The sequence below is a fragment of the Oncorhynchus mykiss genome, chromosome 11, assembly GCF_057628025.1.
Source record: "Oncorhynchus mykiss isolate SJ-2025 chromosome 11, ASM5762802v1, whole genome shotgun sequence".
Lineage (NCBI taxonomy): Eukaryota > Metazoa > Chordata > Actinopteri > Salmoniformes > Salmonidae > Oncorhynchus > Oncorhynchus mykiss.
The window spans coordinates 57017731-57127827 of NC_143032.1; the positions used below are offsets into that span (position 1 = coordinate 57017731).

Genomic DNA, 110097 nt, shown 5'->3' on the forward strand with positions numbered 1-110097 from the left:
ATTTAAATGAACATACACTGAGTGTACAAAACAACTTTCCATGACATAGACTGACCAGGTGAATCAAGGTGAAAGCTTTGATCCCTTATTGATGTTACCTGTCAAATCCATTTCAGTCTATGTAGATGAAAGGGAGGAGATAGGTTAAAGAAGGATTTTTAAGCCTTGAGACAATTGAGACATGGATTGTGTATGTGTGCCATTCTGAAGGTGAACGGGCAAGACAAAAGTTTTCAGTAAGCCTGAACAGGGTATGGTAGTAGGTGCCAGGCGCAGTTTGAGCGTGTTAAGAATTGCAACACTGCTGGGTTTTTCATGCTCAACAGTTTTCCATGTGTATCAAGAATGGTCCACCACCCAAAGGACATCCAGCCAACTTGACACAACTGTGGGAAGAATTGGAGTAAACATAAGCCAGTATCCCTGTAGAATGCTTTTGAAACCTTGTAGTCCATGCTCTGAAGAATTGAGTCTGTTCTGAGGGCCAAAGGGGATGCAATTCAATATTAGGAAGGTGTTCCTAATGTTTTGTTCACTCAGTCTGTTTTGTAGGTCATCTTATGTCTCAGCAAGGAGAACTATGTCATCAGATGCCCAACAAAATGCCAAGGAATATATCCTCAACTTCAACACCAAGTTTAGCATGTTTGATTTGTAGGGCTATATATGATTAACATATAGTGTAAATAACGTGGGTGAGAGTATGCTCCCCTGCTTTACATAGTAAGGGGTTGGAAACCAGCCAGTCCTGAGGTCATTGACCTGAACACAGGTAACTGGAGCCCAATAAAGAGCTTGATAGCATCATAGAATTTACCATCAATTCCCATTTTAATTAGTCTAAAAGCAAGGAGGTCTGTATTCACCCAATCGAAAGCCTTTTGAAAATCAATAAAACAAGCAAAAGTTGATTTTCCCTCTTGAATTCTAGGCAGAACCACTGTAAAGACAGTATAGATGGGATACACGCTATGGCTTTGCCTAATTCATCTGTACTATAAACAAATAATTTATACATGAAAAAGAGAATCACTCTTAAATTACCATATTTTCTGCATTTCAGAATGGGTTACAATGTGAGGTCATCTACAAAATGGTATTTGTGACAATACCATATAATAAGTGGCTTCTAAACAGCTTCTACCCCCAAGCCATAAGACTCCTGAACAGCTAATCAAATGGCTACCCAGACTATTTGCACAATAGCCCTGCTATTGTTGTTTACTGCTGCTCTTTAATTATTTGTTTTTCTTATCTCTTACTTTTTTAAAACTTTTTATTTTCTTAAAACTGCATTGTTGTATAAGGGCTTTTAAGTAAGCATTTCACCTGTTGTGTTCGGCGCATGTGACAAATAAAATTTGATTTGATTTGATTTGAATAACAATGCAATGCAAAAGTATTCATCAATAATCTGACAAGAATGATATCTGCTTTGACTCTGAAGAAATTGATGGAGAGCATATTCTGACAAGAATGATATCTGCTTTGACTCTGAAGAAATTGATGGAGTGCATATTCTGAGAACTGATAGCAGCAAGTTTCTCAACTGACTCTCGAACTGGAAATGGCTGAAATTGAAACTAACTCACTCAACCCTGTTCCAACGAAATGCTGCCTTTCCAGGACTTACTAAACACGTACAGAGATATTATTGCCATCTAGAGGACTTGAAGGTAAATTGTGTAGAAATATCTGAAACGAGGCCAATAGAAAGGGGTTACGCGTTGACTATATAATCAAGGTGATTGTATAAATGTGATCTTGGTTACTAACTACAGGATAAATCCCCCCAACACACACACACTTTCTGCTATCATTGGGCCTGACCTACAGCCTCTGGTGTGCTTTAACATATCACCAAGGGGCGTCTCTTCAATGGGCTATTTTAGCCATACCAGTTAGGATTTAATTCCCAAGCACTAAATCCATTTCACAGATCTTTAACAATGGGGCTTAACAAGAACTGGGACTGGGAGGTTTTCTAATAATTTTCATCTGGTTTCTTTCCGTATGCTTTCTGCGAGTGTGTGTATGTATGTGTGCATGTGTACATGTGTCCAGGTGTTTGTGCGTGTGGTGTATTTTATTTTATTTTTTACATTTTATTAGGATCCCAATTAGCTGTTGCAAAAGCAGCAGCTACTCTTCCTGGGGTCCACACAAAACATGAAACATAATACAGAATGACATACAGAATATCATTAGACAAGAACAGCTCAAAGACAGAACTACATACAAAAAAAAAATGTAAAGGCACACGTAGCCTACATATCATTGCAGACACAAACTATCTAGGTCAAATAGGGGAGAGGTGTTGTGCCACGAGGTGTTGCTTTATCTGTTTTTTGAAACCAGGTTTGCTGTTTATTTGAGCAATATGAGATGGAAGGAAGTTCCATGCAATTAGGGCTCTATATCATACTGTATGCTTGCCTGAATTTGTTCTGGATTTGGGGATTGTGAAAAGACCCCTGGTGGCATGTCTGGTTGGATAAGAAGTGTGTCAGAGCTGTGTGTAAGTTGACTATGCAAACAATTTGGGATTTGTTTCTTATAAAAAGAAGAAGTGATGCTGTCACGATCGTCATAGTGAGGAGACCAAGGTGCAGCGTGATATGAATACATGTTCTGTATTTAATGAAGAAAGAGCACTGAAACAAACTTACAAAACAACAAACTATATAATCTAACTGTGCATACACATGCAACTAGACATAGATAATAACCCACGAAATACCCAAAGAAGATGGCTGCCTAAATATGGTTCCCAATCAGAGACAACGATAAACAGCTGCCTCTAATTGAGAACCAATCTAGGCAACCATAGACATACATAAACACCTAGATGGTAAACAACCCCATAACCTACAAAACCCCTAGACAGTGCAAAACACATACATCACCCATGTCACACCCTGATCTAACCAAAATATATAAAGAAAACAAAGAATACTCGGGTCAGGGCGTGACAGATGCAGTCAGTCTCGCCGCAACTCTTAGACAAGAGAAACCGGCATGCATAGTATTTATATCAACCCTCTGATTACAATTAAGAGATACATGTGCTGCTCTGTTCTGGGCCAGCTACAGCTTAACTAGGTATTTCCTTGCATCCCTGGACCACAAGACTGGACAATAATGAAGATTAGACAAAACTAGAGCCTGCAGAACTTTCTTTTTGGAGTGTGGTGTCAAAAAAAGCAGAGCATCTCTTTATTATGGCCAGACCTCTCCCCATCTTTACAACCATTGAATCTATATGTTTTTACCATGACAGTTTACAATCTAAAGTAACGGCAAGTAATTTAGTCTCCTCAAGTTGTTCAACAGCCACATCATTCATTACCAGATTCAGCTGAGGTCTAGAACTTAAGGAATGATTTGTACTAAATACAATGCTCTTAGTTTTAGAGATGTTCAGGACCAGTTTATTACTGGCCACCCATTCCAAAACAGACTGCAACTCTTTGTTAAGGGTTTCAGTGACTTCCTTAGCTATGATTGTTGATGCGTATATGGTTGAATCATCAGCATACATGGACACACACACATGCTTTGTTTAATGCCAGTGGCAGGTCATTGGTAAAAATAGAAAAGAGTAGAGGGCCTAGAGAGCTGCCCTGCGGTTCACCACACTTTACATGTTTGATATTAGAGAAGCTTCCATTAAATAAAACCCTTTGAGTTCTATTAGATAGATAGCTCTGAATCCACGATATGGCAGTGGTTGAAAAGCCAAAACACATACGTTTTTTCAATAACAGGTTATGGTCAATAATGTCAAAGACTGCACTGAAATCTAACAGTACAGCTCCCACAATCTTCTTATTAGCAATTTCTTTCAACCAATCATCAGTCATTTGTGTCAGTGCAATGCATGTCAAGTGCCCTTCTCTATAAGCATGCTGAAAGTCTGTTGTTAATTTGTTTACAGAGAAATAGCATTGTATTTGGTAAACACAACTGTCAGTGTGTGTATGTGTGTATGCTCTCACAACAACTAAATGCAAACATTCTAAGCTAACCAAACTAGCTGTTAACCTTGTGCAGTATATTTCTTAACATCTCCTGTCCAGACATGTTACTATCTTTATTGTTTAAACTTATGTAACAATAGTAAGCATCAAGAAATACTTGACACATGACCTTGATCAGGCATTATTCAACATCATATGTACAATACAACCACGGAATGCCTTAGGAAAGCATAATGGCAATACAAACATTATACTTTTTTTTTAAATCTCATTTTTGCTGTCTATACCATTGTTATGTCGAGACTTTTCTTGTAACAATATCTTCATTATGTAGGCTACTCTGATTGCTTACCGAGAAATATTTTTCACATGTAAGACCCCATTGTTAATAACACTGTATCTTTCTCAGCCTTGTTACAACTCGTGTCTTCAAGTTTCCTATGTTTACACTTTCCATCACACTCTCTCCCACAAGCGTTTCTTAGTTATGAAGAACAGTATAATCTAACTAAGTGGTGTTTTAGTAGAGGCTCTTTGTATAGTATTTCAACATCAGCCTGCTCTGCTCATTGTGAAAGATCCATTCTGCTTATTATGTGATCAACCAATAATGGTTGGCGGTATTATGCATACTTTAAATTGTGTGTATGTATGATCATACAAAACAGAAATGAGAAACCACGGTATTAGAGCGCAACTAACAATTACTGTGGGAAAAGGCTCTACTGTACATCCTGTATAGTCAATGTGAAGCCCAAGCCTGGGAATGTTTTTTTTTTCAATATGTTGGGGCCGGGGGTTTGGTTCTCTCACACGAGTTATCCTTGTCACAAAGTTATTTCTCACGCCTCAAAAGAAAACATGCAAAGACCAAAATGACACATCCCTATGATTTTCAACAACAATGCCATCAGCTTCACTAAAACCATAGAAAGGTACATTAATCTAATGATTAGTTTGGAAGTACTAATTAAAGATGCATTAATGTAATTGTTTGATTATACTGTACATTTTCTGGAAAATGTAAGACATTTTCAACGGTTAAATAACGAATGTGCTAATTCAATAAAACATTTTAAAAAATGGTCAAGAGATGATTTCTAAAACTATTTTGTTTTATTGTGTTTTTACATCTAGAGGATGCCGTGCCAGCTAGTGTAATGAGGCAGTTGTACAGCCCGACTGTAAAAATAGAGAGACTCAAACTCCTATGATTGTGTAATGAAACCATGAAAGTAGTGCAGCTAATCTGAAAGCTGGTGTTTGGATGATGTTTGAATGTAAACCCAATGTAAGTGTTTTGGCACACAGAATGTGTTTAAAAACAGAATCGAAGTACTCTGAAACACCCAAAGTGGTTCTTCAATCTGAATATTGGTGTTTTTTTTTTAAATGTTGTGATAACACTTTTTGGGGTTTCAGTGCATGTAAACGGCAGCATCAAAACACACACACAAAAAAAATGTTCTGCAGACTCTGTCTCTCATACAATCAAATTGTTAAGAAATACACACTCAAAAAAATATCCATATTGTAAAAAAATATTCTGTGGTGAATTAAAATGGACAAAAAAATAAAAATAACATATACTAAATTAAAATATTTGACTTTCACTGAGGTCATTTCAATGATTTGTTAATTTCATTTTACCAAACATTTAGGAATAAATCCAACTTAATATGTTACTCAAAAAGTAAGTATACATTATTAGGATAACAAAAGAGAGAAAATTGAGTGACTTAACTTTTTAGAAGATTGTTGGTAATTCAACCTTTTTGACTTTATGATTCTTATACACAATGTTGTTTGCATGTTTGAAGAAAGAAAAGTATACTTCTATATTAGTATTAATCAGCTTGTTGTACCATGAGATGTAATGGATCATGATGAACGGATATCAAAACCGTCAGACAAAATTACGGTCAATGTTGAGAGGAAGCATTCCTACATCTAAACATGAGAAAGAAATACAGTATTCTACAATACTTACTGTAAAACATCTAATTATTGCTGGTGGATTGAGAGCTGTACTCAACATAGCCTGCCAAAATGGGTTAAACTGGCAAATTATTAGACAGATCAATGTTAAACATTAAAGTACTTCATAAGGGATCTAATTCCGCACTAGACAGAATTTTAAACACCAAAGTGTTTAACCATTTCCGCTAGTGTGCCCAGTCCCTGGCAAGGTTTTGCACAACACTTAAGTTTAGTTACAACACCATGTAATCTTTCAAAAACATCTCAGGATGATGTGTTTCAATACTCCAGCAAAGTTAAGGTTTCATCTCCTTCGCGTTGGTGGCACATCAGTTGTCACTAGTTTTGGTGTTACAAAGCACTTAATTTTAAGTGCAGAGCAGGGATCATTAACTACATTCAGCTGCGGGCCTTTTTTTTCTTGAATGGATGGTCGGGGGGCTGGAACATAATTACATATTATTTGTAGACTGCAAATTGACCGCAAGAAACCCAAACAGATATGTTTGACTAAAACAAAATAATTTCACACCTTGCTTACATTTATATTCGATTCGTGTGGGAATACTTGGAGCTGTTTTCCTGGAGTGTTTTTTTGTTTTCTAATTACAGTCTTATGTCCAACTACGAAAATTCCACACCAAATGTATTTGAAATGTTTTGCTCAGTACTTAGGGGGCCAAATTCAGCCTGCCAGTTGGGGAACCCTGGTGTAGAGAAATAACTGTGTGGGTGAGACTCTTCAAACCACAATATTTTAATTTAAGGATGCTCTTCCTTTTGTCCCACATTTTCCCAAATTAAGAATTGAGTGTGGTAACGAATAACAGACAACATTACGTGACGCTGAAGTTTCTTAAATTAGAAAAAGAAAAGGCCCGAACAAGTCTGGCACATGCAAAGAGGACAAACTCGTAGAGAGCTTTTCATTCAGATCTTTTCACTGTTCACTCTAAATCACAGCCTTTCAAGAGCCTGAAGCCAGCTAAACACATAATGTATACACAACAAAATGGTTGTGGGTTGAGGAGAAACATGCATCACACACACACACACAACAAAGCAGAAACAAACAATACAAAACACATGAGGGTCAAATTGAAGGAGTTTCAAAATGTATATTGGATCACAGATTGTTTGGAATGTTACATACACCTTTACAAGAGATTCAGGAATCATTGCTGGATCTAGTCTGTTCAATTGTTCACCCTTATGTTATTAACATTCCATTGACAATATTATTAGCTTCAGCAATGTATAACGAAGGCGGAAGGAGTCAGGAAGCAGGTGCAGTCGGTGAGTCTAATATGAACAACCTTCGAGAATACAAGAACAAGAGTAGCGTCTGAACATGAACGCAGAAACAATACTGCCTGATGGGTGATACAACGGAGTGCTAGATAAAGGGGAAGTAATCAGAGAAGTGATGAAGTCCAGGTGTGCCCGATGAGGCGCATGTGTAATGATGGTTGCCAGGTGTGCATAATGGGTTGACAGGACCAGTGGTTAGTAGACAGGTGACATCGCGCACCGGAGCGGGGGTAGACATGACATTACACATTACACTTTGAATGGACCCACACATTGTGGGCTGAGCTTCCGGCAGGACATGCAGAGCGGGAGGTTCCTGGTGGAGAGCCAGACGAGATCACCAGGATGGAACACTGTAGTCTCACTGAGGTGGCGGTCCGCCTGCTCCTTCAGGCGGCAGCAGCCATTTGGAGCCTCACATGGACAGCGTTTCAAACCTCCTCTGCGTGCCGGAACCACTCATCCACCGCAGGAGTTTCGGACTCGCTCGGTGTCCATGGAGCCAGGGCCGGCTGCTACCCCACAACGCACTGGAGTGACGAAGTGAATTCTGGGCGTACGCTGCCCAGGGAAGGAACCGGTCCCACTGCTGGTCATGGCAGTGACTCTTAAGGAATCTCCCCAGCTCCTGGTTCATCCTCTCCACCTGCCGTTGGACTGAGGCTGGTACCCAGAAGTGCGCATGACCATGACCCCCAGCTTCTCCATGATGGCTCTCCACGTGGAGACGCTGTCCTTCGGAAGGCCATAGTGCCGAAAGACCTGCTGGAACAGTGCCTCAGCGACCTGAGAGCGGTAGGGAGACCAGAGACAGGGATAAAATGGCATGATTTTGAGAATATTTCCAATGGACAGATGAGAGCAAGGCTGAGGCACAGGAAGGAGAAGGAGTTTCCCTGCTGGAGCATGCAGGGGAGATTTGGTTTGGGCACATACGGAACAGGAGTTGATGTAATGAGCGACGTCCTGCACCAAGGTGGGCCACCAGTACTTAGCAAAGATAGATTGAATGGTGCAGGTGATACCTAGGTATCCAGCGACAAGGGATGTGTGCGCCCAGGTCAACAGCCGATCCCTTACCTCCGTGGGAACGTAGGTGCGCTTCGGAGGGCAGTTAGCAAGCGGCGTTTCCCTCTCCAGAGCCTGGCGGATGTCCATGTCCCAATGCACGGCACATTGATTCGGGAGGGCGGAATGATGGGTGCACTCAGGACAGGAACCTCTCCCAAATCGTGGAGATGGGAAAGGGCATCAGCCTTGATGTTCTTTGAACCTGGGCGGTATGACAGAGTTAAATATAGCGAAGAAAAGGGCCCACCTTACTTGGCTTGGGTTCAGCCGCCTCGCTGTCCGTATGTACTCCTGGTTCCGATGGTCGGAGAGAATGTGGGTCCTTGATGCCCTGCAGCCAGTTTTTCCACTCCTCTAGTGCCAACTTCATTGTCAGGAGCTCCCGGTCGCCCGCGTCAAAGTTCCTCTCCGCAGGAGACCGTTTTTAAAGTTATATTCACATGGATATAATTTGTGGGTTACCTTGGCGTTGTGACAGGACAGGCCCCACGCCCACCTCTGAGGCATCCACCTCCGCCACGAAGGGCAGCGTAGGATCTGGGTCTTTCAGCAATGAGGCGGAGGTGAAACGCCCCTTCAGTATGCGGAAATCCTCATTGGCTGTAGGATTCCACACCAACTGACGGAGACGACCCTTGAGGAGAGGCGATGGAGATGAAGTTCTTAATGAAGCGGCGGTAGAAGTTGACAAACCCCAAAACCCATTGTAGTCTCTTTATGGTGATTGGGACTGTTTAGTAAAAATTCGGGCCCCGCAGATCTTTTTGATGGCGGCTGTCACCAACGGGAGAGGGTAGCGGTAGTGATGGAATTGAGACCTCTAGTCGATGCACAGGCATAGACCACCCTCCTTCTTGGCCACAAAGAATAAGCCTGCCGATGCAGGGGAGGTGGATGGGCAGATGAAACCCTGTTGGAGAGCATCCTGGTTGTACTCCTCCATAACCTTGGTTTCAGCCACCGACAGGGGTTAGATGCAGCTGCGCGGAGGCGCAGAGTTTGCTAGAAGGTCGATGGCATAGTCCCAGGGGCAATGTGAAGGGAGACCTCCCGGAGATCCTGGTCAACCTCCGGGATGTCGACCTGTAGGGTAACCATAGGACTCTCAACTGACGTGGATCCACAAAGGGAAAGAAGGTCTTCCGACATCCAGGTGCCCAGGCAGTAATCTCCATTCTCCACCAGGAGTTGTAGGGGTTGTGGCGTTGGAGCCAATAGGGACAGAGCCCCAGCTGTCTCCGACGGCGTCACTCAGTCGTGGGGAGACATGTAGGCTCTGAATCAGAACGGTCAACGAAGGAGGGCGAGAGGTGATGAAGACTCCTTTGATTAGAGCCGTAAACCTCTCATAGGAACCCAGTTCCTCCTCTCCGCTCCCCCAGGCGGCTGTAGCCCACTCCAACGCCCGTCCAGTCAGCAGGGAAATAACTGTGGCAACCTTGGACCTCTCGGTGGTAGTAGCTCCCACCTGATGAGTGAATTAGAGGGAACACTGAAGGAGAAAGCCAGGACATTTGAATGGAGTCATTTGTCCGAGAGGGACAAACGGGCATCGTTGACCTGAGTGCCCTGCTGAATGGGCTGATGTGCTGGCTCGACTCATGGTAGAGGATCCTTCGATCGTTGGAGGTGACGCCTCGAGGAAGATCTAGATGTTGAAGAACGCGGAGGACCTCATCCATCAACGTCGCTAGTTGTGCCAGCTGGTCATTGTGCTGGCGAAGCAGATCTTCCTGTTCATTGACCATCTGGGAGATGTCTCGGTTGGCTGCTGCTTCCATTTTGTGAGGCTGTATTCTGTAACAAAGACACAGGGAGTCAGGAAGCAGGTGCAGTCGGTGAGTTTAATATGAATGAACATAGCAAGAATACAAGCACAAGAGTAGCATCTGAACATGAACACGGGGATGATCCTGCCTGATGGGTGATATAACGAAGTGTTAGATAAAGGGGAAGTAATCAGGAAAGTGAGGAAGCCCAGGTGTGCTTGATGATGAGGCGCATGTGTGCGTAATGATGGTTGCCAGGTGTGCGTAATGATGGGTTGCTGGACCGGTGGTGAGTAGACCTGCGAGCGCCGGAGTGGGGGAGCGGGAGTAGACGCGACACTAAAAAGTATGACTTGCTTTTACAAATGTAATCTCTTCTATCTTCCCACTGTAATCTCCCGTGTTTGATTATTCTTTGTGTAAAAGGGGGTAAAAAAAATCCCTACATGCTTTCCATTTCAGAAACATCACACAAAAGATGTTCAAGCTTCCCAAAACTGTCACACACTTGTTCACACTCTTGTCTCTGTAACTGAGTTAATAAGATGGTATCGTAAGCTCACTCCACAGCAAGCTTGAAATGTTGGGGATGGAGCTATCAAATCAAATTACATTAGATATAACCGTTGGAATGTTGTCAAGGATGGTAGTTACGTGTGTTGCTAAGCAGAGGATCACTGGTTTTAGCCCAGTATGGGGCAGTTGGACAGTGGAGGAAGCAAAACTAGTAAGTGCACACTGACCCCATGTTGTCAGTGTATACACAATTTGTTTATCACTTGAATTTAACATTTACAGTGCCTTCAGAAAGTATTCAGACCCCTTGACTTTTTCCACATTTTGTTATGTTACAGCCTTATTCTAAAATGTATTAAGGCACACGCCTTTCCAAATATGTAAGGTCCCACAGTTGACAGTGCATGTCAGAGGCCTGAATGCTGGCCTGAATGCCAAGCTTCACGTCTGGAGGAAACCTGGCACCATCCTTACGGTGAAGCATGGGGGTGCAAAAGTACAGAGAGCAAAGTACAGAGAGATCATTGATGAAAACCCACTCCAGAGTGCTCAGGACCTCAGACTGGGATGAAGGTTCACCTTCCAACAGGACAATGAACCGAAGCACACAGCCAAGACAACGCAGGAGTGGCTTCGGGGGCAAGTCTCTGAATGTCCTTGAGTGGCCCAAAAAGAAATGGAAGAACTTATTCAAGAAAGATCCAGTGTAATATATTATAAAAAATAAAGTGAACTGGATGGAATATGCACCAAATTATTTTTCAATCTTCAACATAGAAATGCTACCAATTTTTTTTTATTGAAGCTTGTTACAAATGATGGAGTCATGCATGATTCACTGAATTATATTTTGAAAGAGGAAGTAAAGAACTTGTTTTCATTTCAGTCTCCTCCATCTCCACTAACCGAAGCTAATTGTATGGATTTTTTTCCAATTAATGATGTAAAATGAACATCTATACAGAAAGACTCATGTGCAGGCCAAATTACAGAGGAAGAACTTCTTGATGCAATTAAAGCCTTTAAGGCCGGGAAGTATACCAAGCTTTTTTTTATAAACTCATAGGACCATTATTAGCATGTTTTAACCACTCCTATATAAATGGTAGATTATCGGACACACAACAAGAAGGTCTGATTTCAATATTACTGAAACAGGATCAAAGTGGCATGTATAAAGATCCAGTCCATTAAAAAAATTGGGGGCCTCTTACACTACAGTGTTGTGATGCAAAAAATCTATCTAAATGCTTGGCGCATAGAATTAAAAAGGTATTGTTATTATTGATCCTAATCAGACAGGTTTTTTACATGGATGATACATTGGAGATAATATAAGACAAGTACTAGAAACAAGAGAATACTATGAAATATCAGGGACACCAGGCCTTGCTGATTCTGAAAAGTATTTTGATAAAGTATGACTGGAGTTTATATATAAAAATATATATGCCTAGAATATTTCAATTTTGGAGAATCTCTTAGAAAATGGGTTAAATATATGTATAGTAACCGTAGGTGTAAAATAGTAAATAATGGCAACACCTCAGAAAGAATTAAACTGTCAAGAGGAGTAAAACAAGGTTGTCCACTATCGGCACATCTATTTATTATTGACATCGAAATGTTAGCTGTTAAAATTAGATTAGGGATTAGAAATCCGTGGTTTTAAAATAGAGGTGTCATTGTACACTGATGATTCATGTTTTCTTTTAAAACCACAATTAGAATCCCCCCACAGCCTCATAGAGGATCTAGATACTTTTGCTGACCTCTCTGGATTAAAACCAAATTATGACAAGTGTACTATATTTCGTATTGGATCACTAAAAAATTCAACTTTTACATTACTGTGTAGTTTACCAATAAAATGGTCTGACGGGGTACCATTCTCGGGATACAAATCCTGAAAGATAGAAATTATCTCACTCCAATAGATTTTTATAGAAAGTTGGCAAAAAGAGATCTTGCTACCATGGAAAGGAAAATAGCTGCATATTTGTGGAAAAATCAACTTCTTTGGGATCGATGTCCCTTCCACAGGACAGTTGAGCTAACATAGGGTAATGTGATTAGCATGAGTTGTAAGTAACAGGAACATTTCCCAGGACATAGACATATCTGATATTGTCAGAAAGCTTAAATTCTTGTTAATCTAACTGCACTGTACAATTTACAGTAGCTATTACAGTGAAATAATAACATGCTATTGTTTGAGGAGTGCGCACAATTTTGAACATGAAAAGTTATTAATTAAAAAGTTATAAATTAGGCACATTTGGGCAGTCTTGATACAAAATTTTGAACAGAAATGGAATGGTTCATTGGATCAGTCTAAAACTTTGCACATACACTGCTGCCATCTAGTGGTCAAAATCTAAATTGCACCTGGGCTGGAATAATACATTATGTCATTTCTCTTGCAAAACAAAGATGATGGTACAAAAAAAGACAAAAGAACGGTTGAATTTTTCTTTGTATTATCTTTCACCAGATCTATTGTGTTATACTCGCCAACATTCCTTTCACATTTCCACAAACTTCAAAGTGTTTCCTTTCAAATGGTACCAAGAATATGCATGTCCTTGCTTCAGGGCCTGAGCTACAGACAGTTAGATTTGGGTATGTGATTTTAGGCAACGATTTGGGTATGTGATTTTAGGCGAAAATTTAAAAAAGGGGCGGATCCTTATTAACCCTTTAGTCATATCACAGTTGACCTATTTGCTTATGGTTTCCCCTACACCTAGTTTAATATTATATGAACAAGACATATTACATTTTATTTGGAACAGCAAGCCAGACAAAATTAAACAGGCATATCTATATAACGAATATGAATTCGGAGGGCAGAAATGATTAAATATTAATGCATTAGACCTCTCACTAAAGGCATCAGTCATACAAAAGTTATACTTAAATCCGAAAAGGTTCTCCAGTAAATAGGTAGGAATGTCTCACCCCATGTTCAAGAATGGCCTTTTTCCCTTTATTCAGATTACAACTGCTCACTTTCGGGTGTTTGAAAATGAAATCATCTCCAAAATATTGTTATTTTTTTAAAACCTGCCTTAGAAAGATGGGTTGCAATTTCAGTTTAATCCACCTGAAAAGATAGAACAAATAATACAACAAATATTGTGGTTAAACTCAAATATACTAGTTGATATTAAAAAAACTTATTTTTCGTAATAAAAAAAAAAAAGTATCATTTTTGTAAATGATATCATAAATAGGACTGGTGGAGTTATGTCACACATGCAGCTAACACAGACATATGGAAATGTCTGCTCTACCCAAAATTACAACCAACTAATTGCAGCATTACCACAAAAATGGAAGAGGCAAGTAGAAGGGGGGAAAAGTAAGGAACTTGTCTGTCGGCCCTGCATTAAAGACCATAAATGGTTAAAAAAAATTGTGATAAATAAAAACATATACCAATTTAATTTAAGGACCAAAAAATTGACAGCTGTGCCATATAAACTGCAAAATAGAGATTTTCGATGTACCCATTCCATGGCACATGGTTTATGAATTGAGAAGCTAAACAACGCCGATTCAAAACTTCACATTTTTTTAATTTAAATTATTACACAAAATTCTTGCAACCAATGGAATGTTATATATATGGGGGATACAATCTTCCCAGGTCTGCAGATTTTGCTGTGACGAGGCAGAGTCATTAGATCATTTATTTTGGTACTGTCCAATATGTAGCTCGTTTTTGGTCACAGGTCCAGGAATGGCTGAAGAATTGCAACATTTGCCTAGAACTAACGCTGCAGATAGCAATACTGGGTGATTTGAAAGGTCATAGTCAATCAATCAATAATATAATAATTATTTTAGCAAAAATGTTTATCTTTAATTTACATTCTGTAGAAGCTATGAGAATAGAAAGGTTCAGTACTTTTGTGAAGCATCACAGCACAGTTGAAAAATACATGGCAAATAGAAATCCAAAATGAATGGTGTTAAGAGATAGATGGGAGGGGTTGAATTGAGCTGATGGGTGGGACTAATAACAAGATAACCGATGTAAAACATGTGGGGTCTGTAAAATGTATTTAGGTTCAGACATTCTGTGAAATAGCACAGTTACAAATACAAATCAAACTGGATGGACATCAGAAATAGAGGAAGGACTAAAAACAAACTAAATATCATTATTGTAAAATAGATTGTGTCCGTAAATGTGTATAATATGTATAAACTGAAGGTAGAAGCCTAAGTGTTATTGTTTATTAGTTTACTCCAATTGGGGGAGGGGTGGTTGGGTTTGCGGGGAATAATAAAGGTATATTCTAAAAAAAGTATGTATGTATATATGTGTATATGTATGAATGTTTATGTATACATATAAAAGTACAGAGAGATCATTGATGAAAACCCACTCCAGAGCGCTCAGGACCTCAGACAGGGACGAAGGATCACCCTCCAACAGGACAATGACCCTAAGCACACAGCCAAGACAACGCAAGAGTGGCTTCGGGACAAGTCTCTGAATGTCCTTGAGTGACCCAGCCAGAGCTCAGACTTGAAGCTAATCGAACATCTTTGGAGAGACCTGAAATAATTGTGCAGCAATGCTCCCCATTCAACCTGACAGAGCTTGAGAGGTTCTGTAGAGAAGAATGGGAGAAACTCCCCAAATACAGGTGTGCCAAGCTTGTAGCGTCATACCCAAGAAGACTTGACGCTGTAATCTCTGTCTATGGTGCTTCAGCAAAGTACTAAGTAAATGGTCTGAATAGTTATGTAAATGTGATATTTCCATACATTTTTAGAAATTAGCAAAAATGTATAACCAGTTTTTGCTTTGTTATTTTTATTTTACCTTTATTTAACTAGGCAAGTCAGTTAAGAACAAATTCTTATTTTCAATGACGGCCTAGGAACAGTGGGTTGACTGCCTTATTCAGGGGCAGAACGACAGATTTTTACCTTGTCAGCTCGGGGATTCGATCTGGAACCTTTCGGTTGCTAGTCCAACGCTCTATTATGGGGTATTGTATGGAAATTGAGAGAGAAAAAAAAGGCTCTAACCTAACAAAATGTGGAAAAAGTTAGGGGTCTGAATACTTTACGAAGGCACTGTACTGTATGTGCAGTATCAATAGAAACATTACACGGTTATCAAGACTTCAGTTAGAGAATCATCAGCTCTGTCTTCCTGGCACAAAAAGTTCCATCCGAGGGGCAAGCGGACCACATAAATGCTGACTAAAAGGTTTCGATCACATGCACTTCAACTACCACAGCTTTAACACTACAGAGTACCAAATAATTAGTGATGTTTAAAGGGAAGCCATCAGCAGTTTTGAGGGCAATGTTGCAATTCAAACCTGGGCAAATTCTGCTGACTGACATGGGCCTGCAGATTTCCTATGTGAATTTCACAGAAAAGGTGATTAATAGTTAATTGGAGGTTGACCTAACCCCTAGACTTTTAAAGTGACCGCATAGTGCAGAGACATTACACTGAGTATACCAAACATTAGGAACACCTTCCTAATATTGCCCTCAGAAAAGACTCAATACATTGGGGCATGGACTCTACAAGGTGTCGAAAGCGTTCCACAGGGATGCTGGCCAATGCTTCGTACAGTTGTGTCAAGTTGGCTGGAAGTCCTTTGTGTGGTGGACCATTCTTGATACACACGGGAAAATGTTGAACGAGCAAAACCCAGCAACATTGTATTTCTTGACACAAACCGGTGCGCCTGGCACCTTCTACCATATCCCATTCAAAGGCACTTAAATATTTTGCCTTGCCCATTTAACCATCTGAATGGCACATACACAATCCATGTCTCAAGGCTTAAAATCCTTTGTTAACCTCCAAAAGTCTAAGCCATACTATAGCCCATAGAAACACATTGAATAACACATTCATAAATGGCAAAAAAGACATTCAAATTATAAATAAGGAATACGGCTTTGAAGTGTCTGTCCTATATATAGGAGATATAGGACATATTTGAGTTGTTTTGGACACATTCAACCTGTTATCTTTGTAAGAAAAAAACTACCTCCATACTTCAATTCACATACTAAAGTAAAGATCTCTTAATAGAAAATGACTCAAGTAAAAGTGAAAGTCACCCAGTAAAATACTACTTGAGTAAAAGTCTAAAAGTATTTGGTTTAAAATATACTTAACTATCAAAAGTAAAGATAATTGCTCAAATAAATAAAAAACAATATTTTTATCCTTATATTTATCAAACCAGAGGGCACTATTTTCTTGTTTTTTATTTATTTATGGATAGTCAGGGCACACTCCAACACTCAGACGTAATTTACAAACAAGCATGTGTGTTTACTGAGTCCACCAGATCAGAGGCAGTAGGGATGACCAGGAATGTTCTCTTGATAACTGTGTGAATTGGACAATGTTCCTGTCCTGCTAAGCAGTCAAAATGTAACGAGCACTTTTGGGTGTCAGGGGAAATGTATGGATTCAAAAGTACATTCTTTTCTTTATGAATGTAGTGAAGTAAAAGTAGAAGTTGTAAAAAATAGAAATTGTAAAGTACAGACAGATACCTATAAAAACGACTTAAGTAGTACTTTAAATTATTTTTACTGAAGTACTTTACACCACTATATAGACACGTTCATTTGGATGAATTAACTCCAGGAGTATTGCCTAGCCTGTAAAATAAAAGTGTTTTTTGTTGTTGTAGAAAGCAACATGCATTGAAATTGGTTGATTTTGCAGCACTATTCATAAACACATGCGCATACACTGGAAGATGGGCCATGATATTTACTTTCTGCATCCCGTGATTTGTAGTGGTCATGAGAGCAACGTCACTAAAAACGATGTAGAACATAATTCGAAACTCTGATTTGATTATCAAACAATTAAGTAAGAGGCCTAATTTAGATGATATACACAACGCCTTGAAGAAAATGGTCTAGTTATCTGAACAAGGTGTGCCTTTTGCTAAAGGAGCTGCAATTAATGTTTCCTGTAAACAGGCTATTAAGCTTTGCCTCTGGCGGCGACGGTCTTATGATTAGAACTGAACGTGCGTGCGCATGAGCCGTTAGGCTACTCTCCACCCATTGCCGAACAAATATAAGCCAACAAGCAATTTAACATATAACAACATTGGCAGCGCCACTTGATATAGACCTCTCCTCCGATGACTGTTTAGCCTACAAGTGGACAAGTGACAGGATACTGCAGATGCTTGCTTTCTAGACGCACAGTCTTTTCAATGTCAACTACTTATTGTAACAGGAACAGTGGCGCGCCAGCCTTCGGAGAGACACTTTTTTAACGACATTATTGGTGAGTTTTAAGCAACTTGTTCCTCTTACGGTTTTCAGAATTGGACAATTAAAAGGCTACTACTCTGTGATGGTTTTATGTTCCACTTGTTTTAATTTCATAACTGGTTTTAGTATAAAGCACACGTGAAGCAGCCTAACCAGTCAGTTATTCATTGCAGGTTATGCAAGATACAGAACTTTCTGGTTGCCTAGTCGGCCTATTGCATAAGACCACTTTTACTGTGTTAGTCTATAATAACTGTATGTAGCATTCATGGATAAGGCCTCACTAAATCAAATAACACTGAAGTGCTTGAAATCTACTTTTGTGCTCATTTATTATATAAGTATGTTACTTTTATGTTAGTATATGATCACTGACAACTTGTGAAGGCCTACAGAAAGACTACTTTTATACTGTATTCTTTCAGCGATTTAATTTAATTTTGAGCCATCATACATGATTTCTAAAGTACCATCTCTCAAATTACAGTACAAAACATAGACTCCTTAGGGTAATGATTCACACCATGGTTAACCCACCATTCTTGGATGTGCTCTTAGTTCACAAATGAAAGGCTACTAAAAGAAGCCCAGACAGTTCACTAATGTTAAAGTCAATAGGTCAGCTTGACAGAGACTGTGCCAGTGAGCATGGTGGAGAGAATGGATTACTATCAAATGTCAAAAATTCCAAAACAGGAGTTCTGTCTGCTTTTTTTTCACATATACAATGGTCATTAATTTGACCCCACCCAAGTTGTATCCATATTGACTTTGATCTGTCAGCAGACATGCTGTAACATTGTTGATCCATAGTGACTGTTTTGGTCCTGTCTGTTAACTCCTGGTCTAATATGTTTATGTCACTTCAAGTATGTAATTAGTGTTCAATGCTGAAATGAAACAATGCTTTATATCTTCTGATTCGGTGTGGTGGATTAATCTTTTTGGTCGTTTTTTTTGCAGAACATTGTATATTATCAACCACCTGCTGAGGCTACCACACAATGGATGTCCTTTGTATATCATCGCAGTGTCTAAGAAAACTCTCACACCAGCTTTGTGTACTTAGATAACAAATATTGTTTTACCCTTCCCATCAGCCGCTTATTGAACAGAGCTCGGAAAGGAGTAAGAAAATAGCTATATTCTTTGATTTGAGGCTGGATACCTGAAAAATTTATTTATTGAATCTCAAAGAAGCAATATACCTTGTTATTTATTAATCATATCGGAAAGCATTGTTAAGTAATTTTGAAACTATCCTAATATTTAGAATTTAGTTTTGAGATTCAAACACACAAGTTTTTTGCAATGGAGTCTTCCACTAGAGCATCTCTCGCAGCAGCCACCACTTTAGCTACCGCGGCCTATTCAAGCGATATGTCAGGCTACCTGTGGCTACTGATCCTGGGCTTTGTCATTGCCTTCATCCTGGCCTTCTCTGTGGGGGCCAATGATGTGGCCAACTCATTTGGCACGGCGGTGGGCTCTGGCGTGGTCACCTTACGGCAGGCCTGCATCCTGGCCACTATCTTTGAGACCGTGGGCTCCATGCTGTTAGGGGCCAAAGTCAGCGAGACCATCCGCAAGGGCATCATCGATGTGAACATGTACAATGGCTCCGAACACGTGCTGATGGCAGGCTCCATCAGTGCCATGTTTGGTGAGTGCTTATATGATGGTCACTGTTAGGAGTTCCGAAACTCCTTGCATGCTATGTTGATTTGAAAGGTCTCAATGGCATTTGTTGATATCCTTTTGAAAAGGGCATCAAATTAGGATTTTGTTCATCCTTGTGTTCTACAGGTTCTGCTGTGTGGCAACTGACCGCTTCATTTTTGAAGCTCCCTATATCTGGAACCCACTGTATTGTGGGTGCGACACTTGGTTTCTCCATGGTAGCCAAAGGTCATCACGGGGTCAAATGGATGGAGCTACTACGCATTGGTATTTAAATGACTGTGGAGATATTCTGCAATAGGGACTTGCTCAGAAATTATAATTGTGAGATGACAAGACTATTAAAAGGGTGCTTATGACAAGTCTTACAATGTGTTATATCTGTATCATAATGCATTATATATGTCTGTGTTAAGGAAAGTGTTGACGAATAGTGTTGGTCAGAGACTCGTTGAAATATGCATTGAAAGGATTCTCTTTTAAAATACCCCTATTTTCTCTCTGTAGTGGCATCTTGGTTCCTCTCACCCCTGCTGTCAGGCATCATGTCAGCAATTCTCTTCTATTTTGTTCGTAAATTCATCCTGAATAAGGTAAGATAAACCTGTAATTCACTATTGTTTATAGTGTTTCAACTTTCCCTTGGGGAGTGAATGTAGAAGGATGGAATTACTTTTTCAACACAACATGGGGAGTGTCTGAGGAATATATGAAATAACAATGATATTTAAGAAGAGATCCTTAGCTATGTACTCCAAGCCAGACCTTACCCATCCTGTCTTCCTCAGGAGGACCCTGTTCCCAACGGCCTGAGAGCTCTCCCTGTCTTCTATGCTATCACCATGGCCATCAACCTGTTCTCCATCATGTTCACTGGAGCCCCCTGTGAGTACAATACACACTATGGCACAATGCACACATACACACCACCTACTTCATCCTCCCAAAACGCTCTCTCACAGCACTAATGCAGGGACCATTGACACCCCTGGAGCACGCTTGATGCCTTATTAAAGTGTCACTGGAGGCACCAAGAAGTCTGCTTTGATGACATCTGTAAATATTTCACTCCTATGTTTTGTCATTCAGCATATTTAACTACCTGATTCTTAGAAAAGCAAGCATGCCGCTGTCAGAACCTCTGCAATGACATTTCTTATACTGTGTTTTGGAAACAATTTTATTTTCAAGTTGAATGAGCCACTGAGAGAAATATGGATATTAAAATGGGACATTTCCACTCCTTTGTGTTTCACTTGCAGGGCTGAACTTTTCAAGAAGTCAACTGGCCTGGGCCCTTCACTGAAGGCTGCAGGCCGGTGTATGTCAAGGATTAATATACACCATAACCCCTGCACACAGCACACATTCAACACACATTCAGCACACATAGACAGCAATATATAGGCTATTTTGTATGGTATTGCTCATTTAGCAGGATAAACATTTTAATGCTTGCCCACATACTCTTTTCACATACACTTGCCCACTTTTTCTGTTTCTCAGACACTCACAGTATCACAGCTGATGCTGATAATCTCACTCACTCCAACAGACACGTAATCAGAACCACACAATTGCATGCAGTATCATTGAGAGCAGGGCTTTCCTACCCTGTTCCTGGAGAGCTACCGTCCTGTAGGTTTTCACTCCTACCTTAATCTAGCGCACCTTATAATTAGCTGGTTGATAAGCTGAATCGGGTTAGTTACAACTGGGGTTGGAGCGAAAACCTACAGGAGGGTAGCTCTCCAGGAACAGGGTTGGAGAACCCTGATTGAGAAGATAAGAAGTGTTCTCTTGGGAGCCTCTTGCTGTATCTATGGCAGTAGGAGATTCAATGTCACTACATTACAGCATTTTCCATCCTGTATATTTTTATTGTTCATCTCTTCCTCTTGCTGTAAATGGTGTTTGGCTCCCTCTCTCTTACTTCTGTCAAGTCTTCATTAAAATAGGCAGAGCTAGACATCTTCTTTTGCTTCATATACCACTGAGACACTTTGAAAGAGCATCTCTTAATTACATTTACTAGTTAGCTATACATTAGTCTGTTACATTTCATTCACTACCGGATTAAACAGGTAAGTATTTGATGAAAATGGTGTTACTAACCATATAGTATAAACATATGTTAATACATAGGAAACAAAAACATAAAAACAATTACTAGTGATTGGTACATAGTAATGCACTGGCCTATTTTAAAGTGACCCTAAATCACATAATCACTATGCCACAGCGCCTGTCTGACTCCCATTATCTGTTGTGCAGAGCATGTCCTCTGTCTGATACTGCTAATCTCTGAGGACATACACAAACAGCTTAGCTGGAAGTTAAAAATTTCTCAAGAAATTCTACCACGTGTCTCCCATCTCATGTGATCATGAAGTAAGCAGGGGCATAGAAACTACCAAGAAAGGACAGCAAGAGGGGTCATTTGGTTTGTGCCATCCTAGTGATTATCTAAATGGACTTTGAAGGCACAAGCAATAGTATACTCAATAGTGTACTGGACACTGGCATAACTTAAATGAAATGGTCACTTTCTACATTATTCAAATTACTGAATTATGTAAAATTTCTAATTTTAGAAAAGGCATCTAATGCAACTACGAATGTAAACTGAGATATATTTAATGTTTTGTGCAGAATTTTGTTGCTATGACTGTGATAAAATACAGTGGGAAAGGTTGACAATCCCATGGCAGGTGCTGTGTATGATGACCTTGGATTATGTGGAGGGTACATGCTTTAGTGAAAGCGTCCTCTGAGCATTCTGTTCTTTGTTCCATTGTCCTGTACATAGTGCTGGGGTTCAACAAAATGCCATGGTGGGTAACACTGCTCATATCGCTAGGCTGCGCCCTCGTCACAGGCCTGGTCGTGTGGTTCTTCGTCTGTCCACGGCTCAAGAAGAAGATCAGGCGTAAGTGGCATTGCTGTACTTTTTCTTTAATTTGCAAAAAATAAATACTGGACTTCAAACTTGTGTTGATTTAAAGGGAATTGACTGATATGAAAATAATCCTGAGTGCTCCCTTTCTGCCTGTTTGTCAACCAGGTAAAGTTGCCTCCAGCCCCTGTATGACTCCACTGATGGAGAAGACCCCTTCCAAACCTGCCCTACAGGAGCATCCCTCCACAATTCAACCTTGTGACTCTGTTCCCCAGACACCACCAGCCTATGAGAAAAGGGCGGCCTTTAAGATTGGAGGTTCGGAGGAGGCTGATCTGGACAGCAACATGGACACCAAAGACTTAGGTGCTAGCAGCGGTGAGATCCCCCTACTTTGTTGCAAGTGGCTAGTGACCATTTTAGTTAGGGCACAATACATTATTTGTAAATGTATACATTTTATATAGATAAAGTATTATAATATTATTACATTACTAAATTAAGTGTTATAGTATTTGTACACTCATCTGTATTGTTTGAACTGAATGTATTGTTGCTGGTTATCCCTCTTAGGTATTAATGGCATGGGCCCCATGACCATCACGGACCCACACAGTGGTCAGGCTCACACTGTACACAAGGATTCAGGGCTCTACAAAGACCTGCTGCACAAGCTTCACCTAGCCAAGGTGGGTGACTGCATTGGTGACGACGATGGGCGGCCCATACGGCGGAACAACAGCTACACCTCTTACACCCTGGCCATCTATGGCATCCATGGGGACCCCAGATACAAGGAGGGAGAGCTAGCAGATCAGCGGAGGAGATTGCGGCTAGACAGCTACAATAGCTACTGCTCGGCAGTAGCAGATGGTGGCACAGTGGCTAAGGAGGAGGCAGGGGCTGTGGGGCTGACACTGGAGGCAGGCCAGGACATACTCCAAGAGGAGGATGAGCTGGAGGTGGACCGGCCAGAGGTCACACATCTCTTCCGGTTCCTCCAGATCCTCACTGCTTGTTTCGGCTCTTTCGCCCATGGAGGAAATGATGTCAGGTATGCTAGGATAGAGAATATGGAGAAATAATTACTGTCTGTGAATTATCATAGGCTGATTATAGGCTGTTATTCTCTCTCAGTAATGCAATTGGTCCTCTGGTGGCTCTGTGGCTGGTGTTTGAGAGTGGCTCTGTGGTGTCCAATGCTCCCACACCTATCTGGCTGCTGTTGTATGGAGGAGTGGGCATCACTGCTGGGCTCTGGGTGTGGGGACGCAGAGTGATCCAGACCATGGGCAAGGACCTCACCCCAATCACCCCCTCCAGGTATGCCATGCACTCAAACTAAATATCTGTGTTTTACATAAGTCTGTGGGCCAATACAACAACATATCACATTGTTCAAACTCCCAATGTTTATTCAGTATGAATGTCATTCATTGTACTCTTGCATCGTATTACACAGTATAGTGTATAATGTGGATCTTATTTGCTTCCTCCAGTGGATTTAGCATTGAACTGTCCTCAGCGCTCACAGTGGTAGTGGCCTCCAATATTGGTCTCCCTGTCAGCACAACTCACTGCAAGGTAATTCAACTTTAAATGTATAGATGAGTCTGTCGAATTTCTTAGCCTAACAACAAGAAACTCTATAGTGCTAAAACACTGTTAAGAAATATTTTGGAAAATGTGTGTTTTATAACAACATAATGGAGGAGTCGCATGACATGTTAATAAGTCATTCATTCATTGACCAGTGTGAGCCGGTAGAAACAAGTGTGAACCTGTGCATAGTGTCGAGTAAAGTTGTTTCTATTATGCTCACTCAGGTGGGCTCTGTGGTTGCTGTTGGATGGCTGCGCTCCAGGAAGGCTGTTGACTGGCGTTTGTTCAGGAACATCTTCATCGCCTGGTTTGTAACCGTCCCCATCTCTGGGCTCATCAGTGCTGCCATCATGGCTCTCTTCACCTATGTTATCCTGTGAGGTTCAAATGGACCTGGGATGACCTTGACTTCACCCCTGACGAGGGTCTACTACACCGCAGCCGGGGATACTGTTGTTTTCTCACTGACCATAGTTTAAAACTGTGTTGAAAAATGTGTGTTTCAGCATGTTTATGTTATCTGTACATATCAAGTCCTGACTCTGTTTCTTTGTTTCTTTATACACATGTGTTTACTGCACAGTATTCAGCATCATTGAAGTTGATTACTATGTAATGTTGATCGTCTATCTATCATGTAATGAATTGTTTGAAAAATTGTAAAATGTCTAGTTTACAGAAGAACTAGGAGGTGTCCCTCCAATGGTGTTTCTAATTAAATTTTTGATTCAAAATAAAATGACATTACTAACCCATTTGTTGTTGGAGTTATGATGTCAGTACACTTACCAACAAGACAATACAATGCAGTAAAAACATAGACAATTCATTTTAAATAGTCAATTCATATTTAGTTTGAAGAAACAATAGATAAATACCCTCTGTCATGATTTGCGCAGGCACATACAATACAGAGACATTGTAATCCTCATAAAATGTAGATTATTCTAGTCTTTCATTCACTTAATCAAGGTTGCCATTCACTCTAGATTACAAACATTTATGCTATGTGCGGCACTTGGGTGATAAACATCTAGAGGATCATAATGAAGTAGTGGATGCCACTGGACAGTATTTACATCTATATGTAGGCTAGTGTGTGTGTGTCCAGATAATTTGACCCTGGGTGGGACTGAGGTGATCTGTCACACAGTGTAAGTATTTAGTGATGGATAAGATCCAGGAGATGAGGCACACACTAGCCTACATATAGATTTAAAATGCAATACATCATTTTGTTGACTATGAAATAGGCTGTGCAATAGAGATTAGACTACCCTACAACTATATTATTATATTGCAGTATGTACAATCACAAAGCGAATTGAGCAACTGCAGGCAATTTCATGACCATTCTTTTAAAAAATGGCTCAGCAGCCCAATTATTAGCTATGCCTTTGCTGGGCAGTATTCACAAACCTATATGATCTCTTGCAATTATATAATTGCCACCAAAGCCCAGTCTGGCTAATAATACTGTCAGTGCTGGTTGAGGATGAACAGTCTAGGGTTTGGACCAGGGACACTGTGTTGAGTGAGTTCGTGGGGTGAATGCAATACCGCATGGGCAATAAAATAAATAATTTCTTAGCAGATGCAGCACTAATATATGGGGAGGCTAAACCCACTTATTAACAGAGTTGAGATTCTAGAAAACCAAATCATTGCAATAATAAAGTTGGCCGGAGCGGTGACGCTTGAAATAGTCGATAGAGGGCATTGTAGGAAAAATGTAACGTCGAATTTGACCTATAACACGGACGGAAGCGGAAGTAATGACTCTTGTTGTTACATCGTGTTTTCCGGGACGTATGGCCAACGCTTTTATTTACAAAAAGTACATCACGTATCGCTAAGTGTAAATATAGATATATCTATAGATACAGAGGATTTCTGCTTATGTGTATTTATTGATCTAAAGCACACCAACATTGGCTGTGGAGCTAGCCAACCTTAGTGGGCTGCTCCGCAATCTAGCCATCGTTTTTCCAGTGTTGAACAACAAAAGTGCGATTACGTTCATTCAACAATGGCAGATGTTACTGCGCGTAGCTTGCAGTATGAATACAAAGCGGTGAGTATGAAATTGAACTAAGTTAGCTAACGTTAACTACTTGGAAATATGTTCACTCAGGCTATTGTTTTGTTGCGCCTATGTAGCTAGTTCGCAGTATATAACGTTAGTTCGCGTTGCTGTATACAGGCTTTTAACTTTAACAACCAAAACTGACTAAACTTACGGGTTACTTACCAGCCGCGCTTGTACGACCAGTTACCAGCTAGCTAGCGAGACAAGTTAGTCTGCTAACTAGACAGTTGATTGTCCAATGTTGGGAAACACGAATTCCTCAAAATAAGTTGTTTTTGTGCCTCAGTAACTGTATAACCAGCCAACATAATAATAACTTGGTGTAGGGATGTTTACATTGCATTACAGTTCCTCCTTTTATATTTTGTCTCTTGTCCAATAATAGAACTCTAACTTGGTCTTACAAGCGGACCGTTCGCTCATTGACCGCACAAGGCGCGATGAGCCCACAGGAGAGGTGCTGTCCCTGGTGGGAAAGTTGGTGGGAACCAAGATGGGTGACAAGTCCCAGAGGACCAAACCTTCAATGCAAGGAGAGAAACGGGCAAAGTAACTACAAGTGCCTCTTCATGTCTATTTCCTGGTGCATGTCTGAATCACTTCTTGACTAACTAACCCACATATGACTCTTCCTTCCACCTTTGTCTTTTAAACTGTGCAGGAGGAGGAAGAGAGACGAGGACGGGCACGACATGAATAAGATGAAGGGCTTCACCCTCCTGTCAGAAGGCATTGATGAGATGGTGGGCATTGTGTACAAGCCTAAGACCAAGGAGACTAGGGAGACCTACGAGGTCCTTCTCAGCTTCATCCAAGCTGCCCTGGGAGATCAGGTCAGAGAAACAAACAATAAGGCACTTGTGCAATTATGTCTGTCTCAAGAGTCACTGATTTGAAAAGATTGAAGAACACTATGCAGACAATATATACTGGTGGAATTAACCTCTCTAGGGGATGTGGGACGCTATCGTCCCACCTGGCCAACATCCGGTGAATTTGCAGAGTGCCAAATTCAAAAACAGAAATACTCATAATAAAAATTCGTAAAACATACAAGTGTTATACATCGGTTTAAAGATTAATTTCTTGTTAATCCATCCGCGGTGTCAGATTTTAAAAAGGCTTTATGGCGAAAGCATACCATGCGATTATCTGAGGACAGCACCCAGCTCACAAAACATTACATACAGTTACCAGCCAGGTAGATTAGTCACAAATGTCAGAAATAGCAATAAAATGAATCTCTTACCTTTGATGATCTTCGTATGGTTGCACTCACAAGACTCCCAGTTACACAATAAATGTTTGTTTTGTTCGATAAAGTCCCTCTTTATATCCAAAAACCTCAGTTTTGTTGGCACGTTTTGTTCAGTAATCAAATGGCTCAAAGGCAGTCACAAAAGGCAGACGAAAAATCCAAATACTATCAGTAAAGTTCGTAGAAACATGTCAAACGATGTTTATAATCAATCCTCAGGTTGTTTTTAGTCATAATAATCAATAATATTTCAACCGGACAATAGCTTCGTCAATATAAAAGAAAAACAAGAAAGGTGCGCTCTCGGTCGTGCGCAGCAAACAGCTCTGGGGACTTCTCACTATCCACTGACTCAAAGTGGTCTTACTCCCTCATTTTTCAGAATTACAAGCCTGAAACAATTTCAAAAGACTGTTGACATCTAGTGGAAGCTATAATCTAGGTCCTAACCATTGACATACTGTATAGGCAGGCAAGAGAAAAGCACCCACATCAAAAATATCCCACTTCCTGGATGGATTTTACTCGGGTTTTCGCCTGCCATATCAGTTCTGTTATACTCACAGACATTATTTGAACAGTTTTGGAAACTTTAGAGTGTTTTCTATCCAAATCTACTATTATATGCATATCCTAGCTTCTGGGTCTGAGTAACAGGCAGTTTACTTTGGGCACGCTTTTCATCCGGAGGTGAAAATAGTGCCCCCTACCCTAGTGAGGTTAACAACGTTCTATTCAAATCAATGATGACTTAAATATGCCTGTGATGTGTGTCTGTGTCTCCACAGCCAAGAGACATCCTGTGTGGAGCAGCTGACGAGGTGCTGGCTGTGCTGAAGAATGACAAGATGAGGGACAAGGAGAGACGGCGTGAAGTGGAGCAGCTACTAGGGCCTGCAGATGACACACGCTACCACGTGTTGGTCAACCTGGGCAAGAAGATCAGTGACTACGGGGGTGACAAGGAGCTCCAGAACATGGGTAAGGAAATGAACACAATGATGAAGGAAAGTTTACATTATGTTCACTCAACTGGAACATGCCTTTATTTTAGGCTAGTATTATGCACTCAAATTAATCAATGTTTCAACACACAGATGACAACATTGACGAAACATACGGGGTGAACGTCCAGTTTGAATCTGATGAGGAGGAGGGTGATGAGGACCAGTTTGGGGAGGTGCGAGATGATGGCTCAGATGAAGAGAGTGAAGGAGAGGAAGCAGACTTGGGCTGCACCCTGACGGCCAACGTAAGAACCCTCGTTTACATGACAGCACACACATCTGTGTTCATACTAAACCACAATGTCTTTTTTAACCATTGCACTAATGAAACATGCATCTCCATGTTCCTCTGTAGCTTGGTGTGACAGGTGATGTGATGACAGCCAAGAAGAAGGAGCTGCACCCTCGTGACATTGATGCCTTCTGGCTCCAGCGTCAGCTCAGCCGTTTCTATGACGATGCCATAATCTCTCAGAAGAAAGCAGATGAGGTTCTGGAGATCCTCAAGGTGTGTGTTTTATTTGTTTCAGTGTGTCTGTGTGGTTGCCTTGGTCTCTGACTGACTCCCTGTCTCTGTATTCCACAGACGGCCAGTGATGACAGAGAATGTGAGAACCAGCTGGTCTTACTGTTGGGATTCAACACTTTCGACTTCATCAAAATCCTTCGGCAGCATCGGCGGATGAGTGAGTACCTGTCATTTCCACAATGGAGAACATCACAGCCTGCGTTGTCAAATTTGAAAGGTCACTCATAATCAATTTACCTTCACAGTCCAGTACTGTACCATGTTGGCAAGTGCTCAGAGCGAAGCAGAGAAGGAGAAGATTATAGGAAAGATGGAGGCAGATCCAGACTTGTCCAAAGTTCTGTACCAGCTGCAGGAGACTGAGAAGGAGGATATTATTAGGGTAAGACGCCATCTTCATTGTTGCATTAATCACTGGATAAATCATTGTTTCTATACTGTGTAATATAAACATATCGGAACAGACTGAAATAAATAAACAAATGATCACCTTAACATTTCATGTTGGTTTCCTTGGTCTTAAACAATGTCTGGTGTTCCATGTCTTTAGGAGGAGCGATCTCGCAGGGAGAGAGTGAGGAAGTCTCGCGTGGACAATGACTTGGAGTCTATGGACATCGACCACGGAGAGGTGAGGAGGAGAATCATGAATAATGCACACACTAATATAGCCCGTCTACCCACTGTGTAGCACACAGACGATTTGCACATACATTGCAAACATGACACACATGTTGCCATTCCACACTTATTTAATATGAATACATTGATGCTAAATACTAACTTGAATCATTTACCCCCCTCTCAGTCCATGGCCCCTAAACAACTGCTGGACCTGGAGGACCTGGCCTTCACCCAGGGAAGCCACTTCATGGCCAACAAGAGGTGCCAGCTACCAGACGGCTCCTTCCGCAAGCAGCGCAAAGGCTACGAGGAGGTGCACGTTCCTGCCCTCAAGCCCAAGCCCTTCGCTGACGATGAGGTGTGTGTTTGTGTGCGCCTGTGCATGTTTTATTTTTTTGCTGTAGTCAGTACTGAGGCTTCTAGCAAGTGAATGGTCTTGTTTTCAAGAACTTTCTGCCAAGCCTCTTAATTAATTTATTATCTGTGTTATTAGGTGCTGGTGGTCATTGAGAAGCTTCCCAAGTATGCCCAGGCAGGTTTTGAAGGATTCAAAACACTGAACCGCATCCAGAGCAAGCTGTTCAAGACTGCTATGGAGACCGATGAGAACCTGCTTGTGTGCGCTCCTACGGTTAGTAAATAAACCACGGTCAATTATAATACTTCTTCCCACAATACACTGCTCAGCACGCTGTCATGTTGCATATGTTTCGAAAGTGCCACTGTCGAACTCTGTTATGTTTTCTAACTTATCACTATGTATGGTTTCCCTCTGTCTTTTCCCCTGGGTGCCTCCAGGGGGCAGGAAAGACCAACGTGGCCCTTATGGCAATGCTGAGGGAGATCGGCAAGCACATCAACCTGGACGGAACCATCAACTTGGACGACTTCAAGATCATCTACGTTGCTCCTATGCGCTCACTCGTACAGGAGATGGTGGGAAGCTTTAGTAAGGTGAGACTTGTTGTCCTTTCTATGGGGTCAGAACTCGGTGTTCAATGCTGTCAAGGGCTTGAATTGCCAAGGAATCTGTGTTTGTATAATTAATCATAAGGCATAATGTCCTGTTTGATCAGTTTTGCTTGTCTCCCGCCATCCCAGCGTCTGGCCAGTTACGGCATCACAGTGTCTGAGCTGACTGGAGACCACCAGCTGTGTAAAGAGGAGATCAATGCCACCCAGGTCATCGTCTGCACCCCAGAGAAATGGGACATCATCACGCGCAAAGGAGGCGAGCGCACCTATACCCAGCTAGTGCGCCTCATCATCATTGTAAGTACAGACACTCAAACGGTCCTCTTGTGGACCTCATGCATAATCGTTTGAGTGTTTAGTCAAACATCCCATTATTACATTTCCCAAGCATTTACATTCTTTTACATTATTTTTTAAACTAGTTCTAAACTCATTGGGTGTAAGTACTGTATATAACGGAGTGTGTCTTATGGTCAGGATGAGATCCATCTGCTGCATGACGACCGCGGGCCAGTCCTAGAGTCTCTGGTGGCCAGGACCATCCGCAACGTGGAGCTGACCCAGGAGGACGTGCGTCTGCTGGGCCTCAGTGCCACCCTGCCAAACTACGAGGACGTGGCCACCTGCCTGCGTGTGGACCCCGCTAAGGGACTCTTCTACTTCGACAACAGGTCAGCCAGGGCTCAGGAAGGAGGGACAATCTCTTCTACACTCATAATCCCACTTCAGTTTAATAGGTTTTATCGTGTTAGTGGTTGCATTGTCAGCATAAGACTAACAGTCTTTTCTGTCCGGTAGTTTCCGCCCAGTGCCTCTGGAGCAGACGTATGTGGGCATCACTGAGAAGAAGGCCATCAAGCGCTTCCAGATCATGAATGAGATCGTCTATGAGAAGATCATGGAGCATGCTGGGAAGAACCAGGTGAGGCCAGCTCAGTCTAGTGTTCTTCTGTTTTATTACATAGAAATGTTTTATCTTGTCTTATTGCTGCAACTCTCCAACGGGCTCGGGAGGCAAAGGTCGAGTCATGTGTCCTCCAAAACAATATGACCCGCCAAACCACAATTCTTACAGGGATACAAACTAGTCACCGTTTTGAATCCAAAATAGGTGACCTATGTGATTCGTGTAGATCTGATGAGACATGTTTGGGGGGGGGGCTTTGGATGACCACTGGCTGCATGTGAACTAGTGATGCGTGTTTGGAGCAATACTGGCTGTATCCAAGGCTCAGCCAGTCATTCACATAACAGAATGCAGCACGCGACTGAAGAGATTGGCTAGTTACAGCATCAGCGCACGTTCTGGAAAGACCGCAGGAGAGTTGAAAGGCAGTTTACCAGTTAACTTACAGCAGCGCGTCCCCTGAACGATAACTAAGGTAGGTGAGAAGCCTGACCACGGAGACGAGGGCGAGAAGGGGATGAGCTTCATGAGCTGTAACCGAAAAACAACTGGCATTTGGAACGTTTGAGGTGAGGAAGAAAGTGTGGTAGAACAAGTATTGTTAGCATTGTTAAGTATTTTTCTAGCTGGATCAAATTATCCGTTTGCTAGCCAGAGAAATGTTGAGCAACATTAGCCAACTTTACTGATCAAATAATTGAGTTCATGGTGTGAAAATTAGCAGACTAATAAAGTTAGTCTGAGCTAACGTTAGTAACCTAACCAATTCGCTATAATATTAACTGGTAACGTTATACGACTCCTTGCCGTTCCTCAAGTTATAATGTGTTAGTTGCTTACTGGACCCTGGCAATCTGTGTGACATGTTGACTAGCTAACGAACTAACTACAATCTGTGTGACATGTTGACTAGCTAACAAACTAACTACAATCTGTGAACTAATGTTTTCCCTTTACAGTATGTGGTTAATTTTCAGAATGAGAGAATTAGATGAAAAATGAGATGTTGCTTGTTAAACAAGTATAGCTGGTCCTGGCTTAAACTGGATGCCACTAGGTGAAAGGAACACCACACACTTTCTCACTTTTTCAATACAGTGGATACAAAGGGTTATGCCAGGTGTACTCTCTGCCTGAAAGAGATCAATTATGCCAACAAAGGGTATCATGCTGTGCTGGCTTATTGTAGAACAGATGTCCACAGGTAAAGTGCAGTGTAGGCCAAAGATATTGCTTTTGTTGTGTTGAACTTGACTAACACGTGTGTGAGTGAGGGGGGATTATTACATTTTTTTACTCTGTGAACTTTATTTTTGCACACATGTAGCCTTAGAGCAAAAATAGAATACCTGTTTGTTTCATTTTATTTCTACTTAAGATGTTTTTTTTCCCAAGTATAATATTTAGAGGTGTGTGGTCACAAGCGTTCTATTATAAAGGTTGTCCATGGCTAACTGCAATATTAATGTATTGGTTTTTCTCAAGGCTTGAGTGTCATTTTCAGTGAAGTCTAGGCAACAAATAACATTGGATTGCTTTCTTTACATTTTTTTTAGTTAGTTTTACATCAACTACTTTTTATTTTACACACAGAGACTGATGATTTAGATCATATTCTTTGTTTAATTCGTTAACCTGCATTTCCCCAGGAGGGATTTTTTTTTACATGTTTCAGTGCAAAAAAAGTGTCACCTTTTTGGGCCCTCACCAGTTTGCATCCCTGTTCTTAACACCCGCCTGCTTAACACAGAAGCCAGCCGTGTTGGAGGAAACATTGTTCAACTGACAACCAAGGTCAGCCTGCAGGCGCACAGCCCACCACAAGGAGTCACTAGAGCGCGATGAGCCAAGTAAAACCCCCTTCGGCCCAACCCTCCCCTAACCCGGACAACGCTGGGCCAATTGAGTCGTGTTCTGTAATCATCATCTGACTCCACGTTGCTCTAGAAAATCCCAATGTCTGTTTATCAGAGGAAGAGCAACAGAGAGTTCCACAATCTAGTATCCCTGTGCTAACTTATGTTTGTTAGGTGCTGGTGTTTGTCCACTCCAGGAAGGAGACTGGGAAGACGGCCCGGGCCATCAGGGACATGTGTCTGGAGAAGGACACTCTGGGGCTGTTCCTGAGGGAGGGCTCAGCCTCCACCGAGGTCCTCAGGACTGAGGCAGAGCAGTGTAAGGTGAGCTCATCTGACCTGGAGACTGATTTTTTTCTGTCAATCTATGCACTTCATTGAAAACCAAATCTTACAATCTGATTATAAAATAAGAATTCTCTAAACAGTACATACATTTTTTCATCCACCAGAACCTTGAGCTTAAGGACTTGCTGCCTTACGGTTTTGCCATCCATCATGCTGGTATGACCAGAGTGGACCGTACCTTGGTAGAAGATCTCTTTGCTGATCGCCACATCCAGGTTAGTCTCTTCTAAATCTCTACTAACCTCTTTCCCGTGCTCCTATACAGTCAGAGTTATTGTTACAATGTCACTAGACCTGTCCCACTGAAAAGGCTTTGTCCGTCTGTTTCAGGTGCTGGTGTCCACAGCCACATTGGCCTGGGGTGTGAATCTGCCTGCTCATACTGTCATCATCAAAGGCACCCAGGTGTACAGCCCAGAGAAAGGCCGATGGACAGAGCTGGGAGCCCTGGATATTCTACAGGTTTGTCTGCATTGGCTGGATTAGATGACTGAGATACATACACAGGGCTAGACTTCATTGTAGCACAGTGCAATTTGTTAGCTAAATAATCCTCAAACTCTGGCCGTGTTTGTGAGTTTGAATGACACCTCTCTGTGTTCAGATGCTTGGTCGAGCTGGGCGTCCTCAGTACGACACCAAGGGAGAGGGCATCCTGATCACATCCCACGGAGAGCTGCAGTACTACCTGTCTCTGCTCAACCAGCAGCTGCCCATCGAGAGCCAGATGGTGTCCAAGCTGCCAGATATGCTCAACGCTGAGATAGTACTGGGCAATGTGCAGAATGCTAAGGTGAGCGTATAACTGGGGTTCACCCCCCACAACCAGGGCTGTGTCGGTCACAAAGTTTCGTCAGCCGGTAATTGTCAAGCAAATAACTGTCGGTCTCATTTGCCGCAAATTAACAAACACATTTAGCATCTCCTGGCTTCCACACAAGGTCTACAAACCACTGATGAATCCATGTAATATAGCCTACACCTTCACAATAAATCAATTATTTATTTTAGACAAGTCTAAAGAAGCATGATATGAAGAAAATGTCATCCATTTCAGAAGAACAGAATAGCATAGAGTTGTCCTTTATGTTAGGTCCTGATCATGCTATGCCAAATGGATGTGGGCTACACTAGTTCATTTAGCAGACAAGATTTGCTTAGAATTCCGTGGCATTATTTTATATTATGAAGAATACAATTGAACAAAACTGAATAAAATAAAAAATGATATTTTGAGGGAGTGCACACATGCGGTTATTCTGTGTCGAGCGGTTAATAACAAAGAAATAGGTACTCCTATATGCTTAGTTATTCATGTAACTTTAGTTGTTCTACAAACGTTGGGCTGTATGTTTTGATTTTTAATACATTGCAAGGCTGCATGATGCGACTCTAAGTGATGATTTGAAAAAAGTTCCTTGAAAGGCATGAGCTCTGCTTGTTTTTTTTGCGCAGACTGTACACACTCCAATAGTCTCTCATTCACAATTTGACAAGCACTTGATAATGCCTGTAATTTCACAGCGGCATCCCATTTGTGTGGCCGTAATGCACCCTAAAAAAAATCCATGCCTTTTGCAGCCAGTGACCGTTGTGCCCTTCTCCCCGAGTGCTGCGTTGTGCCCTTCTCCCCGAGTGCTGCGTTGTGCCCTTCTCCCCGAGTGCTGCGTTGTGCCCTTCTCCCCGAGTGCTGCGTTGTGCCCTTCTCCCCGAGTGCTGCGTTGTGCCCTTCTCCCCGAGTGCTGCGTTGTGCCCTTCTCCCCGAGTGCTGCGTTGTGCCCTTCTCCCCGAGTGCTGCGTTGTGCCCTTCTCCCCGAGTGCTGCGTTGTGCCCTTCTCCCCGAGTGCTGCGTTGTGCCCTTCTCCCCGAGTGCTGCGTTGTGCCCTTCTCCCCGAGTGCTGTGCGCTCCATCACGTGATTGGGTCTTTCTCACAGGCTACAAATGAAGACGGACACAACAGGGACGCATCTGTCGCGTCCTTATCCAATTCCGTCCGAGGTGCATATTGAAGATATTGGAAGAACTGTCCACATTCACTTTTCTATGCCAACAAGAGGTCTAACGAACAGCAAAAGCACCAACCTTATGTCTACAGTCAACCTATTCAACCAACAGTCAACCTATTCAACCAACAGTCAACCTATTCAACCAACAGTCAACCTATTCAACCAACAGTCAACCTATTCAACCAACAGTCAACCTATTCAACCAACAGTCAACCTATTCAACCAACAGTCAACCTATTCAACCAACAGTCAACCTATTCAACCAACAGTCAACCTATTCAACCAACAGTCAACCTATTCAACCAACAGTCAACCTATTCAACCAACAGTCAACCTATTCAACCAACAGTCAACCTATTCTGTGCGAGAAATAAATATTCCAAACAGTCTGGGACAGTTGTGGGATGCGATAGATCCCAAATGAATACAACCACTAGCATTAAAATAACTTTTTTTACGCAATGTGGCTGTTGCAACAGATCAGAACAATTAGCTTAAAATGTTGATAAATTATTAGGCTTTTTCACATTCTAAGCGCAGCAATGCACACATGGAGGTAGGCTATAAGCGCAGATATTCTATTAGCGGAAAATAGCATTTATCAAAAGTGACCGCCAATGCAATTATGCATGTACTGCTTTTATTATAAAGGCTCTACACCACTTGTAAAGCAGATTAATGTCCTTCATTTTAAGAAGTTATTTGGCCACTTTAGTTGTGATACTAACCTTATTAAAACATATAGGCCTATGGGCTAGGCTACATGAGGTGTGCAACTATATTTTGAAAAAGTTGCCAGAAAAAAGGCATTGTTTCTTATGCAGGGCACCATTCACAAGTGGAAAATATATATTTCACGTGATATTGTCACCCATCAGACTATTCTTGATTTAATCTTGTATTTACATATACTAAATAATATATGTGTGAAATTTGTTTTGATTTAGAATGGACAATTATCATGCACCTGTATCGAAACAGGGGCAGCGGGGAAAAAATGCACGTCATCTCTGCATTTCTGTAGCGAATGGAAGATGCTTTTCCTATGGTTTATTTTCATGCCAGCCAGGTAGACTATACTCTTGTTGTAAAGATAAACAATGTGCTTAATATTTGGGAAGTTGAGAAATAAATATAGTAGGCCTAGTCTATAGAAAGCTGATGCCATTCTCCTCTTTTTAATAGAGGCCGTCACTCTGTTAACTCGCGCAATTTCATAGCCTATGGAAATGTTGAGCAACATGAGCTCATGGGCTCTCATGAAGTGTTTGATTAGATTTTCAAATACATTTTCATTGATGTTAGAGGGACAATAGAGTGCTGAGTACCAGGCAGTTAGCAAGTTTGGTAGGCTACTAATGACCAACAGCGGCATCAGAGCTTGGAGAAGCCTAATTACCATGACTGAACGGTCACGTGGAATTTGACTGCCTTCATGACTCGTGACCTCCGGTGTGGCGGTAACAACTCACCACATATAACCATACAGACATGCTGTGGTGTGCTCTTGAGACTGCACTTTACCTGTACAGAAACTGGTCGGCTAGAATCATTAGTGTTCACTCCTCTCTCGTTGTCTCCTCATCAGGATGCAGTGAACTGGCTGGGCTACACCTATCTGTACGTGCGTATGCTCCGTAACCCCACCCTGTACGGGGTCTCCCATGACGACCGCAGCTCTGACCCCTTGCTAGAGCGCCGCAGGATGGACCTGATCCACACTGCAGCCAACGTGCTGGACAAGAACAGCCTGGTTAAGTACGACAAGAGGACCGGCGCCTTCCAGGTACACACATGTTATTACACGTTATTTTTGTTCAGGCGGATCAATGACCAATTGTGAACTCTCTTCAAGATTTTAAGATGGTGAAAGCAAGGATTATGCTATTGATATGAATGAGACAAATTGATGTGCATAATAGATTATATTTTGGGCAACTTTTTGCATCCCTCCCTGAAGGTTACTGACCTGGGTCGCATCGCCAGTCACTTCTACATAACCCACAACTCCATCCAGACCTACAACCAGCTGCTGAAGCCCACCCTTAGTGAGATTGAGCTGTTCCGCGTGTTCTCCCTCTCCTCAGAGTTCAGGAACATCACTGTCAGAGAGGTATGCACCACTCTGGGATACTATATCAATTACTAAAGCCTACACTTTTTTTTGGGGGGGGGGGGGCTTTTGGTTGGATCTACACAAAACTAGTTACTAGTAAAATGCTACAGATACATAAATACTCACATGTGGGGATTTATTTCAGGAAGAGAAGCTGGAGCTGCAGAAGCTTCTGGAGAGAGTTCCCATTCCAGTGAAGGAGAGCATTGAGGAACCCAGTGCTAAGGTATACTACATGTGTCAATGTTGTCACTGATCAGACTTGGGTTGAAATACTATTTAAGGTATTTCAATTACTTTCAAAGACATTACATGTTTTTGTTGTTGAAAAGACAAGCACTTGAATATTGGAATGTATTTGGAAATACTCAAATACACTCCTGTGCATTTAACCCAGGTATTTGAAATAAGTATTTTTAAGATAATTTCAAATAGTAGGCTATTTATAGGAAATCCAATAGAAGTAGTTGATTCGGGCCACATTATTTGAAAATACTAAAATACACAGAAAATAAGTATTTCATTAACAAATACACATATATTTGAGCCCAGGTCTAACACTGATCAATGATATGGTACACCACTGCAGTATGTATTACTACAGCCCTGTTGGTATGAACCAGTTCTGAGGTGTGTGTTCTTATTACAGATCAACGTGCTGCTCCAGGCTTACATCTCTCAGCTCAAACTGGAGGGCTTTGCTCTGATGGCTGACATGGTCTATGTGACACAGGTAAGCCCATGTCTGTTTGCTTGATTTGAGAGTTGTTTTAAGTATGTTACCAGTCTCTGACTAAAGCTGGAATCCTTAGTTGCTACATCCATTTTTTTGTATAATTATTTTACAGTTGAAGTTGAAAGTTTACATACACCTTAGCCAAATACATTCAAACTCAGTTTTTCACAATTCCTGACATTTAATCCTAGTAAAAATCCCGTGTTTTAGGTCAGTTAGGATCACCACTTTATTCTAAGAATGTGAAATGTCAGAATAATAGAAGAGAGAATGATTTATTTCAGCTTTTATTTCTTTCATCACATTCTCAGTGGGTCAGAAGTTTACCTACACTCAATTAGTATTTGGTAGCGTTGCCTTTAAATTGTTTAACCTGGGTCAAACGTTTCGGGAAGCCTTCCACAAGCTTCCCACAATAAGTTTGGTGAATTTTGGCCCATTCCTCCTGACAGTGCTGGTGTAACTGAGTCAGGTTTGTAGGCCTCCTTACTCGCACACGCTTTTTCAGTTCTGCCCACAAATGTTCAATGGTATTGAGGTCAGGGCTTTGTGATGGCCACTCCAATACATTGACTTTGTTGTCCTTAAGCCATTTTGCCACACCTTTGGAAGTATGCTTGGGGTCATTGTCCATTTGGAAGACCCATTTGCTACCAAGCTTTATCTTCCTGACTGATGTCTTGAGATGTTGCTTCAATATATCCACATAATTTTCCTCCCTCATGATGCCATTTATTTTGTGAAGTGCACCAGTCCCTCCTGCAGCAAAGCACCCCCACAACATGATGCTGCCACCCCCGTGCTTCACAGTTGAGATGGTGTTCTTCAGCTTGCAAGCCTCCCCCTTTTCCTCCAAACATAACGATGGTCATTATGGCTAAACAGTTCAATTTTTGTTTCATCAGACCAGACGACATTTCTCCAAAAAGTACGATCTTTGTCCCCATGTGCAGTTGCAAACCATAGTCTGGCTTTCTTATGGCGGTTTTGGAGCAGTGGCTCCTTCCTTGCTGAGTCGATATCGGACTCGTTTTACTGTGGATATAGATACTTTTGTGCCCGTTTCCTCCAGCATCTTCACAAGGTCCTTTGCTGCTGTTCTGGGATTGATTTGCACTTTTCGCACCAAAGTACGTTCATTTCAAGGAGACAGAATGCGTCTCCTTCCTGAGCAGTATGACGGCTGCGTGGTCCCATGGTGTCTATACTTGCGTACTATTGTTTGTACAGATGGACGTGGTACCTTCAGGCATTTGGAAATTGCTCCCAAGGATGAACCAGACTTGTGGAGGTCTACAATTTATTTTCTGTTAATTTGGATTTTCCCATGATGTCAAGCAAAGAGGCACTGAGCTTGAAGGTAGGCCTTGAAATATATCCACAGGTACACCTCCAATTGACTCAAATGATGTCAATTAGACTATCAGAAGCTTCTAAAGCCATGACATCATATTCTGCAATTTTCCAAGCTGTCTTAAGGCACAGTCAACTTAGTGTATGTAAACTTCTGACCCCTGGAATTGTGATACAGTGAATTGTAAGTGAAATAATCTGTCTGTAAACAATTGTTGGAAAAATTACTTGTCGTGCATAAAGTAGATGTCCTAACCGACTTGCCAAAACTATAGTTTGTTAACAAGAAATGTGTGGAGTGGTTGAAAAACAAATTTTAATGACTCCAACCTAAGTGTATGTAAACTTCCGACTTCAACTGTATATACCCATTAATTCTTGAAGAATTTAACTTAGAAATGCCTCATGGGCTTAGTTCAACTGTTGTTCCCCGTCAGTACACAAAATAAGCATGTTTTACTCCAATGATTGTAAACAAACACTGTATATCCTCAACATGGTTAACTATGATTTTGAAATCATGGATGGTCAGTCCTTGCATCCATAGCTCTGTCTATGAATTTGAGAAAGGTGGCATTTCTCAAGGCGGCTGGATGAACGCTTTGTCTCACCTTCTGATTCTAGCTTTAACTGTGTTCTTCCTCAGAGTGCTGGAAGACTGATGCGAGCAATATTTGAGATCGTCCTGAGCAGGGGATGGGCCCAGCTCACAGACAAGACCATGAACCTCTGCAAGATGATTGACAAGAGGATGTAAGTTAACCATTGCTGTTTATTCCTAGTTTTCACTGATTTAAGACCTTAGTCTACAGTCCTAGTGAATTACATCATGAGGCTAGAATGAAATGTGACGTTCTTCCCTGTGTGGATGTGTCCCTCCTACACAGGTGGCAGTCCATGTCTCCTCTGCGTCAGTTCAGGAAGCTCCCAGAGGAAGTCATCAAGAAGATTGAGAAGAAGAACTTCCCCTTCGAGCGCCTCTATGACCTCAACCACAATGAGATTGGTGAGTCTGCTCCAAATGCCCCACCTCAGACCTGCACAAACTAACACTACATTGTCATTGATTCATCCCCGGTTGTTAAAGTCCTTCTGTCCCTCAGGTGAGTTGATCCGCATGCCCAAGATGGGGAAGACCATCCACAAGTACGTGCACCAGTTCCCCAAACTGGACCTGGCCGTCCACCTGCAGCCCATCACCCGTTCCACACTGAAGGTGGAACTCACCATCACACCAGACTTCCAGTGGGATGACAAGGTCAGTGGTTTCTAAATGTGGATCTGTTTTAGTACCGTCAGGCTATAGTAGTTTAACAGGATTCACTTACTGTAACACACACACAAACCGTTAACACTGCTCTCTGTGGCCCATACAGGTGCATGGCTCATCGGAGGCCTTCTGGATACTGGTGGAGGATGTGGACAGTGAGGTCATTCTACACCACGAGTACTTCCTGCTCAAGGCCAAGTACGCCCAGGACGAGCACCTGGTCACCTTCTTTGTGCCCGTGTTTGAGCCCCTGCCCCCGCAGTACTTCATCCGTGTGTCCTCGGACCGTTGGCTATGTGAGTGACATTCCTCTGGCTAGATATTATATATATATGTGTTTTTTTGTGGTTAAGAGCATTGGGCCAGTAACCAAAAGGTTGCTGGTTCAAATCCCCAAGCTGACTAGGTAAAAAAAAATGTTGTCTGTGTGCCCTTGAGCAAGGCACTTAAACCTAATTGCTCCTATAAGCTGTTCTGGATAAGGGCTTCTGCTAAATATGTCAAATGTAGTTAATTAAACTGTATGAGAAAATATAGACTTTAGAGGATGTCCATTGAAAATGTATCTCTCTCTCTCCTTCTCTCAGCCTGTGAGACGCAGCTGCCAGTGTCTTTCCGCCACCTGATCCTGCCAGAGAAGTACCCCCCTCCCACTGAGCTGCTGGACCTACAGCCCCTGCCTGTGACAGCTCTGCGTAATGCCGCATTCGAGACCCTCTACCAGAACAAGTTCCCCTTCTTCAACCCCATCCAGACACAGGGTAAGATGGCACCATGTTGGCTAACAGTTTCTCACTGCACCCATCTGACCTCTTAAGACCAATGTGGCCCATTCAATGACTTCGATCAGGCACATGCCTCTATACCTTTTGGTGCTTACACTGGGAGTAAGCTGTGTGGTATTGTCCGTCTTCCTCCAGTGTTCAACGCTGTGTACAACAGTGATGACAACGTGTTTGTGGGAGCCCCGACCGGCAGTGGGAAGACCATCTGTGCTGAGTTTGCCATCCTGAGGATGCTGCTGCACAATGCAGAAGGCCGCTGTGTCTACATCACACCCATGGAGGCCCTGGCTGAACAGGTACAGTTATCAATACGGACTGTTTTTACATTTACATTGTTTACCAACGTTGGATTAAAGCAAGTTTATATTTTGGGTTCTGATGGGGCAGGACAGTAAAACTACGCTCGTGAGGCATTTAGAAATTATATTCCTCAAGAATCAATGGGTACATATCATAAATTTAGATGTAGGAACTGCACATTGCCCCCCTTTTTAACATAATGTTGTTTTCATCTGACTTCTAATTGTTTTCCCATTCCTTACACCTTCGTTTAATATCTTCCTGTGTGTGTCCAGGTGTTTGTTGACTGGCACCAGAAGTTCCAGGATGCTCTGAATAAGAAGGTGGTGTTGCTGACGGGAGAGACCAGCACTGACCTGAAGCTGCTGGGAAAGGGTGACATCATCGTCAGCACCCCGGACAAATGGGACATCCTGTCACGCCGCTGGAAGCAGAGGAAGAACGTCCAGAACGTCAGCCTCTTCATCGTGGACGAGACTCACCTCATTGGAGGAGAGAATGGAGTAAGTCCATGAATCCTAACTGATAAAACCTATATATCCACCTGCCTAGTGCGTTGATTAGATATAAACTATACAATACTTGTTTGGCATGTGAAGTAAAATACATTGATATTCACACTCATTGTCTTGCTTGTAGCCTGTGTTGGAGGTGATCTGCTCCAGGATGAGGTACATCTCGTCTCAGATTGAGCGTCCCATCCGCATCGTGGCCCTCAGCTCCTCCCTGTCCAACGCCAAAGACGTGGCCCACTGGCTGGGCTGCAGTACCACCGCAACCTTTAACTTCCACCCCAACGTCAGGCCTGTCCCTCTGGAGCTGCACATCCAGGTCTGGACCATGACTGTAATGTCTCAACATGTTATCATCATCAACCTGCCACCAATAAGGATTTGGCCATCAAATCTGTTATCGTTTGGCTGGGTAATATCATCTGCTCAATTGAACCTCATTGTAATGCCTGTCTCTCCTCAGGGCTTCAATGTGAGTCACACCCAGACTCGCCTGCTGTCCATGGCCAAGCCAGTGTACCACGCCATCATGAAGCACTCCCCCTCCAAACCGGCCGTGGTGTTCGTCCCATCCCGCCGACAGACCCGCCTCACCGCCATTGACATCCTCACCTTCTGTGCTGCTGACGTGGTCCCTCAGAGGTCAGACCCATAACCTCACCCTTTAATCTCTGAGGGGTGCAAGGAGTTAAAACTTTGAATAGGTATCCAGTAATGATAGGTGTAACCTGAGGTCTCAGAGCAGTAACATGTGTCCCTGTCTCCCTGTAGGTTCCTGCACTGCACTGAGAAGGACCTGGCTCCCTTCCTGGAGAAGGTGACAGACGGCACCCTGAAGGAGACGTTGGCCAATGGGGTGGGCTACCTGCACGAGGGCCTGTCCACCACAGAGCGCAGGATCGTGGAGCAGCTCTTCAACTCAGGTACAACTGGCCATTCCATTAGACCTGCTGATGCCTAGTTAGAGGAATTATGGGCCATGGTTGTTAAATGACATGCTGTGTCTGGTCCTCTGTCTGCAGGTGCAGTCCAGGTTGTGGTGGCTTCACGCTCCCTCTGCTGGGGCACCAACATCTCTGCTCACTTGGTTGTTATCATGGACACCCAGTATTACAACGGCAAAATCCATGCGTAAGTAGCTACGACACTGGTTTTGGTGATGACTACATTTCCTAATCTATACCCGTCAGAACCTCCTACTGCCTCAGGTTGAGTGTGTGTTACTGACCATGTCCTCTCTGTCCCCAGCTACGTGGACTACCCTATTTACGATGTGCTCCAGATGGTGGGCAAGGCCAACCGGCCCCTGCAGGACGATGAGGGACGCTGTGTCATCATGTGTCAGGGTTCCAAAAAGGTACGTTGGCAATATCCTCATTTACTCGCCCTCCCCATTTTCACTCAGTCCCTCTCCATCTCTCGTACTCCATCATTCTGTCGTTTATAACCTACTCTCTTTTTCTCAAATGTAGGATTTCTTCAAGAAGTTCCTGTATGAGCCCCTGCCGGTGGAATCTCACCTGGACCACTGTATGCACGACCACTTCAACGCTGAGATCGTCACCAAGACGGTGGAGAACAAACAGGACGCAGTGGACTACCTGACATGGACCTTCCTGTACCGCCGCATGACCCAGAACCCCAACTACTACAACCTGCAGGGTGAGACAGACACTCACAGCACTGCGACTGCTCTCTACTCTTGACATTCTTACAGATGGGCGATACAGGTTTTAGGACTATATGCCTTTTAGTTGAAGTTGATTTATTTTCCAGACATACAGGTAACTGCCAAAATAAAGGAAACGCCTAAATAAAGTGTCTTAATAGGGCGTTGGGTCACCACAAGCCGGAACAGCTTCAATGCACCTTGACATAGTGTCTGAAAGTGTCTGAAACTATTGAAGGGATGCAACACCATTCTTCAATGAGAAATTCCATAATTTGGTGTTTTGTTGAAGGTGGTGGTAAAAGCTAGCTCAGGCGCTGCTTCAGAATCTCCCATAAGTGTTCAGTTGGGTTGAGATTTGGTGACTGAAACGGCCATTTAGTTTACAGTCGTGGCCAAAAGTTTTGAGAATGACACATATTAATTTTCACAAAGTCTGCTGCCTCAGTTTGTATGATGGCAATTTGCATATACTCCAGAATGTTATGAAGAGTGATCAGATGAATTACAATTAATTGCAAAGTCCCGCTTTGCCATGCAAATTAACTGAATCACCAAAAAACATTTCCACTGCATTTCAGCACTTGCTACAAAAGGACCAGCTGACATCATGTCAGTGATTCTCTCGTTAACACAGGTGTGAGTGTTGATGAGGACAAGGCTGGAGATCACTCTGTCGTGCTGATTGAGTTTGATTAACAGACTGGAAGCTTCAAAAGGAGGGTGGTGCTTGGAATCATTGTTCTTCCTCTGTCAACCATGGTTACACGTGCCGTCATCATTGCTTTGCACAAAAAGGACTTCACAGGCAAGGATATTGCTGCCAGTAAGATTGCACCTACAGTGCCTTGCGAAAGTATTCGGCCCCCTTGAACTTTGCGACCTTTTGCCACATTTCAGGCTTCAAACATAAATATATAAAACTGTATTTTTTTGTGAAGAATCAACAACAAGTGGGACACAATCATGAAGTGGAACGACATTTATTGGATATTTCAAACTTTTTTAACAAATCAAAAACTGAAAAATTGGGCGTGCAGAATTATTCAGCCCCTTTACTTTCAGTGCAGCAAACTCTCTCCAGAAGTCAGAGATCCTCACTGAACTTCTGGAGAGAGTTTGCTGCACTGAAAGTAAAGGGGCTGAATAATTTTGCACGCCCAATTTTTCAGTTTTTGATTTGTTAAAAAAGTTTGAAATATCCAATAAATGTCGTTCCACTTCATGATTGTGTCCCACTTGTTGTTGATTCTTCACAAAAAAATACAGTTTTATATCTTTATGTTTGAAGCCTGAAATGTGGCAAAAGGTCGCAAAGTTCAAGGGGGCCGAATACTTTCGCAAGGCACTGTAAATCAACAATTTATCGGATCATCAAGAACTTCAAGGAGAGCGGTTCAATTGTTGTGAAGAAGGCTTCAGGGCGCCCAAGAAAGTCCAGCAAGTGCCCGGACTGTCTCCTAAATTTAATTCAGCTGGGGGATCGGGGCACCCCCAGTACAGAGCTTGCTCAGGAATGGCAGCAGGCAGGTGTGAGTGCATCTGCACGCACAGTGATGCAAAGACTTTTGGAGGATGGCCTGGTGTCAAGAAGGGCAGCAAAGAAGCCACATCTCTCCAGGAAAAACATCAGGGACAGACTGATATTCTGCAAACGGTACAGGGATTGGACTGCTGAGGACTGGGGTAAAGTCATTTTCTTTGAAGAATCCCCTTTCCGATTTTTTGGGCCTTCAGGAAAAAAGATTGTCCGGAGAAAGATTGTCCGGAGAAGACAAGGTGAGCGCTACCATCAGTCCTGTGTCACGCCAACAGTAAAGCATCCTGAGACCATTCATGTGTGGGGTTGCTTCTCAGCCAAGGGAGTGGGCTTACTCACAATTTTGCCTAAGAACACAGCCATGAATAAAGAATGGTACCAACACGTCCTCCGAGAGCATCCAACCAGGAATAGCTTGGTGACGAACAATACCTTTTCCAGCATGATGGAGCACCTTGCTATAAGGCAAAAGTGATAACTAAGTGGCTCGGGGAAAAAACATTGATATTTGGGGTCCATGGCAAACTCCAAGCATTGATTATGCAAGAATTGGCTGCTATCAGTCAGGATGTGGCCCAGAAGTTAATTGACAGCATGCCAGAGCGGATTGCAGAGGTCTTGAAAAAGAAGGGTCAACACTGCAAATATTGACTCTTTGCATCAACTTCATGTAATTGTCAATAAAAGCCTTAGACACTTATGAAATGCTTGTAATTATACTTCAGTATTCCATAGTAACATCTGACAAAAAGATCTAAAGACACTGAAGCAGAAAACTTTGGAAATTAATATTTGTGTCATTCTCAAAAATGTTGGCCACGACTGTACATCGTTTTCATGCTCATCAAACCATTTTGACCACTTGTGCCCTGTGGATCGGGGCATTGTCATCCTGCCCAGCATTTGTACACAAGCATGATGGGATGTTAATGGCTTAATTAACTCAGGAACCACCTGCATTCACGATACTTTGTATCCCTCATTTACACAAGTGTTTGTTTTATTTTGTAAGTTACCAGTATATGTGTAGACTTCTGTTAAACTGCTGCTCTCCATCTCCCCTGTAGGCATGTCTCACCGTCACCTGTCAGACCACCTGTCAGAGCTGGTGGAGAACACCCTGCATGATCTAGAGCAGTCCAAGTGCATCAGCATCGAGGATGAGATGGACGTGGCACCTCTTAACTTGGGCATGATCGCTGCCTACTACTATATCAACTACACCACCATTGGTGAGAACTACCACAACCAACAACCCACTCACGAAATATGGCTGTATCAGTCACATCACCTAAACTGTGAACCATCACAAAGACTAAACAACTGTTGAAATAGAATACATCCATCATTGAGTATATAACGTGTTGCTATGTACAACAGTTCTGGAGTTACTGACATATTTTATTTGTGTTTGTATCAGAGTTGTTCAGTATGTCCCTGAACGCCAAGACCAAGATTCGTGGATTGATTGAGATCATCTCCAATGCTGCGGAGTACAAGAACATTCCCATCAGACACCATGAGGACAACCTGCTCAGACAGGTAAACATACTAATGCACATCAATAATCATAATATGCATTTTGAGCAGACTCATAACCCACTCAAATACCCATGTAGAAGTGGAAAAAATGGGAATAGCTCACGAATACTAATCTGGAAACACTTGTCATTAATCAAATGGTATATGTGGTGTTTTCAGCTGGCCCAGAAGGTGCCACACAAACTGAACAACCCCAAGTTCAACGACCCACACGTGAAGACCAATCTGCTGCTGCAGGCTCACTTGTCCAGGATGCAGTTGAGCGCTGAGCTGCAGTCAGACACAGAGGAGATCCTCAGCAAGGTGAGGAGGAATGGCATTGATAGATACTTTGGTGGAATCTTAGCTGTGGTAAATTGACTCTGTAGAGCAGTAAAGGCATCCACATATATTATGATGACATTTTGAGACGTTTTGGACATGGGCAAGGGTTTTTCCGGCTGTTCGGGCACAACTTTTTTTTCTAGAGGCAAGCCGAAGTCGGAAGCCGAGGACTACGCCCCCTCGTTCGCCGATTTGGTCAACAGTAGGGATTCTTCAATGAAGTTATTTGTAATTTCTCTCAGACGACTCATCCATATGCACGTTTTTTCGAAATACTGCACCAAACATCCTAGTCAGAAGCTAAATTGTGTGACTAAGATCTTGCCTGCAAATTAATTACAGATTTCTTGAGTTCTTTGACTTTTGAGGAAGTGTATTTTGGCTATGGCAGGGATCATTAACTAGTTTCAGCCACTTGCCAATTTTTTTTCTTGAGCAGATGGTTGGGGGCCAGAACTTAATTACAAATCATTTGTAGACTGCAAGTTGACTGCAAGAAGCCCAAACATACAGTACCAATCAAAGGTTTGGAACACCTACTCATTCAAGGGTTTTTCTTTTTAAAACTTTTTTCTACATTGTAGAATAATAGTGAAGACATCAAAACTATGAAATAACACATGGAATCATGTAGTAACCAAAAAAGTGTTAAACAAATCAAAATATATTTTATATTTGAGATTCTTCAAAGTAGCCACCCTTTGCCTTGATGACAGCTTTGCACCCTCTTAGCATTCGCTCAACCAAAATCACCTGGAATGTTTTTCCAACAGTCTTGAAGGAGTTCCCACATATGCTGAGCACATGTTGGTTGCTTTTCCTTCTCTGCGGTCCAACTCATCCCAAACCATCTCAATTGGGTTGAGGTCAGGTGATTGTGGAGGCCAGGTCATATGATTCAGTACTCCATCACTCTCCTTCTTGGTGAAATAGCCCTTACACAGACTAGAGGTGTGTTGGGTCATTGTCCTGTTGAAAAACAAATGATAGTCCCACTAAGCGCAAACCAGATGGGATAGCGTATTGCTGCGGTACAGTAGCCATGCTGGTTAATTGTGCAATGGAGTCTAAATATAATCACTGACAGTGTCACCAGCAAAGCAACCTCACACCACCTTCATGCTTCACGGTGGGAACCACACTTGCGGAGATCATCTGTTCACCTACTCTGCATCTCACAAAGACATGGTTGTTGGAACTGAAAATCTCAAATTTGGACTCATCAGACCAAAGGACAGATTTCCACCGGTCTAATGGCCCAAGCAAGTTTCTTCTTATTATTGGTGTCCTTTAGTAGTGTTTTCTTTGCAGCAATCTGACCATGAAGGCCTGATTCACACAGTCTCCTCTGAACAGTTGATATTGACATGCCTGTTACTTGAACTTTGAAGCGTTTATTTGGGCTGCAATTTCTGAGGCTGGTAACTCTAATGAACTTATCCTCTGCAGCAGAGGTAACTCTGGGTCTTCCTTTCCTGTGGGAGCAGATTTCCCAAATGTAAAATCATTTGAAGCTGATTTCCTGATGTTTTTACAGTTTATACATATGTCTCAAAAAAATATATTATTTGTATAAACATTTTTCAAAACTTGGGGGGCCAAATAGGACACCAGTTGGGTAACCCTGGGCTACAAGATCTCAAAATGGACAAAGAGTACTATTGCTGCTTTTTTTTTCGTTTTTCAATTAAAGGTCTTTTAAGGGGTACGCAAGCACACTCGTTCAATTCGGCTAGCTGATATCGGCTAGGCGCCAGCCAAACTGAAGCATGCTTACACCTTAAGACTGTGGTATGACCTAGTGTAATCTGTATATGGTTCTGTCTTGTCCAGGCTGTGCGTCTGATCCAGGCCTGTGTAGATGTGCTGTCCAGTAACGGCTGGCTGAGCCCTGCGCTGGCTGCTATGGAGCTGGCCCAGATGGTCACCCAGGCCATGTGGTCCAAGGACTCCTACCTCAAACAGCTGCCGTACTTCACCCTGGAGCACATCAAACGCTGCACAGACAAGGTAACACATCCACTACTGCCTGTTACTCTATCCATTTGTAACACTTTAATTTACCAGACAAGCAATGAACATCTTGCACGGGTGTGGATCTTGAAGCTGATCTCTCAATATATTTCTCAGGGTGTGGAGAGTATCTTTGACATCATGGAGATGGAGGATGAGGATCGTAGTGGGCTGCTGCAGCTCTCAGACACACAGATAGCTGACGTGGCTCGCTTCTGTAACCGCTACCCCAACATTGAACTGTCCTACGAGGTGGCAGAGAAGGAGAATATCAAGAGGTGATTTAAATGGGGCTGTTAGCGGTGTAGGGGAATAGCTTGACCGAATATAAAGAGATCGGTACCACAGGAAACTGTCAATTTGCTTAGGGAGTTTGATAATGTTTTTACTATTTACTACTACTGCCCAGTGAATCTATAGAACATTGCGAATGAGAGAGAAACTGAGTAGGTGTCTGATCATATATTTGTGTTCAGTGGAGGTCCAGTTTTGGTTCTGGTCCAGTTGGAGAGAGAAGAGGAGGTGACTGGGCCTGTTATTGCTCCACTCTTCCCCCAGGTACCTATCATCACTACCAACTTGTCAGAACTCCCATACTGATTCGTTCAAAAAGCACAAACTCAACAATGGCCATTTTTAACATTTGATTGTTGTTATTGTTCCAGAAACGTGAGGAGGGCTGGTGGGTGGTAATTGGAGACCCCAAATCCAACAGCCTGATCTCCATCAAGAGGCTGACACTGCAGCAGAAGGCCAAGGTCAGTTAAATACCACACATCAATCTGATCTTGTGGAGCCAATGAATACCTGCAGGCAACTGCATATGTTTGACAAAATTGTTGCATATGGCTTGTGGGTGTAAAAACAAAGTAGACAAATAATCTTAAAGGTGAATGCCCTCTGTCAGCAGTGCTTGGCCTCACTCTGTGCCCCTTCCTCCCACTGCAGGTGAAGCTGGACTTTGTTGCACCAGTGCTGGGCATTCACAACTACACACTGTACTTCATGAGTGATGCCTACATGGGCTGTGATCAGGAGTATAAGTTCAGTGTGGATGTGAAGGAGGCAGAAAGCGATGGAGACAGTGACTCAGACTAATCTGGGATCTATAGATGGTGAGGAGCCTCCCCAGACTGGGATCAGATTGGATTGTTGGTTTTGTTTTAGGTGAAGCATACACGGGTTAGCTGAGAACGTCACGAAAACGATGCGCACGCTTCAATGGGGCAGAAGTCGGCGTTGTCATTCTGGATAGCTAGCAACAATGACAAGTAGCTGCCATATGGGGAATTGTAGGTAGCTAGTTTTATCTTGTTATTCTTACCATGTCTTGTTGAGGTGTTATGGCTATAATTCGCTAGCTAGCTAACCAACAACTAACTATTTGAGACAAGTGCTCATATAGATTACATGTCAACAATCTTAGCCAACCCTGTCTGTTGCCCCAAAGTTCTGCATGCGTCAGTTTTGTTGCTAAACCGTCTAAAGTCATTTTTTCCCCTTGAATCTATTTTTGGACTTCTCATTATATGCTCGAGGTAATGTTAAACTTTTCCTGTCCACAGTAGTTTTTGAATTTGGATCAGTCGAGAATGTATATAGTACCTAATTAGATGTCAACCACAAGGTTTGAATTGTACATTAAAAAAGCATACTTACTATTTTAGTGAACAGTCATTGAATATTAAAGATTTGTCTACTATAACTGTTTCAACAACGTGATTAATATTGACCAGTTTTTTTTGTAAAATGCTTGTGCAGTTTTTTTACAATAAATGATTCAAATTGACCTGACTGCTTTGACTGTCAATTTAAAGGTAGACTAAGTGTAATGACGTTGCCACAAGTAGCACTGCAGATATTGCGATGAACGAGGTGCAAGACTTCGCTCTCACACAGTGTCTATGCATGTGCATGGGTTCGCTTCATGCGCTTACGTGGTAGCCAAAGGACCGAAATTTACCCACTATGCATTTTACATATAGCTGAGTCTACCTTTTAAAGTGAGGACAATAATCCTTACGAACAATGTAATATTTTTTTAATGCAATGGTATTGAAAGTTAAGGCACTTTCCATCATAATTGTAAGCTAAGTGCTTTCTTTCCCTTACAACGTTTCTGGAAACTTTTAGCTAGCACCAGGCCTAGACATCCAAATGTGCCGAACCACTCAACTTTGATTAAATAGCTATAACAATTTTATTTTATTGATATTACAAAATGTGTAAATTGTATTGTTTTTCAAATACATAATTATGACAATACACATTTGGGACCCTTGAAACCATGATTTATGAAGCACAGAACAAGTGCACAGGCAGGAAGGAGTCTTATCAGTATCACATGAGACCAAGAAACCTAATGTTACAATCAACCACTAATCTAGTTAGAACAGGATATTCCAAGAGACAAACAAAATACATGACTATTTCAGTGCTGGTAGCATCCTCGATTGTACAAGGTCAATTCAGCACTGTTAAACACTGGATGTGGAAGTCCTAACTGGCTCAGCATACTGTACATTTTCTCAGACCTCAGACTGGTAGTTCCAGACGGCTATCTCCCCATTGTCACTGCAGGAGACAAGGAGCCCAGCCTCCTTGGGGTTCCAGGCAATACAGTTGACATCCTGGCTGTGGGCCTTGGGTACATGGGCAGACAGGGAGAAAACAGGCTGGTCTGGGTCAGCCGTCTCATCCTCCTTAAACACACGCACTCCGTCATCACCACATGCAGTCGCCAGAGCACCGGTCAGCGGACACCTGAGCACAACAAATAAGTACTGAATTGGATCTGTGGCTGCATTTTATTAATATATTTTTTATATAAAAGAGGATGCTCACCATGCAATATCATACACTGTCCGTCCATGAAACCCTGAAAGGGTGCAAACACATTTCCAAGCCGTGTCTGTGCCTTCAGTAAAAAAAACAAATCAGGCGTTAAATGGGCATTTATCATTACCTTCCTTATCCCCTTACATCATTCACACATTCATGGAGCATCTTGCTCACCCTGCCCACCTCCAGGCTGACATTCTTTCCAGATCTTCACAGTACGGTCATCACTGCACGAGGCCAGTCTCTGGCCACTTGGGTCAAAGGTCAAACCCCAGACAGTGGAGGTGTGACCCTCCAAGGTCGCCCTGCACTCCCAGTCATCATCCTCTTCTTTATAGACGCACACATTGTTGTCGTAGCTACACGAGGCCAGAAGCTGCGTAGAGAACATTTAACTTCAGTGGGTAAAAACACACTGAGTACAGAATACTGAAACGATTAGTCCAGAGAAGCCTTGCAATAGTGTTGGGGTGTGAAAGGATTTTATAATGCTGCTATTTAGTACAAAAAGTGAAACAGTATGAAATAGGCAGTACCTCCTGTGTTGGATGCCAGACAACATGCTTGACATCCTGTGTATGAGAGTTCACCACGCTCACACACTCATACTCATCCTCCTCATCCACTGAGAAAGACAGAAAGAGACATGGTGACAGACTGTTCAAAACAACATACAGATACAACAGCTGAATGTTTATGTGGAACACAAGTAATGTGATAAAAATACAAGGAATTGTATTCCTTTGTTAATGCAGCACTAACCCTCCCAGATCCAGACACTCTTGTCTCTGCTACATGTAGCCAGCAGGTTACCGGATGGGGCCCAGGCCACACATTTGACCTCATTCTCATGTCCTTCCAACACTGTCAAGCACTGAAAGAAACAGAGACAGAGTGATGCTCTCACAGGCCATATCTTACTATCATCGCAAAGCATTTGGTCAATTGTCTGTGGACGACTCACCTCAAAGTCATCATTCTTCTTCTTCCAGATGCAGGTTGTGGCATCAAAGCTGGCTGAGGCCAGGTAGTTTCCACATGGGGACCATGCCACCTTTCTGACAGCTCTCTGGTGTCCATCCTGGAGCACTGTCTTGCATTCCCAAGAGTCACCTACACAGACAAAGGGGTTCATTTTTTCTGTTTTCCCCACCGGCACATGCCTCTGATATGGTTGATTTCACACAATGGATTTGGGATATTTACCTTCCCTTCCCCATATCCGAATGGCCCGGTCACCACCACACGAGGCCAGCAATGTGCCCTTGGGGTTCCATGCAACATACCAACAGCGGGAATCTGGATGCGCGTTGAATTTCTGTAGAAGGGCCAAAGTGTCCTTCATTGCTAACAAGCTTGCTATCTTGCAGTTACTGGCAACTGATAAGCACAATGTGCAGCCACCAAACTAGTCGTAGCTATGAATGATACCAACAAAACCGTATCTCCAAGAAGATAATGCAAATATCATACAGACATAAACAATGACGATAGCTAATATCCACTTAAAATACGACGTTGTTATCCGGTATATGTAAATACATTTACCAACCAAATCCAAAAACGCTCAACCTCAACTTCCTACTTTTTCTTCCTGTTCGTATCTAGTTACTGCTGGCTGCCAATCTAACGTCCATCTGGCTCATTACCGCCCCCATGAGTACAGGGTGAACATTGCGCGTGTTTCTGGTGTGTAGCTGCACAATAACCCAGTAGATGGCGGTAATAACCACAAAAGTACCTTGGTTTGTGATGAATAACAAGGAAGGAAACAATTTTACAGGAAGCTAGCTAGCGAATTGGCTGCCTTTTGTTTTTGTTTTTAGCGTGAGAGCTAGTATAAATCCTGATGTTCGCGTTTTAGATACATTTATTGGCCAGATTGTAAGTATCATATCATAAGATTGTATTTATTATGCCAGTTCACGTTACTGTTTCAATTAGGATTTTATACTTGGCTAGCTAACGTTATACGTCTAAAACGAACTAGATAGCTAACTTCTGCTGCTAACAGGCCTAGGTCGAGATCTTAGCTAGTTAGGTTGAAAATTATCGGTCTATTTTTTGTTGTTGTCATTTATCATATCACACCCAACAGTTTAAACTTATTTATTTGACAAATAATGTAACCAGTTGACCTTCACTATCGGTTTTGGTGAGCTGATTATTTCACAGGCGGAAGGGCGCATTGTCAAAACAAAAGCTGTCCGTCCTTTGAGTGACATAACATAGATATACATCAGGCACTGAGTCCTGGTTGAAGACAAAGCGGGAATTGAATGACAATGTATGCACCACCTGGTGCCACTGTCCCTGGAAGCCGGCGAAGGAGAGGGGGTACCGCACTGCCCAAGCAGCCAGAGCGAAGCCTGGCATCTGCCCTCCCCGGAGCACTCTCCATCACTGCTCTATGTACGGCATTGGCTGAACCAGCTTGGGTCCGAGTTCATGGAGGGACGTGTCCCAGGCAGGAGCTTGGAGTGGCTGATGTCCTGGGATACATTGACCCAAAACTCATGGAGGGTAAGTAATGATATTGTCAACAGTGGCTCGAGCACCAAATGTGAAATCACGTTGGCATGTTTACAAGACCTGTGGTTTGTGTTAACTATCACGAACTTCTTCTAAAGATTACTGCATGAACTCCCAGACCATCTTACTGATAAGGGTCATTGCTGCATTCTGCTTCCTGGGCATCCTGTGCAGCCTGACAGCTTTCCTGTTGGATGTCTTTGGACCCAAGCACCCTGCCCTCAAGATCACCCGCAGATATGCATTTGCACACATTCTCACAGGTATGAATGGTTTTGTGGGTGGGGGGGTGAGCTTTTCAGCTAAAGAGTGTGAAAACAATTGCAAGGCAAGATAGAAACAGATAAATATTTTCCCGTTTGCTGTTATTTTGTATGGTTTCAGTGCTGCAGTGTGCCACAGTGATCGGGTTCTGCTACTGGGCCTCAGAGCTCATCTTGTCACTTCAGCAGCAGCACAAGAAGTACCACGGATCCCTCATCTACGTCACTTTTGCCATCAGCTTTTACCTGGTGGCGGGGGCTGGTGGAGCCTCTATTCTGGCCACAGCTGCCAACCTGCTGCGCCACTACCCCACAGAGGAGGAAGAGCAGGCTCTGGAGCTTCTCTCAGAGATGGAGGAGAGCAGTGAAACATATCCTGCTGATTATGACATTGCCAACCAGTTCCAGCCGCCTCCTGCATACATGCCTTAATGTTGCCAGACGGCCGCTTCTTTCTCTTACATCCAGGCTTCTCTATGAGTACCACTTTTTGCCTCGTAACAAACACATATACAGATATGTGATCCAATAATTGTACCAAATGGATATTCTCTGCAAATAGCTTATTCTCCTTTCCTTTATCAACACACTAATGAACACACTTATTTCTTGATTGTGGGTGCTTGAGTGCATGAAAGCTTCCTTTTATGATGGCAGAGATTCAATACTTGAATCTTATTTTCACCACTGAAGCTTTTAGTAATTTGCATGTAAATGGCATTAAAGTCTTGACCCATACATGTAAAGCAAGAGACAGTGGTAATATATGGGGTGTTAATTCACTGTGCGGTTTGGGTCTACGCCTGGTTATTGGATGATCAGATATGGGTTGTGACTCAACTTGGTATATGACAGTGTATGACAGTCATGGCTTGACAAAGGTCAAGTTTTCAACAAAGTTTCAAGTTTCCACAGTGTGGCAGTAGTATTTGGCCCTTGGTTTGAAGCATTAAATACCCACTGAACATCCAAAACTTGGTGACTTGCCTGCCATGTGAATATTATTTGACATTTTATCAGTTAAACCTAATAAAAGGCACCAAGATTACACAGACACTGAATTGTGGACATTTATTTTTCAATTGAAATGGACCATTATTTATTGACTGCCTGTCCCTGGTGTGGTAAATGTGTTTTTTTATTTTTATGTGTATGAAAGGCACTGTTTTGCATTTTATTTAGTCTTGCAGTTGTGAACTTGGAAATTAATAGGTTTTCAATATTCTGTAAAATTGGTTTGTCATGGTAGTAAAAAAATAAGTTATTTTACATGATTATGGCTAGTGAGTTAGGCACTCATTGCTGTGAAAGTAATTGATGGAAAACCATGAGAAATGTGAAGTCTCATATTGCAATGGACATTATTCAAGATGTTCCTATGTTGGACAACTAGAGGAACATTATTTTCTCATTTTAACAATGGGGAAAATGGGTAGAACGTCATTGTAGAATCATCAATCCACAATGCATTGGTAATTTCATAAATTAAGTAATTTCACTTAAATATACACAACTGATTGACAACTCTTAATTGTACTTTGTGATTACTTGGCTTGAGTTATGTGACAGTTGTGTGTTGTCTGTGCATGAGTTCTTCCCCCTTGATCATCAAGATAGTGAGAATCTGATTGTAATTATTTGGGATGGAATCTTACACACACATATCTTAACTTGTGTTCAGATTCAGCCCTGTACTGCTTACTTTTTACATTTTTTATAAATGTGGTTAATAATATACTTTTACCATAGGTGATTTGTTGCTCTATTGTTTATTTTATTTTAGCCTTTCCCCTCATTGTTGCTTTACTTTCATCAGTCTGTAAACATGTATTGTGGACTGTTTATACAAAAGCAGGTCATATTCGAAAATAAAAAGAAATTGTCAAATTTTTCTTTTAGATAATTGCTTTCAATGTAAGAATTGTAAATGTAGGCTCGTACCCGGCTCCACAAGGGTACTAAAGGGGGCATGCTTCAGTTCGGTTAGCGCCTAGCCTAGGAGAACCGATCGAGTGTGCTCGCATACTCCCTTAAAAGGCCTTCGCTTAAAAACGAGAGAAAAGTGGTAATTGTACTGTTTTTCCATTTTGAGATGCCGTAGCCAGTAGTCACTTCCTCAAAATAGTCAGAATTAATCTAAGATTAAACCCCCTTTTTTAAAATCATTATTATTAACAACAAATCAATACAAAAATTACATGGGGGAACACAAGTGTGAGATCTACAGTGCCTTGCGAAAGTATTCGGCCCTCTTGAACTTTGCGACCTTTTGCCACATTTCAGGCTTCAAACATAAAGATATAAAACTGTATTTTTTTGTGAAGAATCAACAACAAGTGGGACAAAATCATGAAGTGGAACGACATTTATTGGATATTTCAAACTTTTTTAACAAATCAAAAACTGAAAAATTGGGCGTGCGAAATTATTCAGCCCCCTTAAGTTAATACTTTGTAGCGCCACCTTTTGCTGCGATTACAGCTGTAAGTCGCTTGGGGTATGTCTCTATCAGTTTTGCACATCGAGAGACTGACATTTTTTCCCATTCCTCCTTGCAAAACAGCTCGAGCTCAGTGAGGTTGGATGGAGAGCATTTGTGAACAGCAGTTTTCAGTTCTTTCCACAGATTCTCGATTGGATTCAGGTCTGGACTTTGACTTGGCCATTCTAACACCTGGATATGTTTATTTTTGAACCATTCCATTATAGATTTTGCTTTATGTTTTGGATCATTGTCTTGTTGGAAGACAAATCTCCGTCCCAGTCTCAGGTCTTTTGCAGACTCCATCAGGTTTTCTTCCAGAATGGTCCTGTATTTGGCTCCATCCATCTTCCCATCAATTTTAACCATCTTCCCTGTCCCTGCTGAAGAAAAGCAGGACCAAACAATGATGCTGCCACCACCATGTTTGACAGTGGGGATGTTGTGTTCAGGGTGATGGGCTGTGTTGCTTTTACGCCAAACATAACGCTTTGCATTGTTGCCAAAAAGTTCAATTTTGGTTTCATCTGACCAGAGCATCTTCTTCCACATGTTTGGTGTGTCTCCCAGGTGGCTTGTGGCAAACTTTAAACAACACTTTTTATGGATGTCTTTAAGAAATGGCTTTCTTCTTGCCACTCTTCCATAAAGGCCAGATTTGTGCAATATACGACTGATTGTTGTCCTATGGACAGAGTCTCCCACCTCAGCTGTAGATCTCTGCAGTTCATCCAGAGTGATCATGGGCCTCTTGGCTGCATCTCTGATCAGTCTTCTCCTTGTATGAGCTGAAAGTTTAGAGGGACGGCCAGGTCTTGGTAGATTTGCAGTGGTCTGATACTCCTTCCATTTCAATATTATCGCTTGCACAGTGCTCCTTGGGATGTTTAAAGCTTGGGAAATCTTTTTGTATCCAAATCCGGCTTTAAACTTCTTCACAACAGTATCTCGGACCTGCCTGGTGTGTTCCTTGTTCTTCATGATGCTCTCTGCGCTTTTAACGGACCTCTGAGACTATCACAGTGCAGGTGCATTTATACCAACAGTGGATCATTCAGAGATCCTCACTGAACTTCTGGAGAGAGTTTACTTCACTGAAAGTAAAGGTGCTGAAAAATTTTGCACGCCCAATTTTTCAGTTTTTGATTTGTTAAAAAAGTTTGAAATATCCAATAAATGTCGTTCCATTTCATGATTGTGTCCTACTTGTTGTTGATTCTTCACAAAAAAATACAGTTTTATATCTTTATGTTTGAAGCCTGAAATGTGGCAAAAGGTCGCAAAGGTTGTTTCAACTTATTTCTATCGTAGGTAAAGAATCCAAGTAGTACATCTCTCCATAAGTGTAAAATCTTCATAAATGTGTTCAATTATACATGTTATACATGATGTCTTGCCACAGATTCATTACATGAATACAATGCCAAAAAATATGCATCACCGTTTCTGGGAGGTCATTACAAAAGGTACAATTTGAATATATGTTTTTCTTAAACTTCTTCATATAGTAGTTGGCAGGATAATATTCATGATTTTTTTTTAAATTTAAACGTCCTTAATTTTGTTAATACAGTAAGTAGGTATGTGTGTGGTAACATCCAAACTTTTTTCAACATATATGATCAATAAAACCATTCCAATAAAGGCATGACATGAGGTATATACAACATCCTGCTGAAAGAAGGCTAGTATTGTTGTTGGATGGACCAAAAGAGAAACAAATCTTTCCTACTGATGAGTCACCGGGTTAATCTTAGGTATGTTCTGAGGGTCAGGCCTTGACACGTTCCTGAAAAATAAAGCAACACCTGCGGGAATGGCATCTAAAACAATTGCACATCTTTAGGTGTTACAAGGATCTTGTAGAGTGGTAAGAATTCCTTATAATTAAGTAAAAGACCCTCTGCAGCCGAAAAAAAAAACTTACCGAAGTCCAAAACGAACAAAAACGTCACAAAAGTCTAAGGCACTGCATCTCACTGCAAGAGGCGTCACTGCAGTTCCTGGTTTGAATCCAGGCTGCGTAACATCCAGCCGTGATTGGGAGTCCCATAGGGCGGCACACAATTGGCCCAACGTCGTCCGGGTTTAGCCATCATTGGAAATAAGAATTTGTTCTTAATTCACTTGCCTATTTGAGGTGTCCAAATACCTTAGAAAAAATGGTAGTAATCTTGCTAAGACCAGAAGAGCTGAGGAGGAAAAGGTGATCATTAAGATGCCTTCCCTTTTTCAGAGGTCCCTAGCAGACCTCTCGGGGGAGGAGAAGATGGAACTAATTGAGTTACAAAATAAACTGGATAATATATATAAATTAAAAGCAGAAGGAGCCTTTATTAGATCTAGGAAAAAATGGATTGAAGAGGGAGAACAGAATTCATCCTATTTCTTTAGACTTGAGAAATTTCACTCTAAAAATGACACTATCCATAAATTAAACATTGATGGTGTTATTACACATGACCAAAAATGAATTGCTAAATACTGTAGCAATTTTTACAGAAAATTGTATAGCTCTACGTATTGTCAGGAATCCACAGATATGTTTTTTAACTCACTGAAAAATGTTCACTCTATCAGTGATATAGAATCTAAACAGTGTGATGAGCGCATCAAAGTTGAAGAGATTATAGAGTCTATCAAACATCTAAAGAACAATAAATCACCAGGTGTTGATGGAATTACATCAGAATTGTACAAATTATTTTCTGAATAAGTAGCTTTTGCAATTGTTTTAGATGCCATTCCCTCAGGTGTTGCTATGTTATTCAGGAACGTGTCAAGACCTGACCCTCAGAGCCTACCTTCTATTGACCCTGTTGACTCATCAGTAGGAAAGATTTGTTTCTCTTTTGGTCCATTCAACAACAGAGCGTTACAAACCTTGTTTCAGCAGGATGTTGTATCTGGATGTATACCTTATGTCATGCCTTATTGGAATGGATTTTTTGATAATATCTGTTGGAAAAAAGTTTGGATGTTGCCACACACATACCTACTTGTTAACAAAATTAAGGAAGTTTCCTTTAAAATTATTCATAAATATTATCCTGCCAACCACTATATGAAGAAGTTTAAGGAAAACATCAACTCAAATGGCTCCTTTTGTAATGACCACCCAGAAACAGTGTTGCATCTCTTTTGGCATTGTATGAATGTAAGAAAACTGTGGCAAGACATCAGTAGGTTTATTATTGAACACATTTATGAAGATTTTACTATATTGTTGAGAGATGTAGTGTTTGAATTATTTACATACAATAGAAATAAGCTGAAACATTTTCATGTAATTCATTTCATTATTCTTTTGGCCAAATTTCATATACACAAATGTAAATTTACAAACAGAAAACCACATTTTAGTACCCTACAAAAAGAAATTGAACTGTATTTTAAGACAGTTAAATGCTTTACTAAGAAAAAAGCTGTTAGAATTGTAAGTATATGTATGTCCCTTAAGGTCCTTGTGTAATTGTAATGTGATATTGTACCCCCTAGCTCGATTGTCCATGGTTTGTAATCTATGTATGCTTGTGTTCCCTCGTGTGCTTTATGTATTGATTTGTTGTTAATAAAAATAAATTAAAAATAAAAAAAATAAAAAACTCACTTGCCTAATTCAATAAAGTTTAAATAAAAAAATATATGCACTTCCGGCTAGGAAGCATGTGAACGCCAACAATGTGCCACCTCAAATTGAAACTATTGCCAAAGATATTTATAACTAATCTGTGTTGTTTACAGTGGGAGCAAGAGGGAAGCTTAGTGGGCAGAACAAGCAAGGAGGTGGTCAAAATCAATCACTCCTTCGTTGCCCGGGCGGTGTGTTTGGGATCATTGTCATGCTGAAAGACCCAGCCACGTTTCATCTTCAATGCCCTTGCTGATGGTAGGCTTTGTTACTTTGGTCCCAGCTCTCTGCAGGTCATTCACTAGGTCCCCCCGTGTGGTTCTGGGATTTTTGCTCACCGTTCTTGTGATCATTTTGACCCCCACGGGGTGAGATCTTGCGTGGAGCCCCAGATCGAGGGAGATTATCAGTGGTCTTGTATGTCTTCCATTTCCTAATAATTGCTCCCACAGTTGATTTCTTCAAACCAAGCTGCTTACCTATTGCAGATTCAGTCTTCCCAGCCTGGTGCAGGTCTACGATTTTGTTTCTGGTGTCCTTTGACAGCTCTTTGGTCTTGGCCATAGTGGAGTTTGGAGTGTGACTGTTTGAGGTTGTGGACAGGTGTCTTTTATACCGATAACAAGTTCAAACAGGTGCCATTAATACAGGTAACGAGTGGAGGACAGAGGAGCCTCTTAAAGAATAAGTTACAGGTCTGTGAGAGCCAGAAATCTTGCTTGTTTGTAGGTGACCAAATACTTTTTTCACACCATAATTTGCAAATAAATTCATTAAAAATCCTACAATGTGATTTTCTGGATTTTTTTCTCTCTCATTTTGTCTGTCATAGTTGAAGTGTACCTATGATGAAAATTACAGGCCTCTCATCTTTTTAAGTGGGAGAACTTGCACAATTGGTGGCTGACTAAATCATTTTTTGCCCCACTGTATTTGCATATTTCCGTTAGGGAACGCCTCTTCTGAAGTGCGCGTCTGCACAAATGCAACCTTGCACTTTTTTTAAATTTATGTTTTACTTTGGCAGAGCGTCAAGTCTATAAAATTTAGTGCACTGTGTTCATAACAGATTCTAGTTTTGGGAACAGAAAAATGTATTGAGATGAGATGATTAATCAATGAGAAAGAATATTGGCTCGGTTTCATCTAGTCCCATTACCCGCGGCTGGACTTCATCTCACTACCATATGTGGTGGTGAGAAAACATTCTAAACGAATGCTTCAACTTTATAGCCTCTGTGACGTGTTTGGTTTACCCCTTCTGTCTGTGCTATTGCCCCCTCAGTTTTAATACAGATGTGTGTGCCTGGGTATCTCCTGTAGAAAATGTTGAACTCTAGGTTTCCATCCTTCTTGAACTCACCTGTTCTTATGGTGTCATCCTCACAGCATACAAACACAGACAATACAATTATTCTTCATGATTTCGATGGAAATCAAGGTTTATACTGAATAACATCAGATGTGATCATAGGCTAAACCTTGCAGTGAAAATCTTACTCATGGGATCCTCTCAACTGTGCAGTACACATCCACCATTACCTAAGGTGGTAATATCTGTTCATGATAATGCAATAACAATGTCCCAGTGATGTGTATACCTGTATCTTTAGGCTGGCTGAGTCGAGGACGGTGGTCACTAGATTGGGCTGGGGAATACACTGTAATTTATAATGGAGATGTCACAATATAGACTTTACGTCTGTCCCCTCGCCCCGACCTGGGCGCGAACAGTCACCCTCGAAGCATCGTTACCCATCGCTCCACAAAAGCTGCGGCTCTTGCAGAGCAAGGGGAACCACTACTTCAAGGTCTCAGAGCAAGTGACGTCACCGATTGAAACGCCATTGGGGGCGCACCACCGCCAACTAGCTAGCAATTTCATATCGGCTACACGGAGACATGTTGTAGGTTTGTGTGTGGAAACGTGTGTGTGACCTGACAAAAGCTAAACATTGGTTCCTCTTGAAGTCTGATAGTCCTGTCCAGCTGGTCTGGAATCAACTCAGGTATCTTCCACTATAAAGATATAACTCTATAAAGATATAACTCAGAGACAGACACACAACTGATAATGTAGCTTAGCTATACCTCATAAGAATGTGTCATGCCATGTATAAATTACAGTATTGTGATAATCAGATGCCATGTGAGGCTAAGGTATTCTTCCCCAGATGCATTCATTCGCTCCCTCTCATACTAGCTAGCTACTCCTCTCAAACTCACGATCACACACAGATGGCTTCAACCTAACAAGCTTAGGAAACATCATTCAGTGTCGTAACATTAGCCCGTTTGTTTGCTATATAGCTAACTAGCAATCTAGGTTAGCTAAAAAAGATAAGTGTCCCGTCTGGTCAGCATCTAAAACAGCTAGTTAGCTAGCCACATCCTCTAACTCAACGATTTACGATAGACTTGGGTTTAGCTTGGTTGGCTAGCTAACGTTAGTGAGAGAGCTATGTAGATCCTGTAACCACAATAGAGCCTAATTTAATGTAATCTATATAGCTAACTAGTTAGTTTAACTAGCTGCTGTTATTAAGTAGCTAGCTTGCTACAGTTAGCTCGTTAGCTAGCTATCTAGCAATATTAACCACAAACAAAAATGCTCAAACAACCAAAACATAATAGGCAATTGTAGCAGCACGTGATCACATCAACCCGCATTTCTTCCAATCCGTCCCCTGGACTCTACTAGCTAGTCATTCAACATAACACTCCATAGCAGTCTGAGCTGTAGCTACATATTGTGCCCCCTGCTGCCTCCCTCCACTTCTCAACGTTCTTCCAAAGAAGTGTGATGTGAAGTTTGCACTTACAATCGTACACTCCTCCCCATAGAAGTCGTCACTCCTGGTTCTCGTTGCATCAGCAGTTCGAGTCTCCCAATAATCACTCTATTGCGGCATTGCCTTATCAGTTGTTAGTTAAATATTATATTTTACAATCGAGGTATAGCACGCATTACGCCTCATACCCTAGCGCCGATTGGCATGAGAGAAAGAGTGATCTTGGGTCTCATCAAACAGAGCCTAAACTTCAACATAGAAGAGAGGAGGAACAAACTGTGCTGAAATCCCGTCTGAGAAGAGTGCTGTAGGACACAACATAATAATCACAAATTATGCTTCCCTCAGTTTTGAACCCAGTTCACTGAATGGTGACCTCGTGTAAAGTCTGAAATAAGTAAAGGTGTAAAGTCTGTGAATGATTCACTCTTGAGTTCTATCTCACTGTTACCAATCAAATGAACATGGGTGCAGACTGGATAGTTCAGGACCCTGTTCAAGACTTTTCAATGTCAAATCATAATGTCACATTCTGGTACATTCAGAATAAAACAATTTATTCAATACAAAAATAAAAACGACAATGACAACAACCAAATGAGCAGATATTGAAAAAACATCCAGTTTGTACAAAACATCAAACTTATTTAAAAAAATGCCAATGTACTCCAAATGTACAGATGTACAAATGCTCCTTAAGTATAATACATGCTTCAAATCTTTCTTTTTATGAAATTGTATAAGAAATATCTCTCTTGGTTACTGTAAAACAGTTCCATTATAAAGTACAGTTTTTTAAAATTAAATAACAAATGTCAGGACACAATTTTGGTTATAAAATGTACAACACTAAATGGAGACTTCTTATTCCAGCAGAATTCAGCTTAATGGAGTATATTCACAGTGTGCTTTTCACATCAATAATGTGAACTTGCATGTAAACATTGTTGCATATCAAAACTCATGTTAATAAATATACAATAATGTTCAATAATGCTTGTAGTACAAAAGGTGATGACATACATTATACACAGTACTTCATCTCAAGCCGTATTGTTCTTCTTGAATTCCAGTAATTTAATATAGGCTTAGTTTGGGAATAATGTTCAACCATATTTGTGAATGGTGAACTACCATTTTTGGGGGGGACAAAGGTAAAGCAAAGATGATACACAACCTGTCCCTGTCATGGACAACTTTATAACATATTTTTCATATGATCAAGGATTAAGATGTTGAGTTGCTATGGTACCAAAAATACAAGGTGTAATTGTCTAGGGCTACAGTATATGAAAACATTGACACATAAATTACAGCAATCACTCAACACTTTCCTGTTAGTCTGAAATACTCTGCGGAGAAAACGGAGTATAATTACAAACACAACAATGAGGGAGATTTACCTGTTTAATTGGGAAATGAATAAACATGTTTTTCTGCTCAGGTAATGGTGAGCTAGCTACCCACTCACTGTAACAATGCAACACAAAGATGAAGGCTCGCTCACTCAAAGCACATGCCATTTAGGTGGCTAATGACAAAATACTGTTTGTGTTGAGTACGGTACTAAATCTTTATATTCAGTATTTTCACATACAGATCCATACATTGTCATAAACTGACTGGTGTTTTCACCAATTTTCATAAAATGGTGGTGGAAGCAAAAATACTTTGTCCTTGATGTGAAATACTCTTTGGACTTGAAATACAGATCTCAGGCACAAGTTATAGCTTGCCTCCATTAGCTGGCCAAGTGGTTATGTACAAGCATGAATCCAGGGACTTTTCCAAGATCTTTTTTAAAGAGGGACAGCTGTGTTTGATTGTCCAAGCTTACCAAAAGCCCATAAAACACTTGTTGTTTTGGTTTACATTTGTACTTGCCTCTTTGAAAGGTTCCTGGTCAGTTTCACCAAAACACAAGAAATATAAATATCCAGCATCTCATAACAGGCTCCAATCAGGGCCAAATATTATTCTGTGTCAATAATGATGGCACAACACAGGTATCAATATCTGTGGCAATTGGTGTGTACGACGTGCGCCATATGTCAAGCATATCCTGTCTCTTTCAGTTGGTTACACTTTTGACAGTGTTCCGTCCACAGAGGATCCAGTTGGATTGGGGAGGATTTGGATATTGAGGTGTTGCATGAAGCTTCAAAAAAAGATATCAAGCATACATCCAGGACCACAGTACTGTCAGTTCTCTGCATCTGAGAAACTATTTGCTTCCTTTCTTTGACATGTCTGAAATACAAAACGTTAACGCCGTTAAACACATTCCCAGGACAAACAATATAAGATTCAGAAAGACAAACATCAAAATACTGTGAGATTAGGATTCCATTAGCTAGTATAAATTGGTGCTTTGCTTAAAAAAATACAGTGTTCTAAAATAAACCGAAAAAGTGAACGCACAATTTCACAACAGATGGATGAAAACTAGCAGGGATAGAGGCAGGCAGTGAGAGGTCAAAGAGAAGGTGAGGGGGTAACAGTAGCAGGCAGAGAGGAACGGACCAGGGTGGGCAGGCAGTTAGAGCAGTGCTGAGTTGGAGTCAGAGTCTGTGTCGGGAGGGAGGCAGGGATCACTGGTGCAGGAGGATCCCTGAGAGCGCCTGTACTCCAGGTACTCCAGGTGGAGTGCATTGAAGCGCGCCTCACTTAGGGAGCGGGTGTATTGGCAGTGAGGTAGGTTGGAAACTGGTGGACTGACTGAGGGAGGAGGGCCTGAGGGCCAGGATTGAGAGGAACAGCATGGAATGGGAAGAATCATGGGTACAACTCACATCACCACAACCACAACAAAAGGCACATGATATGATACATTCAGTGTGGTGAATAAAAATACAATTGTCTTACCTTTCCTGTAGAGGTCCTGAAGGCCAGCCACAGAAAGGACTCGATCATGCCTGCCCTGCCCCCTGCCCTTCCCTACCCCCACCTGTGGCTTCATGGCCTCCAGGACTTCCAAATCCACACAGACATCAGCAGAATCCCACTCATAACTCTCATCTACTGATGTGTTCCTTCTAATGACAGACACACAAAACAAGTAGTCAGAGTCAGACATACAGGGGACAATAGCAATAATTTAACAGTAAATCAATGACATTTTGGCAATATCCTCAATTTCTTCAGCTGTGAAGACACCTGTGTGTGATGTTGGACTGGTGCGGTAGTTTCACCTTTTTTTTCTCCACTCACGTAGATCCATCTCAGCTCTGTGTCTCTGTGTCTCACTTTCCTCTGTTGTCTCCGGGGAGCTGAGAAGGATGGGAGTGATAGAGAGGGACTGACGGAGGAGGCCAACGCTACCTCTCCCACTGCTCTGACTGGCATAACTGGCCCTCCATCCTTCCCTGTTGTCGCTCATCTCTGCCTCAGCTCCTGGCCCCTTCCCTGTCCCTCTCTCTGCCTCTCTATGACTGTCTACATCCCTGGCTGGGAAAGGGCCACCATGGTAGGGTGAAGGCCAGCTATACATCCGGGGCAGGTTGGGCCTCGGTTGGCCCCTCTTGGACTCCATCGGTCTGGGGTAGTCTCCCCTCATGCCTGGTCTGGGTGGGTACTGGTCTAGTCTGGGTAGGTACTGGTCTGGTCTGGGTGGGTACTGGTCTAGTCTGGGTAGGTACTGGTCTAGTCTAGGTAGGTACTGTGGTATTGAGGAGTTCATAGAGACATATCTTTGCTCTACAGACCTCAGAGCATCCTGATATGTGATAGGCGACGTGGCGGCATCAGGATAAGCACTGGCCTGTCTACACGGATCTGAGTCTAGTCTAACAGAGACTGGGGGTTGTCTTGGTGGGTACATGGAGGGGCTGAGGTAGGTATAGGAAGAGCTGGCTAGGGATCTGTCATACTGAAGCCTCTCCAAGGATCTGTCAGCATTCAGAGGCTTCTCCAAGCTTCCTACACTCGGCTGTCTAAACTGGACCCCTTCCCGCCACGAGGGGTCTGGTCTGGAAAGGGAGGATGCAGGGTTGCGTCCTAAACTATACGATTTGACCCGGACGTCTGGGTTTGGGAACTCATCCCAGTAACATTTCTCTGAGACATAAGTCCTTGGTCTTTCAAAATGCTCCCATTTCTGTGACCCTAAGCTGATGGACTTTTTTATGAATGGACGAGGCTGTCCCATGCCTGAAAGAGTTCTGCAGGGCCCAATGCTCAGAGATTTCTTGATGAACGGTGCAGGGTGTTGATAGATCCTAGAGGCTATTTTATTAGTCCTGTTGCCCTGAGAATTAAGTCTTTGGAATTGTTCTGAAGCTGACTCTGGTTTCCCTGCAAAAGTATTAGTGTGTTTAAACACAACTTCTGCCATGCTTTTAGCTGCACTAGCCAACGTCTGGGCTGGACTTAAACCAATTCTCGTTGGTGGTCTCTCTGAACCTGTTGTCTTTTGACTAATAAGTGGTTGTGACTGCTCATAATAACGATAATTCCCTGTGTATTCTGACCCGGGTGCTAGTTTTTTGGACCTGTCTGGAATCGCAGCGCTGTGGCTTGAATCTCTTGCTTGCACTTGCAGAGAGTATCTATAGTCTGGCTTCTCAGTTGCCTTTGAAGTTCCTGCTGGACCAACAAAGTGTCTGTTTTCTAAAAAAGAAACCGTGTTTTGGCTTGAACTTTTCTCTAGCTTCTCCTGCACATGAACATCCCAGTTTTTTGGAACCACGTCTGGCTTACCTTCCAGAGAAGTGTCTGTCTGTGGCTCTACGCTTTTGCAAGCAGTGTCTGTGAGTTCAGATTCATCCCCAGGGTTGTCCACACTCATCTCAATGAAACCCGGGAGGCTCAAATACTCCAGAATTGCACTTGTTTGCAGTGGGGACATTTTGGGTGCCTGGGTTGCCGGCTTATTCTTGAAAGACTCTGTTATTCTAGCAGCAGAGAACTGGGACTGATCGCTCTCACACGCTTCCAGAAGAGTTAAGGGGGAAATTTGACTGGGGCTGTCACTAAAAAGAGCCCTATCACTCCTTCTGGAGCGTGCCCTGACACCCTCTCTCTCCTGCTCAGGGTTTGACAGTGAACTCTGAGGGTCATCCCTAATTTGATCACCTCTCACTTTCCCTTTGGCCCCTGCTTTGTGGAGCAAGGTAGAGTAACCATATGGCAAGGTAGAGCAACCAGAGGGAATTTGATTTAATCTCTCCCTATCATCCATTGTCTCTGTTCTCTCAGACAGACTATATGGTGCAGTGCCTGGGTATGGCTGGCCAGAATCTGTGGCCCTCCCTCGCTCTGCTGAAACAGATTTTTCAGCTGTTGGCTCCAGATGCTGTGTACCATAAGCAAAGGACGATCTTGGTTTTAAGTCACCTCCCCCTGGCTGTTTTGTCTCCCTCCAGCCCTCCTCAACCATAGACCTTCTACGATACATGTCCTGCTCTCTTTCTACAGTTCTGTCAGGACTCCTTGACCTGGCTCTGTCTACGTTTCTGTCTGTTCCTTGACTGATAGGTGGTCTTTCTGAGGTAGGGGAGAGCTGAAATGGAGAGGTGCATTGAGTGACTGGCCAGCGTGAGCAGTCCACATGTAGTGAGTCCTCCATGGACAGCCCAGCATGACGTTGGTGAGGATGTTGGGATCTTGGGGTGGTGCTCTCTAAGGGGCTCTGCACTGGAACAAGGCTGCTGATAGAGGTGACTGGGCTGATGTCCCATTGGATGTAGGAGGAAGGGAGCCGGTCCATTGGGCTGCTGGTGTTCCCAAAGTAGCAGGCCCTCCTATAGTCCGACAGCTGGTGGGTCTGCCCGGATGCCCGATGGGCTTTGGGACGTAAGGTAATGTCCTGTGGCTTCCATATAGGATCCTCAGCCCCTGAACTGCCCAGTTCTCTGTTAGGGCTTGTTGCCTTTTCAAGCTGGTTCTCCTCTTTCTCCCACTCCCTTTCCCTCTGGCTGGCAGTATAGTTACCCAGCTCCCTTTCCATCATCTCCCTCTCTTTGGCCAGCTGCCGACACTTTCTGAGGTTATCCTGCTTTTGTTCACTTGTGTCAATCTGTGAGACCAGTGTGCTGGCGTTAGTCAGCTGGCTCTCTCTCTCCATGGGTTGGTAATCTGCTAGGTGATGCCTGTCCATCTCCAGCAGTCTGGCTGTCCTGCCCAGGCTGGGGAAGATGTCTTCTGGGTGCCCAGATCGGTATCTTTTCAGGGAGTCACAGACTCTCTTCTCACTCCTATCGGAGTGGAAACTGGCTCTCTCCAGCAGAGCCTCTGAGAAGCCCTGCTCGTCATCAGAGTAGAAGCAGCCGTGACGGGAGAAGTTCCTGGCCATTGCCCTCACTCTGCCTGGGGAGGCAGGGGGCTTGCTGAGTTCTGTAACCTCCACTGTCAGGGGGGAGTCCTTTCCCTCTCCCCTCTCAGAGCTCAGACTGCTGGACTTCGGAGAGTCTCTGAAAGATGTCCGGTTGCTCCCTGTGCCGCTGCCTCCTCTATTGGTTTGGGTTTGTAGGAAGACTGTCTTCATGTTGGAAAGAGTAGGCGCCTCTGGCAGGGGTTGGACAATGAAACGTCCATCTGGGCCTCTTAAGATGGACTCCAGAGCAGAGGGTGAGGGGGCCTTACCTCCCAGGTGGCTCTCAAAGAGGGTGTAATGTGGTGGGGGAGTAGAGCTGGACAGGAGCTGCCTGCGCTGGTCCTGGTACTCTCCACGGCTGCCTTTATTGAAGGAGGAACGATCAGCCTGGGAAGACGAGGAGTTGGGGAAGAAAGACAGGGGAGGACAAAACTTGATCTTCAGGACGCTGTCGGGGCTGTCAGAAGGCGAGCGAGCTCTGAGGAAGAGAAGAGTCATAAAGGAGGAGAGATGAGTTAAACAGTACAGGTTAATGCATTATTACATTATTGTCTCAAGCTTAGAAGAACCATATGTAAGGATGCATTCAGTGGATACAAATAGTTATGTTTGTTATTAGTAGCAGATCAAATAAATACACATTAATTTGCAATGATTCTCCAAAAAATGCACAAGAATGAAACATGGGTTGGTGAGAAGACGGCCAATGCAATGAGGAAAACATGCTGGTAAGGATGGGAACTTACTCTGGAGAAAGACTCTTCTGGAAGGCAGAGGGTTGATCTGAAAAGGCGGGGAAGGGTGAAAAGGTCAAACAATGGCACATGTAAAATAAACAAATAGATGGGATGAAAAGGAACGCTGTCAACTGAAATACACTGAGTATACAATTCGCCGGGGCATGGACTCTACAAGGTGTTGAAAGCGTTCCACAGGGATGCTGGCCCATGTTGACTTTAATGCTTGCCACAGTTGTGTCAAGTTGGCTGGATGTCCTTTGGGCGGCGGACCATTCTTGATACACACTGGAAACTGTATAGTGTGATAAAACCCAGCAGCATTGCAGTTCTTGACACAAACCAGTGTGCCTGTCACCTGCTACCATACCCCGTTCAAAGGTGCTTAAATCTTTTGTCTTGCCCATTCACCCTCTGAATGGCACACACACAATCCATGTCTCAATTGTCTCAAGCTTAAAAATCCTTCTTCTTCCTCCCCTTCCTCTACACAGATTGAAGTGGATTTAAGTGACATCAATAAGGGATCATAGCTTTCACCTGGATTCACCTGGTCAGTCTGTCATTGGAAGAGCAGGTGTCCTTAATATTTGTATACTCAGTGTAGATTAGCATGCATAGGAACCACTTGACAGTTACAAAGAGTTGATCCAGTCACCAAGGCGTTGGAACTCCAGCTGAGTAGGCTTTGAAAATACTTTCTTAAAGATAACCTCTAATAAAACAAAAGCTTGAAATTCTCTGTTTTAGTATCAGAAAAATGTTAGGATGCAACAGTCTTTACCATCTCTCCTCTTCCTGCGCCGATGGGCTCTTCTGTGACTCATAACACAGGCTGTCACCAAGGAGAGGATGATTGCCACGAACAGGAAGCACACTCCACCCAACACACCAGCCAATAGGGGCTCAGGGACAAACTCCAAGAAGCCTGGCTGGACAGGGTACATCTCCATCCCTGCAACCATACCAGGCACAGTGTCTGAGTAATGCACTACCAACAGCGTAGACAGCCATGCTTTTGGCTAACAATGGGAAATACCTACGCAATACATTTATCAACATAACGACAAGTGTCATGACCATTGATTATTATCAAGCACAATTGATATACCTGCTACATAATGTTTAGGACTGTTTAGTCTAGGCTTTATGAACCTAAACAGTGTTTCTATCATGCATTTGATCACAGCTGGCTGTACAGTAATGATACTAACCTGTGGTGTTCACATTGACAGACTCGCTGGGCTCACTCAGTAGTTTGTTACTCCGAGACATCAATCTCAGATCATAAATGCAGTCCTGAGAGGGGAGAAGGATAAGTGTTCAGTAGACACAATTCTGGGCAACGTATCTGAAAACACATTAGAGCTTGGAGGTCATAGCCTTCAGATTACAGTTCATTACACCTCATTTATCAAATAGTCAGTGTCTTCATTCATTCTGCCAAGGTCCAAAATGATCATCGCCTCTCACCCTCAATAATCCTTGCACCAGTAGTTCACTCTGGTTGGTCTTCACAGCACTGTTGAGAATGACCCATTGGCCTCTGCCCCTCCGAGCCTGGAGGACATACCCAGTAAGTAGTGTGGCCTGAGACTCAGGAGGATACCACTGCAGGACAATCCCCAGCACTGTCCGATTGGCTGACAGGAACAAGGGAGGGTTGAGAGTTGGTAGACTGGTCACCACTGTCGGTGGATATGTTGGTAGGGCTGTGGAGGTGAGACAAGATAAGATCAGACTTGTACATACAGTAGAAATGTAGATAAATGTCCTATACAGACAAATTAAAGAGTACTTTGTCAGTTAAAATTTGTACTGACCCTGCGTCCTGACAGAGGTAATTTCACTGAAGGGTCCAGAGCCCAGTTTGTTCTGAGAAAGGACACTGAACTGGTAGCTGGTGCCAGCCAGCAGCCCTGTCACCAACAAGTGAGACTTGGAAGTGGGCACGGAGATAGATCCCCACTCATGTTTCCCTCTGGAAGTCTGCTTGACCCTGGAGGCAAAAGGGAGGAACAGAGAGATTCAACCACCGTGTTCCAGAGAGCAGTGTTGAGTTGAGTCTCATTCGGATAAACATTGAGATGAGTTACTAACCAGACAGTAAACTTCTGGGTGTATCCTCCATCAAAGCCAGGTTCCCAGGACACATTGGCCTGGTTCATCCCAGTACTGACTGATACAGATGAGGCAGCATGAGGGCTGGTGCCTGGGAGAAAGATGAGGAGAACAATGAGAATAGACCAGCGGAACTGTACACACCAGTGTCTACGTAAATAGTATAGCATGTCTTGTACCATGTTGCTCCATGCAGTTGGCACTCACCCAGCACCAAGACCACAGTGGCAGTGCCGACGGTGGCCACACGGTTGGTGGCGAGGCACTCCCAGCCCCCCTGATGATCTTTGCTGAGAGGCTTCAAGAGGAGGGAGCCATTGGACAGAACAGTGTACGGGGAGCGAGGAATGGGACCAACCTAGAAATGAAAGGGACAACATGTAGAGATTAGCGTAAGTAGAGAGAGAGAGAGGGCTATGATGTCTGGGGTTCCTTCAGCAATGTCTATCAGGGACACCTCACCTTGCTCCAGGTGATATTGGGAGAGGGGTTTCCATCAGCTTCACAGGGGATGACCAGCTCCCCGCCCACCTCCTGCAGGTACTCAGCACGAGGGGACACCGAGAATGAGGGTGGGTCCTGCAGAGGGAGAGAGTTTTAAGTCCATATACTCTCAGAAAATTTTTCCCTGCGGTACAAAAATATCAAAATACGCATAACCTTCAGAGGTACATACACAGTATACCAAACATTAGGAACACCTTCCTAATATTGAGTTCCCCCCCGCCCCCCTTTGCCCTCAGAACAGCCTCAATTTGTCAGGGCATGGACTCTACAAGGTGTCGAAAGCATTCCACAGGGATGCTGGCCCATGTTGACTCCAATGCTTCCCACGGTTGTGTCAAGTTGGCTGGATGTGCTTTTGGTGGTGGACCATTCTTAATATACACGTGAAACTGTTGAGTGTGAAAAAGCCAGCAGTGCTGCAGCTCTTGACACAAACCGATGCGTCTGGCACCTATTACCATACCCGGTTCAAAGTCACTTCATCTGATGCAGCACTCCACACTTAACCAGCATAACTACCACAGCATTCTGCAGCGATATGCCATCCCATCTAATTTGCGCTTAGTGGGACTATCAATTGTTTTCAACAGGTCAATGACCCAACACACCTCCAGGCTGTGTAAGGGCTATTTGACCAATAATGAGAGTGATGGAGTGCTGCATCAGATGACCCGGACTCCACAATCACCCGACCTCAACCCAATTGGTTTGGGATTAGTTGGACCGCAGAGTGAAGGAAAAGCAGCCAACAAGTGCTCAGCATATGTGGGAACACCTTCAAGAGTGTTGGGAAAGCATTCCAGGTGAAGCTGGTTGAGAGAATGCCAAGAGTGTGCAAAGCTGTCATCAAGGCAAAGGGTTTTAAGAATCTGAAATATAAAATATATTTGGATTTGTTTAACTTTTTTGCTTACTACAAGATTCCATATGTGCTATTTCATAGTTTTGATGTCTTCACTATTATTCTACAATGCAGAAAATAGTAAAAATAAAGAAAAACCCTGGAATAAGTAGGTGTGTCCAAACTTTTGACTGGTACTGTATATATATTTCCTGAGCTTTCTTATTTTTCCTAGATATAGGACAGACATGTCAAACCCTTACTGCTTATGATAGATGTTTTACTGTCTTTTTGCCATTTCTGAATGTGTTATTCAATTCAATGGCTTAGTAGTAAAGGCCACATTCGAAATTGTATCAAATCGTTTTTAAATATATTTGTTTTATAAATCTAAATCAAATAGCTAAATAATCCATGGTTTGACCTTCTTAAAACAATTCCATGTGTTAGCTTAGTAGTACGAACAGGAAGGATACAACTATGTACCTATAACTAATGGTACCTTACAGGGTACCTACAGTGACAAGCGTTTGTAACCCTTTAAGTACAATTCGGTACCTTTTTTTGCGTACACATTTACAGGTAGCACTGTAATCCATAACTAGGGAACAGAGGCCTGGGGTACAGCCTTACCTGCAGGATAACCTTAGTGGGTTCAGACTGTCCCATGGTCCCGTAGCTGTTATAGGCAGTACAGGTGTACATACCCACTGCATTGTCATTAGCTGTGGCTATAAACACAGAGCCCTCGGCGTTCACCAACCAGCCAGGGAACTGAGCAGGCAAAGACAGAAAGAGAAAAAACAAATATGAAATACAACAGAGATTAATGGTGGATATACTGTGTGATAGGATTCATGTTGCCCTGATTGCCTACATTGTCAAGGTTTAAATTGTTCCCATCTTTGGTCCAGTTGACAAAGATCATGGGGGGCTCAGCCTGGACTGGGCAGAAGATGACTCCTCCCATGCCCGTAGGTAGATACGTCTCCCTGGGCATCCGGCCCACCCTGGCAGGGTCTAAGAGAGACAGAGGAAGTAGATATAGTAAGTCACTCTCCCAGAGATGGAATGAAACACACAAGCCAGGAAATCAAGGCATGCATAGCAATAATCAACCACAATTCCTACGTTTGACTTTGAGGTGTGCTGAGGCAGAGGGTGAGGTCATCAGCCCATTGGTTGGTATACAGGTGTAATTCCCAGTGTCCTCTGGGACAAGACTAGGGATGAGGAGTGTGCCGTCCACTAGGATCTTCACACGTGTCTTAAGATACCTGAGGACAAAACACACATATCACAACCCGGCCTTGAGTTAGTATCTTCTTAGTTGCATTATGCACCACTGTCTAGGGATTACCTGTGGTGACAATGCTACTACCGGTATTTAACTGACTTAGTAACAATCCAATTAACCTGAATTGTAGTGCCAATGGCTTTGTAATATTACATGGAATCAATGCTTGAAAACATAAATGCACAACATAAGAAAAAAGGGTTCCAAAAGTTATTCGGCTGTCCCCAAAGGAGAACCCTTTTTGCTTCCAGGTAGAACCCGTTTTGGTTTCAGGCAGAACACTTTTGGGTTCTATGTAGAACCCTCTGTTGAAATGGTTCTACCTAGAACCAAAAGGGTTCTAGCTGGAAGCAAAAAGTGTTCGTCAAAGGGTTTTCCTATGGGGACAGGCAAAGAACCCTTTAAGAACCTAGATAGCACCTTTTTTCTAAGAGTGCAGTATGATTCTCACATTTCCCTGTAGCTACTATAGTTTGTGTTATTTGTGTGTGTTTGTGTTGTAGTCAACTCACTCTATATGGTAGACATTCTGTCCCTGTTTCCACCACTCATAGGTGAGGTTGGAGGGATAGGCCTCAGCTTGGCACTGTAGAACTGCATCCTGAGATATGTTGAGGGTGGTGTCCTCTGGGGCGATAATGATGAGTGGAGGGCCTATTTTGAATTTGGGAGATTTTCAGTTACTGCATGTGCTATTATCTGGCTGTAAGACAAGTGATTCAACTGATTAACCTTGATGATACAGTTATTCTCATGCCAAATAACAGCTTCACAATCAGATCACGATTTGATGTGACAAGGGCAGTGCATTTATAGACCATACACCACTAGATGGCAGCATAACAGTAGCTCGGATCTGCATTTGTTTATCTGCTGCTCATTAAAGGACAAATCCACTCAAAGACTGTCTTCTGGTCTTTTTTCATTAGTCCACTGTTGATAGTCCCAAAATGTTTTGCGTGTCAGCAGTTTTCAAGAATTTGGACGTTCAAAAAGCAAAGTGTCACTTGCCACATCATCATATGATGCAAAATGCATCATATGATGCAAAACGCATCATCGTGATGATGTGGCAAGTTACATTTTTGTCGCCTTCACGTGCTCTTCGGAACTAAGAAACTCAGACATTTCTGACTTGGTAACTGGTTTAAAATAATCAATTGTACATTTATTTAAGTTGACTGCCTTGTTCAGGGACATAATTATTTTTACCATGTCAGCTCAGGGATTCGAACCAGCAACCTTTCAGTTACTGGCCCAACGCTCTAACCACCAGGCTACCTGCCGCTATAACTGCTACATTGCAACTGTGTTGCAGTTGTACACAAGTCACCTACACGTAGCTGTCTTTTAGGCACCCGAGTAGCGCAGCGGTCTAAGGCCGAGTGGCGCAGCGGTCTAAGGCATTGCATCTCAGCGCTCTCAGCGCTAGAGGCGTCACTACAGACCCTGGTTCAGACCCCAATTACATAATTGGCCCAGAGTCGTCCGGGTTAGGGTTTGGCCGGGGTAGGCCGTCATTGTAAATAAGAATTTGTTCTTAACTGACTTACCTAGAACAAAAAGCTAGTTGGAAATGTTTCCGCGTTCTGACTAGCACGTGAATACGGCATTAGCTTCTTGAAAATCCTATATCTTGAAAACTTGACTGCTGACATGCTAAACATTTTGGGACTATATCAACAGTGGACTAATGAAAAAAATATGAATATTTTTCCTTTAAGAAAAAACTAAGATTTGAGTCTTGGGGGTGTGGTTCGATGTGGCTGTTATGTTCACTTTATCATACCCTGGCAGTTAGAGTTGTTTTTCCCTCTTGAGGAACGGTAACAACAAAACAGCCACTACCACCTCCTCAAAATAGTCAGAATTAATCTCAAATTAATCAAGAAATCTGTCTATTTTACATCTAGCTAAGGTGTTTGGTGCAGTATTTCTCAAGTAAACATTTTTGCATGAAAAACTAGTCTATAACCAGAGTGTGCATCTGTCTGGCAGTGTTTCATAGCGTATCATGTTACAAAACAGGTCGTGACCTTGGGACTATAAGGTTTTATCTACGCAAAGCATAGTTCTGAGATATTGAGCATCCCAGTTTTCACATCCCAGATCTCAGAACAGTTTTGTAGTGAATGCTTCTTTCATAACCCACATTAAGGTCCTCACCATAAAGGTACCTAGAGTGCAGAGTATCAAAATCCTGAAACATTTTAGAGGGTTGCAAAAGCAGATAAAACCGTATGGCTCTGAAATGTCAATCTGGGTTTAGCCATAATGTTCTATCTGACACTTCTGAATTAGACATGTTCCGTTTTTAAGAAAACTGTTATTTTCATACATAAATGATAGAATAACACGATTTTACCAAGATAGAGTCAGAAAACATCATCAAATACATTAATAAATGTATTATGATCATCAGACCAACTACTGTCATCACTGAACAACGATGTGACAACATCATTTACTTTAAGATTTCTGACAGTGTTGTTTTTTTTGTTTGCGTGCCATTATTGCTGGTTAGACTAGCCTAGACCATACTTAGAGTGAGATGGCAAAGACATACAGTATGTTTTGATTGGTCCATCTGTATTTGTTCAGGCTTGTTATTGGATTGCAGATAGAACATTGGGTTTATGCTGATATAACTTTTTGATTAATTAATAGCATTGGGTCAGTAACCGAAAGAGCTGAAGTGTCAGCAGAGGGAAGACCTTTCTGCCTCTCCCAGATGGTTAAAAAATAGTCAGACTCTGACCTTTGACCTGCAGCTGGGTAGTATGGGTCAGATTCCCTTCCGAGTTGGACACCTGACATTTATACATTCCTGATGTCTCTCTGGTGACGGTGACCAAAGACAAGGTGCCATTGAGCACCTGAGCGAGAGAGAGAGCGAGAGAGAGAGTGAGAGAGAGATTGGAGATGCTTTAAATCATAACCAACAACTTCATCCAACAACAGCAAACATGGGTTTGTTTTTGTTTTTTTACATACCGCCATCTTTTCATGTTTCTCAATTGGGGTCTCATCTTTATGCCAGATAACAGTTGGTCGAGGATTGCCATGAGCACCACAGCTGAGGGCCAGGGAATCCCCTTGCAAGACTTCTACAAAGGTAGGCGGAGTCTTGATAAACACAGGTGGGGCTGTAATAGAGGAACAATTGATGATCTTTAAACAAATATATCACAATTAGCTAGCTAATTAATTAACTAATGTGTAACAATTAGATAACTAATGGCAAACTATGAATTCTGTTATTGCTACATCTGTAAGCTAGTCATGGCCTTTGTGCATTACTTGGATGTAGCACAATACTTGCCCTGATGATATCCTATTTGATGCATGAAGGAGGCAGGAGACAAATGGAAAGAAAGAGAGGTAGAGGTAGATAGTAAATTGGAGTGGCATGTGTTCTGACATGAGTGTGGATGGGAAAGACAGAATAGGAAAAGGAGAGAAGGAGAGAGTGACAGTAGGGGAGAGATGATCCAGGACTGCAACACAAACTGCAACACAAATCACTGTTTTCCCTTTAGCCTCCACTATCCTGGTGAGGTCACATGCACTGTGTCTACATCCCCTGTGGCTCCTAACAGACACTCCTGTGTCAACGTCATCCCACAGTGAACAGCAGAACCAGACAAGGACGAGACGTGAGCACTGTGTAAAACACTGAGCATTATGCAACAACAGCTCACACACCGCAATAAGACTCCATAGATAAACAGGAGAGGGACTGTCATGCTCCAGCCTCATGCTGAGGATATTTTAAAGGGAAAACATTGATGGTTGTAAGCAGCTGGAGGATTTCCTGTCCTGTAAGCGCTAGTCCAGTTCCTCTGACTGCCACAGAGTCCCACTGAGCTGCACCTGTGATGGAGAGAAAGGTCCAGGTGCCGTTGCGGAACTCGTCTGTGGAGCGGTCCAGGAGCAGGATGCGACACTCGAACCAGCCCTCGTCCTCCAGGCTCAGCCCCTCCACCAGCAGCGAGGCCCCCCGGGTCAGAGACACACGGCCTGGGCACAGAGAGAGACAGGGAGCCACCAGGGTCAGAACACACAACCAGACTATCAGAGTCAGCACATGCAGACAGAGGGCTTACCAAGCAGAGGACACAGGCATCCAGTGTCACAAAAGGCCACAGTCAAAGTCCAACCTCTTGGGTTTTCAGCTCGGTTCAAGAGGACATTAACTATGCTGTCCCATAACGTTTGCTGTTGGTATCAAATATTCAATCATGCATTACATCCATTCCCAAAGAGGTTTGGACTCAGGGCTTTTTGGTCTGCTGAATGGAATGAGAAAAATGGCAGGGAGATAATACAATTTCAAGAGAAGCCAGAGACCTTGGGTTTCGGGAAGTACAAACACATGATTCACTTGTGACAAGTAAAGCAAGATTATAGTTGAGGAAGCTTTACTATGTTATTTAGACTCCTGTTGTTTACAATAGGAAGAGTGCAGAAGGCAGGTTGGTACCAATATCAACATATAGAGAGAAGCTCCTTATCAATGTCAAAATGTCAAGATTTCTTAAGAAATGTACCACCTGTTTTTGTTTATCGTGGAGGAGCATATGGCAGAGAGAAACAAACACTGGAGAGCGGAAGACACCCCACGTCTCTCTATTTCTCACTCACACCCCTCTCTTTTTCTTTCAACTTTGAAACATGATCTCGTGGTTGCCTGGTGACTGAAGCCTGGTTTTCAGGGTACCCACCCTTTTATTCTGTCTTTCAATTATTATTTTTTTCTCTCAAATGGAGAGGATGTGTATAGTACAGTACATCAGGGGAAAACACATGCACTTAGCAGGCAACTGCCAAGCAGTTTGAAAATAAACAGAGCAGTTACAGAGAAACCTCATGCATCCCCCTCATGAGAACAAAACAAATGTAGGACCTACCCAATCAGTTACCCATAACTGTAATAACGTGTGTAGCTTTATATGAGCAGAGGAGAAAGTGCATGGCTTCTAAAAACAGGAAATAGACTTAAGGTTAGGGGAAAAGTTAGCTAACATGCTAAGTAGTTGCAAAGTTAATAATCAGCTAAAATGCTAATGTTGTCTGTGATGAAATTTGAACACCATTATTAATCATCATTAACACTGTTGTTGTTTACGCAATCCAAAAATGTTCCATTATAAATCGCAATCTGGGTCAGGTGGGCATCATGTTCTATTGCCAACATGGCTAGCTAAGTTATAAAATACGATCTTACAGTGTTAGGCTTTCAAAATGCACTTCAGAGAAACATAGTCTCATTCTGTTCAGGACAACCCAGGGTATAACGCATGTCATCCTTGTAACTGTGGATCTTTCACAACACATTGACTCAATTTACAGCATTTCCCTCACTCAGACAACAACAAATGTGCAAAAGTAGCCCAATTAGCGGAAGGGATGGGGGCATCTTCTTGTCGGGCGCGGTGCTCAAATTACAGCTGTCAGTCAAAAACCACACAGTGCTGTGATGCGGAGAACCTGAGCTCTGATATCATGTATAGCATGTTACTGTACAACCACTGCATTCCAACTTAGGCGCTTATCAATGACAAAAATCTGCCATTTTCAACCCATATATGGGATGACAGTGGCTGTGAGTGGAAAGGGCTACACATATTTTTCAAGGTGAAAAAGTTGGACCAATTAACCCTGACAAGGAATATGATTAGGTCTGATAAATGCTTAGGCTTTATGAGCCTCTGTAGTAAGCAATTATAATAGATAACCAATTGAACTCTAGAGCCTACAGAATCTGGATAAAAGACTGTAGGCACCTTGTACACTAAATCCTATGATTGACAACACAATGTGTAAAAAGCCCCTATTTGAAACCTGGTCTGTTCATTGAATAACCATGAGAATAGAAACGGAGTAGCACCCTCATCATTGAATCTTTTCACCACACAATCTTGTAGTTCAGCTACTGCGGTCATCTCTCCAGGGTGTTGTATGACAGAGATTTATTGAATTTATGTCAACCTTAAAATTATGCCAAAACACGTCAGAGGAAAACCCAATAGCAACCCTATTCAGCTTTCCAGGATGTTTTCCCTTCAGACAGCAGTGAACAGAGGTAGCCTTGTGATTAATTATGCACCCACATGGTGCAGGGTGAAACACCACACTGTGTTTAAAAAGGAATTACAGTGACTAACAATTGACCCCACATTCCTGGCTGGGGCTGTTGCTTTGGTTAATAGTAAGGTTTGCTTGCCGAGGTAGGGATTGACCTGCTTAAACACAGACCCAACCCTTACTGGGCGGCGTTCAGTTTGTGCTTCCATAAAAAGGTCCCTTTAATCCCAGGTCAGTGTTACCAGGAGAACTGACAGAGCACTCAGAGAGAGGAAATGTGTGCTGAAATGATAACAGGTGTATGAAAGACTTCATCCACTGGCTGATATCTCAAACTGAGGGATCCTCCCTGAGCTGCCTATTTCCTATGTAGGCTTTTCCCCAAACAGCAATAAAATGTATTCTACACCTAGTGAGTGAACTGGAGGAAAAACACTTTCATGTGCAACACCACACAGACTCTCTCTCACACCACATCCCCGTGTGGCTAAATATTGCGGGAGATTTTAAGGTCATTAAGATTTCCGGCACCTCTAAGAATGATTAAGAAATAAACACAAACCATGGAATTTTTAATGGTTAATTAAATCCAAATGCATGTGAGTGCTAGTGTTTAGTGCCAACTGGCTTACCAATGGGGAATTTCTCATTTGACCATCAAACATTTAACCATTTCCTGCTCCCCTCCTGCCTGTCCATCACTACAAAGGGACTGCAACCCCCTTCCCTCACCACCCCTCGTAATTCTCTCAGGTTACCATAGTGATGAAACCAAGAATACCCCAGGCTGGGCGTTTAGATTTGAATTCAGTTGCTGTAGCAACGGGGAGCGACGGCGGCAAAACACTGGGAAGGGAGGGTCCATCACAGGGGTTTGTGCCTGTGATTTGAAAGATGACACGTGGAAGAAAACATGTTTGTATTTAAAGAATGGGTAAATGGCTTGTGACTGATAAAACAGTATGAAATGGAGAGAGAGTGAGAGGAAAAAGAGAGTGAGAGAGAGAAAAGCCGGTTTTCGTTTGAATCTGTGGTCAGACAATAGCCCTTGACATAGAGTGACAAATGCAGTTCAATTTGAATTTGAATATTTATTTTCTAGCCATGGTTAAAATTGCTTCCATTCATAAAAAAACCCCAATTAGGATAAGATACAAATAAATATGTGCCCTGTCAATGATTGCTTTTGTTAAGATGGACAGACAGGTCTCTACCACATTATTTAAAATATGTTCCAAATTTAAACTGTCGAGAATTTCCAATCCATCCTAACTCAAAACAAAAATATGGGGATCTGAATACTCATCAAAGATGACCAAGTATTGATCAAAACGGTTAAGTGTCCCATCGCTGCATTCCACAAGGAATACAATGAGAGGTTATGAAGAGGTTATGGAGGGAATTTTGATCAATAATTCACCGACTGCTACCAATGAGTGAGAGACCTCTATGACCTCAGTGAGCCTGCAACACTCCAGCAGAGACATTGATCACTCCCCCTTCGTCTGCATTAGCACAATGTCTAGAGGTCCTCTACACTAGTCTCTACACAACACAGAGGCAGAGAAACAATAGCTGCTGCTCTCTCCTGTCTGTTCTCCTTACTCTTTTTCCACCCCCAGATATCACATGACGGCTCCATTCTACCTTAAAATGAGCTGCTATTCTGGCTGGTGTGCAGTGAAGAGTGCAAAATGGAAACACTATAATCCACCCGCATCGCTAAAACGTACCACCCTCTTCACATTAGCCAGAGTCAGGTTCTCCCCCACTGGGTGGCAGGTTAAAAATCACTCAGCTCTTTCTGAGCTGCACTGCTCACTGCACTGCCAGAGAACTGGCTAGCCTGTACTCTGACAACCGTTTTTATGTAACCATGGCCTGGGGGCTTTAATATACAAGGACTCTCTCTGTTGTGTTTAAAATCACTGTGCTCCCCATGCTTACTTCATTGAAACTAGCGTTAAAATCATATTCATTTTACACACATAATTCCAGTGACCTCGCAGTGCTAGCTGTGCCACTAGATATTCTGGGTTCGAGTCCAGGCTCTGTCGCAGCCGCCCACAACTGGAAGACCCATGGGGCGGCGCACAATTGGCCCAGCATCGTCCAGGTTAGGGGAGGGTTTGGCCGGCAGGGATGTCCTTGTCTCATTGCGCACTAGTGACTCCTCTGGCAGGCCGGGCACAGTGCACGCTGACACGGTCGCCAGGTGTACTGTGTTTCCTCCGACGCATTAGTGCGGCTGGCTCCCGAGTAAAGTGGGCATTGTGTCAAGAAGCAGTGCGGCTTGGTTGGGTTGTGTTTCGGGGGAAGCATGGCTCACGACCTTTGCCTCTCCCGAGTCCGTTACGGGATTTGCAGCGATGAAACAAGACTGTAACTATCAATTGGATACTATGAAATTGGGGAGAAAAAAAGGGTCAAAAAAATATAATTAACAAAAAAATGGAATGTTGTAATGCGCTGGGATATACAGAATTTCATATGCTACAATAACAGTGGCACCTATGGAGGAAGACAGATCATTCTGAGAGGCCTCAGTTCTGTTGTTCTTTGTCAGTTCCGTATGTGGCAGAGGTGCATTGTGGGATGTGTTTTGATTTGAATACAATCATAAGTCTGGGGCTGGACCCCAGCCCCTGGCAGCCCACCCCTCCCTTCCTCCAAAATGTCTCTCTTCAAACCTCCTCTCCCCTAATCACTTTAACCCTCTTATGAATAGCTCTTTGTCAAACGATTACAGGTAACTCTGTCCCTCACTCTCTGTCCGACTGTGTTAACCCCTGCTCACATTTTTCAAGCCACTGCTTGACACATCCAAACTTCAGCACTTAGACAACTTGGCCAACTTCAGCATGACCTGCCATTGCCTGAATCAAGAGAACATGCAATCTAGTCAACCATGGTCTGTGACAGAGCACGAAAGCATGTCAGTGTGTCATCGCTGTTTTTAACAACACTGTATTTGACCCTTACTAAAACATGACTTAGAAATCACCATGTGTATATGTTCATGCAAATGTGAGTTCTCTCATAATCCCTTCTGTATTCCACACATGATGTGTTGGTAAATGATTCACAGTTAGATTGACTTTCCAAAATATATGCAGCATTTTTGGGGGCTCATTCAGGCAAGTCCAACCTCTTTACTTGCAAACTAACATGATGCATCAGTTTAAACCTTTTTAAGTGAATTCTACAAAATAAATCAAGCCTTTCAGCGGTGTGTAATAACACACATGTTAAGTTTAACTTATAGCCCTATCCTCAGGTCTCAGGTCTGGGATAAGGTAGAACGTCCCAGGAAGTGTTTGGGCCTTAGAGAAGGCTTTCATACAAAAGCTCCCAGGCAGCACAATACTGGGTCTGATCTCCTTCCCCCTGCTCTGATCCCAGTCCCATGGGACACACCTACAGCGTTGTGAGATGAAGAAACAGAGCCTTTTGTCTTGATGGACCACCTCAGAGCTGGAGAACATGCCACAACTTCACTTTACCCCAACCTACATGTACAAATGACCTTGACTAACCTGTACCTCCGCACATTGACTCGGTACCGGTACCGGTACCCCCTGTACATAGCCTCATTATTGTTAATTTATTGTGTTACTTCTTTTTATATTTTATTTTTACTTTAGTTTATTTAGTAAATATTTTCTTAACTCTATTTTCTTAAAACTGCATTGTTGGTCAATGAAGGGCTTGTAAGTAAGCATTTCACGGTAAGGTTTACACCTGTTGTATTTGGCACATGTGACAAATAACATTTGATTTGATGAGCTCCACGGGTCCAGCCTGCTTTCTTCTCTTATTGTGTCACTGTTTGGCAAACGTCTCCCTGGTCCAGTTTCAGCAGAAATGCAGGCTGCAGCTGGATCATGTGGATCGGCCTCAGCTGCCACCTATGTTCTGGTTTAGGTGATCAAATAGGGTTATGTTTACTAATGAAAATGTAAATTCCAATTAAGATTTGTGTTGGAACAAGGCTCATTTATTGAGGTTCTTTAATGTGAGTATTTGTAAAAAGGTGAAACAATGCTATGACTCCCCCAGTGTTTAGGGCTCACACTGAGACCGAGTAATGGGGGCCTGCTGGGCTGAGTCGGGGGTTTTTGCTGCTGTCGTTCAACCCCCTCCACACCGTCTCCACTCATTTACTTCAGCAGAGAGGACACAATTGATCTGCCCTTTTTTAGAGTAAGTGCCTCTGACAGGGCATCCAGTGCAGGGAGACTCACAGGCCAGCTTGGACTAAACATTTCCTCAACAAGCACAACTCGAACAGACTTCACCAGTCAAGTTGACTGCACATTCAGTCACTATTTATTTGTCTGTTCCTCTGTTTTGTCAGGTGATTGATGTTCAGTCCTCCAGGGTATGTTTAGAAAATAGACACGGAGGAAGAAGGATGTGGTACTGGGAAGCCTCCTTCAAAAGGGTTTCTGATTCCCTCCAGAAATAAGAGATTTGCAGAGCAGCCTGCACAAGTAATCTGTCTGTGTTTCAGAGGGATTGGCTTCTAATGGGGTCAACAGAAGAACATTACTCTGTTGCACAGACACAGACATAGACACAGCAAGCACTCCTCAAGCACTCACTGTCATCAGAAATACACCTGATATCCTACCGGAACAACTGGACATTAAATGCATGGCAATATTATGTCCTCGTCCAAGATAACGCTTCCTCTCATTCTTGCATGTGACATTTTTAGGTTGGGGGATGGCATCAGGGCAAGATTGTACATGAGAGACAGAGATGACAGAACAGTCTTATAGGCTCTAAATAAGGTTTAACAACAGTGAGTAATTTCTTCCCCTTACTAAAAAGTTGTTCTTGTTCGTCCCTGAGCATAGACTGCTTGAGACAAAGACCAGGAAGTGGTTGTGTTTCATACTGTCTAGTGAGATTTGTGGTTAAATCCCAAAACATTTTAATTTGAGGGTAGAATATATTAGATCTGCAGTGCTGATACGCTTCACATGTTGCCATCTGCCTCCAGAGGAAGGGGAACTGAAAGGATATGAGGCAGACAGGGGTTAAGCGGAGCCCAGACACACAGAGAGGGAGAATATCCCTCATCAAAGCTAAGTAACAAACCATTAGACTGTTGTTGCATCTTTTCTGTTGGTTTTACCCCCATAGATTCAGTGATGAATTCTGGGTCATGGAGCATCACATGATAGCCCTAAAACAATAACACTGTTAATGGCCTATCTATGGGTGGGTCAGACAGACTGCCAGACATCTGTTGGCCAGTGCTCTCCAGGCCATTCCTGAGTGGTCAGAGTCTGGTGTGTGTCCAGTGCATGCCAGGGTCCATTTGATCTTCAGTGTGATAGCTGAATGTATATAGTGATTGTTTTTAAATGCAAACAAACTCTAGGTGGACTTGAAAAGCTTCCTGCCAGTTCAGTGACCTAGATGAGAGGGTATGGGATTTTGGAGTATTGGCATGGGCTCGGTCAGAGGATGTGTGTGTGTGGGGGGGGGGGGAGAGTGACATAGCCTTTGTCTTATTTCTCCGAGAAACAATGACTAGATTATGGTACTCAATGAAAGAGAACTCTAATATTCCATATGCTTCATCCATCCTCCTTACAGCTAAACAAGGTCACCCCTCTGAATACCAAGAACAAACTGTCATCAGACCACCAGCCCCCACCTCAGCCAAGCCTGTCTCAATTTAACCCCACTCTCTTCAATCCATACTCCACTTGCACTCACATAAACACACACACACATAAACACACACACACACACACACACACACACACACACACACACACACACACACACACACACACACACACACACACACACACACATCCACACACAGCCCCGCCTGTCATCCCACTCCCCTGACTAACATATTTCCGTCCTCGCCTAGTCCCTGTCCCAGTGCCCTGCCCTACCACACACACACACACAGACACAGACACACAACACACGCACGCACGCACACACGCACGCACACACACACACACACACACACACACACACACACACACACACACACACACACACACACACACACACACACACACACACACACACACACACACACACACACGCACACACCCGTCTAATTACAGGGCTCTTAATTGATTACCTATTTGGAGTATTCTCACCACTGAAACATTCCAGCATTCAAAAATACCAGTGTAGCCCCCATCCCCATCCCAACTCAAAACAAATCAGCTGTACTTAAAGCACATTCCCAGCCAGCTCCTCGTCAGGGGAAAGGAAGGCTGAAAGGAAGGTAATTAAAAGTTGTTTTAAGACAATGCAACTTTATTGCACACAATCTCTTCAGATATAATCAGATACAGTTGTAAGGTCCTTCTCTTCACTCCTTTGAGATACCACAACTGCTATCGTCGCGTCTAGGTAATTGAGGTTAAACTCTCCTTTGTCCTTTTCCCATACCCTGCACTGTAAAAAAAGCAGTAAAAACACTGGGCTGTTGTGTGCAGGCAAATGGCTCCCAATAAACAAACAGGACAAAAGATTAAATTGCACCAGGACTCTGAAAGTGAGAACCAAAAGGTTCACATGTTCAGTCATGGTGTATAACTGCAATTACCACAATGCCTTTCCTGTGCATTGCGTAATTTGAAAGAAGCAGTGCTAAGACATAGATCTGGGACAAGAGGACTCACCCTTGTAGTTGGGATGCACGCGTGGTGCGTACACTCCGAATTTGATGAGGATGGGCACATTGTAACCCAGGCGAACCCACTCCACCACGTGCAGTGGGAACAGGTTTGGGGTGGTGGCTCCTGTAGAAGGGGGGGTAAGACTGCAACTGAGCTCTGCAGTCCCCCCAACCCTGGCTCGTACCACCGCCTCCACACCCTGGGATGTACCTGATGAGAAAGCACACAGGTAACACACAGGTAACAATACCATGGAGGATGGCTGAGCATGACTGGTGAATCTGCAGTAAAACATGCTAATATCTGAACGGTCAACACCCACAACATAAATCAATATTTAAGAGCTCCTTAACATCCATAAGCTATGTGGATCTGTTCCACATAGGTTTGAGTGTCATGCAGAACCAGATAAACTTTAAGTGTTTTTCTAAATGCATTCAGTGGAATTTATGGTTACACATTCCAGGAAGATATTGAGTAAATACTCAATAAATCTTTTGCAGGGCAGAGAACTGATGATAAAATAGTTTTGCAGCAAAAGTGTCACTTCATGAGAGGGAAGGGGAGGACAAAGACAGGAGAAACAGGGCTAAAACCAAAACGCATGGATAGAGAAAAACTGGGAGGAGATTGAGAAAATAGCAGTAGGCCTACGGGGAAAGAGGACAAGAGTAGATAACATAAACACACATTTAAATGTGAATAAATATTCATGAGTTGGATGCCAGCCTGAATATCTCCAGAGTATGCTCTGTTTAAAAAAGGCACACAAAGGCCATGTAAAACAATGGTACTCCATTTGGTGACAAGATCACTAGGCTGCAACCGGCTCTGTAGACATGCTGCAATCTCATTAACGACACTTGGGCCAGAGCCTGTGTTGTGTTGTATCTGCACCTTGTTTAGCCTGGTGATTAAGTACTAATCTCAAAGGGCTTACCTGTAGTCTTTCTATCGAGCAAAACACGACAGCGAAGGTACAACACTACAGAGACTACAGACCCCTCTGCGCAATCAATATATGCATTGTACAATATGCTGAGTTTCCCTGTATTTGCGCGGGAAACAGCTGTGAAAGAGCAGTAGCGAATTGCATGTTTGTGTTTCAGTCTGTTATTAAAGAATGTGAAACAATGTTGTGTCTGTTTGCTGCTTTTCATTAAATCATGTATGGCTATTTTTTTAGGCTATGACCTAAAATAAATGTGTTAATATGGGCAGAATATTAGTCTTGCCTATTAGCCTACGGACATTTGATCAGTTATGGAAATATTCAGTCCATGCAAAAATATAAGAATCTAGTAAAAGGCCAACATATTTTTCAATAAAATTGAGTATTTGTCACATGACTATAGAAATGGAAACAGTGTGGTTTTAGAGACTCAGTAGCCTACTCTATGATTAAATGGACTGCAGTCAATCTGTTACTTGGCTCACACCATCATTATCATTATCATTAGGCACTTTACATAATTCAAATTCCATCAAGTCACATGCACAATTCGATCGCCCGTCATTCATTCATTGTCATCAGTAAGGAGAGACACATTGGGTCTAACAACACCATAGATTTAGGACTATGATGTAATACTTCTTCGTCATGAAATGTCATAACCAGTTCATTTTGTTAATAAGCCCACTAGTCGACTCGTTTGTTGTATGTCCTGAATAATGGTAAGGAAAATACCGTTGGCTGTTGGGCAATAGCAATAGGCCTACACAATTGTGCACAGTGGACTAGGTGTTGATGGGTTATCTCCAATTTAACTGGAGAATACAACTATATCCCAGACAATGCTCGGATTCAGATCCGAAAGGTGATGAACGGCCTAAAGGAGAGAAGCCTGGAGACCCAGGAAGAAACCGACCAAGTTGTGGGCCGTGGTACACACGGTTTGTGCTTATTTGTGGAGAAAATACATTCTTTCAGTGGCGACCCATCATTCAGGGCAGGTGGGGCAGAGCCCCCAATTTTTTGCAAAAAAAGAAGCAAACAAATAAAAAACATTTGGTGGGGGGCTTTTCTGTTTTGCATGATATTTTGGCATTAATACGTGTCACATATCAGTTTGCAAACAATGTAAAAAATGTATGTATTTAAGCCGCATACAAAATCCGTGTACAAACATGGTCTCTTTTTGTTTTCTTGAGTAAGGCAGCTCCAAAATGCAGGTGTTCCAGCCTAGCTCAGTGCTCTCTATGGTGGTGGTGGGGCAAGCCAACAGAAAATACAGAGCAATGCGCCGTGATTGGCTCAGTGTTCTATCACTCACGGGGACACTACATCACCTCCAAGTCTAAGGGTAGAGCTAGAAAATTCTAGCCCCTTGGGTGCTGCCATAGAGTTACATTAGAAGTGTCCGTCCAAGAAGGCTCAAGGTCATTGGCCACAGATAAAATGACGTCAAATCACATTATATCTACAGTAGCTTTGATTGGACTGATCATGTCAACATCATACTTTCAAAATCTTAGCTAGCAGGCATCATCATGAATCAAGTCGATAATCTACTGGCAAATCCTTTTTAATCCTTCCGTCATCGGAAGAGAAATAATGAAGAGAAATTATAGATAAAATGTATGGGTATCGGCCATTGGACATAAACATTACAAAACAAGTTGGAAATGGCAAATTCCACAATGTAAGTGTCTTCACTGACATTTTCAACATGTCCCTGATTGAGTCTGTAATGCCAACATGTTTCAAGCAGACCACCATAGTCCCTCTGCCCAGGAATACTAAAGTAACCTGTCTAAATGACTACCGACCCGTAGCACTCATGTCTGTAGCCATGAAATGCTTTGAAAGGCTGGTCATGGCTCACATCAACACCATTATCCCAGAAACCTTAGACCCACTCCAATTTGCATACCGCCCCAACAGATCCACAGATGATGCTATCTCTATTGCACTCCACACAGCCCTTTCACACCTGGACAAAAGGAACACCTATGTGAGAATGCTATTCATTGACTACAGCTCAGCGTTCAGCACCATAGTGACCTCAAAGCTCATCACTAAGCTAAGGACCCTGGGACTAAACACCTCCCTCTGCAACTGGATCCTGGACTTCCTGACGGGCCGCCCCCAGGTGATAAGGGTAGGTAACAACACATCCGCTACGCTGATCCTCAACATGGGGGCCCCTCAGGGGTGTGTGCTCAGTCCCCTCCTGTACTCCCTGTTCACTCATGACTGCACGACCAGGCACGACACCATCATTAGGTTTGCCGATGACACAACAGTGACCGACAACGATGAGACAGAGTATATAGGGAGGAGGTCAGAGACCTGACCATGTGGTGCAAGAAGAACAACCTCTCTCTCAACGTGATCAATAGATGATTGTGGACTACAGGAAAAGGAGGACTGAGCACACCCCAATTCTCATCGACGGGGCTGTAGTGGAGCAGGTTGAGAGCTTCATGTTCCTTGGCGTCCACATCACCAACAAACTAACATGGTCCAAGCACACCAAGACAGTCATGAAGAGGGCACGAAAAAACCTATTCCCCCTCAGGAGACTAAAAAGATTTGGCATGGGTCTTCAGATCCTCAAAAGGTTTTACATTTGCACCATCGAGAGCATCCTGGCGGGTTGCATCACTGCCTGGAATGGCAACTGCTTGGCCTCCAACCTTAAGGCACTACAGAGGGTAGTGCGTATGGCCCTACTGGCATCCAGGACCTCTATACCAGGCGGCGTCATAGGAAGGCCCTAAAAATTGTCAAAGACTCCAGCCACCCTAGTAATAGACTGTTCTCTCTGCTACCGCATGGCAAGCGGTACCGGAGTGCCAAGTCTACGTCCAAGAGGCAGCTTCTACCCCCACGCCATGAGACTCCTGAACATCTAATCAAATGGCTACCCAGACTATTTGCATTGCCCCCCCCCCCCCCCCACGCTGCTGCTACTCTCCGTTATTATCTATGCATAGTCACTTTAATAACTCTACCTATATATTACCTCAATGACCTTGACACATTGACTCTGTACCGGTACCCTCTGTATATAGCCCCACTATTGTTATTCACTGCTGCTCTTTAAATATTTGTTAGTCTCATCTCTTACTTTTTTGGGGGGTATTTTCTTAAAACTGTATTGTTGGTTAATGGTTTGTATAAATAAGCATTTCACTGTAAAGTCTACACCTGTTGTATTCAGGGCATGTGACAAATAAAATGTTATTTGATTTTAAAATTTGATTTGATTTGAGTGGTTTGGAAGGAATCCGTGTAGCTAACTGCAAGCATTGTAAAGCCATTATTAGCCTGCTATTCAGTGGAGTAGCTGTGTGGTCCAAAGTCTAAGATTAAGGGTTTATTTTCCTAGTTTAAAATGATAAACGTTCAAAATTGGCCATGCTGTCAATGAAGCACAATTTGTGCAGCGCTCAAATCAGCTGTTAACTGCTAAATCTGACTTTAGTGAGTTCAAGACAATTTGGAACTCGGGAAAAATGAGCTACGACTGGGAAAGTATGTTTTAAACTTTCACTGAACTCGGAATTGTAAATTCGGAACTCTGGCCTCTTTCTATAGCTACGACCTGAAGATCACTGACATTATCATGATTCAACCTTTTTTTCAGAGTTCCCAGTTGTCTTGAAAGCACCATAAATCCAGAGAATGCCAGACTTTGATGACAAAATTTGATGATAAAATTAGCCAACGAAGGACTGCCGCGCCACCTTCCTGTTCAAGTGGGCACAGCACAACAAGGTGAGTCCAAAAATGTCTAGTATGCTTCTGCATAAATTATGTAATATGCCAGGAAGATATGTATACTGTAGCTAAGAAAGTAATAAGTGTATGTTGAGTAGTAAACTGTTAGTAGCCAATGTGCCTCACCCTAATAATTTGGTCTATTTTCACCTCTTAATTTCGCCTACTGTTCTGACATGTAGCCTATAACCTGTTTTTGAGAAATGTAGTCTTTGAATATTGTAAGAGCTTTCATTGTTTGCTTATATGGACCCTTTATTTATCCTATGGTTCTGACTTGGTGTACAGGGAGAACACTGTAAGAACAGCCCATGTTCTGAATTCTGTTGCTGTACATTTAAAAAGTGCTGAACAAATAGTTATATTGACTACGTCCGTCCTAGCTCGCTCATTAATGTCTTAATCAAAATTACGGATTGCCTCTTATCCGCTTGTCGTCCCCTTATGCCATAGTTTGTACATCTCAATTGTCAGTAGAAACCAAATTTATTGAAGCAAGTCAGCCATATCAGCTATGTTTTTTTAAAGGCAGTAAATGAGGCTGAATGAACTGTTTCGCTCCCAGACAAGGTTCTGCTGATAACCAGGTGTAGCAGTGGTAATGTGTTGGGACTGCGGTTGGGACTCTGCTGTTGGGACAGCAGTTTGTGGGCACCGTTTTTCACTGTTATAGTGCAAATAATGTAATGTTTAGTGTTGTGTTGTGTAATGGATTGGCTGGCATGCATCCCAAATAAAATGTTTTTGCCCCACCAAGATTTCCATGCTAAAATCGCCAGTGCAGTCTTTGAAACGAAAACACATTGTAAAAAACTAGAAAAAGACCTAGATATAGTATAGGCTGTTTTTAACCTTCAGCCTTTATATAAACATATGAATTCATCTATATACAATTTTCTGCCCATATGAACAAATGCATATGCAATATTTATATTCATACATGACTTAAATGAAAAGCAGTAAACATAAACATTGCTTCACATCCTTTAATAACAGACTCATAAACACAATCACGCAATTGGCTACAGCTCGCTTCACAGCTTCCCAGGGAAATTCAAGGCATTGTATGCCTCACGCGGACAAAAGAGTAGTGGAAGGAGTTCGCTTCTGCTGCACTGTTCTCTTTAAAATACAACACGTTGCGGCAGTGCTTTGCTCAAAAGGGGACACTCCCTGATAGATGGTAGGGTAGCAGGCCCCTCACCCCTCCCTCCCGATCCACAACCCCCTGGGGTCCACACATGGCCTCGCTCCACTAAACTCCCCTCCCCCTAGAAGCGTGCTTTTTGGATGGGACCAGTATAAATCCCAGATTAATCTAAATCCGCACCATCAGATGTATTTTGTACATTCGGATTTCACCCCATTCCCTTGTACACACTTGTGTCTAGACCCCCCGACCCCCTCCTCATCACTTTCCCCGATCTAAGTCCCATGTACATAGTGGCTGATGTCAGAGACTTATCAGTATGATGCTTTGAATCATATGTTCTAGGGAGTGCATTCAGAAACGTCCACCAACCAGTACATGAGAGCCAAGGCCTTGGACTCTTTGCCATTACATAAGCGTCCACGTAAACAAGGAATGTAAAGAGAGTGGTATAAACTCCAGAGGAAAGGACATTGATAATTACGGGTGGAAAGGGATGAAGAGAGACAGAAATGGCGAGAGGCAGATAGCGAATTGAATGAGAGGATTTCTCTAGAGGCACATTTTATATGATTTACAGTACATAACTTCACTATATTGATTTACCATTGTAATAGAAATGTATGAAGTGAATTACTTGGGTAGCTAGGAGAGCAATGTAGGTGTAAGGAGAGAAACCAATAAAATGTTATGAGCATAGCAAATGCACTGTGCAGTATTATACTTACGCAGCAGACAGAGGGCAACAGCAGTGGTGACACCCAGAAGCCACAGCCTCTCCAATCCCATCGCCGTCCCTCACACTGCTTTACATATCTCCCAACCTGAAAACACAGAAACACACACATTCAAATCAAACCTCTGACATAAAGTAACACACAGCCTTCAATACTGTACAAGGACATTCCCACTGCATCTGGCATCAGACAAGACCAAGGTAATCCTCCAAGTTAACATCAACCCTAAAGTATTTCATAATCCCTACTTCAAACTGTATTCCAGTCTGTTGACGGAATGATAACTGACTGCATTCTGTAAAAAGTCTTTGCTCACTGCAAAATTGGATGTCTGATTTGTGATTTGGATTTGGATTAAGGGAAATGTGCTTATTCAAACTAGCTTCGGGAGTGAAAATATATTGATGTGTATGTGTGTGTATGAGTTTGTGTGTATCACCATTAGACAGACCTGTGGGTGTCCCTGTCACTGATATGGTCAAAAAGATTAACCTTCTGCCTGTGATTTGCCCAGCTCATACTGTAGGTCTTGTCTCAAGCTAACTGGGCTAACAGCTTTAGACAGGTGACACATGCAAGAGGAAAACATCAGGGACATCTCTGTTTATCTCGTCATCCCAACCCCAGTCTAATGGTCAATGCACTTTCAATTCATATTTACTCTTGTGTTTCAATATATATATATATATATATATATAAAAAACATTTACAGTATTCGAGAAGACAACGCTGTAAATTCCATGAATGTCATTTCTATCTCTGACATTGTGCATTATTGCACCGACCCACTGAATGTGAACCGGATATTACTGTAACCAGACTGCTCAATAATCCACTTCCTAGAAAGAAGAATGGATGGGGCCTGACAATACCAAGGGTCAATAAAGCTCTGAAAACTGAATCTGTGTTGCACTGTCTGGCCCATGATGTGTTAAGGTAGCAGCATACAGCTTAAAATCCTCTACAGTTTAAGCTTTCACCTTTCCTCCACACACACATATACACTGTATCCTCCCGCACACGCAATTCAGAGTCACTAATACCAGCTTATCACTAGTGTAAGTTAATTACACTAATAGAAGGAGGCCATTTTTAGAAAGCTAGGAAGTGTAATAGCAACAGATATGCCAACTCAACTCACGTGACACATTTGATTTCCTAGTAGTAACCTGACATAGTAAACAGATCTGGGAAGAATAGGTTAGGGATATTGTTATCCTCTGCACTTGTCTGATAAGGGTATGGGACTCAGCGGGACTCTTTAGTCCTGATGGGAATTAGCCATGGCATCTGTACTGAGTTGGTTAAATCAGTGTGATATTTATCACTGATTTGGGGGCAAGGCAACAATGATGTTATTATATGAGAGTAGCAGAAATGACAACATGGCCATGGGCTATGTCACAACCAAAACAAAAGTCTCTCCTCTCTGAATGGAAAAGGAGCAACATAAATTGTTTCACAGGGATACATGATACCTATAACTTGCTCTGACAGGACAGAGATGGAAGGAATAATGATGTCCTCTCGTTCCTGCCTTACGCCTGAAATGCCAAATTAAATCGAACATTGCCCATCCCATTCTATTTTTTCCCCTACTGCACTAGCTATTGTGTCATCATCCCTACAAAGTGACAGAAACACACGATTACTTGACACTGGAGCTGATTGCACAGCACTGCATCATTCTCTGAGGTAGAAGTAGTCTTCCGAGGTAACAGTTTTCATCATTCAGCCACATGGCATCCAATGGAGCACCCAGCCAACCAACCCCCTCTCATGTCATTTTGCTGCTATTGAGGGAAACGTTTAACTGCTAAAATGTTTATTTTGGATAGCTCTTTACATGCTTATCACCTATAGGTACTTATATCACCTGTCAAATTCTTTAGAGTTTCTCCAGCCTTATAGTTGGTGCTTTGACAGGGCAGTTGAGAGGGGAGAGCCAGACTACAGACCCTGCAGAGAGAGCCTCTAGGGTTCCAGGTGTATAGGTGTAGACAGAAGAGATAGAGGACAGAACCCACCACTATTCTGTGGCTACAGGTATGACCTGTTTCCCAGGGCAGGAAGTCCTTTAATTTAAATACAAAACAGAGGAGGCCTACAAGTTTATCTCAAGATGCCACATCATACATAGTAATGAGGGGTTGCATAGGTCACTGATAGTATGTTGAATGACAGTGCTTGGAGATGCACAGTACACAAAGCATCATATCAATGTGCCTTTAATCTCATAATGGAAAAGCAAATTGGGTGCCTTCAGAATGATTATCTCTCTATCTTCAAACGAATGAGAGGACTCAGTGTTCTTTCTAAAAGCATATTGTCAAGAGAAATCATTGCAATTATGGAAGCTGCTCAAGGAGGGTTCTGATTTTGCTTCTTCAATGAAAAAGTTGCTGGTTGCATACAAATACACCAAGTCAATTATTATGAATTATTGGATTATGTTAATATTGCCCAAAAGTCATTTAAGTTTATTTGCCTAAAAACTGGCTTTAGTTTACAGGGTTGGGAGTGGTAGCTAAGCCCCTCTTATTACAGTCCTGAACAGCAGACAAATGCAGCTCTGCCAGGATCAACTGTACATGGAGCAGATGCGGGTTAGGAAGTGAGGGGAGCTGAGCCTGAGGGTATCTGAGGGGAACACGGAGACGTTACATAAGTGTCTAAGTCACACAAAAGAAGCCATTGAGGGAGATCCGGACCGTTCTGTCATACTGAGTAAGACTGTTCTGTCAGTACACAACCGATACACAACCTCAGACACTCAAATAGTCTGGGCCTTTTCTCCCATAAGTCTGGCAATCAATGCAGTAGACTAATGGACACTTACACAGACGACATTTTACTTTGAAATGACAGTGTAAAGACTTTCAAACCTGTTAAAGCTGCAATATGTAACTTTTTGGGCGACCCGTGACATGTGAGTTAGAGACCTGTCATTCCCATTGAAAGCAAGTTTAAGAAGTGGTAGATCTGTTCTATGTGCTCCCGCTCTTAAGTTCAAACAGCTGAAAATACAACATTTTTGGTTATGGAAAATATTTGTCCGAGCAGTTTAAATGGTATAAAGATTCTCTACACAATGACTGCTTGTTTTGCCACTTAAACTGAAAATAGGCCAACAAGGAAATGCGATTTCTGCATATTGCACCTTTAAGAATAGTTGCATCTCTTACTGGGCTTCAATGAGACAAATGACTTTGGACTGCACCCTTGTGAACACCTAGTCTAATCCAGTACTGCTGCTCCCAACCTTAATAGTGTAATCGAATTAGAAATCAAAGATAAAGGGCATCTGTCAGCAGCACGCTGTCCTGTATATGCTTTTACAAACAGTTGGTGAATTGTTCTGTTTACAGGGATGCTTGCCATTTTGATGGCATTATAAATAACATGGATGGTTTATCCCATCTAAATGTGGCACAGCGTGCATGGCACACACTTACAGTAGCGCTAAGGGAGCAAATGACGGACAGGGCTGAGCTGGATCTCACAGGTAGGATGCAGCACAGTTTGAAGAGCCCTGCATTAAGAGGGAAAGAGGTGAAAACATGGAGGAAAATGATCCCCCAGGCCAGGCCAGGCCAGTAGTAAAGTAGTAAGCCCACTGAGAGTAAACCCCACCACCCCCAAAAAAGTTTTCCCGCATTTGCACCCAGACAAAACCGCAAATGTGTACATCAAACTCATAACAATAGAACACGACACTATCCATCTGACTAACTCTCTACGTTCACACACTTGGTAATACATACTAAGAAAATCCTATCGGCCTAGCGGCCAAGGCCCATCTGTGATGTTGGTGATAGAGACGGACCTGATAAGCAGCTGTATTACTTTCTTAGTAATCCTGGTTAATCCTGCTTGGGCCATGGCCTCAGAACAGGCCTGCTGGGTTTGATGGGGGAACTGAGGGCCCTATTGCAGGTGCAAAGAAAGAACACACCTACTAGTAAATCATAAACAAATATAGAATTCATCCACTGCACATCCCACCAGATTACTTCATAAAAGGAAAGGGTTAAGGCCAACAATCAACATTTTACTGACCGAATTAGCGAGAATAGAGACCAAACTCTTCTTTCAAGGTGTAACTTAGTGTAGTGGGGGGGAGAAGAGATGGATACGTCTGTCATCATTGAGACCCATTATGAATAATAATGATAATCATTTGGTTGGTGCTTATATTTGTGTGTATTGTACTGTACGCATGTGTGAATTAGATTTTTAGATTTTAGAATATATATATTTTTTCATATCCCAACTCCCTCTGATACACCCTCTACATCTTGTGTACTGACATTCTCCATTAATTCAACCAGCCCTTTAGAGTAGTTTGCCCCACCCCGTGACCTCTGGTGGCCATGCAAACCTTAATTTAGGGTCAACCACTGCATTGATGTGAAATGAAGTGTCTCAAGGCATAGATAGCTGATTGCTGCACCTGAGCTAGAATACTTCACACGCAATAACCACATTGGCCTTGTTAGAAGAAGGAGAGAGACAAAAGTGAGGTGCTGCCCAAATGTCTTGGTTGATTGAAAGAAAGCTAAAATAACACTAAAGAACCCATTTAGTTCTGGAGGTTAATTTATACCACACCAAGTCAACTCTTACCATCTACGACTGAGAAACACATTCAGAGTTTCCAACAACACTGCAGATTGAAATGGCCATTTCTATACAATGGTGCCTTTTACACTGCATTCAGCTGAATATGTCTTTATTTGCTCCCTTTTTCTAATCTCCTTTAGGTTTTCCCTCAAAACTCTAAGCGGTTTTGTATCAAATCCGTGCAAGAAACAAAAACCTGCTTTATTACACCTCGATGCTAAATAATAACGTTCCGTTTTGCAACTAAAACAGAGTTTCTATTGGACAAATTCTGTTTGGTTCCGTTTTAATAAATGTTTTTCAACAGAATCGGTGGAATAAATACAACCCTGATCACCCGTACACACAGTTCACTCTCACAGCAGCCACATAGAGCATCATCACTTTGCTCATTGTATAATTCCTTCTCGCATCTATCTGCTTTTCTTGCTCTCACCTTTTGTCTTTGCTTGTGGACTTCAGTGCACAACACAACAGCTGTCTGTGACCAGGTGTAAAAACCTCTCTGAGCCAAACCTTCAAACCGAAACCGCTAATCACTACACAGCCTACATCGTTGTCACCATATTAATGTTATAGTCAACAAACTAGAACAAATGCGTTAGTAAACCCACAATCCAATATGTGTGTACAATCACACAGTACAGTGTACAGCAAGCAGTTACACCGGGCACCGGTGGCAATGAATTAATGAAACTGAACACTTACCTTGACTTGGAAGAGTTGCTGTGTTGGATATCTTTAGCCAGCTAGCTAACATTAAGTAGCATTCCTCTCTGTTTGAGTCAGCTTGTTGAGTAGGCTAAATTAGCTGCATTAGCTACATAAGTGAAAGGTAAACTAAGAGGCTAAAATACAACAAAATATAGTTAGCTCTCTCTGCTGCTTCTCCTTAATTTTTGAATTAATATTTTTTTTCAAAACTGTTCAACCATTGTCCTTTCTCTCTTTGAGTCACATACTCACAACATTTTATGCACTGCAATGCTAGCTAGCTGTAGCTTATGCTTTCAGTACTAGATGAATTCTCGGATCCTTTCATTGGATGGACAACATGTTAGTTCATACTGCAAGAGCTCTGATAGGTTGGAGGACGTCCTCCGGAAGTTGTCATAATTTCTTGTATTGAAGTCAATGTACCCATTGGAGGACGGAAAATAGCTGTCCTCTGGCTACACCATTGTTCTACCCTGGAGGGTGCTGTTGATGCTACTGTGGGACATTCATTGCTAAAATGTGTTTTAATCAGATATTTGTTTATGTGAATATATTCAGTACAGTTTTATCTAAAAAAGATAACTTTTTTATGTTTCACTATTTTTATTTTTATGAAATTCACTGAAGAGGATGGTCCTCCCCTTCCTACTCTGAGGAGCCTCCACTGTGCAGAACATAGAACCACAGAGTCTGGTAAATCACTAAGGCCCATGGATGAACTGAGCTTTACAGTTGGACTTTGGTCACCTGAGTAAGCAATTAACATCTACAAAATCAGCAATAAAAAACATCACTCTGATACAATGGACACTTTACTATATCATGAAATAAGTGCCATGGTAGATAACTGAACTATTTAGCATCAATGATGCCCTTGTGTCATGACACATGAATTGCCACAGTCCAAGTGAGGATATCCAGTATAAGTAATTCATAAACATATCAAACAGAAGAACTGAACGACACAATACATGATCTTTCAGAATGAAGTTAGTCTGAATAACCAAGTGTGAATTGAACTGGTGACTCATTATGGAGTAGTGTAAGAAAATATGCATCATATTCTGTTGGGTTTTTGCCTTTATCCACAGTGGGGGATGGGAGGGTTTAGTAGCAGATGCTGTTTTCATTGATCAGTTTTCAAACATAAAGAAAAATATAATATGTGGCATCAAGGCTGATATCTGAATGCAGTAAATAATTAAAGAATAGGAATAGCATCATATATCAGAAAAAAAAAATCTGAAAGTCATTGTTATTTTAGAGTAACTACATGGTTTGTTTACAAGGATGGTCTCCATATCAGGCAACAACAACAAAAACAGGTGCCTCTATTGTCTGACATGGACTGATTGGAAAGGGACCCAACCTGAATACAAAATGACCATTCTGCTGTGATTGAACATTGTTCTCAGTATGCATTCATTTAAGGCATTAATTCATCTTAATTTCACCAAAGGCTATGAATAATCTACCTTGTTCCAAATGTGCACTTAAAAGCTAACGCACGCTAAATAAATCACACCTCAACCGGTAATCATAAAGCAACATGTCTAGAGCAAAATGGTCAACAAGAACGGACGTCAACACAATGCACTTCAGGGAATATTCTGCTTGTCAGACTGTTTTAACAGTAGGTCGAATACTTGAGACAAAAGTATAAAGCTACAACGGAATCTTTGTCTAGACTAAAAAGAAGGGTGAGGAAATGTGTGTTTGTGAAAAAAAGTAGATTCTATAATAAGTGAATGTACATTTGCAATAAAAGTGGACCACATGTGTAACTCACATAAACTGTTATTCACATGTAGGATGTGGCGGAGTCGATTTACCTTGCTTGAGGCACTTCTCTGAGTTGACCAGAATACAATCAGTCCATCGGGTCCTTTGCTTTTTTCAGCAGTTGACGTATTTAGGCTTTCATTGGTTATTCTAAAGTTTGATACGTTTGACTTAAAAATGCAGGTGTTCGCATATTTTATAACAGCGTGAAAATGTCTTTCACGAGCCCCTGATAGGTGCTGACTCAACAAGAGTGAAGATAGGAAAAACTCAGTTTAGATGTAGCTGTAGCGGTATTTCATTATATTCTAAGTCATTAAATCCAATATAACGACAGAGAAAAACTTAAGGAGTGCCTAGATTGGTTTATAATCATTTGAAAGTTTCCGAGCATATTTCAAATGTTCTCCTTCTTGCAGCTTTGTCCAAAGTTATCCAAAGTGTAGTAAAAAGGACCAGTAGAAAAAAACTATCTGAATCCATTAAGCGCATTTATTTAAGTAATGCGTTGCTCAAAAAAATCCCCTAATGATGTGCACCTCTCAGTTCCACCCTACAATGACGGAGAATGTGTAAGAGTATAGTCGTCTATTCATGCACTACGTTCCTCGCGGTTTCTTTCCTTCCTCGTATCTCCCTCCTCCTCCCTAAGATATGCACTCAGTTTAAGCGCTCCAGACAAAAGCGCTTTTCCGTGGGAGAGGACGTTTTGGAGACCCTGACAAAAGACACATGCTATACAACGGGACACGTCCATAAACAATGACAATGTAATGTTGCCTATGCCCCAGTCATACATTTTTAATAAGGGTCCACATTTAATCCAAAATGCCTTGCTTCTGTTCTTCTCATGTCTCTTTCCGTGATGCAATGATCAATAACGCCTTTATTACAAGGGGAAATACTTTGCCCCACAAAGTTACAACAAAATGCCTTCACAACATCACATTTTTTATCAATATATGTGGGATAGTTTTCCTATATGAATAGATGTCCCTCCAACAACTTTTTTTTTAATGGTTTGGGGTCTGAGGTCGTTGGGGTAAACTGCTCCTAGAGACCCTCACTTAGTGGTAATCTCGTTCCCAAACACTTCTACCCAAATGCAGAATAGCCTGTGCGCAGTAGCCTGATGAGGTTACCTTAGTGGTAACGCCCTACCTGCTTGATTTAGGCATAACTTCATCTACTCTACCAGTAGCATCATTCACCCAAATATGTCAAATAATAGCTCTCAAACAAACACAGATCTTACATTTTCAAAACATTTGGTTCAGACAACATCAATGGTTGTCTGTAGAATATTGGATTTGTTTTTTCCCCATTGAGAAAACTTTGGAACACCACATGAGGGCGTGAGTTGACACAAAAGTGAAGATGGTTGTTTATAATAGCCTTTATTTGAGCTGGTGCACAACCACAATTGCCTTTCTTTTCAACATATGGATACACTCCTGATGTCATTGCCAGTGGCAATGCCTCTCAAACTTAGTCAGTAGATATCTATACCAGACACTTTGAGCTCTGTATTGTTGCGTGACTACTTTTCCCTCTTGACTCTCACAGGCCTAGCAGCACACCATATGGAGATCAAAGGATTGGCATTAATCACATAAGATACTCCTACCAGCAAACCCTACAGGAACGCACAAGTGACATTTCAACAGAAAAACAGTAAACTTTCAAGTTTAGCCATAATGTCTCAAACTCATGGTTCTGTTTATGGTTACAGTGATCAGGTATAGGACTAACAGTTGGACAAGACATTCAACTCATGCCTCCCTCACAGCACAGCTAAGTATTTTATCAGCATAGAAATTACATCCTTCTCTTTCATTGAAAAAAAAAATAGCATCCTAAGAAACACATTCCTAATTGATCCGTCAACTAAAAAAACATGTTCTTTGTTAGAAACAATAACACAAACATATCTAAACTAAATATAGTCATCAATCATAATGAACTATGGTGGTGATTCAGTCAAAGAACAACAAGTTAAGACATTCTATGATTAACAAAAACATCAAAGGACATCTGCTTTAGGACTAGATCCCTGTCTGATTACTGTATTTAACAACACATGTAAAAACAACACATGACTCTCAATTAGGAGTTGCTCAGTCATCAAAATCTGGTATATCATCATAGGAGTAACCACGGTAGCCCTTTGATGCATAGTAAGCTATCCGCAGGTGATAGAATCCAGGAAGGAAAACCAGGATTCCAATGATGAGAACAGGCACAGTCCGGTCAGCATGCTGAAACGAATGAAGACAGAAAATCTATAAAATATTCATATCTAAGGAACACACTAGAATGTGTCAAAGTTAACTGTGTGAAAATGTATTTGTTGTAAAACATGACAGGAATGTACAAATAGACTTAACTGCCATACTCACTGTGACTTCAAAGTATCCTGCCAATAGGAGGGCTCCAATGGTGATTAACAGAGAGCCAATCAAGAAGAGGCCAGTGGCCAGTGCAATGGCTTTGTATGGGACCTTGGGTGGGCTCTTTTTGAACTGTGGGGATAAACATTACTTAATAACAACATACTACAGAATATCAAACATTTTGTCATTTGTGTTTCACCAAACCATCCCAAAAGCTTTTTCCAATACTGATATTACAACATTATTTCATATACAGGGTTGATTGATGCAATAACGATATTGGACTATGTCTATAGTTACATAATGATGATGACAGATTCCCATAATTGCCATGGGCAGTTCATTTCAAACGGCCTATAGATTCCAGATATCCATTCCAACCCTACCAGGCCCATTCTAGCACACTCAATCCCTTACCTGCAGGTCAATGTAGCCGTCATCATCACTGGCTAATTTGGAGTACCTGACCTTAGTGTTGGGTATTCCATGTGTTACACTGTTGCGAGCTGTCATCTTTGCTTTAAATTACAGGAAACAAAAGTGTCACTCTTGCTTAAAAATGTTGCATTGTTCTGTTACATTGGCAGCCGATTATATCATTTCATATTGAGAAATGCTACACTGATGGCGCCCGCCTTGTCAGCCACAATGTTGTTTCTCTCGATAATTAGCCTACTGTAACCTACGTTGGAACCAAGTGTAAATAGAAAGAAGGGTACCGCCGATTCAGATAAGAAGTTAAAAATAGAGGTAGCCTAATTCTGTAGAAATCAAAACGATGGTTGGTAGTCCACCTAGCTACTCATGCTGAAGTGACTTCTTCCGTTGTTTCGTCTGTACAACGCCTGCGCAATGCGCGTTTCTGTTCTCCAGATAAGAGATGTGTATTCATTACGGAAATCGTTTAACGTTTAAGAACCAAACGAAGCAAAACAGAGCAAAACGAAAGTTTATATTACACAAAAACCATTTGCTTTCGTATGAGAAACGTTTTGCATCAGAATGGGCAGGATGAATACATCCCAGGCCCCTAAAGTGTATTGGAAGAAACCTACCCCTAAGGGGCGCTGCCGTATCACAGCTGAAAAACAATTTGGTACCGCTCAAGTGAATCACAAAAATGTAGGCTATATAGGCTATAGTATATAGGCTATCGTGGTCCTGATGTTATTTCATGTGCATTTAATAACTTTTTTGAGCGTGTGAGTTCCTCTTGTCAAAGAATATTTAAAAAACTGATGGCAATCCCTTGGATTACGTTAAGTGGCATTTCCCTTCTCTGCGTCAATTTGATCCTCCTGATGTAATGGAGGTGATGGAGATAATCGTCAAATTAAAGATATCAGCAGCAGGTCATGATGAGATTGATTACTCATTGGTGAAATCAGTGTCTTCCTCGTAATATCTTCACCAAATCTATGCAAACTGGTATTGTTCCTTAAGATTTGAAAATTGCCAAAGTTATCCCCCTCTATAAATCTGAGGATCCAAGAGCTTTTACACATTATTGCCCAATTCTGTACAAGGAAAATTGGTGTGTTGAAACATTTAAATCAACACTGTATTCTATATGAGCACCAATATGGTTTCCGTAAAAACTACTGCAACTTGTGAATAAAATCTTTAGTCGTTAATTAACAACAATGAATACGCTCTTGGCATCTTTTTAGATTTATCCAAAGAGTTTGACATGGTTGATCATGAAATATTACTTTCTAAATTGCATTATTACGTTTTTCATGATTATACATTTAATTGGTTATATAGTTATGTTCATGATAGAGAACAATGTGTTTATGCAAATAACTGTGTATCTACCAGGGCCAAGATATCATGTTGTGTACCACATGGTTATAATTGGGCCTTTGTTATTCCTAATCTATATCAATGACCTTGCTGCTGTGTCTTCTACCGTACTTCACATTCTCTTTGCTGAGGATACCAATTTGATTTTATCACACAGTAATTTTGATTCACTGATTAATGAAGCAAACTCGGGTAAGGCCACATTTTCCGAATGGTTCCAGATGAACAAATTATCTTTAAATGTTACAAAAATTCAACTTTATTGTATTCACTAGTAAGAATAAGAAATAGTGTTGTTTTTTAAAAAAATTTAAAGAGCCCGAATTTAAATTGGTGGGAATGAAACGGAACAAGTCACATCCACTAGATTCCTCAGAGTTCTAATTAATGAAAAGTTATCTTGGAAAGATCACATTACATTTGTCTGTAGCAAAGTGATGAAATCGGCTGGTATCATCAGAAAGATTAGTGGATTGGTTCATCAGGCTTGTGTCCTAACTCTATACTATAGCTTAATTGACCCATATCTCATTTATTATAATATTGTCTGGGCCAGTACATATGCCTCTTACCTACACAAATTATTCATCATACAAAATACATTTGAAAGACTAGCCACCTCCTCTAATTACCTGGCTCCATCTGCACCTTTGTTTAAGAAACTTGTCTATTTACAACATTAATGTATGCCAATTATGCACTTTCATCTACAAATACTCCTATCTCCCAGACAGTTTACCTAAACCCTTGAATGTATTCTTCCAGACTAATTCTGAAATCCATCTATATTACACAAGACACTATGATAACCTTCACCCTCCCTACTGCCACACCTCACATTTCTCTATCAGATACAGAGGTACCATACTCTGGAATTCTTATCTTCACATTGCCAAAACCTCATCATCCCTCAATAACTTCAAGCGAAGACTGGGGGTCAGCTTTATGAACCAAACTATCCAATGATCCCCTCCATGTAGCCTCACTCTCTCACACACACACACACACACACACACACACACACACACACACACACACACACACACACACACACACACACACACACACACACACACACACACACACACACACACACACACACACACACACACACACACACACACACACACACATGTTTTTTCTTGTTTTCCTGTTTACTGGGTAAAGTATGTAGAATTATAATTAATATGCTTTGTTATTTTTAACTGATTGAATAAAAAAAATGTAAACTTATATTTGTGGTGTGGTTTTCATATAATTACCTTTGGGCTTCTAACCTCACCTGCACACCGTTTTTTCCTGTTTTTTTATCTGTACTGTTTTGTCTTTTACTTATTTTCTTTGTTGCGAATAAATAAATAAATAAATAATTCAAAATAAACTAGGCTATAGGCTACCTGGCATTCTTCTCGGCAGAAGATGCTAGCTTACTGGCTTGGAGACACTTACTGACAATGTCATTATCTGTCTTTTCATAAAATCAATAGATCTATCACATGTAGGTTTACATAATGTGATACTGTCAGTGATGTTATTAGTTAGTTAGTGCTGAAATATTCAGTACATTGTGATTTAGTATTGGTTTTAGTTGACAGCTTTCCCTACATCGTCTTCCCATGCATTATTTAACTTATAACCTTCACCTTGAGGTAGCTGTCAGATCATACATGATTATACATGTTCGCAGTATAGTGCATAGTCATGACTCATTTATTTTGTATGCACACAGATACAGATATCTTAATTTGATGATCCTGTTGTTGCAGGAATTTTCCTGCATGGCAGAAAAGCAAACTTGCAGTGCATTCAAGGTTTAAAAAGGCTTCTAAGGGACGGTACGTTATTTATAATGATGGATACCTGGAGAAAATATTACCTCTCTGAAGTGAAAATGGATGGCCCTCCCTTCAGCAAAATATATATCTTTATATGCCATTTAACCTCACTCCTAGGACAGACCAGAGCCTTAGATATGCCGTTTTAGAAACTGTTCTTTGTTTTTTAAGCATTACATGGCAAAGTAGCCAGAAGGTTGTGGATAATACAGACCACTGCAGACAACGGTAGGGGTGAAACGATCTCAATTATAATAAAAGCACTACAAACTATGAAACTATGATCTTATTTACAGAACCAGTTACAACTGAAGCATCTGATCATTAATGAATTTGAGAAAAATACATTTCTTTAAAAAAAAAAACTCTAGTAACTCCCCATCCCGGTCCGGGAGCGTAATCATCGACTGACACTAATTAGCATAACGCAACGGACATAAATATTCCTAGAAAATATTCCTATTCATGAAAATCACAAGTGGAATATATTGAGACACAGCTTAGCCTTTTGTTAATCCCCCTGTCATCTCAGATTTAAAAAAAATATGCTTTACAGCCAAAGCTAGACAAGCATTTGTGTAAGTTTATCGATAGCCTAGCATAGCATTTTGTCCAGCTAGCAGCAGGTAACTTGGTCACGGAAATCAGAAAAGCAATCAAATTAAATCGTTTACCTTTGATGAGGTTCGGATGTTTTCACTCACGAGACTCCCAGTTAGATAGCCAATGTTCCTTTTTTCCAAAAATATTATTTTTGGAGGCGAAATAGCTCCGTTTGTTCTTCACGTTTGGCTGAGAAATCGCTTGGAAATTGCAGTCACGAAAACGCTCCATAATATCGACAGAAACATGGCAAACGTTGTTTATAATCAATCCTCCAGGTGCTTTTCAAATATCTATTCGATAATATATCTACCTCTGTATTTTACACGAGAATCACTCTGAGAGCCATCAGGTGACCACTTGCGCAATGTAGCCGCTTACGGGTATTCTTCAACATAAATGAGTAAAACTATGTCACAATGCTGTAGACACCTTGGGGAATACGGAGAAAAAGTAATCTGGTTGATAGCCCATTCACTGCTCAATAGGGATGCATTGGAACGCAGAGCTTTCAAAAGATGAGTCACTTCCGAATTGGATTTTTCTCAGGCTTTTGCCTGCAATATCAGTTCTGTTATACTCAAAGACAATATTTTTACAGTTTTGGAAACTTTAGAGTGTTTTCTATCCTAAGCTGTCAATTATATGCATATTCTAGCATCTTGTCCTGACAAAATATCCCGTTTACTACGGGAACGTTATTTTTCCAAAAAGGAAAATACTGCCCACTAGTCACAATCACAGCAGGCGCATAT

At 42.1% G+C, this 110097-nt stretch overlaps 6 protein-coding genes across 9 annotated transcripts; 3 read left to right on the forward strand and 3 right to left on the reverse strand.

The window, feature by feature from the left end:
* Window positions 1-17645: 17645 nt before the first annotated feature.
* slc20a1a (solute carrier family 20 member 1a) lies at window positions 17646-24856 on the forward strand. 2 transcript variants are annotated; one of them, XM_090190564.1, is made up of 12 exons: window positions 17659-17933; window positions 18884-19583; window positions 19727-19867; window positions 20108-20193; window positions 20389-20485; window positions 20863-20921; window positions 22410-22529; window positions 22665-22877; window positions 23073-23553; window positions 23637-23822; window positions 23999-24083; window positions 24326-24856. In XM_090190564.1, exons 7-12 carry the CDS (start codon window positions 22427-22429, stop codon window positions 24479-24481), a joined length of 1224 nt encoding a protein of 407 aa, XP_090046690.1. In that variant the 5' UTR covers window positions 17659-17933; window positions 18884-19583; window positions 19727-19867; window positions 20108-20193; window positions 20389-20485; window positions 20863-20921; window positions 22410-22426; the 3' UTR covers window positions 24482-24856. The 2 variants fall into 2 exon arrangements, with proteins under 2 accessions (XP_021477084.1, XP_090046690.1); XM_021621409.3 differs by lacking the exon at window positions 20863-20921 and having other exon boundaries at window positions 17646-17933.
* A 979-nt stretch (window positions 24857-25835) lies between these two features.
* LOC110535976 (U5 small nuclear ribonucleoprotein 200 kDa helicase) lies at window positions 25836-51650 on the forward strand. The gene is made up of 44 exons (XM_021621410.3): window positions 25836-26175; window positions 26576-26739; window positions 26852-27023; window positions 28237-28429; window positions 28546-28700; window positions 28811-28963; window positions 29042-29141; window positions 29230-29366; window positions 29535-29615; window positions 29793-29966; window positions 30102-30239; window positions 30407-30562; window positions 30710-30880; window positions 31061-31254; window positions 31382-31505; window positions 33521-33670; window positions 33799-33909; window positions 34025-34156; window positions 34299-34487; window positions 37290-37487; window positions 37662-37814; window positions 37963-38043; window positions 38467-38550; window positions 40553-40659; window positions 40794-40912; window positions 41010-41164; window positions 41283-41472; window positions 41764-41937; window positions 42097-42257; window positions 42537-42764; window positions 42901-43092; window positions 43237-43415; window positions 43545-43696; window positions 43796-43904; window positions 44022-44130; window positions 44246-44435; window positions 47050-47214; window positions 47403-47524; window positions 47684-47827; window positions 49682-49858; window positions 49979-50139; window positions 50338-50419; window positions 50527-50619; window positions 50810-51650. Exons 1-44 carry the CDS (start codon window positions 26131-26133, stop codon window positions 50957-50959), a joined length of 6414 nt encoding a protein of 2137 aa, XP_021477085.1. The 5' UTR covers window positions 25836-26130; the 3' UTR covers window positions 50960-51650.
* Window positions 51651-52135: 485 nt separating this feature from the next.
* On the reverse strand, window positions 52136-54214 carry ciao1 (cytosolic iron-sulfur assembly component 1). Of its 2 annotated transcripts, none has more exons than XM_021621412.3 (7): window positions 53909-54214; window positions 53667-53815; window positions 53465-53576; window positions 53239-53327; window positions 52886-53078; window positions 52706-52778; window positions 52136-52624 (listed from the first exon to the last, which is right to left on the reverse strand). In XM_021621412.3, the coding sequence occupies exons 1-7, from the start codon at window positions 54045-54047 to the stop codon at window positions 52390-52392; spliced, it is 990 nt and encodes a 329-aa protein (XP_021477087.2). In that variant the 5' UTR covers window positions 54048-54214; the 3' UTR covers window positions 52136-52389. The 2 variants fall into 2 exon arrangements, with proteins under 2 accessions (XP_021477087.2, XP_021477086.2); XM_021621411.3 differs by having other exon boundaries at window positions 52877-53078.
* A 199-nt stretch (window positions 54215-54413) lies between these two features.
* On the forward strand, window positions 54414-57384 carry LOC110535979 (transmembrane protein 127). The gene is made up of 3 exons (XM_021621414.3): window positions 54414-55225; window positions 55333-55497; window positions 55619-57384. Exons 1-3 carry the CDS (start codon window positions 54982-54984, stop codon window positions 55927-55929), a joined length of 720 nt encoding a protein of 239 aa, XP_021477089.1. The 5' UTR covers window positions 54414-54981; the 3' UTR covers window positions 55930-57384.
* A 7554-nt stretch (window positions 57385-64938) lies between these two features.
* Window positions 64939-103385, reverse strand: LOC110535980 (uncharacterized). 2 transcript variants are annotated; one of them, XM_036935810.2, is made up of 22 exons: window positions 102756-103385; window positions 95575-95670; window positions 88974-89180; window positions 80092-80238; window positions 79213-79364; window positions 78977-79094; window positions 76731-76872; window positions 76053-76198; window positions 75799-75941; window positions 75555-75695; window positions 74036-74152; window positions 73781-73931; window positions 73553-73664; window positions 73276-73451; window positions 72926-73164; window positions 72667-72751; window positions 72237-72407; window positions 71462-71498; window positions 67594-71193; window positions 67268-67437; window positions 66926-67135; window positions 64939-66652 (listed from the first exon to the last, which is right to left on the reverse strand). In XM_036935810.2, the coding sequence occupies exons 2-21, from the start codon at window positions 95633-95635 to the stop codon at window positions 66942-66944; spliced, it is 6309 nt and encodes a 2102-aa protein (XP_036791705.2). In that variant the 5' UTR covers window positions 95636-95670; window positions 102756-103385; the 3' UTR covers window positions 64939-66652; window positions 66926-66941. The 2 variants fall into 2 exon arrangements, with proteins under 2 accessions (XP_036791705.2, XP_021477091.3); XM_021621416.3 differs by lacking the exon at window positions 66926-67135.
* A 707-nt stretch (window positions 103386-104092) lies between these two features.
* ct030 (CT030 protein) lies at window positions 104093-105936 on the reverse strand. The gene is given in 3 exon segments (NM_001165120.1): window positions 104093-104963; window positions 105105-105227; window positions 105516-105936. Coding segments are annotated over 3 exon segments (360 nt in total). The 5' UTR covers window positions 105612-105936; the 3' UTR covers window positions 104093-104822.
* Between the last annotated feature and the right edge of the window lie 4161 nt (window positions 105937-110097).

What these genes read in the sequence shown, in the direction of transcription:
- slc20a1a (XM_021621409.3), top strand. Translation starts at nt 19,232, where the DNA reads ATGGAGTCTTCCACTAGAGCATCTCTCGCAGCAGCCACCACTTTAGCT. An exon ending in GCTCAAGAAGAAGATCAGGC is followed by an intron (nt 22,530 to 22,664) that starts GTAAGTGGCATT and finishes TTTGTCAACCAG; the next exon opens with GTAAAGTTGCCTCCAGCCCC. An exon ending in AGACTTAGGTGCTAGCAGCG is followed by an intron (nt 22,878 to 23,072) that starts GTGAGATCCCCC and finishes TATCCCTCTTAG; the next exon opens with GTATTAATGGCATGGGCCCC.
- LOC110535976 (XM_021621410.3), top strand. Translation starts at nt 26,131, where the DNA reads ATGGCAGATGTTACTGCGCGTAGCTTGCAGTATGAATACAAAGCG. An exon ending in CAACTACTACAACCTGCAGG is followed by an intron (nt 44,436 to 47,049) that starts GTGAGACAGACA and finishes TCTCCCCTGTAG; the next exon opens with GCATGTCTCACCGTCACCTG. An exon ending in CAGAGGAGATCCTCAGCAAG is followed by an intron (nt 47,828 to 49,681) that starts GTGAGGAGGAAT and finishes TGTCTTGTCCAG; the next exon opens with GCTGTGCGTCTGATCCAGGC.
- ciao1 (XM_021621411.3), bottom strand. Translation starts at nt 54,047, where the DNA reads ATGAAGGACACTTTGGCCCTTCTACAGAAATTCAACGCGCATCCAGAT. An exon ending in TCAGCCTGGAGGTGGGCAGG is followed by an intron (nt 52,779 to 52,876) that starts GTGAGCAAGATG and finishes TTTTTACTGAAG; the next exon opens with GCACAGACACGGCTTGGAAA. An exon ending in ACAGTGTATGATATTGCATG is followed by an intron (nt 52,625 to 52,705) that starts GTGAGCATCCTC and finishes TGTTGTGCTCAG; the next exon opens with GTGTCCGCTGACCGGTGCTC.
- LOC110535979 (XM_021621414.3), top strand. Translation starts at nt 54,982, where the DNA reads ATGACAATGTATGCACCACCTGGTGCCACTGTCCCTGGAAGCCGGCGA. An exon ending in TGACCCAAAACTCATGGAGG is followed by an intron (nt 55,226 to 55,332) that starts GTAAGTAATGAT and finishes CTTCTTCTAAAG; the next exon opens with ATTACTGCATGAACTCCCAG. An exon ending in ATTTGCACACATTCTCACAG is followed by an intron (nt 55,498 to 55,618) that starts GTATGAATGGTT and finishes GTATGGTTTCAG; the next exon opens with TGCTGCAGTGTGCCACAGTG.
- LOC110535980 (XM_036935810.2), bottom strand. Translation starts at nt 95,635, where the DNA reads ATGGGATTGGAGAGGCTGTGGCTTCTGGGTGTCACCACTGCTGTTGCC. An exon ending in CAGAATGTCTACCATATAGA is followed by an intron (nt 76,199 to 76,730) that starts GTGAGTTGACTA and finishes TTTTGTCCTCAG; the next exon opens with GTATCTTAAGACACGTGTGA. An exon ending in CCACTAAGGTTATCCTGCAG is followed by an intron (nt 74,153 to 75,554) that starts GTAAGGCTGTAC and finishes CTCCCTCTGCAG; the next exon opens with GACCCACCCTCATTCTCGGT.